The sequence below is a fragment of the Acomys russatus genome, chromosome 10 (assembly GCF_903995435.1).
Source record: "Acomys russatus chromosome 10, mAcoRus1.1, whole genome shotgun sequence".
NCBI classification, from domain to species: domain Eukaryota; kingdom Metazoa; phylum Chordata; class Mammalia; order Rodentia; family Muridae; genus Acomys; species Acomys russatus.
In genome coordinates this window covers 3,969,636-4,106,147 of record NC_067146.1, presented here as the reverse complement: position 1 = coordinate 4,106,147, position 136,512 = coordinate 3,969,636, and the positions used below count along the sequence as shown (strand labels likewise).

General features: G+C 43.0%; 3 protein-coding genes and 1 non-coding gene across 17 annotated transcripts; 3 read left to right on the top strand and 1 right to left on the bottom strand.

Annotated features, from left to right (window-relative positions):
- Positions 1 to 36,365: 36,365 nt before the first annotated feature.
- Positions 36,366 to 36,438, top strand: Trnar-ccu (transfer RNA arginine (anticodon CCU)). Its single transcript has one exon. It is a non-coding gene; the product is annotated as a tRNA-Arg (tRNA).
- Positions 36,439 to 36,991: 553 nt separating this feature from the next.
- Fmc1 (formation of mitochondrial complex V assembly factor 1 homolog) lies at positions 36,992 to 42,893 on the top strand. The gene is made up of 2 exons (XM_051151707.1): positions 36,992 to 37,217; positions 42,606 to 42,893. The coding sequence occupies exons 1-2, from the start codon at positions 37,080 to 37,082 to the stop codon at positions 42,807 to 42,809; spliced, it is 342 nt and encodes a 113-aa protein (XP_051007664.1). The 5' UTR covers positions 36,992 to 37,079; the 3' UTR covers positions 42,810 to 42,893.
- Positions 42,894 to 51,686: 8,793 nt separating this feature from the next.
- Positions 51,687 to 104,907, top strand: Luc7l2 (LUC7 like 2, pre-mRNA splicing factor). 14 transcript variants are annotated; one of them, XM_051151693.1, is made up of 15 exons: positions 51,701 to 51,765; positions 55,096 to 55,356; positions 57,616 to 57,722; positions 59,039 to 59,169; positions 66,656 to 66,724; positions 69,432 to 69,502; positions 71,105 to 71,199; positions 79,454 to 79,552; positions 84,080 to 84,190; positions 87,034 to 87,177; positions 88,357 to 88,533; positions 89,174 to 89,265; positions 94,541 to 94,570; positions 99,877 to 100,068; positions 104,271 to 104,907. In XM_051151693.1, exons 5-15 carry the CDS (start codon positions 66,672 to 66,674, stop codon positions 104,446 to 104,448), a joined length of 1,242 nt encoding a protein of 413 aa, XP_051007650.1. In that variant the 5' UTR covers positions 51,701 to 51,765; positions 55,096 to 55,356; positions 57,616 to 57,722; positions 59,039 to 59,169; positions 66,656 to 66,671; the 3' UTR covers positions 104,449 to 104,907. The 14 variants fall into 14 exon arrangements, with proteins under 14 accessions (XP_051007663.1, XP_051007655.1, XP_051007658.1 ...); XM_051151696.1 differs by lacking the exon at positions 51,701 to 51,765 and having other exon boundaries at positions 55,164 to 55,179; XM_051151694.1 differs by lacking the exons at positions 51,701 to 51,765; positions 55,096 to 55,356 and adding an exon at positions 63,286 to 63,342 and having other exon boundaries at positions 56,796 to 57,722.
- Positions 104,908 to 112,324: 7,417 nt separating this feature from the next.
- Positions 112,325 to 126,988, bottom strand: Klrg2 (killer cell lectin like receptor G2). The gene is made up of 5 exons (XM_051151691.1): positions 126,185 to 126,988; positions 118,330 to 118,431; positions 117,827 to 117,972; positions 113,379 to 113,482; positions 112,325 to 113,017 (listed from the first exon to the last, which is right to left on the bottom strand). Exons 1-5 carry the CDS (start codon positions 126,939 to 126,941, stop codon positions 112,897 to 112,899), a joined length of 1,230 nt encoding a protein of 409 aa, XP_051007648.1. The 5' UTR covers positions 126,942 to 126,988; the 3' UTR covers positions 112,325 to 112,896.
- Between the last annotated feature and the right edge of the window lie 9,524 nt (positions 126,989 to 136,512).

Below are 136,512 nucleotides of genomic sequence, written 5' to 3'. Positions count from 1 at the left end.
CTCAAATGTCCTGAGCAAACTTGAATCTTCTCCAGTATGTAGCCGTTCCCCGTGCAAGTCAGCAGACTGAAGATGCTTCAGCAAAGTTGCTGCAGCACAGTGATTTATATTACCATAGCTTCTAGATTTTTAAAGTCAGGAAAGTGAGCCTGTTGTTCTTAACAGACAAAATGTAGATAATCCCTTTTTGTAAAAGGGTCAGTTTCATCCTCCATTCAGAAGTAGGTACTAAACTCCTCTGCAGGTCACTGTCATCTGGTATTGACTGGTTAATATTTATTCTAGTCCTGATGCGCAGAAGTGACTGCTCACATTTTCTCTTGAGATGTGGGGTCTTTGTTGTTGGGCTGCTGCTTTGCTGCTCATGTCTCTTACAGCCTGCCGAGAGCTGCAAATGCCTAGTTCCCTCACTGCACGGTGCAGTGAGGTACCTTCACTAGTGGTACTTCAGGTGACTAGAGCTGTTGATATACATAGGAGTGTGCACAGCATCTGTTTCTTCATGAGTCAAACAAGTAGCATATATATATATGATAGTATACTGATTTTCATTCTGAGGTGATATTTTTAAAGGGATGAATTCCAGTAGGAATACTGATATGCACAAAGGATCACCTTTTATTACTGTCACAATGAAGCTTTATGGCCCATACCCAGTGTAGTAAAAATGTTTTGAGCATTTGGAATCTTAAAGTTTTAGTAGGATTTACCCAGGATGTTAATACTCAAGTCAACCTACAGATAATAAGATTCTTTAATTCTAGTTTCCGTGTGCGAATAGAGGCAATGCAGGATGTGAAGGGGAAACATACAGTTCTCTTTGGATACATTTTATTTTGCCTCAACTACACTGTAGAGTCCCTTGAATTTTAAACTTCTGAGTATTTTCAAACTATCCAAGAATAACAGAAGCTCTAAGTGATATGTTAGTTTATTTATGATGACAAACGAGCCTGAAAAAACACACTAGCCTGGTAATAACAGGATTGTTTTTATATTCTCATTACATATTTCCCTGTACCATTAAGTTTATTCAGTTAAGAGTGTTAACCAGACCTCATTTTTTTTCTTTGATAAGCAAAAGTCCCAAGAACCCTATAGGACAATAATAACCAACCACAGATCTGCTCATATTTATATGCCTATAATTTGACTTCAAAGTCACATTGGCATGCTTCATAGCAAAAAGTCAGTGAATAATTGAAAACTATAGCTCCAAGAACTTGTTACAGTAAGGGAAAATGATTGTTTAGAAGAACCACTGAAGCTGGGGGGAGTGGTGCATGCTTGTAATCCCAGCACTCAGGAGACTGAGGCTGCAGTATCTCAGGTTTGAGGCCAGCCTGGAGGATGTAGCTGTGAGTCCCAGGCTAGTCTGTACTAGGCTGACAATGAGACCCTGTCTCAAAAAGAAAAGAAGAAAGGAATCATTGGTATAATTTCTTGACTGTAGGAATTTAGTTTATCAGCAAGACACATACAATGCTATGTGAGCCCCAGTAGTTATTTTAGAAAGACACTGGGACTTTGTAGAGAGGTTTGACTTGAATTTTGCATGTTAAGGTTCATTTGAAAGGTCTCTTAAGAGAAACTTGCTCAGCTCTTGGCTTACTCCAGCACCGGGTAACTTCCTTTCCCGTGCCTGCTCACACTACCTGGGTTGCTTTGCTGGGGCGTCTGTTTAGGAAGCAGCCTTGTCCTTTATTTTCTGTGCCCATGGAAGAGTCAGTGTGTATTAATCTCTCTTCCTGCTGATACCTGTGTGTTTGTGTGTTTACATATGCACACACGTTCATATAAATCAATTGCTATTAAAAGTCAGTCAAACTGTAGTGTCTTAAGTCTATCAGTTTTGAACCATGCTATATGAAGACCGTTGATGGCTCTTTGCCATCATTAGAAAAGAAAAAGATTAGTAATTCTCTTTCCTGTGTCATTTTATAAAATTATCCTGGGCTCTGAGAATATGATATGTAAAGTATATTCTGTTCCTCTCGGTCTTGATTCCTTAAGGACTGCTGTCGGATCCCCACTCCAGCAACCCTTTCATGTCAGACAAATGAATCAAAGTCCTTTCTACATGTAAATACATTTCTTCTATATCATGACATTGAAAATGGTGTCCATACTTTATGGTTACCTGTCTTTACAGTTTTTATTACTAAACTAGCATATAAGTTGGTTATTTTTTAACAGAGACTTGCAATTCATACTGTATTTTTGCACTTAAAGTCAAATTATGTTATTTTTAAAGTGGTAACTGGAAAGGATATCTGTAGAGAGCAACGTGTATCACTAAAGAACATTAGCAACATCCAAATGCAAAAATAAACCAGCACGCTTAGGGCCCACTCATGGGGCACGCAATTCAGGAAGATTAAGCTGTCTGTTTCCAACTGTCTTATTTTGAAATTGCCTTCACTATGTATAAGCTGTTACTGTACACACAAGGTGATCCTCAGTATTCACAAGCAATAACAGTCCGCAGAGCTGTCCTCGGTCAGCAGTGTTGGACCTCAGTTGGAGACTGTTTGGGAGCAAAGTGTCAAGCTCATTCAGAGCCTCCAAAATAAATGCAAGCAATAATTTCTATTAAAAATTGAATTATAATTCTTCTCATACTCCTGAGAACAGAGAGTGAGAAATCATGGTTTTGAAACAATCTGGAGAAAAGATTTGGGAAAAAGAAGGCAAGTTAGTCTATAATAACAAAATCCTGATACTTTGAAGAAATAAAGAAGATTCAATTAGTACATTCTTTCATGCCCACCACCCCTTTGATGGATGTTATTAACCCAAATTATATTGTTTTGTGTCATAGACACCGAATAAGGCTTATTTGGGTCCCAGCACTGGGGAAAGAACTGGGCATATAACTATGAAAACTGTGGGTTTGACACCTGCTTGGAAACAGCTTATTGAAACTGATTTTATCCCAGGATATTTTTTTTCCCAAAGCAGATCTAAACTGTTTACTATGCAGAGATAGAAAGGGTAGGCCCCCTGTTCTCTCTCCTCTGGTTGCCCTCACCCACAGCCCTTCCCACCTCTACTTGGTTCAAGACTTTCTGCAATGAAAATTCTACTGTTATTGTGACTGCCATGGTTATGAGAACTCTGTCCTTTGGGATCGACTCTAGAACTGGTTGTTTGTCCTACTTGCTGCTACGTTTGGAAGATGAACTTTGCCTGTGTTGGTTGACTTTAACTGCTTTATTTTATTTGTAGGAGATTTTGTCATGTCCTTTGACCCCTGTGTAGCACTAGGGTACTAAATTTTAGGAGTGTACTATAAAAGCACACTGGTCCTTGTATTGTTATTATTAGGTTTTGAATTTGTGTGCTTTGTTGGTTTTTGTTGTGTTTTTATTTTTCAAATTGAAAATAGAAGAAAGAAAAATCTATAACCCAGGCCAACCTTGAGAACTGCCGTGTGCTTCACGAGTGCTTCTGCCGCCCCAGTGTTCTCTGAGGGGTACTTTACCTGTAGTTGTGCATGTGGGACTGTGTGCTTTTGCTTTTGGTTTTGTAAAGACAAAGCAGGAAAAGTATAGTAGTAGATAAATGATCACAAACATGTTATGCAATTTTATTTTATAAGATTTTAAGGGAAAAGTTTAACTCCTTGTAAATAATTTCTTATCTCTGGTAAAATGCTTATATTATTCCTCTAAACCATGCTCAATTCAGGCCTTTGTCTTTGTTAAGTGCCTTTTATTTCTTTCTTTTCTCCCCTTTTGAAACTTTTCAGACACTCTCAAGTACAGACTGATTAAGTCAGGGGATTCAGGAGAAAGAATCTCAGACTTGCCAAAATCATGTGATGTTATAATGCTGTTCCCTCTGCTTTGTGTGTGGACACAAGGATGAGACGCACAGTGTGCACGAAACCAGGAATAGCTGTTCTGTGGTGATCTTTTTAAGCACTGCCCTTTTGACATTTTAGAACTTCTGCCTTGTTTATTCCGTTGCTCTCAGTTGATTCAGATGGGCAGATCGGGAAGCAGTGTTTGCACATGATGCTGTCTTCCCCTTCTGAATATCTGTAAACATTCATATATATATATATGTATGTGTGTGTGTCTCTCATACATATATGTGTGTGTGTGTGTGTGTGTGTGTGTGTGTGTGTTGGTTATTGCAAGCATAATAAACTCGGTGGACACATTGACTATTTCTGGATGTAATCCACTTCTCTCTAGCCTTCACATTTGGCAAAAGTAGTGCATGAGAAAGCATCAGAATCACTAGAGTATCTTGTGGGTCATGTTGCCGTGGTGCCCTATGCAGATAAGATGCAGTCCATGGAGGCGAGAGCTAGACCCATGGGTGCTATCTGAATACACTTTGAAGGAAGTTGGCCCTGTGTCAGTACTTTAAAAAGGTGTTTTCTTCTGGAAAATGATCTTTAAATTATATAGCTGAATACCTTTTCAATTTTCCACAAACTGAAATTTCTAGGTAGTGAAGAAACATAATCTGTGACGTACTTGAGAATTTTTTAGTCTATTTATTTGCCCAATGATTAAATTTTGCTCTGATTTCATGATTGTTTAAATATCTTTCTTGAGCAAAATAACAACTTTTCAGTATCTAAGACTTATGGGGTTTTTTTGTTTTGTTTAGTTTAGATGTGACATGTTGAAAGGGACTAGGTTGAACTGATCCTTTAAATAATACAAATATATCTACAAAGGGCCTCCTTTTACGTGAAATTTTAATTGGAAAAGGAGACTTGTGGCTAAAAGAAGAGACTCCTGGTAGCAGAGCTGCTGTAAAGCAGCTAGGATCAGTAGTGAGTGTTAATTCCTAAACTCCTTTATCTAGAGAGAAGTCACTTAACCTTCGTGCCTCAGATTACCCATGAGATAATTGGGTATAATAGTAACCACCTACCTCCCAGAGATATCAGAGACTTTACTATTTCAAAAATATTTTGCTTTTCTAGAACATCCTATATAATTATAATATTATTTTCCTGCAGAGGTTGAAAAACAAATGTTTTCCTTATAGTAGATATAAAGAACACCCTATGGTCTTTAAGTTTAAAAAAAAAAATCACTGGAATTTTAATTTAATGCATATTTGATATTTAAACATACCGTATTTGTAGAGTGATAGAATTAATAGTTTCAGATCAAATCAAAGGGGGGAGTGTGGCGACACAAGTTTCTTAACTACCGGTAGACTTTTTAAAAAGCTTTTATGATGTCATTACTTGTGCATTGTTTGCGATGGTTGTAAAAGTAAAGCTAGATAAGGCCTGAATTAGTGAGAAATGAGCGTGAAAGGCTGTTATAGCTGCCGTCTTCTACCTTCTGAATCTAGTATCCCTGTAGTGCTTGCTTGCTGATGGAAAACCAAGTTTTTTCCTTTCTAAGAGTAAATCAGACCCTGCATACTACTCCAGTGTCTGCCCGTCTTTGCCTTGGGGCGTGGGCAGGCCTGCCTGTGGGCAGCTGTATACACTTTTAACTCTGTGTTTCATGCTGCTTCACCTGTGAGCAAGTCAGCCAACAGCTGCTCAAGTTGTAGAAAGAAAAGTGGGAACAGGAAGACAAGAGTCACTTTCCAGCTAGGCAGAGGTGAAGATGATCAGGATAGAATGAAACATGATTCCCCAGCTCCCTGGAGGAAATAGGGATCATTTTATCTCACCTTCCATTCATGCATAGTAAGTAGTAATACATAAATCTTTTCTCTTTAAAACAATAACAACAAGAACAAATGGATGCTGCAGTTTTGTTAGGGTTAAATAGTGTATGAGAGAGTGTGTATGAGTGAGCTTAAATTACAGCACGTATTCAGGGTCAGCAAAGAGAGTGCAGAGTGTTGAGGAGCACGTGCCCAGCTCCAGAGAGACAGGAGACAGCACTAGGCCTGGGTAGCCCAACACCGGGGCTGACCCTACAAATGCCTCAGGCCTGGTCACTCTCTAGTCCTAGGGGATTTCCTGGTATTTGTTCTTGTTTTTCTAAAATCATTTTGGGAATTTTTTTTTTTCTCTTCTCCAGATAAGGCCTTAATTTGTGGCCTCTGAGTATCAGCTATGCAGATAAGCATAGTCCTCATTTTCCACATTACCTTCTTACTCCATTCCTTAGTAACAAATGTGAAGATTTCAACCCAAAGTTGTAAGGCGTAGGGTTTTGTTGAACATGTGTGTTTCCTCTGGGGAAGAGTAACAGAAACCTAAAATAGATACAATCATCTGTGTCTACCTGCCCTAAAGTGTGAACTTTCCATAAAAAGCTAGCTGGAAATCCTTTTGCCTGTGTAGACCGAGTGTCAGTGTCATGGAACCTGTTTGCGATCTTACGATGAAGTCACCCCAGTGTAATGCTGAGAAACTTATGTTAGTGTTCAAGTTGACAGAGCTGGAAAGTTGCCTCGGGCTCTGTTGTAAAATAGCTTCAAATATGCGGAAATATTCACATAATGACTTTTTCTTCATTTCTTTCAGTCTTCATTCTTGCCTTTGGTATGAGCTCTTAGGTTCAGTCACTTGTTTCACCACAGTTTATGTTGCTTGTTGTTAGATCTGGGGAGAGAAAGTAACTTATTTCCACACTCAGCTCCTCCTCACTTTGCCATCTGCCATCTGTCCCATCAAATGCAAAGGTAGTGTAGAAGATGGCTTACTTCTTAGTAGAGGATACAAGCATAGGTTATCTTAGAGTTTAGTTGAAATACCTTTGACTAGCCTGATGCTAAGTGACACTTTTCTTATGCACACTGAAAGTACCGCTTGCTTTAAAGTGGCTAGTTGTAATCTCCTGGTGTTGTGATGTTTCCACTTGTCTGTCTTTCATATGTATTTTCCATTTCATAGCATTTAGGATTGAGACTTCACATACTTTTTGCACTGCTACCTAAGCTAGTCGGTAACACATTTTGAAGTCTCTCTAATACAATTAAGGTTCTATACATAGTCCAGAACTTAGGGATCACTGACGATTGCATTTTCTTTCTTTCCGTTTATATTTTTTAAAAAAATAGATTTCATAGGCTGAGGGTGTACCTCAGTGCTAGAGGTCTTACTAAGCACATGCAAAGCCTGGAGGTCCATACACAGCAGTGCAAAATTACAGTAAACAGATCTCACTTTTACATATTCTGGTAATACCTTCCAGAGTCTTCAGAAGAAATACAGATGTTCACTAGGGGCTCACTAACAGTCTGCCTTGCCTGTGTTCATACCTCCTCTAGAAAAGAGCTCTTTTGCCAAGGTCTGAGCGAAGCAGACCGTCGTCAAATCCTTAGTTTAAGTTCCTCAGAAAACCATTATTTGCCTCCACTTTGATACAGTATTCTGTTTTATCCTAATTCTAGTCGTTAGATGCTTATTAATAGAGCTTTAGATGACATACAGGTAAGATTACTTACCTGAGACAACATGAAAGTCAACAGTAACCAAGGCCAGCCACTGTTTGTCTATGTGACAACCTGTGCTTAAAATTTCACAACCATATTTTATTTTCTGTACTTATAGCCATAAACTTTCCTCCTTTTTTGGTTACCTCTACTATTTGCAGAAGCATTATGCCCTGTCACAAAGTTGTTTTTTCTTTCTCATTGGCAAAATTACCAAGGATTTGCCCAATTTTGCCTAGTAACATAAAAAGGAAAATACATTTTTGTCAGTTGAGAAAGGTATTTGTTTTAAATAATTAGAATGATGAGCCAACTTTGGTCAGCTCTCTTGACATTTTGCCTCTGCCTCCATAGTAGGCTGTATGTATCTTTTGACGTTTGATCATCAGGGGCCTTCTCCCAGGAAGGGTTGGTTTCCCTCCCACACAGCCTCCTCTAGTGTGTACATAACCTATAGAGAAGAGAGCCAAGCTTGTCAGTGACCTATTGTCAATTGTATGGAAAAACTGTCTTGTTCTCGAAAATACTGGAGTGCTACACTGTTCTTGGAGGGGAGGATGCTAATTTGAGTCTCCCTATAGTTTCTCTTATTAAATGGTATCCAACTTTAAGGAGAGGAAATCAAATCTCTGGCTGGTGAATTCTGTGCCCTAAATAATGAACTTAAGCCTAACCAAGGTAACTGAGAGATGGGTGTTTTCTCTCTCTACTTGTAAGCAAGGATATTTATGACTGTAAGATTTACCGTGGAACTGCAGGCCTATTTGCTATAACTGGAAAACCAGAGTCTGAGTTTTAGTCTGGTTAAGCACATATTTCCAACCCTACAGTAAAAGTTAAGAGGAGACTTCTGTTAGTAGCAAAAGGAAAAACAGTTATTCATACAGTGAGTGTCCACTCTGCAAAGCTGCTTCCCACCAGGGAACAGTGCCTCCGCTTCGCTTTCTCACCTCCACCCTGCACCATGCTACCATGTTCGCAAGCCACTCTCCAGGAAGGAGCCTGAGGAGTTGATGGTCCTTTAGGGGAAAGGCCCCAGTTACTGTGTTGCTTCTGCTTCCAGGAAGTTGCATTTTTGCTCACTTGAAGGAATATATGCTGTATTTCAAATAAGTGTGTGACTTAATACTTTGGGATTTTATTTTTTCCTCTAAAAACTGGACCTGAACACAGCTTTGAGTTGGTATTTGTAATAATCTCAGGACCTGAAAGATTGTAGCATTTAGTGTGTCTTAAAAATTATGTACTGTACCAGCCATGGAGTTTTGTAAATATACCTGTCTCCCTTTTTTTGTATTATTTTAGTAAACAATAAATAAATAAATAAATAAATAAATTTAATAAAAGGGGGTGGTGATGATGATGATGATGATGATGTGTGTGTGTGTGTGTGTGTGTGTGTGTGTGTGTGTGTGTGTGTGTCTTTTGAGACAAACTGGTGCTTGTTGAATTTCTGGTTCAGCTCAGTAGGAATGTGGACAATCTGCTGCTATTACCCTGCACTGAGCAAGGAGAAAGCCCTTCCTTCATTCTGCCTCTCCGGTGGTCCATGCTGTCCTAGCAGATGGGATGTAACTTCTGAGCCCCTCTCCCAAGGCCATATTGCCTTTGCGTACTTGATCTAGTTCCAGCATCCTTTGAACTTTGGGACTAAAGCTTTCACGCTTTGGTGATAACTGATGTAGAGCTCTAACTTTCCTAAGGGGGCCGGTTAAATAAACAAAAGAACCCCACATTTCATAAGACCCCCCAGTAAATTTTGGACTGTGAGAGCATAAACATTCCTAAACGTACATCTGTGGACTTATTAAACTGGCCCCATGATACACTCCTTCAGTGCAGGGATTTCCGTGTGTTTTATCTTGCAGCAGCCTTGTTCATATTCCAGGTGTAGCTAGCAAACCCATTTTGAAATGAGAGCCTTATTTGATTCAGTGTACATGTTTCCTGTCTACCCTCCATGACAGGACCTTTTACATGAGTGGTTTTTTTTTTTTTTTCTTTTTGTATATGTTATGTGTTTGTTGTATTAAATAAAGAGGAATGTAAATATTACTCTCATGTCTCTTGTGTTATTGGGTTAACTTGGGTTTAAATGTTCCACTGTCAGCAGGGATTGAGAGTCTTATCTGTATTGTACTGTACTGTACCCAGGCACAGAATAATAATAAAAGGAAGGGCACAGCCCACTCATTGTGTTCCTAAACAGTTGACAATGTGCAAAAAATTATTCAGACTTTATGTACAAAAATGCTCCCTTGCCTTGCCAGCAGACATTTGAGTTGTGCTCTGGAGCACCGCAGGCAGGCTCTGAAAAGCAGAGGGAGCTTGAGGTAGACGTCTGAGGACAGGCCGTGAGTTGGCAGTCAGGAAGACCTGCTCTGTGGACGTCTGAGGACAGGCCGTGAGTTGGCAGTCAGGAAGACCTGCTCTGTGGACGTCTGAGGACAGGCCGTGAGTTGGCAGTCAGGAAGACCTGCTCTGTAGCTATGCGGGGAGGTGCATGTTTGAGTGGCTGAGGAAGGCAGAGTCCTAGGATCCAGGCTCACTAGACCCTTCCTGTGGGCAACAGCATGTATGTGTGTCAATTAAAATTATCTATGCATAGGAAAAATACAAAAAGTGGTTTGAATGCTTGTTTTTACCTTTTTTCCTTTTACATTGTGTGGTTTCAGTGTCTTGTATTGAAGATAAAAAGGACTTGAGGGGTTAAAGACAGGTGTATCTGTGTTGCATGTTATTTTTACTGGCCCTGAAGGCACTTATCACCTCCCCAAAACTCCAAAACACCTGCATTAAATAATTTGACACAATTAATGTTGTCAGCCTTTTGTCGGGCACCATTGTAGTACTTTTTTAGAGATTTATTTTGATTTTTACTTACGTGTAAGAGTGTGTGTCCACCTATAGGTATATGAGTGTGCAGGTAAGTGCGCATAAAGGCCAAAGAGAGTTGCATCCCCTTTGGCTGAAGTTACAGGCAGTTGTGAACCAGCTGATACCGGTACTGGGAACTGAATTTGGGTCCTCTGGAACAGGAACAGAGTGTGCTCTTAAGCACTGAACCATCTCTCTAGGCCCCAAAGATGCTCTTGTCATCAGCCACAGTGGTGACAAGTTAAAAGACCAACAAGATGGCTCAGCGGGTAAAGGTGCCTGCTGCCATGCCCAATAGCCTGAGTTTGACCCTTGACCCACATAGTGGTAGGTGAGAACCAAGTCCCAAAAGTTACCCTCTGACCTTCACATTCTCTCTCTCTTCCCCTACCTCCTCTCTCCCTCCCTTTCCCACTCCCTTCCTCCCCGCCCCCCCCCCCCCCCCCCAACCCCCATCTCAAAATGTACTTTTTTAAAACCCATTCTTGGGGGCTGGAGAGATGGCTCAGTGGTTACGAGCACTGCCTGCTCTTCCAAAGGACCCGGGTTCAATTCCCAGCACCCACATGGCAGCTCACAACTGTCTGTAACACCAAAATCTGACACCCTCACACCAATGCCCATTCTTGGTTTGACACACTATCTTACACAAAGTAGTAAATAAACAGTATCTTTACTATTAGTGACAAATACTTTAAAATTTTTTGAAGGAGTTTCTCTTTGTGACCTGTGCTAGCCTTGAATTTGTAATCCTCCTACCCCAAACTGTATGCTGATGTTCCTTGCATAACTGGAACTCAGAAAAGCTTTTTTTTTTTTTTTTTTTTTTTTTTTTTTTTTTTTTTAAGAAAAGTCACCCAACGAGTTCAATGAGTCAAGAAATAAGTGGGTAAGAGTGGTTCTGGCATGTAGAGCTGAGTGATGACCAGGTGCTTAGAAGGAAGTGTCACTGGAGTGTGGTTGGTGCAAACCTTTAATGCCCACAGCATATTAAAGACGCTGAGTGTGGAGCCACTGTGTTCTACACAGTGAGTTTCAGGACAACCTGGGCTAAATAGTATGACCTTGTCTCAAAACAGAAAAGAAAAACTTGTGTTTAAAAGGAAGCAGGTTGGGGCTGGAGAGATGCCTCAGAGGTTAAGAGCACTGACTGCTCTTCCAGAGGACCTGGGTTCAATTCCCAGCACCCACACGACAGCTCATAACTGTTTGTAACTCTAAGGTTTGATAACCTCAGGCTGTAGAGATGGCTCAGTGGTAAAAGCACCGCCTACTCTTCCAAAGGTCCTGAGCTCAATACCCAGGAACCACGGTGGTTCACAACCGTCTGTAATGTGATCTGATGCCCTCTTCTGGCATGCAGGTGTACATGCAGGCAGAACACTGTATACATAATAATAAATAAATCTTAAAAAAAAAAAAAGATTTGATACCCTCATACAGATATACATGAGGGGAAAACACCAATGCATATAAGATTTTTTAAAAAGTATTTTAAGGGAAGGTTTTATTCTTCATCATGGAGGCAACAAAATGGAAAGTGGCTTAGGAAGGGGTCTGAATGGAATTTCAGCCAGAGTTAACAGACTATTGATGCAAGCAGGGGTGGGAGTGTGTCTCCAACATTACAGTAGCAGTATAGGAGTGCGGTCTAACATAACATTGGCTGGGTAAATCAAATCAGCACGTCATAGCATTGCTTACAATGATCAAAAGCTGAGCCTGCCACTGCATGCCCGTAACCTCACCTCTTGGGAGGTGGATAGGAGTTTAGATCATCCTCACTATGTGACAAGTTTGAGATCAGCCAGGGATACATGAGACCCTGTTAGACGAAGCAAGAGTGGTGCCGCACTGTAGGAGAGACCCTGTGCTCTTCGAAGGATAATGACTGTCACCTCGTCTCCAGGGATATAGTATATAGAATGTACTATATACTAGTCTTGTCATCTCAAAAACTTGATGTCATCCACATGTGCCTTGGTGTAGGCATTCCTTTTCTATGTGTACTTCCTGCTCATGTGTGTGTCCGGGTGTGTGTCCCTTCACTGTTTCCCCAGTTATTTTTTTACTAGTAGGGTGGCATGATATGAAGGAGAGTAAGTTGTCATTAGACAGACTTGGGGTCACATGGCCCCACTACGGAAGCCTTACTTCATATGTGTTCTTGCCTGTGTTTTCCCCAATGAGAGTAGTTGGGTTAGAGGCGTGTAGACTGCCCAGCAGCGTGTGCCTAGCACATACTAATGAATGGCAGCTGCTACAGTTGTCCTTTCTCCCCGCCTTTGCTTCCCAGTGCATGCTCCCTCTCTGTTCTCCCGTTTTCCCAAAACAGATGAATCAGTCTTGTGAAAAATCTGCTGTGATCGCTGCTTAGCATACAGGCATGGATAAAACGCAGTTAAAATGCTTTCATCGCAGGTGTCAGATGCTCCTGACTGACAAAGTAAGAGGAATCTTCTTGTGTACCTAGCAGTCTCTCAAAGGTTACCCTGGCTCAGGTGACATTCATGAGGTGGTCACTTAAGTTCTCTTCACAGGAACCCTTACCTGCTGTGGCCTCAGGCCTTTGCTTCATAGCCAATTGGCTACTGCAGTTCCAAGCTATATATAAGCATGTACGGCTTACAGTGTGTCAGTTCCAAAGCATTCGCTTCTCTGATTAGACACTTTGTCCCTCTGTCCATCCTTAGTCCGTCACCCTGTACTGCCCTGTCCTACAAACACCTATTACCTTTTTGATAATGTTCCCTTGTGCGCGCATCCTGTAAGTGGCATTACTTTGTATACATGGAGATTTAATGTATACAGTTGATACTGGGCTGTAAGTGTTGCCTGCCTTTTCTGTTGGGTTATCTATTGTTCTGTGTACTTGTGCGCTGCGACGTATGTTGTGTCGTTTTTTCCTAAGTGTGTATCCTGCCCTACTGTAAACTGTTCATCCACTAGAGGTGGGCACCCTGGTCTGTGTTTATTTCCTTATTACCACAGAAAAACTTAAAACAACTCTAGTCAGTCGCCCCTTCTGGGACTCGTTCATCTTTGCTTGTCAGTTGTACTTTCTGTCTTCATTGTAGACACTGTTCTCTTGTCAGTCTTAGATGTCATATTTTTATGCATTGCCTGTCTTTTAACTTTATGTATGCCACCCTTTACTGAACATCAGTCTTTGCATTTTAATAGTAAAATTCAGCAAGCAACAGGTGTGGTGGTACACACCTTTCAGCCCAGCACTCAGGGAGGCAGAGGCAAGTGGATGGATCGCTGTGAGTTCGAGGCCAGCCTGATCTACAAAGTGAGTCCAGGACAGCCAAGGCTACACAGAGAGACCCTGTCTCAGAAAAGGAAAAATAGTAAGCATGATAGCACACACTTAGGAGGCCGAAGCAGGAGGATTGTGAGTTTGAGACCAGCCTGAGTTACATAATGAGACCTTGCCACAAAGAGGCTGAGGAAGCTAGGGATGATAGTGTTTAGGTGTCTTCAAGGGTTTTTAACATGCTTCCCTATCCTAGACCACAGATTTCCTCAGACTTAGCTTACCTTTCTCTTCTGTCATCCATCTGCTGTCTATTTCATTTATTAAGGCATTTCACCAAACCACCTAGCAAATCCGCTCCTATCAATTTGTCCACTGCCCAGTTCTCGTGTGCCTCCTGTGCCTCTGCGCTCTGTTCTGCCCCTTGGGACTGCGGACTTCAGCATGAGCACCACACTGCTACTCTTTCTTCTTGGTGTAGAGGTGTTGTCCTCTGTCCACCTGTGTTGATTGAGCTAACTGGATTTTTACTGTCATGCACGTTTCACGCTGTGCAGTGCTGGGGAGGTGGCTCCTTCCCCCTCCCTCCTTTCCCACTGCTATTTTGATGGCAGAATCTGGCCTTGAACAGACAATCCTTCTGACTCCACTTCCTAATGCTAGGTGACAGGTTTGTAGAAGCACACCCAAACAGCCATTGATTTTTCAAATGTGATGATACACCCAGCACCTTTGCTAAATGGTCTTACTTTTGGGGGTGGGGTGGTATTTGGGATTGAACCCAGAACCTCACACATGGGGAAGCATGAGCTCAGCTCCCAGGCTACCTCCTGGCGCTAAGCTTTCATAGTGTAATAACTCACTCCTGTTGTGTCTTACTAGATTTCCAGGGGCTCTGTGTATTGAACATACTCAGCAAGCACCATGCCACCGAGCTCTCTCCCCTAGCCCAGCTGAAGGTGGTATCCTCCAGAACAGTGATGGTTTTACTTCCTCATGCAGTTCCCCAGAGTATTATACTGGGTATCTATCAGGACGCTAAGCAGTGTTCAAAGTAACATCTATATACCTTAATGATAACATTAAAACCTTTACTCAGTAGTAAAATTTTCTCTACTAAGTATGGTTCGTGCTCTATTTTTGTTGTGTTGTTTTATGAGATGGGGTAGTTCAGGCTGGCCTGGACCTCAGCTGTCTTCACCTCCCAGGCCAAGGAGTCCAGATTTGTACCATCATGCCTGGCTTACAGTTTTGATGTATGGTAGTTAACGGCGTTAAAGTTGCTTGGGAATGCAGATCCTATGCACAAGTTGGATTGTTTCAAGTATTTTCCCATAATATTTACATATAAGCAACACACAGAAAATTCTTAGAAATATACTCACAGTTTCCCTTATTTGCATAGTCTTTTACATCTGTGTTTTCAGGTTTCACATTCCAGTGTGCTTCTGTACACCTTTTCCCTCTTGTTCAGTCTTGTTACTTCTCTTACTAATTTCCCAAAGAACTCAGAGCATTACTGGGCACATGCTCATTGTCAGTTGTATTTGTGTCGGGGGAGGGTTGTATTTGTTTGCTTGCTTGCTTGCTTGGTTTGGTTTTTCAAGACAGGGTTTCTCTGTGTGTCGCTGGCTGTCCTGGATTTGCTTTGCAGACCAGGCTGGCCTCGAACTCACAGACACCCACCTGCCTCTAGCTCCCCGAGTGCTGGGATTACAGGCGTGCGCCGCCACATGTGTATGAGCACTTTCCCTCATTGTGTATATGTGCTCCACATATATCGTAACCACTCAGGGAAGCCAGAAAGTTTCCAGGTGGGCTTTTGTGGGAGCAGCTTCCCAAGTCTCATGTTTAAATAACAGTTGAACTGAATATAATTGTCCTTCATTTTACCATTTAAAAGTATAATTTCATTGCTTCCCTTCCCTGCCTGGTCCTTCTGTTCGGAAAATCAATGTTGTTCTAATGATGCTTTGTTAGTTTGGATGCTCTCAAATTCTACTACTTTGTTTCCAAGTTTAGGTTTTCCTCTGTTTTTGTGGTGCCAGGAGACCCTTGAGTCAGTACTTTGCACTGTTAGTTTTAAACATTCTTAATTACAATTTAGTCTCTTTCCCCCTCCCCCACCCCCCATCCCTCCCCTGGAGACAGGGTTTCTCTGTGTAGCCTTGGCTATCCTGGACTCACTTTGTAGACCAGGCTGGCCTCGAACTCACAGCGATCCGCCTGCCTCTGCCTCCCGAGTGTTGGGATTAAAGGTGTGCACCAATCACCACCCAGCTATAATTTAGTCTCTTAATGACATTATTTCCTTTTTGCTGAGACTTTGTGGTTTTTTCCACCTCATATTTTCCATGTCTTTCGTCTGTTTTTGTCTTTGTTTTGTTTTGTTTGGGTTTTTGAAGTAGGGTTTCAGGCTGGCCTTGAGCTCACAGTGTTTTCCTGCTTCTGTTAGGATTACAGGTGTGCACTGGCCATGCCTGGCTATTTTAACGAGTTTCTGGGTTGAATCTTCCAGAGTCTAGGGACACTACTAACCCAAGTGACACAGAAAAATCTCCTAGCAAAAATACAGAGGTGATAGGGATTTTTTTTTTTCATTTTGTTTTGATACTTTTATTCCCAGCAAGAAGGTCAGTCCCCTAGCTCCAGCACTCTGTGTGGGTCTGTGACCTGACTTCCTACTGTGCCAGGCTCAGGCTGGCGAGACTCGGGTCTGTCCCACCTCCGTCTGGCCTGCTTTCCACGTAGTACAGCTGTATCAGGCTTCAGGAAAGTGGTTTTTATGTTAAAGTTTTTACAAATACTTTAAGGTGCTTTATATTGACAAAAATCTCTGTACATCTCATTGTATATATGTGAAAACTATACAGCCTCCTATATTTTTTTATTTAAGTACTCAGATAAGAATACAATATAACAATAGTTAATAGTTCTGTTTAACTATCTCCACACAGCCCAGTTCATAAGGCAAACTGTTGTGTGTCACCTCTGGTCCGTCAGATAACCTGCTTCAAGAACAAGCATTCCGTAAGGAAGAAAGATTACCCGTGGTGACTCCACTTACTAAAACGGGGCTCTTTCTGTGTCAGTTTCACCAGAGACCCCAAAGGCTGAGAACAAAACAATAGGTGCCCTTCTGAGTTCTAAAGGGAGAAGGAGCTGGATGACCTGTGCAGCCCTTAGCTCCGCGTCCAGAAGGATCGCTAGCATCTACCTCCAGGCTGTACCACGGACCAGTAGAGGATTTCCATCACAGTGGCTCCTTTTCACCTCAAATCCAACAAGGGGCCTTCCAGAGGACCTCGGCGGTGTAGCCAGCACCCCTCCTAGAGTGTGAGGGGCTTAAGAGAATGGTATCAGACTTGCTCCTAAAAGTCTACAGCTGGACATCCAGTGGCCAGCACCTGCCAAGACAGCAGCTCATGGAATCATTGATGTTCATTCTCAGAGTCTCCATGTGCCGCGTGGAGGAAGGGAGAACAACTGGACCATTTTCAAGAAGAAACCCATGTGAGACCCTGGATCTGGGGCCCAGTATTGCTGGGACAGGTGGGGGTACGGGGGTGGGGTGGGGTGGTGTCCAGCCAAAGGGAGTACACAGAGGGATTGGATGGCCCAGTGGAAGGGAGAGCTGCTGGCAATTGAAGGACTGGGGCCCTAGAGGGGCTAGGAGCTGGAGAGGGGTTTGTGACCCTGTGAGAAAGTGCAACAAGGAGAGAAGCGACATTCTGAATCTGTCGTTAGAGCCAGGGTCTAGCTCTAACAACTAAGGGAGAGCTGACCTCTGCCTCCTTGGCACAGGAAGCTAGCAGGTGGGAAGGAGGGAGTGAGAGAGAGGGAAAGGATGCTGACCCACAGCCCTTCCGCCCCAGTCCTCGCACCTGCCATAGCAGAGTTTTCAGTGGCATGACACTTGACGTTTTGAACCGACAGTGTATAAGACTTGATAGCTAGAAAAAGAGACTTTCAAAGTAATGATAAGAATTAAAGAATTAAAACCAACAAAAATCACAAAACCTGTATGTTACCCAGAAGAGCCTGCTAAAAGCTGGAAATTTCATCCAGGTGTAGGAAAAAGGTATTTCCTGCAGCAGACTTGTGAGAGCGATCATGAAGAATGAAAGCGGGCTCTCTGCTGCTCTTGAGCCTGCTGAGCAGAAAGCTGTGTCTGCGAAGCTCAGCCAAGCAGCTCGGCTCTGTTTGGAGCTCTTGGCTACGGTGCAGCCTGGGGCACCCCAGCAGGCAAAGGGAAACATTCATCCGGTGAGGTTCGGTGTTTAGTATGATAGAGACTGAACTTTTTCAGAACCAAAGATGGTCTGGCATTTCCTGGAAACGCTGTCTAAACAGCCTCCGGTTTATGGCAGTAGAGGAAGGAGTTGTCTTGGAGGTTCCTGGAGGCTGTGGGGCAAAGAAACAGCGTGTCCCTGCTTGCACCCAGCGTTTCCAGCTTGCTTGCTAATAATCATGTTTTCTTCTGATTATAATGTTCTGCAAATGTAAATGTTACAGGGTGTTTATCACCAGAGTGAAGTTGATGAAAAGTAAGACCTCGGCTGGGCATGGTGGCACATGCCTTAAAATGGAGGCTAAGGCAGGAGAATTCCCGTAAGTTTGAGGGCAGTGTGGGGTGCAAAGTGAGTTCTAGGCCAGCCTGTCTAGGTGGGGTGGGGAGGGGATGGGGGGGGTTGAAAGTTAGACTTTAAGTAATTGTAGATACCACAAAGTGACGGGGAATGGACGTGAACCTCTCCAGAGAGCTGGCTGTGGGAGAAGGAACTCACCTATTTCATGTTGACATAAAGACTTCTCTCCACCCCCGATGGCAGAGGCTGTCAGGGGGTGCTGCAGCACAGTTTTGTAGTTTGGGGAGCCAGCCTTCATTCCATGTCCTTACAGGCAGAAACTCCATTTCCCAACTCCCTACCTTCAGAGGTCCTGGGTGTGATGTCTTCTTGCTAGGGCACTCAAGCAAAGCCTCAGGCAGGAGGGAAAACGGTGCCCCTGGCTGGTGAGTACTGAGTGAATGCTGACGCTGTGGTAGACTTGACATTCTTTCCTAGCCTCCAAGCCACTGAGACCAACCACAGACGCCTCCTAGGCAGCAGAAACAGCCGAGCTCCTGTACTCTGAAACACTGTGGCAGCAAACATTCCATAGCTCCTAACCGATGACCTGCACGCAGCTGCTCCCTGCTTCGGGGTCCTGCAGTGCTTTCTTTTTTTCCTCTTCTTTCTTTTTTTGTTTTTGTTTTGGTTTTTTGAGACAGGGTTTCTCTGTGTAGTCTTGGCTGTCCTGAACTCACTTTGTAGACCAGGCTGGCCTCGAACTCACAGAGATCCACCTGCCTCTGCCTCCTGACTGCTGGGATTATAGGCATGCGCCACTTTGCCTGGCTCAGAGTGGTTTCTTATTTACTCATCGAATCTTAATTGACTCGGCTATCTAGTTGATACACAGAAAGAAAGAAATGTACTTCATGGGTCTCTCTAAGTTAAAGGTGGGTTTTTAAAAGCTCTAAGAGATAATAACTGACATTTTAAAAAAAATATGCTATGAAAAGAAACTTGACAATGGATGTTTAGAAATGTTTATGACTGTGATTTTTGTTGTCCAAAATAATGTGATAAAACAATGATTTTTCAAAATGCTGAAAATATTGAATTACATTGTTTTCAATAAAATAATCTTTACTGAGAAATTAAGACTTTTTACCTTTAATAAAAGTATTTTCCAAATATTGTTTACTTTTGAAAATAGCCCTCATTTCTGCCTTGTGAATGCTTTAAAATAGCCGTACTATGATGGCTCAGCATGGTTCACTTACTGCATGCCTGTAATTTAAAAATACAAGTACCTGAAGAAGAGGGGACAAGATTTGGGCACCCCACCAAGGAGGTCTAGAACTCCCTGCTGTAGGGTGCATGTAGCAGACAGACAGCATCACAGTTGAAGCAAATAGATTGCGTGTGTGTGTGTGTGTGTGTGTGTGTGTGTGTGTGTGTGTGTGTGTGTGTGTAGTACAGATGCAGTTACCGACAGCTGTGGGGGCTTAGTGTGGGTGATCAGGAAGCTGAGCCATCTCTCTAGCCCCCCACACTCTGTATACAATTTCCCCAAGTCTTGAATGGATACTCACTGCCATGGTTGCACATGGTAAAGATGGGATCTACAGTGACCTCTTTCCAGGGTATGAAAAGCTGATGTTCCAGAACTTGTACAGAGCCAGATGGACAGCGTGCATGTGAGCACACCACTAGGGTAGCAAGTGGAGGGAGACCTCTACTTAAGTACCAAGAGATCCCTCTAGAAAGCAACTCCCTCACCCTACAGCTCAGGAAACATTTTGGAAGAAGGAGCAGAAACATTAAAAGAGCCAGAGCTGTGAGAGCGTGTCTGTTAGTAATACCCTAAGATGTACCTGTAGGGCTTTGTGACCCTCCCCGCCCCCGGGGATTGCCACTGATAGCGATCCACAGGCTGTGGGAGTTCAGAAGCCCCGAGAGTACAGGTGGAAATGACTTCTGGGACCAGCTTGGGGAGGCAGATCAGTTTTATTGGGGTGAACAAGATTATATAGATCTTTAGGGAGGGAGTAGGGATTTCCAGGGTGGGCATAGATAATTGACTAAGGTACTGAGGTGCCTCATTTACATGGAGAGGAACTCCAGAAACCCCAGGTGCTTGCTGAATGGGTTCTTATCCAGAGAAAGGGAGTTGGGCCTGAAATTTCCCTAAGGACTACATGACATTGTTCAGGTAGAAGGTGTGCGTCGGCTGGGCCTCCGGGCAGAGAAGAGGAAGCCTCCCAGACAAAGGGAGTCCTCCATTTTGCACCAAGCTCAGGGCTTTCCGGTCATACCAGACCGCAACCTTAGCAGCAGGGTTTCCCAACAAAGCCTAACCAACAGGACTGCCTAAATATGGGCTGAGCAAGGACTGCATGAAACATGCCAAAGTGGGCAGGGCAGAGGGGGTGGGGGAAGACCACGCCAGTTGGTTATCCAATATTAAATGGTCAGTTCTGAAAATACACAGACTGAGCAGTTTGTATGCAGGAATACACACACACACACACACACACACACACACACACACACACACACACACACACACACACACACACACACACCAATAGTGAAAAAGAGGCCATGAGCTCAGGAGGCAGAAGCAGGTGGATTTCTTGAGGCCAGCCTGGTCTACAGAGTGAGTTCCAGGACAGCTAGGGCTACACAGACAAACCCTGTCTTGAATGAAAAAGGAAAAAGAGTTCATGAATTTGGAAGAGCTAGGAGGGGTATATGGGAGGATTTGAGGGAAAGAAAGGAAGGGGGAAGTGATGTAATTACATAATTTCAAAAAATAAAAAGCAATTTCAAAAAGTGCAGGCATTGTCTTTCTCACACACACACACACACACACACACACACACACAGCTGAAAACACTGTGTAGGCTGGTGCATCCCCACAGGGAGGAGTGGCTCTGTGCTCAATGTCACCTTGTCATTGAAGACCCTGAGCACCTTACAGAGCCCCAGATCCCAACAACCCCAGCTATATCTCCTCAGCAGAAACATTGGCACTCATGTGTTTCACACTTTGCCTGGTAGAGCCGCCGCTTTTGAGTATAGCTGTTAACTGTTTTGCTTGCTTTTGTTTCCCAAGCACTAGAAGAGGAACAGGATTCACAGCAGCTGCTTCGTAAAATTCATCAAATGATAAAATACTTGCTTTCTCATCTTCCCCCCCCCTAAAACAAGATATGGCCAATGACCCATGCTGCAGCAGCTAAAAACACCCATCAGAGGGTATGACTTTAGTAGGGTAATGACTTGATTCTGAGAAAAGCCAGCTTTAGCCATTACTTTTGAGTGTTTGTCAGGTGAGCAGGCTAGTTGTATGTCAATTTGACACAGCTGGAGTCATTTGGGAAGAGGACTCAGTTGAAGCAATGCCTCCATAAGACTGACCTGCAGTGCATTTTCTTGACTGGTGACTCATGTGGGAGGGCCACACTACCCTGGGCTGGTCCTGGATGGTATGAGAAAGCAGGCTGAGGGCTGGAGAGATGGCTCAGAGGTTAAGAATACTGGTTGCTCTTCCAGAAGTCCTGAGTTCAATTCTCAACAACTACATGGTGGCTCACAACCATCTATAATGAGATCTGGTGCCCTCTTCTGGTGTGCAGGTGTACATGCAGGCAGGACATTTTATACATAATAAATCTTTTTAAGAAAGAAAGGAAAGAAAGCAGGCTGAGCAAGCCTTGAGGACAAAGACAGTAAGTAGTAGTTCTCGTGGCTTCTGCTATAGGTCCTGCCGCTAAGTTCCTGCCTTGACTTTCTGTCCTAATTTCCCTGGATGATGTACCACACCCAGAAAGATGAAATAAATTTCTCCCCAGGTTGATTTTGGTCATGGTGTTTTATCACTACAATAGAAACCCTAGGGGTTGGGTAGATGGCTCAGCCATTAAGATCATTGGCTGCTTTTCTAGAAGACCCGGGTTCAATTCTCAGCATCCACGTGGCAGCTCACAGCTGTCTGTAACTCCTGTTCCAGAAGTTCCAACACCCTCACACAGATGACATACATGCAGTCAAAAACAGCAATGTACATAAAATAAAAAATAAAAAGGAGCCCTCGCTAAGAAGGCAGGTGACCAGTGCCTTGCCAGTGCCCTTGTTAGCACTGTAAGCTGCAATGACTACATGCCTAGGATGTTTTCACTGGATCAGATCCACAGCAGGCCATCACGTCATTGGGCATGTAGCTTCTAAGCTTGATTTCTAAGATCAGTGATTTCTGGCTGTGTGGTACCTTACACAGGCAATGCCAGCACTTAGAAGACTGAAAAAGGATTGCTTTGAGTTCCAGGCCAGGCTGGGCTAGAGTTGAGATGTTTCAAGAAAACAAACAACAAAAAAAACCTACCACCAACAAAACTCCAGAGTTGTGATAGTGTTTTTATCTAGTTACTAACGCGTAAAGGGCACTTAGCTGTGGCTAGTGTCAAAGCCTGTAATCCGAGCTAATTGGTGGTAGGGCAGGGTAGGGGGGTTTGGGGGGATGTAGGGGGTTGGGGCTGCTAAGGCAGCAAGCTTTAATTTTCAAGACCTGCCTGGGCAATTTAGTGAGCCACTCTTTTAAAAAGTGAGGGAGGCGCCAGGCGTGGTGGCATACGCCTTTTAATCCCAGCACTTGGAAGGCAGAGGCAGTCATATTTCTATGAGTTCGAGGCCAGCCTGGTTTACAAAGCGAGTCCAGGATAGCCAAAGCTAGACACGGAGAAACTGTCTCAAAAAACAAAAAACAAAACAAAAGAATTAAAAGTGAGGGGGTTGGAGAGCTAGCTCGCCAGAGGACTAGAGCTGAGTTCCTACCAGCCACATCAGGCTGTTCACAGCCACCTGTGACCTCAGATTCAGCAGATCTGATGCTCTTCTTCTGGCTTCTGCATACCAGCAGACATACACACAACTTTTTTCTTTTCTGCTCCTGTTGGGCGGTAGAGGCAGGATTGCTATGAGTTCGAGGCCAGCCTTTGCCTCCTGCATGCTGGGATTACAGGTGTGCACTACCCTGCCCAGCTCCCTCTGTCATTTTTTATAGACTCAGAAACTGCTTGGTCTGCACTTCCTGCCTACTCAAGGTAAAATATATCCTTTTCCAGTCTTTGATAGGTTTGAAAAATGTATCAGTTTGACAACAGAAACAAAGGTCTGCCTTTGCCTCTGGAGTGCTAGGATTAAAGGTGTACTTCACCACATTGGCAGTGTATTTATTTATTTATTTATTTAAATAGGAGTGTTATAAATGCATCTCAGTGGTAAACCTCTTGCCAAGTGTGCCTAAGGCCCTAGGTCCTATCCCCAAAGAACCAGAAAACATATCAGGCAGTTAATTTTTTTTTTTTTTAACAGCTTCTCTTCAAAGTCGGAAGTTCTGGCAATACTAGGAGCACATTCTTGGTGGCATTAAAATTAGCCAAAGCTGGGGCCACTTAGTGGAGCGAGGCTTGCTGTGCAGCACGAGACAATTGGGTTTGGGTCCCCAGCACCAAGCATGTGTGTGTAACCCCTGGCTGGAGGACAGCGAAGAGGTTAGAAGATCCCTGAAGCTCATTGGCCAGCCAGACTGTCTGAACCAAGTAACTCCAGGGTCTGTGAGAAACCCTGTCCCAAAAACATAGCAGGGAGAGTGATGAAAGTAACAGACTTTGACTTTTTTTTTTTTTAAGATTTATTTATTAGTATGTATACAGTGCTCTGCCTGTACGTACACCTGCAGGCCAGAAGATGGCACAAGATCTCATTATAGATGGTTGTGAGCCACCATATGGTTGCTGGGTATTGAACTCAAGACCTCTGGAAGAGCAGTCAGTGTCCTTAACCTCTGAGCCATCTCTCCAGTCCCAGACTGACTTTTAGCTTCCACTTGCACACATACCCAAAGATATGCGCGTGCACACATGCATACACTACACAGAAGAATGAACTGAAAATCTAAAAGACTCTTGGAAGAGGTAGGAAAATTTGCTCATATTTCCTGCCTGGGTGTTTTGTTCTGTTTTGTTTCAAGACAGGGTTTCTCTGTGTGTAGCCTTGGCTGTCCTGGAACTTGATTTGTAGACCAGGCTGGCCTCGAACTCACAGAGAACCGCCTGCCTCTGCCTCCCAAGTGCTGAGATTAAAGGAGTGCGCCACGACACCCAGCTTTCTGCTCGGCTTTTAATGTAGGGCTTAGAGCTCATTCGCCTGTGCTAGGGATATAACAAGGTTGCAGAATTAACATCACCAACATCTGGGGAACAAGTGCTCATATGGGACATCTCATTTCCAAACCAAGCACTTTAGCTATCTGAGGAGAGTAAGATGGGCGATGCACACCTTTACTTTTGGAAGGCAGAGGCAGGCAGATAGATCTCTTTGAGTTCAAGGCCAGTCTGGTCTACATAGTGAGACACACATCCATCTCAGAAAATGTCACCACCCCTCCAGTGGAGTCTGTGTGACAAAATGTTATCACAGAACTGAGGTGACAACCTCTAGTCATTTGGGAGAGCCTCCTGGAAAACAGGTTTGATGTTCCCGCCAGGAGTAGTAATTGCAGCCCTCCCTTCTCTTCTCACTCATTTGTTTTGGGAACATTTCACTTTTGTTTTCACTTGTCCTATCTAAGAACTTTTCAGATGTAACTGTGTTGCTAGGAGACCCTTACCTTGAAACTGCAGCCAAGGGTCATTGAGTCAAGCTTACCACTAAGTTCTGTTCCACTTGTTAATGTAAACATGGCTAAGAACTAGTCACCAATCAATAGTTTATATTATGACTTACAAAAAAGTTTTGAGTATGACTCCAGATAGTGGCAGATGAGCTAAGAAAACAAACTGTCTTGACTCACAGATGTTTGGTATAATGAGAGAACACTGACCTTTGATGAAGAGAACACATGCACTAATACCAATCTCATGACTTATGAATGATTGTTCAACATTGATGACAACATAATTACGCTGCATCCTGTATTTGATTTGTATGAGAAAACAATGTAACCGCGTGTGAACGCCCCCATTTTAAAATGTGTATAAAAACCTGGCTTGCTGGTCTCTAAAACACACTCAGAATCAAACAGCACCTCTGCGCTTGTTTTCTGTTTGTCACTCACCTATCTTTGTCTACCGTCACTTCGAGAACTCCCGACCCAAGGACCGATACCCGATTGAGATGGTCCGAGGCAAAAAAAAAAAAAAAAAAAAAGAGTAACAGATAACATTCTCTGTAAACTTCCTGCGTATTTCCCTTTTCAAACCAGACACTATGAACTGGAGGTTGGTAAGATGAATTTGTCATGTGTGACAGACAGGGAGAGATTATTTCATGTACTTTTTTAGGTAGCCACAGCAAGAGGCACCATAACCCGACAGAGACCTAGCACAGAAGAGCTGTTGGCAGTGGGGAAGTCCTGAGTCTGCGCAGGCGCATGTGAGCTCAACCAAGATGGCAGAGCTGCGATACAAATAGTCTAGCTGGGCTATGCAATACAAGGATAAAGTGTGAGCCACAGCAAAGATGAACCAGGGTCACAATAATAGAAGGATGAGTGAACAATCTGCACTTCTCTTGCTTCGTTGCTGTGAGCAAAAGATTATTTACAAAGATAAGAACGATTCCCAGGGAACACCTGCCGCTCTCGAGCGGCCGCCTGGGAGACCCGAGGCGAGGGCTGACCAACTGGGCTATGGTCTGGACCCAGATCCAGCCTCTAATCGGTCCACCACAACATCTACTCCATCTACGAGCTGCTAGAGTGCATGGAGAAGCTGCTGGTGCAGAGCCGAATCTAGGAACAAGTCCTCACCGTCGAGGATGAAAACTTGAATCAGGGCTATGATCGAAGCCGGCATCCGCCACCGCAGAGCACCTCGGAAGAGCCTGAGAGACCCATGGAGGCTCAGAGGGGAGACCAGGCATACGCAGAGCTCGCAGTGTCCCCGGAGAAACTAGAAAACGGCAGGTCCGTGGAAAGATACTTTTTAAAAAGAGGACTCGGAGAATTGGAAGGAAAGATGGTGGAACAGGGAATGGCAAAACTACAGAGAGCGATGCCATGGTCCATGCTGTAGTCAGAAGCCATGTGGAAGTCCATGATTTGTGTTGCCCTGACTATAAGAGGCAAGGAAACTTCTTTTGCAGTGGTATTTATTGATGACTGTAGGCTCACAGTTGAGAGTGACAGACATAGGAAGAAGGCTTCTGGGACAACCTCTCTCCCCCTACTTCCCACCCCTCCCCCCAAAGAAACAAGTCTAGTCAGGAAGCCATTGATGGGACCTCTTAAATAAAATTGTGATATGGGGGGCTGAAGAGAGGGCTCAGCGGTTAAGAGTGCTGTTTGCTCTTCCAGATAGATGGTCCTGAGTTTAATTCACAGCAGCCACATGGTGGCTCACAACCATCTATTGTGTGATCTGATGCCCTCTTCTGGCATGCAGGTGTACATGCAGATAGAGCGCTCATATACAATAAATAAATAAATAAATATTTTTAAAAATTGTGGTAAAAGGATGCTGAAGTGTAGCTCTTCATAGTTGATGGCTTCTGGCCCCATAGGGTAGGGGAAATCAGTCCTTTAAGGGGCCGTGTTAGCATAGAGGCGATTGCGCGCGCCTGCCCTCAGGGCTCTGGCAGCATCACCGGCTGCACCAGGTGCGCCCACTCATCATCATTATAGATATTAACACTGGCGCCGTGAGCTCGGTGGGCTCTCCTGGTGCCTGGACACACTGCGATCCCTTCTCCTGCTACACCCAAGCGGCAACAAATCTGCTTTCCAGTCCACCTATCGCGCATCACCCAATCCACCACTGACAATTAGGTAAGCGCCCTCTTTCCTTTTCTCTTCTACCATTTCCGTGTCAGAGCTGCCTCTAACTCCCACAACTCCTCCAGGCCCTCGCAGCTTTTGTTTTCCTCAGCCCGTTCCCCGTGGGTGAGACCCTAACTACCAGAGCTTGGTTTTCATGCCTGGCTTCTAAGAAAGTCCTGGTACCAGGCTAAGCCACTGACCCCCATAAAAGTGTGGTGACGACTCACTTCACGGCTTGGTCCTCCCTGACTGCCGGCGTCGTCCAGGACTACAGGCTGCAGTGACATTTCCCCCCTCATCCACTGAATGGTGCCTTCATATTTTCTCATTCCCCTTGGGATCCCTCTTAGAAAACCTGAAAACTGGCCTGAAGGACTCTAAATGTATTTACCTTTTGAATCAAATTTCTAATTTTATTCCGGACCTTTACAGGTGCTAAGAGGGATGGAGGAAATGGAAAGCGATTCCTGATCCCCTATTTTTCTGGTTTCCAAGCTCTGTTTCTTTCTGTCTGGTCTCCCACCCCATGCCGCTTAAGTGTCTTCTCTGTAAATTGCGGACAAGTCAGAGTGGCATGGGAACAGGAACTGTAGAACGCCCGCGCACGCGCGTGCACACACACACACACACACACACACACACCCCTACCAAGATCATGGGACTAAAAGTTTCAAATGTAAGCCTAAGAAAAAGGTTTCTCCCTAACCTACTTAACTTTATCTTCTGCCCCTAATGTGTGTGTGTGTGTGTGTGTGTGTGTGTGTGTGTGTGTGTGTGTGTGTGTGCCAGTGCATGTGTGCATGCATGCATGCATGGCAGTATCCTGTCAAGTCCAGGTGTTTCCTGCATTCAGGACAGCTCCAAAGCAATTACCCACAGGTGCTCCAGCCCAGCTTCACCGACTGCTTCTGCTAGGCCACAGGTGTTCCCATAGATCCTGGACAGCAGTGAAACAGCCAGCTATCCCAGGACTTGGCCAGCATCCCAATTTTCTCATTGCCCCCAAAGATATAATCATCCCAAGTCAGCAGGAAGCAGTCCAAGGAGCACACTGCCCTCACTCCTGCCCCACCATTACATCTTTCTAGTTCCTTGCGGGAGGAGGGTTGTGTGTGTGTTTTGTTTTGTTTGAGACAGGGTTTCTCTGTGTAGCCTTGGCTGTCCTGGACTCACTTTGTACACCAGACTGGCCTCGAACTCACAGAGTTCCACCTGCTTCTGCCTCCCCCAAGTGCTGGGATTACAGGTGTATGCCACCACACCCAGTTCTCTTGTTTGTTTGTTTGTTTATTTGTTTTTTGAGACAGGGTTTCTCTGTGTAGCCTTGGCTGTCCTGGGCTCACTTTGTAGACTAAGCTGGCCTCTAACTCTCAACAATCCACCTGCCTCTGCCTCCCTAGTGTTGGGATTAAAGGCATGAGCCACCATGCCCAGCTCCAGCTCTCATTTTTTAATTAAACAAAAAAGGGAGGAATGTTAGCATCCAGGCGATTCTAATGACCTGCCCTCAGGGCCCTAGCAATGTCTTACACCATCACCTGCTGCCACCAGGTCCACTAGGTGTGTGTGGGATATAAGGACCTCTGCCAGCCCAGCACTCTCTCTGTTCCAGCTTTTCTCTGTTCCCACTGTTTCTCTCTGTCCTAGGCACCCCTTTTTTTCCCTCTCTGCCCTCATGGCTCACTCAGTGTCTCTACCTCTTCTCCAGGTCCCCCTCTTCTTTCTCCCAATAAACTTCCTTATTCCAGACTGTTGCATGGCATAATTCCTCAGGGGGTACACCTTGGCACGGGCCTGCTATGGTACCCCCTGGCCACATCATTATTATAGATCATAACTGGCTAGCCACAGGGAGTTTGACCACGCTCCAGTGAGCATATCGGCACCACAAATTGGACTTGATAATTGTTTGTTTTGGGGAAGGTCATAGGAGTTGGGAGTGGACCTGGGAGGACTGGGAAGTGAATGGGATGGGGGGCATTATATGAAATTTCCAAATAACCAATAACAATATTAAGTTAAACAAACAGATAAATGAACTATTCCAAGCATAGTGAATTCTAGGTCAGACTGGTCCACAGATCAACAACAGGATCCTGCAGCTACACAACCCAGAGCCCGGGACATCTCCTTAGCAACTAAGCAAGACGCTAATGAGTAGTGGGACTGAGAGGTGCTCTGATTGGTGCAAATTCAAGCCTTCATTTGCATGCTGAGCCCTGGCCACTCCTAGATGCTGGAAGGGATCAGTCTATTCCCTCTGCCTTAGTAGGAGACACACCAACCTATGGTGCCCCTGCTGTGGAAAGCAGAGCCCAGGCTTCTCTAGGATGTTTATTTCTTAAATACTTGTAGATCGAGCTACTGATAAAAAAGAGAGGATTTGAAGCTGAGTAGAGGTGGGGGGAGGGGTGGGCAGAAGTTGGCAGGTTTCTGAGTTTGAGGCCAGCCTGGTCTATGGAACAAGTTCCAGGGCAGCCGGGGCTGAACAGAGAAACCCTGTCTCAAAAAAGAAAAAAGAAAGAAAGAAAGAAAAGAAAAGCACATTTGAGATCCACAGAGACAACAAAGGAGGCTGGAAACATTGAGAAGGTGAGGCGCCTTCTCACCTTCTGTAAGAAGGCATCTCGGGTTCACCTAGTCCTGCATAACAGCAGCACGTCAGTGATTACCAATATGTATTGTTTTGAGACAGAGTCTCGCTCTACAGCCCAGGTTGGCCTCAAAATCACCAGAAGCCTGTCTTGGTCTCCCAAGTGCTGAGATTACAAGTAGAAGCCGCCACACTTGTTAACCATTGCTACATACTAACCATTGCTACATACTAACTTTTAAAAAATAATAATTATATATGCGACTAAGTAGAGTATGTTTCTCTGCTTCTTCTCTTACTGTGACAGTATAACTTTTTACACACACACACACACACACACACACATGAGTTCTCTGTACCTTGTTCAAAAGGAAATAACTTTCTTTGAATTGGTATGTAGCCATGGCAACCAATTCTGACCGTACTGATAAACAGTAGGAACGGAGGACAGCAACTGAAGGAGGATGAAGTCCATATTGATATTTTAGTTGCCCTAATAACCTAGAACAAGCACTTCTGGCCATCACGTCAAGAGAGCTGTGAGCTTACAGTGAACTATGGGCAGAGTGCAGAATGTTCATTCCACAGGCTGACCTGCCAGAAGGAATTACACAAACTTTGATAAGTGAATGCACTTGAAAGCAAGGACAAGAAGGGGATGCCCTGGTATGCCCACATTACCTCTGTGAGAAAGGCAAAGGCATTGGATAAGATATACCACCAGGGGTATTCCTTCCTATTTGTACTTGCTTAAGCTAAGTGTAAAACATCACCTCATGTTTGCTTGCGTTAATAACAAAAACAAGAAGTACATTCTTTGTACTCTTTTTTTTTAAAGAGTTATTTATTATATATACAGTGTCCTACCTGTATGTGTGCCTGCATGCCAGAAGAGGGCACCTGATCTCGTTATAGATGGCTATCAAGCACCATGTGGTTGCTGGGAATTGAACTCAGGACCTCTGGAAGTGTTCTTAACCACTGAGCCATCTCTCTAGACCCCTCTTTACACTACTCTTGAGAGCAAACCCTTGAAGTCTCCTGGTACCCCATGCATGTCTTTGGAATATCCTTTGATTCACAGAGACTTAACCTTGCTGGCTACAGGGTGGGGTGAGAGCCATGTAAGGAAGACAGAATACTTTACAGTTTAAGTTACTGTGCTTCAGATACCCTGAATGGGAGGACAGTGATTCCCTAGGAAGATGTGGGTTAATAATGAAAATGTCAGGACCGTATGTGGGATACCTCCCTGCTAGTTATTGGCCAGGAAGGCCACAGAGTCAGAACAGCACAGTCTATTGCCATTGCTCTTCGTCGCCCACTGCCACCACATAGTAAGGCCCTACCTGTGAGAGGAAGAAGAAGCCTTGGGTGACTGAAGCCTTGAGTAATGTCTGCTGTTGAGACATTGGTGCCTTCCATTGGTGCACGTGTGGATGTTGACAGTGTGTGCAAAAATGTCCTGTAAAGTTTTTCTCCCCTACAGGGACTGCTCTGTCGCAGACATGAGGACATGCCATAGAGGCTTTGCTTGGCAAAGTTCCAGAGACTTCCACTGATCACCACTGCCCCTAAATATTATGTATGGTCCAGGTGTAATGTTGTTTAGAAATCTGCTATTTCTCCTAAAATTGTTTTTTCTCTTTATTTCTCAGCTCTAAGGAAAATCATACAGAGAAAACTTTTTCCCACAGAGAGTGTTGAAAGAGGGCATCTGGTCAAAGGCTTGAGACAATGTTAGAGTTTTTTGCTCTGACTGTGAGCATTCAAGCAGAAACTGCATGAAAGAAAGTTAAGACCTTGACAAAACAGTACCTGGCTAGATACTGTCAGCTGTAAAAGTTTCCTTAGAATCTGCTTCGAGAGCAATAGAAGGTGGGCTTGGAAAGTCATACTTTACAGAGATTTTACAATAAAGGACTCCCTGGCAGTTAGCCTAGGCTTACATAACATACCTGTTGGGTTGGGACTGGGAGTAAGTCAAGTTTTTTCTTCAGAGAATATTAGCTCAAGGTATGTTGCTATGACAATCTTGTAAACACATTGGCTTTAGCCTGGGGAAATTTATGATTAAACTTTCCTGTGTATTGTTTAAAAGATAGCAATCAAGTCATGCTGACCATTGCTTGAAACTTGATTAATCTTTGTTTGCTTTGTTGAAAGTTACAGAACTTTTTGTACTTATTTGTTACTCTGTTGATTTTTTTATTCCCCAGTGATTGTAAAAGATGGAAAAAAAAATCATGGTGTCATCTATAATGAAAAAGAATTGAACTTCATTTCAATAATGAAAAAGATTGAACCTCATTTCAATAAAATACCGGACTTGGCCCAAGGAAAGCAGCAAGCAAATAGCAGACACGAGAGAGTAAGCTAGAGTGAGATGGGGAACAGCAAGAAAAGTAAAAAGATGGGCAACAGCAAGCAAGAAGTTAGATAGAAAAACAGCAAGCAAGGAACAAGGAGTCAGACAGACAGTGAGACAGAGATGGAGACAGAGAGCCAGAAGAAAAGTTCTCCCGGGCTTTAAGACCTTCAACTTGAGGCTGAGCATGGTGGCACACACCTTTAATCTCAGCACTCGAGAGGCAGAGGCAGGCGGATTGCTGTGTGTTCGAGGCCAGCCTAGTCTACAAATCCAAGACAGCCAAGGCTGCATAGAGAGACCCTGTCTTGAAAAACCAAAAACAAACAAACAAAAGACCTTCAGCTTGTACCACATATGCCTGAGTCTCAAGGATTTCCTTTTCCTCCTTCTTTAACCGCCTGCTCAATCCTCCCTCCCACGGATCCACCTCTCTTCTCTGCCCTGTTCCTGGAGCTGGTCTTGCGGAGCAGCACTGTCCCTACCAGGATCAGCTAAGCCTGTCTCCTTGGTCTGTATAAAACATAACAGCCCTGCCTCCTTGTCTATCTGTATGTGCTAACCCCCCTCCCTGTTCAATTGTACATAATAAACACGCTGAGCTTCTGGGATGCTGGGCCTTGTCCAGGCTCATGAAGGCTTCTTTAAAAGAAAACAATTATTATTTTATGTGTTTGTGTGTTTTGTCTGCACATATGTCTGTGCCTAGTACCCACATAGGCCATAAGAAGGCATGAAACAAGTGGGTGTGGGAATTGAACCCAGATCCTCTGGAAGAGCAGCTGTGCTCTCAACCCCTGAGCCATCTCTCCAGCTTCTTTATTCATCGATGTATCATTAATATGACACTGGGGCCAAATGATGCAAGTTCCTTTGAGATGTCAGGGTTGGTTCTCTTGCTCCCACTAGATTCTTTTCTTGCTCTCTCCATGATGAAATTGGAAAAAAACAAAAAACAAAAAACAAAACCAGGGAGTGAACAAACAAGGAGGACTTTTTTTTTTTTTTAAGATTTATTTATTTAGTATACAGTGTTCTATCTGCATGTAACACCTGCAGGTCAGAAGAGGGCAGCAGATTTCATTGTAGATGGTTGTGAGCCATCATGTGGTTGCTGGAAATTGAACTCAGGACCTTTGGAAGAACAGGCAGCACTCTTAACCTCTGAGCCATCTCTCCAGCCCGATGGAACACCAGGTGGCCACTCAGGCACTCAGGGTTGCTAACTGGAATGCATCAGTGAGGGCTGAACTCTTGTAGCAAAAGTACGTTAGCCTAGAGCGGAGCAGCTTTGAGAATACTACAGATCCCACAGCCTCAAAGCCTGGAGTCACAGGTCTCAGAAGCGGCGGGTCTTAAAAGGCAGGAAGCCCCGGCGTGGCGCTGCACGCCTTTAATGCCAGCACTCGAGAGGCAGAGGCAGGGGGATCTCTGTGAGTTTGAGGCCAGTCTATATAGAGAGTTCCAGGACAACCAGGGCTATTACACAGAGAAACCCTGTCTCAAAAAAGAAAAAACAAACAAACAAACAAAAGGCAGGAAGCAGCAGTGGGAACGAGTGAGCCTCTGCCAGCAGCCATGGTTGCCTCTTGGAGGCTGGAATACTGGGAGTCTGACTAAACTCTTTGATTTCTGTCTCTGGCAAGTCTGGAAGGCAGTCTTCCTTTTCTTCTTTGTCCTGCCTGCTATGAGTGAGCTCAAGAATCTCTGTCCAGACTTCACACACCCTGACTTACATATATATTATGTGTGTGTGTGTATCTAAAATATAAATGTACACATATAATATATATGCAAATGTGATATAAAAAGGGACTAAGCAGAAAAGAGTTATCAAACCTGGAAGGAGAAAGGCAAAACAGTGAGCCCACAAAAACTTCCCAATTAGGTACGTGGCTCTGCTTCCTACCACATCGGTGGGGGTTGAGGGGGGGGGAGGTACTTATCTGTCAGAAAGGTGACACAGGACAGTTTATCCAAAAGTTTCCACTGGTTTCCAGTTACTACAGCACCATTGCCATGGTTGGTTCCAATAGATAGGCTTGATCTGCTGTGGAATACAGCCTGTTCCCGCTCCGGATTCTCTGGGAGCTTTTTCACGTCCATCTTGGTCTAGCTGGGAGGTTTGTGTTTTGTTCCTGGGCGCCTCCTTGCTCAGAGGTGAAGTGGAGGGCTCTGAGATCAAGCCCCACCTCCAGCAGCTCCCTGCTCTCTGGCCTCTGCTCCCAGCTGCCACAAGCTCTGAGTGTGAAGCCCCTTCCATGTCAATCACCTACAGATGCCTCAACCTAAAATGTCATGTCAGAGCATGTATTTCTCTTAGGTACAGGGTTTTCGGGGAGGACAAGTCTCCCAAATGAAAGACCAAAACAGACAGCTACAATAGGATTAAGTGTGGTAAATAAAGGGAGCCAGGAAAGATGAACACTTTCTGGTTTGGGGTTCAGGGAGACACTGGGGTAGACTGTTCTTTTGAGTAAGACATTTGTTTAAATTATTAATGCCACAAATCCGCAGACATGGCAGAGAACCCAAGGCAGTTCAGGCCCAAATGTCAGTGTGGGTAATCCCTTTTTGGGTTTTTTTTTTTTTTTTTTTTCAAGGCAGGGTCTCTCTGTGTAGCCCTGGCTGTCCTGGACTCACTCTGTAGACCAGGCTGGCCTCGAACTCACAGCGATCTGCCTGCCTCTGCCTCTCGAGTGCTGGGATTAGCGGTGTGCCCCACCATGCCTGGCCCTTTTTTTTGGGGGGGGGGTTATCCCTTTTTATAGGTTTCAGAGGAAAAGGTGAATCCATGGTTGTGGGGCTGGAGAGATGGCTCAGCGGTTAAGAGCTCCTCCAGAAGACACGTGTTCAATTCCCAGTTCCCTCATAACAGCTCACAACTGTCTGTAACTCCAGTTCCAGGGCATCCAACACCCTCACACATGCATACGTGCAGTTAAAACACCAATGCACATAAAAGAAAGAAAGAATCCATGCTTGTAAGTAGGCTGCTTCTCCTGGTTGAGAGGGGGCTGGTGTGTGTGTGTGTGTGGGGGGGTGAATCCTACATTCTAAAGAAGTAAAGTGTGACCGTGAGGAAGAATCCGTTTAGTTAATGTGTATCTGTCCTGCAGTGTGTCACTGGTAGCTCCTGATAGCTTAGAGTCAGTTTGGGCCTGTACACAAAAGCCGCCGCTTGGAAAGAGAGACACACAGTTGCGCTTGCGTTCTAACAGAAGGGAATACTTTTTTTTTTTTTTTTTTTTTTTTTTTAAAGTAATCGTGGTGCACACCTGTAATCCCAGCACTCGGAGGCAGAGGCAGGCAGATCTGAGGCCAGCCTGGTCTCCAGAGTGAATGCAGGACAGCCAGGGCTATCCAGAGAAACCTTGTCTTAAAAGAGCAAAGACAACCCAACAAAAATGCTACTTGAGACAGGGTCTCATGCAGGCTGTCCTGGAACTATACGGGCCAGGACTGCTTCCAACTCACAGAGATCCTCCTGCCTCAACCTCCCCAGGGCGCCACCAGGCATGACAAAAGTAACTTTAGCCTTGCCATATAAAGCAGAAGGAGGACCTGGAGCAGCTTCCGACACACACTTAGCACGTGAAAAGGCCCCGAGGGTAAGTAGGAATGCTAAGACAACGTGTGGGCTGTTGGGGTTGGAGAAAGAGGCTAGCTCGGCTAACACGACAGAGAGTAACGAGGAGTGCCGGGCGCTGGACGCTAGACACAGGTTAAGATAAAGGAAGCCTGTACAGCAGGGTCTGCTATGGCAACTTAAACAGGCTGAACTACCTCCTAGAAAATGGAGGGCACGCGAGAGGCGGAACCCTGAGTTCAATGCCAGTCTTCAGAGTGAGCTCCAGGTCCTCAGGGCCACACCGAACTTAACGCCCCGGCCCCTGCACCCTCGCCCCGAAAAAAAGTGGTTTTGTCCAAGGTATACAAACCTAACTCTAAATTATTCCTAACTCATTTCTACCGTAACAACTACCAGCTTCTCGCCGTCCTATATCTATAGCCCACTCGAAACAACCATTCTAACACGCCAATGGCTGCGTAAATGGCCCTGGCACTGAAACATGAAGCAGAAACTGAGCAGTACACAAACGCCACCTAACGACCGGGAAGAGCAAAGGCAAACCCTGAAGGCCTGAAAGTAGCCCAGTTGGAAGGGGTTTGGCTTTTGCCATGAAAAATCTCAGTGGAATCAGAGCGAGTCACGAAGAACAGGCCAGTTTTTTTCAGCCCGATTGGCTCTGAATCCCCGCAGGCCCACTTCTGCGCAGGCGCAGAGCTAATTCGCTTAGCCACAACACGTAAGCAAACACGGCAGCCGGTTCTACTTTCGTTGCATCTACAGTCTGCAGGGTAAACTGTGGTTCTTGGTATCTAAACTACATTTCCCAGCAGGCATTTATTCCACACTGACAATAGATTTGGGTCTTCGCGATAGGATTAAAAAGAAAAAGTGATGACGTATAAAACAGGAAATGGGTTGATTATGGTGTTTCAGCGCCTCACCGCCAGAAGCCCCAGTGGCCTAATGGATAAGGCATTGGCCTCCTAAGCCAGGGATTGTGGGTTCGAGTCCCATCTGGGGTGGAATCTGCTTTTTGCACATTTTTTGACAATTAGATGATCATCATTGTCTTTGTATATCTATTTTGGCACAGGATCTCTCAACATAGCGCTTGCAATCTTAGGAACAAAAAATGTAGACCAGACTGATTTTGAACTCACAGAGATCCTCCTGCCCGTCTTTGTCTCCCAAGTGCTGGCATGAGACTCGTGCACCACAACGCCCTGCCATTTTGTCTTAAAACTAGAGAAATTGATGTGAGGCTTTACTAGTTGAGGGGCTGCAGTTTGCCGAGTCCATTTTCTTCCCCTAGGCTGCGGGTATAATAAAGTTTGGAGGTCGGCATCCCTAGTAGAAAATGGTTAGATCTTTTTAGCGTGACCTTTGTCAGATCCACACTCTCTCCTGCCAGCCACGTTTTCGCTGAGACTCAGCGGCTATAGCTAATGGAAGTCCAAAGTGACGCCGCCGGAAGGACCCTAGAAAAGGACCTTCCCTTGCTTTTCTTCTAACTCCCTAGGGCGCCGCTTGGCAGAGTCCCCAGGGCGGTCGGCAGGCGGCGCTGTGGGGCGGAGCGGGCCGTCCCAGCGCGCATCTCGCCGCGGAGGGTGGAAGGCCAGGGCGCCCTACGCTGTTAGGGACCAGGCTCGCCAAGGACAGGAAAATGGCGGCCTTGGGGTCCCCGGCGCGCACTCTGCGAGGCCTTCTGCGGGAGCTGCGCTACCTAAACGCAGCCACCGGGCGACCATATCGCGACACAGCAGCCTACCGGTACCTGGTTAAGGCTTTCCGGGCACATCGGGTACGGAAGCCGCGTCCAGCGGGCTCCAGGCAGGGAAGATGAGGGGGCGGCCTCGGCACGGGGGTCGCGGGGGTCTCGGGGCAAACGTGTCTGCTTTTTTCATCATCTAGTTCAGGCCCTGGGCTAACCTGTGGTCTCAAATCCTCTACTGACCCAGGAGCTGCGTGGGGTGCACCTTCCTAGAGACTTCGTCTCTGCCACCCACCAGGGTGGAGCTGTCTCTGACGATTTCATTGGTTTGTCTGGTACCCAGGGTGTGGAATTAGTTAAGGGGCGGGAGTTGTGTGCAGTTGGCCCTAGGGGTCGTCACGTTTAAAGGGCACCCTTTCCACTTTAAAGTGTTTGTAGGAAGCAAAGTTTTTGTGTCATGGGAGGTGGGGTGGGGTGTGTGTGTGTGGGGTGAGTATACAGAACTTCACTGTTACTCTGGCTTACCTGGAATTTGCTATGTAGACTGGATTGACCTTGAACTCACATCTGATTGCCTCTGTCTCCTGAGCCTGAGCGCTGAGATTAAAGACAAAATCAATTTTAAAAGGCAGTTTAGTGGGGGAATATTCGAGAGTTCTCAGAGTAAGTACTGTGTTTTGTTCTTTACATGATTAGCTTGCTGTAAAGCAGGATATGTTTTACTGCTGTAAGGAATATAAACATACAGGATGCTAGCTGGCCTTGGGAGGTACTGTTGTAAAATCCAGAGTCCATACCCTCTCAGTCAGAAGGCAATGAAAGATGGGTAATTTTCCAAATGGAGTGGTGATCAATTCTCTGCCTTTTGGACAAGATCAAATGTAAGTGGGGCAGCTAAGGCTCAGGGATAGTTACCTGCACAGTTCTGCTTCAGTTTAGGGGAAGGAAACCTAATGTCCTTGAACAACCTTTTTCTTCCTTCGAGACAGGGTTTCTCTGTGTAGCCTTGGCTGTCCTGGAGTCTCTTTGTTGACCAGGCTGGCCTCGAACTCACGGAGATCAGCCTGCCTCTGCCTCCTGAGTACTGGGATTACTACAATTGTGGGCCACAGTGCCTGGCAAGCAATCATCTTAACTGCTGAATTTGAGCAACACAAAACCATAGAACTAAAATTCACTTAGCTTTTAAAAAGTCATAATGTTGGTATATACTCATTTATAATTGGGCATGTCCCACGAAAGTCTTCACTTACCAGGAGATTGGGATAGATGTGAGGACATCCTACTGAGACTCTAGGTGAGAGAAATATAGGAGATGGGGAAATAGAAGGACCCAGAGGGTCCTAGAAACCTGTAAGAAGAACATCGTGATGGGTGGGCCCAGGGGGGTCTGCTCAAACTATTGCACTAACCAAGGACAATACAATAGTAAACATCCAACCCCTACTCTGATCTACCCAATGGACAAGACATTCTCCACAGTTATGTGGAGACTGGGGACTGACTCTGACATGGACTCTGGTGCCCGATATTTGACCACCTCCCCTTGGTGGAGAGGTCTGATGGCACTCAAAGAAAGAATAAGCAGGCTACCAAGATGAGACTTGATAGCCTGTGACTATATAGGTGGGGAGGAGGTCCCCCTCGGTCATAGACATAGGGGAGGGGAATAGGGTGAAAGCAGGAGGGAGGAATGGGAGGATACAAGTGATGGGATAACAATTGAGTTGTAATCTGAATAAATTAATAAAATATTAAAAAAAAAAAAAAGTCATGACGTTAGGGAGTGTGTGCTACAAATTTGGGCCAAATATCAAGAATAAGATGTGCCAGGAGGTGGAACACACCTTTAATCCCAGCACTCAGAGGAAGGTGGATCTTTGAGTTCAAGGCCATCCTGGTCTACAGATGAGTTCCAGGACAGCTAGGACTGTTACACAGAGAGAACCTGTCTCTGAAAAACAAAGATGTACGTGGGCCGCATCTTTTAAGAGGCTACAGTCTACCTGAAGAGCCGTGAAGCAAGACCATGCTTAGCATAAATAAGCATCAAGGGTATGGAACCAGTGGACAGTGGTATGAAGAAGAGGTGGTTAGGAAAATCTGGTAGGATCCGGAATTTACACGTGAATGGAGGAAAAATAAGAAAATGCATAATTCAAAGGCAAAACCTACAGTTTCAAATAGTTGTTAGCCATGCTGTGGGGGGGAAGATAAGGTATATACGCCTGCCGTTGTCCCTTACAGAGGTGACATTAGTGCCCCTGAAGGGGACTTTGTAGTGGTTTTGAGATTGTTAAAACGCTGTGTGTGCAGTGGCCCTGCCTTTACTCCCAGCATGTGGGAGGCCAGCCTGGCTAGAGTTGAATCCCAGGACAGCTAGAGTTCCACAGCGAAACCCTATCTTGAAAAAACTGTAACAAAAGAAATACCTCAGGAAACACCATAAATTCATGTTCAAAAGGTCAGGACTGGGCCAGCCAGGATGTCCCACACATTTCATCCCTGAAGCACAGCCAGGCAGATATGTGAGTTCAAGGCCAGCCTTGTCTATAAAGAAAGTTATTAGCCAGCCAGAGCTTCCTTGTCTCAAGAAACCCACCCAAAACAAAACAAAAACAAAAAAACCCCAAACAGACAAAACAACAAAATCAAACTCCCAAAATGCCAAGGCTAATTGTAAAAGGCAGCGGGACAGTACTTGTGTAGCATGCCTGAGACCTGGGCTCCATCTCCAGGGCTGGGGAAAAAAGAAAATTTAAGTAATCCCATTTCAGGGGTGTGGTGGTGTGGGCCTGTAATCCTAGCACTTAGGGAGGCAGAGGCAGAGGCAGGAAGATCGCAAAAGGGTTCCAGGACAGCCAGGGCTAGACAGAGAAATCTTGTCTTGAAAAACAATGTACTGGAACAGCGGGCATGGAGGCGCACGCCTTTAATCCCAGCACTCGGGAGGCAGAGGCAGGCGGATCGCTGTGAGTTTGAGGCCAGCCTGGTCTACAAAGCAAGTCTAGGACAGCCAAGGCTACACAGAGAGACACTGTGTTGGAACAAACAAACAAACAAACAAACAAACAGGCAAGCTGTTTGTGAGGCTGCTCCCCCTTCACCGCCATGCCAAGCCCACTGAGGCGTCACTGTGAGCAAGGCCTACCCTCCTGAACTGAAGAAATTTATCACTGTGATTGAAGAGTGTGTGGAGATGGCAGCCAGTGGGCAATAGAACAACATCGGGATGGTGGTCGTACGGGAAAGCAGCATCGTCGCGTTAGAAGCCTTGGAAAGAGTGTAAACAATGTCTGTGCAGCAGAGGTGCCCACATCCCTCCCCAAAGAGCCTGTTTGATTGTGATGTAGAGTTGTGTCGTGTACATTTTTGTGGTACTCAAAAACAAAACAAAACCAACAAAGTATATAAGGCAGGTTTATTCAGGGCATCTCACAGGCGGTCAGAGAAGTCACTGTGCAGACAGGGAAACAGAAAAGCTCGAGGTGGGGGTGGGGGGGGTTGAGGGTGTTTCAGAGAGAGAGAGAGAAAGATAAACAAAATGTGTGGATTATAGAGTGCAGAGTCTCTGGGGGAGAGGAAGTTTAGGGAGGGGCTGAGGGATGCCGGAAGGAACGCGGCCAGGTCCTTTTTGGTATGGTAAAGAGGCACCGTACTGCTTGTCCTGGGTCTGCGTCCTAGCACTGCACTAGTAAGTACATCAAGTATTACATGCTCTAGTTTTCAGATTTTAACCTTGGATATTCAGACTGAGAAAGGAATTAAGTATGCAGTGGTGCCCAGGGACTAATCTATGTTCAATTCTTGATGTTCCTGTTCTTTCTCACAACCGTGGAACCCCAAAGTAGTTAAGGACAGAGTGCTAAAACTGAAGCTGAGAACAACCATAATTAGGAGTCACCCTGGACACGGATATGGACTTTATAGCCTTTGCCCCCTTGGTTTTTCGAGACCATATAGTGGGGTCTGTGTAGCCTTGGCTGCCCTGGACTTGCTTTGTAGACTAGGCTGGCCTTGAACTCACAGAGATCCTCCTGCCTCTGCCTCCCAATTGCTAGGATTAAAGGTGTGCACCACCAATACCCAGCCAGCCATAGGTTCTTAAAGTCATCAAGCTCCAGACTTTGCAGATGGTTAAATTGTAAAAACAAGTTTAAATAATATGAAAACATACTTATTTCATATATATCCATCTATTATCTTCATATTGTTACTTCTGAGTACAAAGCCTTTTGTTTGTTTGTTTGTTTGTTTGTTTGTTTGTTTGTAGACAGGGTCTCTTTGTGTAACAGAGCCCTGGCTGTCCTAGACTCATTTTGTAAACTACCCTGGCCTTGAATTCACAGAGATCCTGCCTCTACCTCCTCAGTGCTGGGATTAAAGGTGTGCACCACTGCTCCAGGTCTAGAGCCATTCTTTTTTTTTTTTTTAGATAAAATAGGTTTCTGATTTTGGAGTTAGGTCTTTTGGAGAAAGGTGTTAGGTCTCAGGAAATCTATATATCCAGGAATGAGCTGAAGCTGGATGTGGGAGGATGTCTGGAGGTTATACAAAAGCCAGTACTCCTCAGGAACTTGTAAAGCAGGTTTTCTACCCACAAAGGAGTCGTTTCCCTTGCTTTGGAACAAGGGACTTGGCTCTACAATGAACTGTATCTGTGGTTGCACAGCAAAGTGTGCTAGCCTCCCTGCTCTCCCGGCCCTATTCACAAGTACTTGTTAAATATTTCAAAGCTGCTCCCCTCCTCTTTACCTGACCCCAACTTCCAGGCCTGTTCCAGCTCACTCAGTTCCTTCCCCTCAGCTACTCATTCTCCTTAAGATCCGCTCTCTCTTGCTCTCTCATGGCCCTGGCCATGTCCAATCTGCTATTTCCCCCTTCTCTGTTCTAGACTGTTCCAGATGCCTTCTGGATATAGTCTCTTAGTCACAATAAAAACGTGTGTGTGTGTGTGTGCGCGCGCGCACGCGCTGGAGAGATGGCTCAGAGGTTAAGAGCACTGTCTGCTCTTCCAGAGGGCCTGAGTTCAATCCCAGCAACCACATGGTGGCTCACAGCCATCTATAATGAGATCTGGTGCCCTCTTCTGGCCTAGAGATGTATGTGTAGGCTGAACATTGTATACATCATAAATAAATTAAAAACCAACCAACCAACCCATACCGTGGAGCGGTCATTTCAGTGCTTTCTTCAATGCACCCTGTCACATACAAAAGATTTATAGCATGTTCAAGCTATAGAATACAAAGCAGTCTTAATTTATTTTAAGGGAGGAAAAGCATGCATTCTTTACGTGACAAAACAACAAAGCTTTCCCAATTATACGGAGCTCCTAAGAAGGTATTAAATAGAGACCTATGCATATTTGTATTGTTTACTTTGTAGAGAACACGTACGTATTAACTTTTCCTCTGTGGGCATGTGGGTACACTAGGGTGTTGACAGAGATTCTGACTCTGCCAATTACTTTCTTAGGTCACCAGTGAGAAGTTGTGCAGAGCCCAACATGAGCTTCACTTCCAAGCTGCCACCTATCTCTGCCTCTTGCGTAGCATCCGGCAACATGTGGCCCTCCATCAGGAATTCCATGGGAAGGGTGAGCGTTCGGTGGAGGAGTCTGCTGGTTTGGTGGGCCTCCAGTTACCTCGTCAGCCTGGAGGGAAAGGCTGGGAGCCATGATGCAGAGTCCTCACATGTTCCTTCATTCAAGAACTTAACCGTTTTTACCAGTGTGTATTTATCATTAAAGATGTTTAAAGTGTAGTTTTTTTGTGTTTGTTTGTTTGTTTGTTTTTTTCTTTTTGTTTTTTTGAGACAGGGTCACCTCTGTGTTAGCCTTGGCTGTCTTGGACTCGCTTTGTAGACCAGGTTGGCCTTGAACTCACAGCAATCCACCTGCCTTTGCCTCCTAAGTGCTGGGATTAAAGGTGTGCGCCACCACGCCCGGATTTTTCTTTATTTTTTTGTTGACTGATTGGCTAGGGAATTAAAATTGGAAATGTACAGAGAAACCCTGTCTCAAAAAACAAACAAACAAAAAAATTGGAAATGTCTGCAAGTGCATTTGCTGAACTTTTTGCATTGGGTTCATTGACGCATGTGCACGTGTGTGTGTGTGTGTGTGTGCGTGCTTTTTTACACATGAAGGTCTATGTGGAGGTTGACAAAGGGATCTCTTCCTCAAGTGCTTCTCTGCCTTATTTTTTGAGACAATGTCTCTCACTGTTCTTGGAGCTTTTGAGTTCAGTGACTGACTAGCAAGTGACTGACTATCTGCCTCTGCTCCCAGCTGGGGTTAGAACCATGCCATGACTATGGCTGTGGGTGCCAGGGATCCAAACTCAGGCCCTTATGTGTGCACACTTTTCCCAGTGAGCCTGCCCCTAGTCCCTGCTGTGCTTGGTCTAACTGTATAACTTAGGTGTCTTTTGTTTTGTTTTGTTTTTGGAAATAAAAGGAGAGACAGGCTTAGTGGTCAGGAGTGTGTCCTGCTGCTGTAGAGGATCTGCGTTTGGTTCCCAGCACCTGTCAGGTAGCTGCCAGACAGACACCTTCTGTAACTCTAATTTCAAGGGGCACAACCCCTCTGCGCACTCTCTATAGGAAGCTACACTCAGTGCACCTCCCCCTACATAAAATTAAGACATTTTAAAAAATGGTTTATTTATTATTATATAACATGGAAGAGGGCACCAGATCTCACGATAGATGGTTGAGTGCTTGGGATTGCTGGGAACTGAACTCAGGACTTTTGGAAGAACAGACAGTGCTCTTAACCTCTGAGCCATCTCTCCAGCTCCTTAAAACATAAATTTTTGGTTTTTTGAGATAGGGTCTTACTATGTAGTCTGACTGTCCTGGAACTGGCCTTGAGCTCACAGAGACCTGCCTGCCTCTGCCTCCATAGTGCTCAAATTAAAGCACTACCATGCTGGGCTCTTAACATAGTTTATTTTTGGTTTTGGAGAGAGTTTCTCTGTGTAGCGTTGGCTGTCCTGGACTCTTTGTAGACCAGGGTGACCTCAAATTCACAGCGATCCACCTGTCTCTGTCTCCTTGAGTGCTGGGATTGCAGGCATGTGCCACCAGGCCTCACTTAACGTAAATATTTTAAAATATAAAAATAAGTAATATAAGCCTGTTGACTTATTCTAATGCCATAAATATAATACCCATATTTGTTCTTTGTATTGTCTCACATTTCCATTACTATTGGTAACCATTACTAAGTTTACTTGTATCTTTCTATATATTTTGTATGCCTAGACAGACAATTAAATATATGGGTGGGTATCTTTCTAAAAATTTTACTTTCTTATTGTATGATATATGTGAATGAATATATTTGTGTGCCATTGTGCAGGTGGAGGTCAGAGGATAGTTTTCGGGAGTCAGCTCTATCCTTTCAGTGTGATCCAGGGACTTAGTCCTCTGTTCCAAGTGCTGGCCTACTTGCTGGTCCAGTGTGTCTGTCTCTCATAAAAGTATATGGCAGGATGTGGTGGCGCACGCCTGTAATCTCAGCACTCAGGAGGCAGAGCCAGGCCGATCTCTGAGTTCGAGGCCAGCCTGGGTTACAAAGTGAGTCTAGAACAGCTAGGGCTACACTGAGAAACCCTGTTTAAGGTCCTGATTTCAATTCCCAGCAACCACATGGTGGCTCACAACTATCTATAATATGATCTGATGCCCTCCTCTGGCCTGCAGGTGTGCAGGCAGGCAGAGCGCTGTATATGTAATAACATAAGATTTAGTGCCCTCCTCTGGCCTGCAGGCAGGTGTTCATGCAGACACAACATTGTATACATAATAAATAAATAAATCTTTAAAAAATATTTTGCTTGATTCAAAAGTGTAAAAATATGGGAGATTAAGAACAGGAAGATACAATCGAGATGCAATCTGAGTAAATTATAATAAAAAAAGAATAATTCTTCCAGAAAAATGTAATATCCCTGCAGGAATATCACATGTAACTATACTTAACAAATAAACTGCATAAATAAAAAAACAACAAAGCAAATGTAAAAATATATACTACAAAAGAGTATAATTTTACCTGATTAAAAAATATGAACAAAGCTGGGAGAAATGGCACATGCCTGTAATTCTAGCCCTCAGGGAGGCAGAGGCAGCTGGACCTCTGTGAGTTTGAGGCTAGCTTGGTCTACAAAGGACAGGACAGGTAAGGCTACATAGGAAAACCTCTAGAAAAACAAAAACAGACACATTTTCACATGCTCTTTGTGCAGTGTGTTCCAGTTTTAGTGTATGTGCCGCAGAAGCAAGCACTGCTGACAATCTTTTGATTGAACTAATAAAGCATCCTAAATGATCCTTTCACTTTGAATGTCCTCAATTCCATAAATACAATTATTTTCTATAAACCACCAACTCTTCATTTCACTTGTGCTGTGCTTCTCTCTCTTATGTATGTGCGGGGTGTCCCCACCCCCACAAGGAACTAGACATAACTTCAACCCGAGGCCATGTCTCATTCCTCTTTGTATTCTTCAAAGCACTTTCTACTCACGTAGCATGTATTCAGTTGGTACTATTGAATTCATCGCCCAGTTAACTCCACTCATTAGAATTGTAAACTGAATAACAACCATTCTAAGGCATTGTCCCTTCTTTTTTGGTTGGGACTGGTCTCATATAGGCCAGGTTGGACTCAAACCTGAGTCAATGCTCCTGCCTCAGCGTCTTTGTTACTGGGATTACAGGCTTGAACCATCATGCCTGGTTCGTTCTTTAGGTTTCGTTCTTACTAGTTATCCCCTGCACAGACTTCAGATATTAATGCCTATTTATTTTTACTAGAACTGACGGTATTTCTGCTCTAAAGCATTGAGTAATGACTTTAATGTTAATTTGAATTACAAATAAAAACATGTAATAGGAACCAGATGTTTACTTAACTATAAGCAAGTTAATTTGGGTTAATCTGTTTTTTTAAAGTACGTTTTGTTTTTCCCTGTATTTTTTGTGGTACTGGGGACTGAATCCACTAACTAAACAGGTACTCTACCACTGAGCCACATCCTTTTTTTTTTTTTTAAGATTTATTTATTTATTTATTTATTACGTATACAGTGCTCTGCCTGCTTGTACCCCTGCAGGCTAGAAGAAGAGGGCACCAGATCACAGTATAGGTGGTTGTGGCTCACCATGTGGTTGCTGGGAATTGAACTCAGGACCCCTGGAAGAGCAGCCAGTGCTCTTAACTGCTGAGCCATCTCTTCAGCCCCTTCGTTGAAACAGCGTCTGTCCCTTTCTTAGTTGTATTTGCGTGTGTGGGCACACAGATGTGGAGGTCAGTTCCTTCTCCTTCCAGCCTTGGTTCTGGACACTCAACTCAGGTTGTTAGACTTACACAACAGCCACTTGTACGCACTGAGCCCCTTTGCCCGCTTTCAAAACATGGCCTTGTTAAACTTGTTGGTGCTGGCCTTTAACTCAGTATGACACCCAAGCACTCTGGATATTTGTTCATATTGCCTCAATTTCCCAAATAGCTGGGATTTCAGGACACCACCACACAAACTGTAATTTCTTTTTTGTTAGGACACGTTCTCATATAGCCTGGGCTGGCTGACTTATATGAGGCAAAGCTGGCTTAGAATTTCTTATCTTCATGCTATTCTCAAGTGCTAAGGTTATAGGCATGTGTCACCAAAGTTGGCTATATATACTTCTTTAATTTTATGAATTCTCAGTGAAAAATTGTCACTGAGCTTCTACCAGAATGAAGAAAATCTGTATCTAAAACCCCCAAAATTTAAGTAGCTAACATCAAGGAATGAGGACAAACAAAGCTAACTTCTTGGAAGTAGTAGAATGAAAAACTATATAATACTACAACATAAAGTTCTTTCCAGATGAGCAAAAAAAAAAGAATTTACTAACAGGCTAAAACAAAAGCAAACTATAAAGTATGTAAGGTAAATTTCTTTCTTTTTTGTTTTAATTTTAATTTTTAATTAATTTACTCAGATTATAACTCAATTGTTATCCCATCACTTGTATCCTCCCATTCTTCCCTCCCTCCCACTTTCACCCTGTTCCCCAATGTACAGTAAATTTCTTTAAAAAAAAAAAATAACCGAGGCCGGGCATCAGTGGCACACTCCTTTAATCCCAGCACTTGGGAGGCAGAGGCAGGTGGGTCTCTGAGTTCAAGGTCAGCCTGGTTTACCAAGGGAGTTTAAGGACAGCCAGGACAGAGAGAAACCCTATGTCAAAAAGCAAGCAAGCAAGCAAACAAACAGCCGGGCATGGGGGTGCATGCCTTTAATCCCAGGACTTGGTAGGCATAGGCAAGTGGATCACTGTGAGTTCGAGGCCAGCCTGGTCTACAGAGCAAGTCCAGGACAGCCAAGGCTAACACAGAGAGACCCTGTCTTGAAAAACCAATCAACCAACCAATCAACCAACCGAATAACTCTTGCAGGCCATAGAGAGTAGTGTTATATAACCTTACAACTCTTGGTTAAAGGGCAAAAGCAGCTGTAGAGAGTAGAATACGTGCGTCTGGCAGTATTCCAGGGAAACTTGAAAGTAACAGTGCTGCTGAGCTGTAATCTCTCAGTATTTGAGAGAAGGCAACAAGATGACTATTTCAAGGTTATCTTCAGCTACATAGCAAGTTTAAGGCCAGCCCGAATTATATGACACTGTGTTTTCCAAAAGCTAAAACCAGGTGGGCATAGTATTGAACCTGGGAGGCAGAGGCAGGTGGATCTCTTTGAGTTTGAGGGAAGCCTGGTCTACAGAGAGAGTTCCAGGCCATCTGGGGATACACAGTGAGATCCTATTTCAAACTAACCAGTAAACCAACCAAACCAAAAGAGCAACACTCCTCACCTCAAACCAAACAAGGCAGTGGTGTAGGCTCAGTTGACTGAACCCTAAACAGAAGAAAACTTCAGGGGCTGGAGAGATGGCTCAGGGGTTAAGAGCACTCTCTGCTCTTCCAGAGGTCCTGAGTTCAATTCCCAGAAACCAATGGTGGTCACAACAATCTATAATGAGATCTGGTGCCCTCTTCTGGTCTGCAGCTGTACATGCAGGCAAAGCATTGTATACATAATAAATAAGGCTGGGCGTTGTGGCGCATGCCTTTAATCACAGCAGTTGGGAGGCAGAGGCAGGCAGTTTGCTGAGTTCAAGGCCAGCCTGATCTACAAAAGGAGTCCAGGACAGCCAAGGCTACACAGAGAAACCCTGTCTCAGCCCCCCCTTCCAAAGTTATGTTCAGCATGCTCAAGTCACTGAATTTGGGGCAGTAAGATGGCTCAGCAGGTAAAGACACCTGCCACCAAGCCTGACAACCTTAAGTCTGGCCCCTGAAATTAACATGGTAGCAGAGAATCAGCTCTGGAGGTTGTCTTCCAATCCCTATACTCACAATGTTGCACAAAAAAATAAATGTTTTTGTTTTTTAATTGAATTAAACCCCACAAACCAAAACACCTGGTCTCTTTGTTATAGGCCAGCTTGGTCTAGCCCAGTCACAGTTACATGGTGAGGCCCTGTCTGTTTAACAAAACCCACAAAAAACCATTAACATTCAAACACGATTACTCAGCATTTAGTATACTTTTCTAAGAACGTGCTTCTCAAAATAGTTCTATAATAGTGCATCTCTCCAGAACATAATTAATTTGTACAATTTAATGTAAATAGTTACATTAATTTCCTTAAATTTTTTTTCCCCAAGACATTGTTTCTCTGTGTAGCCTTTGCTGTCCTGGACTTGCTTTGTAGACCAGGCTGGCCTCGAACTCAGAGATCTGCCTGCTTCTGCCTCCCAAGTGTTGGGATTAAAGGTGTGCGCCAGCACGCCTGGCTAATTTCCTTTTAAAAACCATATGTATATGAGTGTTTTACCTCACTGTATTATGTATGTACATATGTGTGGAGGGTGTTCTTAAAGGCGAGAAGAGAGCGTCAGATCCTCTGCACTGGAGTGACAGTGCTGAGCTGTTGTCATGAGGGCGATGAGAACTGAAGAGCTTGCGCCCTCGGTGGGCAGCGTTCTTAGCCTCAAAGGCTCTCTCCAGCTCTCGTACAACAGTTTTCAAAGGGATCTCTACGTAGCTGTTTGGAATTGTCTAGAATTTAGAGTGGTCCGTGCCTAACCCTAGTGTAGCTGAGGCAGGATGGCAGGCTTCAGGGCAGCTTGAGCTACACAGTTTAAGAATGTCATTCTGCCCACTGTCAGGTGAGCTGCAGTTAGAAAAAGCCCATTCCAGAGTCACAGACAAGGAGGGGGCACTAGGGCGCTCTATTCCCTGCTTCGCAGCTGGCTGCTGCTTCAGGCCTTCTCAGCTGATCCAAGGGTTAAAATGGTATAGGCGGTTGGCAACCCCACTGGGCTCACGCATCAGAAGAGGAGAGAATAATCTCGGGTCCCAAGACATTCACTGGATAATGTTTTGTGTGTTGAACCAAAGGGTGAGGAATTTGGAGAGGGAGCAATGTTAAAATTTGGTAAGATTTTGTGTCCCTAAAGAATCCAGCCAATTGCCGGTCGTGGTGGCGCACGCCTTTAATCCCAGCACTTGAGAGGCAGAGGCAGGCGGATCGCTTTGAGTTCGAGGCCAGCCTGGTCTACAAAGTGAGTCCAGGACAGTCAAGGCTACACAGAGAAACCCTGTCTCGAAAAACAAAAACAAAAACTGTAGAGAGACATGCAATTAAAACACAAACAAAACAAAAAGCACAAAACAAAACAAAAACCCCCGAGTATCATGACAAATTGGCAAACTTATTTTGCCTTTTGTGTCAGTCTGCCTAGCTTTGGCAGAGCTGACAAATATCTTATTCCCATCCTATGCTGTGTCTCCAGTTTTATGTTTAATATTAAGAGATAAGACAATAAAATAATAAGATGTCAGGCAACAGATTTATATGAGGTTTATTAAATGAGCACGGGGAGAGAAGAAAAGGGGGGGGGGTACCCCAGAGAGAGAGAGACAGAGTAAGAGAGAAAGAGGTAGAGGGATAGGAGTAAGGGGGTAAGAGAGTGGTGAGGTAGGTCTGTCCTTTTATATATTGGGGAGGGCCACACCCCATGGTAGGTAGACAATGACATCACAGGCAGGATTCTAACATTCAGCATTCATTTAACGAGGACAATTTTTCACACAACAGTGACATCCTGTCTCAAAAACAGTCCTCTGAATGGTTGATTACTTAAGATACCATGACTACAATTTGCATTAATTCAGTATGTACTTATATTTACCTTGTAACTGATTTCCCATTATTATATTATTATCGATCTGGCACTAGACTAATTAGGAATTTTAATTCCCCAATCCATGTGCAATTATAACGAAACAGCAAAAACCTCCCCATTACGTAGAAAGTAGCGACATTTCAGCTTAAAAGAAGCACCAGTTTCGAAAACCAGTATACAGCCCTGGCCTAGGTATTTCTCGTTGGCTCACTTGGGCCTCACGAGGCTGTTATTCGGTTACACCCACCAATCGTGAGGATGAGAAATCAATTATCCAGGGAAGGTCGTAGTTAGCAAGGTGTCGGAGTGCGGGACGACAGCCCGCCGAGAACCCACCCACGAGGCTATCTATCCTGTGTCCCAAGCCCTGCCGCCGACACGCCGCTCTGCAACACTGGCCTGCCCCAAGTGCTCACTAGCACAGGTTAGAATTTAGACTAGCAGCTTCCAGCTGTCCTCAATGTAGCGAAAGGGTCGGGCTGCCTGCTTTCCAGTGTGCTCATTTCGCGCGTTATTTCCTGGACCTGTCGTGTCCCAGTTGGGACACAGTTGGAGGGGAGGTGACCATAAGCCTGAGGTTAGGTGCTCTCGGCTCGGGCTGGGGCCTCTCACGGGCTCGCGACTCCGCCAGCATCGGACCGTCCTTGAGAACTTCCGACGAACTACTTACTCCGACTCGCTCTAGGCCTGGCACTTGCTAATTTGGAGCTGGGCAGCCAGCGCGACAAGCAGCCCGCAGCGTAGGCTCTGGCGCCCGGGGTCGCCTAGGTTCTAGAGTCGGCTAAAGAGCGACATTCTCGCGAGATCTGGGCGCGGGGCGGGGCCGGCAGGCGTGCGCGCGCTCGCCGGCCGTTAAGGCGGGACCCTTCGCGGGAGAAGAAGGGCGGGGCGGAGCCAGCTGGCTGGCGATTGGCCGAGCCCACGGGAAACGACGCGGCGCGAGTAGCGGGCGCGCTCCCGTCGAGGCGACGGCGGTGGCGAGCGGCGTCAGAGCTCGCTCGGGGGGGGTGTTGACGGCTTCTGGCGGGTGTCGGTGTCGGGAGGAAGGCGAGAGTCGGCTTAGCCGCTGTCCCGTCTGTCTCAGGAACCGGACGGAGAGCGAGGGCGCGAGGGCTCGCTCTCGAGGGGGCTGCCACCTTCCACGTCCACGCCGTCGTGAGGAGCGCAGCCCGGACTCTTCCCCGCGACCCCCTCCGACTCCCCACTAGCAGGGCCTCGAGGCCGCGGCGGCCACCGAGAAGGCGCTGCACCTCCCCCACCCCTTCCCCTAGTCCCCCGCCCGCCAGGGCCCGGTCAGCGCCCCACCCCCGCCCGCCCGCTCCGCCGCCATGTCGGCGCAGGCCCAGATGCGCGCGATGCTGGACCAGCTCATGGGCACCTCTCGGGACGGTAAGTCGCTGCCAGATCCCTGGGGGTGGGGGAGGGGCCGGGGCCGGTGTGGGGAAGGCCTCCGAGTGAGCACCGAGGTGCGCGCGTGCGGTCGCGTAAGGGGGGCCCCCCAAGGTGGGTAACGTGAGGTTTCCCCCCCCACCCCCGGCTCTCGTCCCGTCCAATCAGGGCTTGGCAGGCGGGCTTGGGGGCGGTGACCGTGCGGATTGGCGGGAACTGCTGCCAATGGGGCGAGGCAGGGCCTGGAAGCAGAAAGGAGAGCTGGTGCTTTTTTGGTGTTGACTTGGCCCGGGGTTGGGAGAGCCCAAGTCTGTCTCGCGTAGTGGGGCGGTCAGGTTGGCTGTTGAGTAAGGACCTGCGGGGCGCTAAGGCCTCCGCCCCCAGCTCTAGCTCCTTCACCCTGGGTTTTCGGATCACCCCTTGCCGCCGACCTCTAGAGTGGGTAGAAGCACCCCCTCTCCCGGGTCTTAAGGAAACCTTCACTACTAACCCCCAGTTCCAGGGACGCTTCGTCGAGCCCTACAGAATCTTTTTTTTTTTTTTGGTGGAAAATCTGACCCAAACCATGGTTTCTTAGAGTGGGTGTGTTTGGCCCCATTTTGTAGACGTGTTTAGGCCTATTTTTCTCCGAGAGACCTCCATTTTGTAAGACAATCTTAATAAAGGCTTTCTTCAGTAAATACTGACAAATTTTTACATGTGCCCTAACCAGAACCATTTTGGAAATATGAGGCCCATTGACGTAGAATTGAAGGAAAAAAAGGGGCTTTTAAAAATGCAGTTAGAGTTCTTATAGGGCTTTATCTACGTGTTGGATTGTCCTTTGTTCTAGATAGTTTAGTGATGAAATGTAGCTTTTTGGGGATGATTAACCATGTAATTTCAGATTAAAGTCTAGCACTTTCTTAAAAACAAATCCAAATCCTGACTTGTAAAAACTCGTTTAGGCAAGTTTCTTTGTGATTTAAATGCTGAGTTTTTTTTTTTCTTGGACACGATTGAGTTGCAAGAAAAGACATGCAAATTTAGCTTAATTTTAAATCCTGTTAATTTGCTTGGGTGCTTTGCCGAAAAGAATACAGGAAACGATAAAACCTATTTCAGCTCTTTTTAGCAATAAGTACAACCTTCAGAGTATGGTTACGCTTTAATAAAAACTGAATGGGAATTTTTCTTAATAGAACATTAAGATAAATGGGGTGGGTAACAGATTTTATTTATTGTTGTGTAGAGGAGGGAAAATTGGAAAGAAAATAAGATTTGTGTGTAGTAAGTAATCCCTTGAAAGTTAACATTAGAGCCAGGTGCTGTGGTGCACACCTTTAATCTCAGCAATTGGTAGGCAGAGGCAGGCGGATCTCTGTGAGCTCGAGGCCAGCCTGGTCTATAAAGTGAGTCCAGGACAACCAGGACTACAAGAGAAATCCTGTCTGGAAAAGCCAAAATAAAATAAATAAATAAATAAGCAAAAACCACCAACAACAAAAAAACCCCTTAACATTAATTTAAAACACCACTGGACTGACCTAACCTTTTATATTTGAGTAAGAATTTTATAACTGCAGCCTGTCTTAACTTTGTTCCTTTTCTATTATGAGTGAGGGTATTTAGAAGGGGCTTCATATAGGAACTTAACAGTTCAATCTTTGTAATGACATTTTAAGAAATCTTTAAGGTTTACTTACGTAGTCCTTTTAATTTGGATAGATGCCATTATTGGTATCTTCTGATAGATAGGATTTACTTATACTACTGGGTATGTAGTTGGATCAAGGTAACTATGACCTGACAGTTTTCTGAAAGCAGCCCCCTCTAGTATTGTAAAACCGAACCTTTGTAATATGTACATGTGCCTATAAATTTCTGTGTAGTCCCAGCAGCAAGCTGGATTTTTGAAAATTTATTGTTTTGTATTTAAATTATATTTGTGTCTCTGTCCCTGTATTTTTTTTTTATTGTTCTCAATACCAATTGAACTTATGAATGAGCTCATGTTTATGAGTAAACAACAGTATTTAGTTGAAGTGATTTGATTTTCAGTGCTACACTGATTCAAAAGAACTATCATTTCTGGCTTGGTAGGATGCTGAGGCAGGAGGAATTTCAGTTAGTTCAAGGCTAGCCTATGAAACAATTCTAGGGTAGTCTGAGTTAAGGCAAGACCTTGCCTTAACAAAAAAAATAAAAGGAACAACAACATTTATGGAAATGTGGAGTAAAGGGTTGAATATTTATTCAGGTGTGGTAGTGCACTGAGATCCTAGCTCAATATAAAACAGAAAAAACCACTTTTTAGATACCCATATTAGTTCTTTCGTATATGTAAGTTAACATAATACATTTCCTTCTTACTGCATATTTAATGAATTTGTAACGTAGGACCTTGAAATTAAATCAGAATAAAAAGTTATCTATGGAAGCTGGGCGTGGTGGCGCACACCTGTAATCCCAGTACTCAGGAAGGCAGAGGCAGGTGGGTCTCTGAGTTTGAGGCCAGCCTGGTCTGCAGAGTCCAGGACAGCTAAACCTACACAGAGAAACTCTGCCTCAAAAAACCAAAAAAAAAAAAAAAAAAAAAAAAAAAAAAGAAGAAGAAGAAGAAGAAGAAGAAGTAGTTATTCAAGGATAGGGGAACATAGGTATATCACTGAAAACCACCATGTAATTTGAACCATATAATGAGAAACCTTGTGTTACACAGACAGCTTACAAAAATGCTGTTTGTTTGGCATCAAGAGGTGGAATTGGGGATCCAGAAAGTGGGAGAGAGATGGAAAAGGTAGGTAAGGGTGGATATTTAAAAGAGCTTTGGTTGATTGGTTGTCCCTGTAGACTAACTGAAAACAGCCAAAACAGCCACGACTATTTTGTGTAGTGGTGCCTAAGACAGCAATTACCCTAAAACCTTTATATTGTATTTGTGAAGAAATCTGAAATGGTTAAGGAATTCTGGGACTCTGGGAAAATGTTGCTCCCCCTTTCCAAAGCTATCTTCCCTAACATTTCTAAGAGTTTTTAATTTTAAGTTGCTTGGAGACGTAAGTTTGTTGGTTAAGTGTATAATCAGTTACTTAAATCAGCTAATTGTTGTAGGTAACTTAAATCTCGCTAGAACCCTTCGGGATTGCAGTGGTAGGAAAATAGGTAACTCTGATTACTAGGCAGTTCAAGAAAGCATAGTCCTTGGTGCGTGGGGGCTTGGACAGTTAGAAGGGCAGCATGGTGGCATTGGGAGGTTGGGCAGGGGGTTGACTAGGAGGTGGGAGAGAAATGCATAAGGGAGATGGGAGGGCCAAAGACAAACTTTGCCTTCTTTGCAATTTTGCCTAGGGCCCTGGTGGTGGCAACCGCCTGTGTGCCACTGAAAATCGTGCCGATGCCTGGCATACTGCATAAATGGAAGCAGGGTACCGCGTGAGTTGAAACATTGGTCACACTATATAAAGTTTGTATATGTGAATCAGTGTAACTCAAACCCATGTAACTGGGGGTCTGTCTATATTTGGAATTTTCTAATAAGTCACAACTTAAGTTAAGGAAAAGAACACTGGGCTGAGACTCAGGAGACCTGGTTTCTAATTAGAAGCTTGGGTAAGTCACATAACCTTTTTGCCTCAAATTAAGTCTATAATTTGTTATTTGGGAAGCCAAATAATTTCCTATGTTATACTAAAAATGTTGAATAAATATAGTTAGGGTTTTTATTAAGGAAAAAAATCACAAATACCCATTACTATATTTTATCTTAAATTTAAGATTAATTACTTTAAAATTTTTCTGTCTTAGAAAAGAGACAAGTAATTTGTTTTTCCTGAACATATTTCAGATGGTAGCAGGAAAGGCCACAAAGGAGTTTAAACTATTTATTTATTTAAATTGGGCGGGGGCGTGTTTCAAGACAGGGTTTCTCTGTGTAGCCTTGGCTGTTCTGGACTCATATTGTAGACTAGACTGGCCTTGAACTCACTGAGATCTGCCTGCCACTGCCCCCCTGACTGCTGGGATTAAAGGTGTGTGCCACCACACTTGGCTCACAGAAAATTTTAAGAAACATTTTGAGAATTGTTTTTGTGACAGTTTAGAGAAAGCAGTCCAATGTTCTCAGATGGACCGTGGTCGTTTTGACGACATTGGATTAATTGTAAAACTGTCCATTGGCACAAAGCTTCTTTGTGAGCACATACCTCTGGCCATGATTCCAGAAAAGCTAAGGAGGGTACAATTAATATGAATTAAACAAAATTAGGGTGAACTGGAATACGGCCACCTCCCCAGTGATAGGGATCAAACTTGGGGTTTTGCATATGCTAGGGAAGCTCGGAATCACTAAACTGTATCGTTAGGTCTAGGACCTAGACCTAGATTATATCCTAAATTTAGAAGTTTGAAGTTTAGAAAGTTGTTCTGAGGGTACCGTGCTTTAAAATTGTTTTAAGTGGGAGCACAAACCATTTCTGAAAGGTTAAAATGAACTAGGAATGATAGTGTATCTTCAAATGTATCTTGGAAACCAACCTAGACACTCAAAGTGTAGATTATAGAAATAAAAATGTGTGTTATCATCTGTGATGATGGACTGTTTTGAACAAGCTAATGTTGGCTACAGCTGGGGATATGTCTCAGTGGTGGTGCACTTTCTTATCATGTGTAGCAACTTATTGAGTCATCCTTCAGTACTCCAGCCATCCCTCCTGCCTCTCCTGAGGGACAAAGGCACTCTAGTGGTTCTTTATCTCCAGCAGGGCTCTGCTGTGTCTGGCAGGGGTATCAGTCAATTCTCTGGAGAAGTAGATCATTATTGCTGTGTATAGGGCTTTCCTCTGATCCCAGCATTTGGGAGGTGAGGGCAAGAGGATCAGGAGTATCTCTTACTCAGCTCATAGTTAATTTGAGGTAACCCTAGGCTGCATGAGACCCCATCTCAAAAGGCCAAATCAACAAAACACCTATATACATTTTTGAGGTAATTTTACTTGTTTGGGGTACTAATTTTGCTGAGCTGTATGGTACATCCACAGATAATACAGGATGCTAATCTTAACTGCCAACTAATGCGTAGTGTGTGATAACATGCACAATTGAAAGGATAGTCATTTTAGGTAATACCTTAAAAAATGCAGTTCAGAAAGTAATTTACCTATTACTAGTACAAATTTAGTAATATATAACTAACTACATCTTCATTTGTGTAAAACATTACTGCCTTTCTACAAAATTACTGAATCAAAGATTTGAAGTAGTGTTTTTCTTCCCTGTGGATTATCTTCATTGTAAACTCATTTTTATTGTAATTTGTGTTTCTTGACTTGTCATCAACACATGTATTTTAATTTTCAACTTCATCTTAATGAATCATACTTATATCTTGGTCAGTTGTAAGCTATCCTTTTACTATACTTAGCTTATTTCATTTTAAGTAAAATAGGTATAGCCTTTAATGTACAAGTGCACATTTTTTAAAGGTACTTTTAAAAAATATTTATTATGTATACAACGTTCTGCCTGCATACCAGAAGAGGGCACCAGATCTCAGTACAGATGGTTGTGAGCCACTATGTGCTTTCTGGGACTTGAACTCAGGACCTCTGGAAGAGCAGTCAGTGCTCTTAACCTCTGAGCCATTTCTCCAGCCCCAGTAGTGCACATTTTAAAAAAACACAGTAATGGGATATTTCTTACGGTAGAACATGTACATCTAAGGCCAGTTTTCCTGTGTGTCTGTAACTATTGGATTTTGTTAGTGTTCAGGCATCTCTAAAACATTAAAAGCTCTGTTAGCACTTGAATAGTGAATCAGTTAAAGTTTCTCACTCATTTTGCATTTTGAACTCTAAATATTTCTATCTACAGAGCAGCCCAGAAAACTAAAATTTTCACCTCCTAGAACCCTGTTATCTTGGAATCTCTGCAGTTGTTTAGCATTCAAGTAAGCCTATGTTTCTGAGACAATATTTCAGGTAAAAAAAAATTTTTTTTGGTGTATATGCAAGTTCTGTAAGTGGCAAGTATGTTTCTAGTTAAAGTAGGATGTCAACTAAGGATTAAAAAAATAAAGCAAGGTGTCGTGGTCATGCTAGGATTCATTGAATCATCGTTTAGTAACATGCTTCTTACAGACAGTGAAACCTGAAGTTAGTGAGGGTTTAGATAAACAATGGGGTTCAGCATACCTGTGGTTTAACAATAAATGAAGGTTACTAAATGTGGCTAGACTACATAAATGAGATAGATGCTTCTTAATGAGCTTCTGGATGGACATGGCAACACATACCTGTAATTCCATCATTTGAGAGGATTACACAGGAGTACCTAGAATTCCAGGTTGGCCTACAGAATAGTAAGAGTTTGTCTCAAACAAACAAAAAGTGAACTTGAAAATCTGGAAGGATTACACTTGTAACCCTGGCATTCTACCTACCACTTGGGAGGCCGAAGCAGGAAGATGATGAGTTTGAGGTCAGCTTAGGTTACAGTTCAAAGAAAAAGTGCCTGAAGCATGTGAAGAAATTATAGACTAAGAAGATGAAAGAAGTTGCAACATCTTGTTGGAGAAAGAAATGAGGGAGTGAAACAGGGTAAGTTTCTGACAGGAATCTTTAGCAGTGTTAGCACACGAAGAAAAAACTATTTTTTGGGGGGGGTGTGGTGGGTGTGGGTCTGTGCATGCATGTGCATGCAGGTATATATGCACAGAGAAGCAAGACCACAGCTTCTGGTGGTGTCATCCTGACCGCTGACTTGGTGTCTTCCTGTCTGTGTCTCTGTGTAGGCTGGCAGTATAAGTGTGTTCCAGTGTGGATAATGTTTTTCACATGGGTTCTAGAGAGCAAACTCAGGTCCTTGTGCTTGTAAGAAAAGCACTTTAGCAATGAAGTTATTGCTCCAGCTGTTTTTTGTTTTTTTGTTTTTTTTGTTTTGTTTTGTTTTTTAAATCTTGTCTCAAGCAATTCTCTAACCATAGCTTCCCAAGCTGCTGGGACAACAGGCATGTACCACTGTTCTATTCCTGTTCTTTTGTAATTTAAATGATCATTTATTAGTAGCTGTTTGGGTAAAAATGGGAAGGTAAGGCTAAAATAGATGTATCAGTTTTGTAGGATTATTGAGCATAAAGAGGAAAGTAATTTTTTAAAAATTAAAGTTTACATGTCTTTGTTTTAGCTGAATAAGTTAAAGGAATCAGAAAGTAACATGTAGTTCAGTCAATTGAATAAATGTCATATCTTGTTTCTTAATATTTCCCAGAGAAAGAACTTAACTTCTTTTTTTGTAGAAAACACTCCATTGACACATTCTAATTTAGTTGTGAACCATATACAACTGATGTTTGACATATTTGAATCAACGTGAAAAGAATTTAACCAGCTGCCCTTGCTGAATCTTTTGTCCTGTCTCAAGAATATGGTAAATTGTTTGTTTTTATTTTCTTGAGACCTCAGATTTCTGTAGGCCTCAATTTTATATTTTAGAGTTAAACCATCCAAAGCTTTGCTTTTTAGTTAGGGCGGGTGGGTATTTATGGAGGATGCATATTGTACCAAGTTTTGTGTTGTATTCTGTCCTGTATTAGGCCCTTTGCAGTTAGTGCTTGAAGTAGGAGTTCCTATATCTACCAGGATGACCTTCCTGACTTAATGCTAGAATTACAGGCATAGGCTATCTCACCTTATTTTATGTTGTGCTGGGTATCAAACTGAGGGCCACATGCAAAGCACTTTATGAATAAACACTTATTTGACCAGATATAGGGGCTCATACCTGTAATCCTGCCTAGTGAGAGGCTGGGACAGGAGAATTTCTGTGTTTAAGGCCAGCCTGGGCTACAGAATGAAACTGTCTCAAACTCTAAGCATGTGGGCCCCTCTCCACCCCCCTCCCCCACACATTTGTTGGCTAATGTTCTGGGTCACAGTGTGTCCCAACAGCTGCATTCCTGTAGTTTATCAATTCAAATGCTTATTCTTTAGATGGAGGCCAACAATTTGTGTTAAAGAAGTCTTATGAAATTTCTTTGAATTTTTGTTTGTTTTAGTTTGTTTATTTTTTCCTCCCTGAGGCAGAGTTTCTCTGTGTAGGCTTGGCTGTCCTGGACTCACTTTGTAGAACAGTGATCTGTCTGCTTCTGCCTCCTAAGTGCTGGCATTAGAGGCGGGCGCCACCATTGCCTGGCTTACTTTAGTTGTTTCTTTTTTTGTTTTTGTTTTTGTTTTTTTGTTTTTGAGACTGAATCTGTCTGAATGGCCCTGGAACTTTTTATGTTGACGAGGCTGGCCTGGAACAGAGGTATAACTCTGCCTGTGTCCTTAGCGCGGAGATTGGAGGTATTCAGCACCATGTTTGTCTCTCGAAGTTTTGCATGCTGAAGATTCAAGAAACCGTGTTGTAGATAAATGTTTCTACTCTTTCTTCCCCCTCCCCCCAGACAGAATATCTCTGTGTAGCCTTGGCTGTCCTGGACTCTGTTTATAGACCAGGCTAGCCTCGAACTCACATTGATCCACCTGCCTCTGCCTCTAAAGTGCGGGATTAAAGGCGCAGTGTTTCCACTCTTAACTGGGTTATTTTATTGTTTTCTTTTAATATTTTTTTCCCTTTTTCTTTTTTGGAGGCAGAGTTTCTCTGTATAGCTCTGGAAGTACTGGAACTTGCTCTGTAGACCAAATTGGCCTTGAACTCAGATCCACTTTTCTCTGCCTCTTGAGTGCTGGGATTAAAGGCATGCACCACCACCACCTTTTCCCCCAACTAATTTTATAAAAATTTTAAGTTGTGTGTGTATGTGCACAATCTTTTTGTGGGGTGGTGCTTGAGTTTGGATCTATGGTTTTCTACAAATGGTAGGCAAGTACTCTACTATTTTTGCTATATTTCAGCACTTTTTTTTTTTTTTTAGACAAGGTTTCAGTGTGTATTACCAGTGTGTATATCATCTTATGTAGCTCTAGGCAGACTTTGAATTGTGATCCTGTTTCTCCAAGCAGTTGCCCTTACAGGCTTGTTTCTCAAAGCTATGTTTAAGTTGATTTAAAAAAAAACATTTGGGGGTGGTGGTGCGCTCCTTATCCCAGCACTCGGGAGGCAGAGGCAGGCGGATCTCTGTGAGTTTGGGGCCAGCCAAGGCTAACTCAGACACTGTCTCAAAAAACCGAAGGGGGGAAAAAAAAAAAAAAAAAACCCAACAAAATAGAAAGGTATGTTATAATGATACAGCTAGATTCTTGTTTGTTTTGTTTTGAGACAGGGTTTCACAGTGTAGCCCTGGCTAGCGTGGAATTGTCAATGTAGAGCAGGCTGGCCTCAATACAGAGATATGTCACCTTCTGCCTCCAAGTACTGGGGACTAAAGGGGTACACCACTATGCCCAGCTTACACTCTTTTTGTTTGTTTGTTTTTGGTTTTTGGTTTTTCGAGATAAGGTTTCTCTATGTAACCGTGGCTGTCGTGGCTGTCCTAGACTCGCTTTGTAGGCCAGGCTGGCCTCGAACTCACAGTGATCCGCCTGCCTCTGCCTCTGCCTCTGCCTCCTGAGTGCTGGCATTAGAGGCGGGCGCCACCACTGCCCGGCACAACTTGCACTTTTGTCACTTATAATTCTGTATGTTTAAGGTTAGAGTTTGTCATATATACTAAATAGATAATTGCCAAATAGATAACTTTTTTCTTGAGCTAATGTTTCTTACTGTGTGGTAAGTATCTTGTTGATTAAATTGAACGACACCCCAGATCATCTTGTGCCAATACCATATTCTGGAAAATACTGTTCTAGGTATTCATATATGATGTGAAATTATTTGCCAGTGTATATATCCAGTGTATATCCATGCCCATGAGTAGAAATAACTAGCCAGAAATAACAAAACCTGTGAAATAGGGAGTTTTTGGCTGTCTCTAGGGAGATCATCTAGACCTGAAGAATTAAATTACTTTATTTAACGTGGCTTCTCACTTTGCCTTTACTGTTTTGGTTCATGAGAGTCACCAGTTCTGCAAGCTATCACAAACACAGTGGCAGTGTGAAATGAGAATGCAGCAGTAGAAACCCTAAAGAGAGACCATTATTGCGATTAATGGGAGGGGCCAGGGAGGGTGATTTATCTTAGACCCTAGAGACTGTTAATAATAATGAAGAATTTGTGTCACAATTTAATTTGTAGTATTACAGGGAATATTTACTACAGTACTGTTTTGTTTTGCTTTTTTGTTTTAAAATTTGTGTGCGCATACCTGCTTGCCTTGTGTGTACCATGTGTGCAGTGCCAACAGAGGCAGAAAAGGGAATTGGATCCCATGGAAGTGGAGTCACAGGTAGTTGTGACTGCCTGGTGTGGGGTGGGGCATCAAGCCTATGTTCTCTGCTGGAGCATCCAAGTTCCTTTAACTATTGGGCCATCTTTCCACTCCCCCACAGTAGAGTTTTATTTAGTTAATTGTTGGTTGACATACTTTAGGGTATAATTAATTGATAGTAGTAGAATTTCAACTAATTTCCTTTGTATCCCCACTTCTCTTTAGTCTTTTTTGTTTTTGTTTTTTTGAGACAGGGTTTTTCTGTATAGCTTTGGCTGTCCTGGACTCTGCGTAGACCAGGCTGACCTTGAACTCACAACAGTCTGCCACCTGCCTTTGCCTCCTGAGTGCTGGGATTAAAGGCATGCACCACCACTGCCTGGCTGTTTTTGTTTTTTTAAGATCGCTTCTTTCTTTGTTGTCTTGGCCTCAAATTCACAAAGACTTGTCTACCTCTATATTTTAGGTTATTATTTTTCTTAGAAATTTGAGATGACGTGTTACTTTTTTTCTCTGTCTCTTGCCCAAGCTTGCTCAAGGTGGGCCTCCTGCCTCTGCCTTCTGAGTGTTTGTATCATAGGGATAAACTACCAATAACCCTAGAGAGACAAAAAAGCTAATGTTTTAAATATTTATAAACAAACATCTATATCTAAGAGACACATTCTTTTGCTACTGATTATACCTAATTTTGAAACAAAACAGCTATATGAATAAATAAGTAGTACCATTTGTATTTTGGTTATATTTTAAAACAAATGGCAGAGTTCCCAGAGGCAACCCTTGTGAATATGATGTATGTTCAATGTGACAGGTTTTTGCTGTGCTGTTTTATTGCCTCAAGTCTCATCTTTCTGATGATGTATTTTTTGTTTTAACTCATTTGTTTTTTAGTAATATCATTGTTCTTCTTTACTTTTTGATTTGGGGATATTTTTCTTGATGTTTATAGTTCTTGTTTTGTTTTTTAAAAATAATGTATTTTTAGTTTATGTTCATTGGTGTTTTGCCTGCATGTATGTTTGTGGGTATCAGATCTTGGAGTTACAGACAGTTGTGAGCTGTCATGTGTGTGTGCTGGGAATTGAACTGTGCTCCTCTAGAAGAGCAGTCAATGCTCTTAACCTCTGAGCCTTCTCTCCAGCTCATGTTTTATAGTTTTTGAGCCATTGAGTCCTGTTTGATTTTTTTTTTTTTTTTTAATTTTTATTTTTATTTTTTTTTTGAGATAGGGTTTTACTATGTAGCCCTGATAGCCTGGAACAGCCATGGGAATGCTAGGATTAGAGGTGAGCCTCTACCACACCCAGCTCTTTTGGGAGTCATTTAAATGAATAAATCTACCAGTCATACTATCTTTTGTCCTTTCCTTTTCTGCTATTTCTTCAAAGTTAGCCTTTAATGTGGATGTGGTACTTGCTACACATCTGTAATTCCAGCAGTTTGGGAAGCTGAGGCAGAGGAGTCATACGTTCTAGGTACCTAATTCCCCCCTGCTCCCCCCCTCCGACCCCCCGACAGGGTTTCTCTGTGTAGCCTTGACTGACTATGCTGGACTCGCTTTGTAGACCAGGGTAGCCTCGAACTCGCAGCGATCCACCTGCCTCTGCCTCCCAAGTGCTGGGATTAAAGGTGAGCACCACCACCGCCTGGCTCTAGGTACCCAGTTTACATAGTGATATTCTCTGTCTCAAAGGAAAAAAATGTAAAGAAGGGGGAAAAAAAAGATAGCTTCCTTTGCTTCTATCTTTTATGTAGAAAATTCTAGATAAAGGGCACCAGATAACCAGAATACAAGTGTCACTGTATTAGAATTGAACTGAAACTCTACATCAAAATAAAGTTTAGCAAGCTGTATTTGTTGACATAAATGTTAAATTCTGTATAATCTTACTAAAAAATATTTTGAGACAAGGTCTCATTCTATAGCTCCTCAGTCTGGTCTAAAACTCACTGTAGTACCACTGGCCACAAGCTTACTGTCCTACTACCTCAGCCTTCCACGTTCTCCGGCTGCAGGCATGAGGCACTATGCTTGGCTTTGTATGTACTTTTGTATTTTAATTCTAAGGCAACATTTTAGGCTTTTGGTAATGTCTCTCTTAAATCTGAGAAATATGCTAATTAAAAAAAAAAAAACCCAAAAAACTAAAGTAAATATCCCAAGAATATAATGGCACTAATTTTTGCTATTTGTCAAGACACTTTGTGTTGTATAATGAGAGAAGACAAGGTTGGAGCAGTCATAGAATGTAGTTTCTTTAGAATTTCTGTTCTTTTATTTCCATTATTATTATTCTATTAGCACCTTAAAAGTTGCTATAAACCTTTTCTTCATCCTCATTTAAAAATATTTATTTAAAAATATTTATTTTGTGTACATTAGTGTTTTGCCTATATGTATGTCTATATGAGGGTGTCAGATCTCCTGGAACTGGAGTTACATTTACAGTGTGCTGCCATGTGGGTGCTGAGAATTGAATCCAGGTCCTCTGGAAGAGCAGTCAGTGCTTCTAACCGCTGAGCCATCTCTCCAACCCCCACTTCATTTAAAAAAATCAATAGTCTTTTGAGTATATCCAGCAGCACTGAAATTACTAACTAGGTGTGGTGGTGCATGCTTGTAATTCCAACAGTTGGAGGGCTGAGGCAGAAAGATTGAGTTTGACACCAGCAGGGCTGCATAATTAAACTGTGTTTTCAACCAGTTAGATACTTAATTTTGAAATTTTTTTTTCCTATAATAACCACTGTACTTGAAGATTTTTAAACTTGTTAAGAGGGGCTGGAGTTAGACTAGGAGCTATTACTGATTGTCAAGGTATAGGACTATATTAACCAAAGGAGTATGAAGAAATAGCCTTTTCTACACTGTAGTACCCTATGTTTACTGAATGCTGCTACTACTACTGTGACTATACATTTTTAAAAAAATGTCTTGGCATTCCATTGGAAGGTTCATAACTTTTATATAAATTATAAAATATATCAATCTATATTAAATAGTTTCAAAGCATCTTTATTATATTGTTCAGACGTAACTGTGAATTCTTTTATTAAATACACTTTAAATTACTTAAAATTTACAGTAGTCAAACTGAATATTCTTATTAAGGTAGCATAAAGAGGGAAATAAGTATTTTAAAAAGTAACCACAGCCGGGTAGAGTGGCACATACCTTTAATCCCAGCACTTGAGGAGGCAGAGACAGGTAGATCTCTGTGAGTTCAAGGCCAGCCTGGTCTATTAAGTCCAGGACAGCCAAGGCACAGAGAAACTCTGTCTTGAAAAACAAAAACAACAATAAAACAAAAAAAACCAGCTGCAAAGAATGGGCAAGGTGAGTCATACCTGTAATTCTAACTAACACTTGGCAGGTGAAAACAGAAAAGCAGAAGTTCAAAATCATCCTGGGCTGCATGAGTTCTAGGCCATCCTTGGCTATATGAGACTCTGTCTCCAAATGATGGTGGTGGTGGTGGCGGCGGTGGCGGTGGCGGTGGCTGGAAAGGTGGCTCAATGGCTAAGAGCATTTGCTGCTCCTGTAGAAGACCCTGGTTCAGTTCCCACCATTCACATGACACTTCACAACTGTTAAGTCCTGTTGCAGGGGATTCTGTGCCCTCTTCTTACCTCTCAGAGCACCAGGCACAAGTTTGATACATATACATACATGTAAGCAAAACTTACACACATAAAAGTAAAAGCAAAAGTAATTACAAGCTGGGTGTGTTGCTATACATCTATAATTTCAGCACTTGGAGAGGCTAAGATAGGGCTAATAGCTGCAGTTTGAGGCACTTAGCCAGTGTCTCTCTCTCAAAAGCAAAAACTAGTTGCAAAGAGGTTTTTATCCATGAATGTTTAAGAGCTTACAAAGATAGGTAAGACAAGTAGGTGTAAGGATTATACAAGAGTTATCAGATTGACTCCTCAGTATAGTAGTCACTTTGGGTCATATGAAGATACAAGGTTTAATTTCATACTTCTTAAATTATCTCTTTGCCCTGGAGCAAACTAGAAACTGGCCATAGGTTTTTATTAATTCCTACATTATTATGTGGATGTGCAGCTATGTTGGAAGAAAGGGTAACAATAGCATCTCTCTGTTTAGGGATTCAAGAGAGGTTAGGTAAACAAGAAGCTACTGGTTTTCAATTCTATTCTTCTCTTTCTAGCTCTAGCTTTCCTATCAGTGAGGGTATGTGGATCTTATTGAGAGAAGAGGGGCCTGCTATGTTCCACCATAAAAGATCTTAGACACGTCTGCAGACGATGGTGGTGAACACTTTGTCATACTAGAACGTGTGTGAGAGCTCACTCTGTCCCTGCCTCTGCCTTCCTTCATTTATAGCCATGGGATCCTTCCATTGCTTTGTATGCTGATGCATTTCCTGATCACTCTGTTCTCCTGAACCTGAGCTCTGAGCTAAATCTGTGCAAAGAAATATTGACTGCTTTTATAAATTGCTTGCCATTAATGCCTGATGATATACCGTAAGATAGGATTCTGCATACCATTAAATATGTCAAGTATTACAAACTTTAAGGTTCTTTTGAAATTACAATACTAAACTCAGTTCACTTTTGCTAACTTCACAGTTGTTGATCACATAGCATGGTCATCCACTCACAGCTTAAAAAAAATACAGGGAGCATCGGAGAGAATGGGTAAAGTAAAATTTTGATGTTTTTAAAATAGCACCTAAATTTATGAAAGTTGATTTGGTTTATTGTTTGTAAGGGAGGGAGGGGGGAGTTATTGAAGGGGAGGGGTTGGTTTTGGGAAAATAGCATGCATGTGTACAATGTCAGATACCACTTAGGCTAAGGTTTTATGTGCTGCTAGTAAAATTTATATCAGGTAGTAGGATCATAATTTCATATTGGGCATTGCAGGGAATTTTCAGAGCAGTATTTGAGTAGTGTGAATAGGAACCCTGTTTTAGAGGAGGCTGGAGGGAAATTGATGCTTCAGTACCACCTTAGGTTCAGTAACTAGAGTTACATAGTATGCATTTCAGTTTTTATTGTATACTTGTTACCCAAGTGTTCTCAAATGTTACAACTTATGACACCCAAGAAGGCAATGAACAAAAGAAGGCAATGAAGTTTTAATTTTGAAGATAGTTGGTTTTGGTGCTTCTGTTTAAATGAAAAATTTGTGGCCACTCAAAATTCTAGATAAGATTCCTCACTGGACCTGGTGGTGCAGTCCTGTGCATCATCCCAGCACTTGGGAGGGAGAAGCAGGAGCATCAGAACACAGGCGGGTTTTTATAGTGAGTTCAACGATAACTTGAGCTACATAAGACCTGCCTTAAAACTAAAAAACAAGATCTGGTTCCTTATTCTAAAGCATTGCTGCCTTGTTTAAAAATTTATTAAATTTTATTTATACACAATAAATACGGTTTGAAGAAAGGTTTAAGACATCAAATTTCACCCTCTAAAAATTGTACCCTGGCTCCAATTTGCTTGTTCTTAGACATATACTCAACTGTGTGCCAGAGTTAACCCTGTTTACTTCTTGTTCCCTAAACCTTCAAGCTTTTGTAAACTTTATCAGAGATACTACTGTGCTGGTGGTCTTGAATGCTCCTTTTTCCTCTGAGTCTTATCTGTAGTGTCCAGATTTTGGCTTCTACTTACTCCATGAAGCCTTTCCCAGTTTCACCAACCTTTTTTTGTTGGTAGTTCTGGTATGTTCAAAACACTCCTTTGGCACTGGAATTATTCTGTGTTACTGTTTCTTATATGTTCTATTTCTCTAGTGGAAATGTAGCTCCTTGGGAGCAGAATGTTTGTTTTAAGCTTTCTTACTCCATTTTGTAGCATAGAAGATAGAGTCATTAATTGTTTTGATTCTAATGATTAAGATCCAGTATGATTGACAGGCAATTTCCCCCATTATTTACTAGTTTTTAAATGGGTATGAGAATTTATTAGGGGAATTAACCCAGATTTTTTGTTTTGTTTTTTTAGAATCCAGTGATTAGGAAACATATATAGCATGTTGAGTTTATATTATAGAGATATTTTTTTCATATTTAGTCCCTATTTGTAGTCTTCCCCCCCCCCCCCCCCCCTCTATTTACCTGGTTTCTTTTTGAAAAGCATGGTTTGGGCCAGATATTGTGACAGAAATAAAAATCACAAGCTTTTCTGTTTTAATATTGTATAGCTAAATTATACTTATTATAAGCCCAACTTTATTAAAATGCTGAACAATTTTGTAATTTTGTAGCCAAATTCATTTAAAAATTTAACGACAAAGTCTTCCTAAGTAGAACTTTTAAAATATCAATGGACAGATCCCCACTTGCAAGTCCCTTTCAAGAGTATTATTTTTATCTTGTACTAGTTTTAATATTTCATTAAAATATTTTGATAATGGCTAATATATCTGAAAGCTGTCTTTGATATTTTTGCTACAGTTATCAAATGTTCATGCAGTGAGGTATTTTAGATAATTTTTTTGCATATATAGAAGATGATTCCTTCATTATTTTAAAGTTTACCAGGGGCTACTGTTATTGTTTATTTGTAATTATTCATGTTATCTGATAGTGTCTTCAGGGCATGTATATTTTGTTATTATACTTAGTAATGCAGTTCTTCTTCCCTACCCGCCCAAGACAGGATTTCTCTTATGTAGCCTTGGCTGGCCTGGATTTGCTTTGTAGACTAGGCTAGCCTTGAACTCACAGAGATCTGCTTGCCTCTGCCTCTCCTGCTCCAAGTGCTGAGAATACAGGCCTTGATGCAATTTCTTAAGCAAAAATGGGCACCCTTTTAGATGAGATGTTTGATAAATGAAACTTACGTAAATTTTAACTTTATTATAAGACCGGTGATCCATGTTTTACAGTTGATTGAGCTGCCACTATCTCTTCATTACCAAAAAGCTTAGATAGCTAGAGCAGGGCGATTCCTAGATTTGTAAGTGCTCCCCACCTCCTAAAACATGTATCATTTTAAAGTTAACATAATCATAGTACAGTTTGAAACAAAGTCTTTCTAGGATCAAAAAGCTTCTGTATTTTTTTGCTTTCTGGTGTGAGCTTCTGGTAGTTTGGTTATGATATGAGCTTGAGGCACTCACTAGTCTTCATTGAAACATACTTTAAAGAAACATTCCTCTGTAGATCTCTAGTCTTCTTGGGCTTTAGTTATCTTAAGTCACAATTTTCTCTGGGCTTGTTAAGTCACTATTGTAAAAACACAAAACAAGCGAACACTCTGATTTTGTTCACTTTTGTTTTCATATACAAGAATCTTCACAGTCAACATGTACTTCTAGGTGCTGTATTGAAATTGCTGGCAGAGTCTATTCTATACAAACTGAACAATCTGGCCCCTTGTTTTATTTGTAAAGGTTCAATGTATCTATGCCTGCCTACTTCAATCTGCAAGGGAGTTTCAGAAAGGCCCCGCATTCGCCGAGCCGTGAGTTATCACTAACTTTTCAGATGTGTTAATGAATGTGGAACAGAAGCAGTTGTGTTTAAAAGGAAAGAAAAGGCCATCAAAGTGACCTACATTATAGTAGCAGGCTCGAACACTAAATGAATTACTCCAAATTGTGTCACAAATAACCTATTAGAGACTAGCCTCAGAAAACCTATTGTTGAACTGCTCTGAAGCTATGATTTTAGCAATATTATCTTTCTTAAAAACGTCCTAGTTGCAAATCAGAATATCGTTAAATCTTCTTAACCAAGTTAAAACAATTTGAACAAAATCTTACCCCACAGTGTTTAGTTGAATTAAGTTAAGCTCTTCAATATGACTACTTAAAAGGGGTAAAGTTTAAACTTTTTTATTTTATTATTTACACATGAAAATACAGAATTTAAGAATTACTTCCTAGTTGAAATGTTTGGAGCGCTCTAGGTATAATGTGAACTTCAAAGGTGTTTACAATCTCTTTTGGTTTATTTGAACAGTTTTGCTTCAGTAATTCACCAGTAGGTTTTCGTTTATCAGTGATACCAGTTTAAGGCTAAACTACCTTTTTTTAGGACTTATCATTCTGCACAAAGGAAACAACCCTGTGAGTTTTTCTTTTATTTCTTCAGAAATTCTAAGCAAAATAGTTGTAACTAACATTTGTATTTTGTTACTCTAGCTAGCTACCTTTCCTTTTCCTAGATTGTTTAACCTTTTGAGTAAATAGCTACATTTGATAAGCAGGTTGGTTGCTTCTGTTGCTTAGGAGTTGTGCTTTTTTTTTTTTTTTTTTTTAAATGAGCACAGAATGTATTTTATTTTGCCTGGTTTGGCAATATAGCACAGACCATATGAAACTTGGAAGTATGGAATCTTTGGAGGTATTAAAGTAACATTTCGTTTAGGCAATGTGCCTTTGTTGACTGGTGTGTAAGTCCTTCTTCCAGGTTTGTACGCTCTTAAACACCTTATTCTGCCCTCTAACTCCTCCCAGCAGCAAAAGGGAGACACTTCAGCTGGAACAAAATAGTGGAAGAAATGGCGTCTGGGGTTCAGTGGGGATTCGCAGTGTGTATGCAATGTTTGCAAGATTACTTTTATGTTTTTCAATTAATGTAAATAATTATAAAATAAATTAGTACTTACTGTCAAGAAGAGACCATTGTTTACCAGTAGAAACTCTTGGTGGGTCTGCTGCAAGTTGCTTAACCTCTTGGAGCCTCATTTTTCCTCATCTGCAGTATAAAGGAGTTGGACTTGATAACCTATAAAGTCCATTCCTGCTCTAAAATCCTGTGCTTTTCTGAAGTACTTTTATTTAACAGAATGCTTTGCTTTCCCACTTTGACTATTTATTTGAATTACATTTGCAGTATATATACTGCAACTGCATGTTGTCTAAAATAGTTTTTCTATAGGGTGGTATTTAAAAAACTAATCCCTCCTGGGTTGATTTATAAGTGTGTATATATATATATATATCGAAAGATAGATAGATAGATAGCCACACAACAAAAGCTAGTGATAACTACGACTTTCAAAAAATAAACACTGTCTAGTTGTCTAACCTTGAATATTATTAACTTTTCTATATTACAGGAGATACCACTCGTCAACGAATCAAATTCAGCGATGACAGAGTATGCAAGAGCCACCTTCTCAACTGTTGCCCCCATGATGTCCTTTCTGGAACTGTACGTGGTTATTGAATTTTCTTATTACTAGTGTGCTAGAAAAATGAAGTTTTTTTTTTCCCCCCTTTTGTCAAATTACCTTTTTTATTTGTTTGGTTTTTGGTTTTTCAAGGCAGGGTTTCTCTGTGTATCCTTTAATCTCAGCACTTGGGAGGCAGAGGCAGGTGAATCAAGGCTAGCCTGGTCTACAGAATGAGTTCCCAAACAGCCAAGGTACACAGAGGAAACCCTGTCTTGAAAAAAATAAAGAACCAAACAAAAAATACGAATACTTGTAAATAGAGAAAAAACGGATGTTATACTGGGCATTTGAACCAAGTTTAGAAACAAAAGAAAGAAACAAGAGGGGGGGGGAAAGTCCCTATTTACCTCCTATCAGCCATCTGATCCTTAAAATCCATTTAATTTCTTAAATACTTCCAGATTGTTACATGGACCAAATAAGATGTTTATGAAAGCACTTTGAAGATAATAATATAGTTACTTATGTATACTAACTAAACCGAGATGATAAATTCATGGAGACAATTTTTAATTACTGTTATACCCCTTAGACCTGTAACAGGGGCCACTACTTCACAGGCGCTCGTTATCTTGTATGCTCAATATGATCATTCAACATTTGTTAAAGAATAAAGAACCTGTTTTGTTGGCTCATAATTTTCTAGTAAAAACTAGTAAAATGCAAAAATTACTCTGGAGCAAGAAGAATGTGACTATTTGGACACAAACAAGACGTGTTAAAAAAAAAATCTTAAGCCAGGTGCAGTGGCACATGCCTGTAACCCCAGCACTGTAGAAGGCAAAGGGAGGAAGATCTCTGTGAGTCCAAGGGGGAAAAAATCTGTTTCAAAATCATGAACATTAACACAGTAGGATGGGTTGAGAAGAAAAAAGAGACCAATGGCAGAAGAGGGCATAAAGAAGTTACTATAACCCAGTAGGATCTGCTAAAGGAGAAGGCAGAAGGATCGTGAGTTCAAGGCCAGCCTGGGCTACACATAGACTGGAGAGTTGGCTCAGTGGTTAAAAGCACTTGTTCTCTTACAAAGGCTCCACGTTTAATTTCCAGCACCCACACGGAAGCTCACCTCCTTGGGCATCAGAAATGCATGTGTTACAAAACACAAGACATAAAATAGTAAAAAAGTAAATTGAAATAAATAAGTTCTAAAAAATACAACAGTGGGGCTGGAGGGATGGCTCCGAGGTTAAGAGCACTGTCTTCCAAAGGGTCCTGAGTTCAACCCTCAGAAACCACATGGTGGCTCACAACCATCTACAATGAGATCTGGTGCCCTCTTCTGGCATGCAGGCACATATGTGGGCAGAATAAATAAATAAGTCTTAAAAACACGCACGCACGCACGCACACGGTTCAGGGGTTAAAAGCACTGACTGCTCTTCCAGAGTCCTGAGTTCAATTCCCAGCAACCACATGGTGGCTCACAACCATCTACAATGAGATCTGGTGCCCTCTTCTGGCGTGCAGGTGTACATGCAGGCAGAGCTCTGTATACATAATAAATAAAAACAAAACAAAACAAAAAAAAACCCCCACAACAGTCAAATTATAAAAGGAAGGAGAATGGGGGCATACAGAATACTAAAGAAAAGTAAAAGCAATGTTAGCGCACACCTATAATCTTACTTCTTTACACTCATTATTAATTTAAAAATTCTACTTGTCTTCTTGCATTTTCTTACACTAATTCTAAAAATGTCAAAAGAATGAAAGACATTCAGATGTGAATAACGGTAATTTAGGTAAAGTATAAACATAACAAGTACTCTTAAAAGATAACATTGGCAGAACAAAGTGAAAACAGACAAAACACAGAAAACACTACTGGCTTAATTAACACGCAGAGCTTACCACCAACCACCCTGTTAGGCAACACGGTTTTCTAAAGCACAAACCATGAACATCTTGCTCGTTATATTTTGAACTTCCTATGCATAATTTAAGAATGCAAATGTTTTGTTTGGTTTTTTTGAGAGAAGGTTTCTCTGTGTAATTAATATCCCTGGCTATACTGGAATTCTCTTTGTAGACCAGGCTGGCCATGGCTTGATTTTTCAAGTGTTTCTCTTTATGGCCTTAGCTATTCTGGACTTGCTTTGCAGACCAGGCTGGTCTTGAACTCAATCCCGGATCTGCCTCTGCCTCTCTTGAGTGCTGGGGTTACAGGCATGTGCCACGGTGCCAGGATGAAAACAAATGATTTAATTGTGGAAAGTGCCACAGTATTCTACAGATGAGAGATTTACTATAGATTATAAATGGGTTAGTACAGCAGAAAATATTTAAAAACTATGCATACTGGTGCATGTCTATAATTCCTGCAATCAGGATTATAAACAAAATAAAATTTAAAATGGAAATACACACGAAAGAATTAGTTTATTATCTGTTAATCTGTCACAGTCTTAACTCAAGTGCTGAACTTCCCACAAGTAACATTTCTTGCCTTTTCTTTGTATTTTCATGACAGGGTTTCTCTGTTTAACAATTCTAGCTGTTGGCTCTGTAGACCAGGCTGGCCTCGAACTCACAGAGATCCACCTGCCTCTGCCTCCCAAGTGCTGGGATTAAAGGCGTGGGCTACCACACTCAGTTTATACTTGGAACTTTTTTCAGGCTCTTTTATTTGAGACAAAGTCTCAATATGCAGCTCAAGCTGTCCTGTAACTTTATATTCTGTCTTCAGGCTGACAAAGTGTTGCAGTTCAATTCCACATATAGGCCACCACACCAGACTTAGGTATTTAGACTTTGAACTGTATTTCCTATTAGGAAATGATAAAGATGTTTCTTATTGCATGTGTCTTGATACTTTTTTATGTTTCGGAGATATCCTCAATTTCACTAAAGAAGAAACCACTTATTTGGACATCTGTGGTTAAAAGTACCCCATGCTTATGAAATAAAAGTAATCTGGCAATCTTCATTCTCATTTGCCGGATATTTCTGTCAATACTTAGGCCCTAATTGTGTCCCACCACTAGGAGTATCTCTGAAGGGAAGTTACTCATAATTTCAGCACATTTAAAAGTTAAAGGATCAGATCATCTGCCAATTGAAAATAAGGGATGGGGGCCTTTCCAAGGGACAGTGACCACCTCCCTGTGAGAACATGCCCTTGCAAAAGATTTCCTTTATCCCTCCCTCTCCAGAAGAGAAGAGGAAATACGGAAAAGTACCTGATGCAGAGCACCAATTCTTACTGCATGGGTATGGAAAGCCCAAGATGCTAGGAAATCATCCCAGTCTTTGGCCATGCACAAACAGTACTCCTGTATTTTCCTCTCACTGTGCGCCTACAAGCAGAAAAGCAAGGCTTATATAGAAGGATGCTCCTCTTCAGGAGGAAGTGGCAATAAAAGCCACCTGAATCCCAAAATCTGTAGAGGAACCATCCCAATATATACATTTTTTGATAAAAATAAGTAAAGTAGAGAGAAGGGGATAAAAAAGGAGAAAGAAAAAACAAAAACAGCACTGAACTCAGGTTCCTGATTTACGTCTATGATCCCAGAACATAGGAGGAGGATGAATGCCAGAGCAAGTTCAAGGTTACCAGGTTTTTGTTTGTTTGTTTTTTTGCTAGCTTGTTGTTGGTTGGTTGGTTTGGTTTGGGTTTTTTGTTGTTATTGTTGTTGTTGCTGCCGCCGCCTTTTCGAGAAAGGGTTTCTCTGTGTGGCCTCGGTTGTCCTGGACTCTATTTGTAGACCAGGCTGGCCTCAAACTCACACAGATCTGCCTGCCTCTGCCTCCCGAGTGCTAGGATTACAGGTGAGCACCACCACGACTGGCCAAGATTACCAGTTTGAAACATCAGATCCTGTCTCAAAAAACAAAAGCCAACCACCACCAAAAATAGTAGAGAACCTGGGATGTGTCTCAGCGGTAAAGTATTTGCTTAGCATGTGTAAGGCCCTACGGTCAGTCTCCAGCACCAGAAGAAAACAGCAACAAAACCAATAGAAGAATGAGGAAAAATATGAAACAAGACAACTACTTCTGTAAGGAAATCCAGTAAGGAAATCTATTATTACAAATTTAAGTTATCAGTAGTAACCAATGTAAGGGATGCAGGTCTTTTCTGATACTCTTAATCTAAACAAAGTAATTCAGCGGGGTCCTGGGAAAGCTCCCGGGTTCTCTGAACGCCTGAGCCCCTCTAGCTCCAGATTATGGTTTTTAATGGTTAACATGTTCTGTTAAACTCCCATAGTGAGTCTCTTAAGATATTTTTATTTTCTGAATCAGAAAATGACATCATTAAATCATACATCCATGTACATTTGTTTTATATCCATGTTTCACTCCTTAAGTTCTTAGAATTGCTTATGTAAACCAAGTATATTTAGTAGTCATGACTTGGGAAACATGGATAGCGCAAAACATGGTCTATTTGTTGAGGGTAAAACAAAGAGACCATTTTTGGTTTTTAGGAAGCTTAGAGTCTATTTGGAGTGATAACATCCATTGACTTTCAGAAGGTAAACTAAAAGCTTAACAGAGTAGCCGTGGCTATCCTGGACACTCGCTGTGTAGACCAGGCTGGCCTCAAACTCACAGTGATTCGACTGCCTCTTCCTCCCAAGTGCTGGGATTAAAGGCGTGTGCCACCATGCCCAGCTAGAATGTTGTTGAATTTTAAAGAGGAGTTACTAGGATCAGAGATAATTGGGCAAGAACTGTTGGAGAAATGAGTTTGAAATGGAGAACATAAAATGTAGAGCTGAATTTTTGCCATTTATGATCTGAATGTCTGTTAATAATGGTACCTGGAATAAACTTGTGGAGAATTTACTAAAGTAAGTTCTGTAATTTTTAAAGAAACTTTTCCTTGACTTAGTCACTTGAAATCAGAGTAAATGAAACATTTTACTTTGTTTCATTAACTTCATTTATAAAGAAGTACCACCAACAGCAGCCAGTGTGGGATCACTTGGACTCTGAAGCACTAGTGCTCTGTTTGCATGGTGTCAGGGTGGAGCTTAAGAGGGGCAGAGGCTCTGTAGAGTTGTTTCCTATTCTGTGTGCTTCTATTGTTTCTTCTGTAGTGGCTTGTAATTAGTTAGACTAGTCATGGAAATTGTTAGCCAAGGCTTCCCTTGCATTGCCTGCACAAGGGCTGGCAGTTGTTGGGAGTTTCTTTTGGGGTTTGCTTTTTTTTTTTTTTTTGGTGACATGCCTGATACCATGTCAAAGCAGATACTTTGTCATGGTGGTATGGAGAGAGAAAACTAATCTGGAATTTAGAGAAACTCTTGTAAAACCTGGTGTCCTTCTAATCCCTGCAGAAATGAAGTTGACACTGAAAATCTTGAAATGGGGATACATCTTATAGCTAACTTTAGAAGGATACAAGTAAAGTAAAAATCTCTTAAAACTGGTTGTCTTAGGTTTGGTTTCTTTTTCTTTCTTTTTTTAAAAATTTAATCCATTTTCAAGACAGGGTTTCCTGTAGCCTTGGCTGTACTGGACTCTCTTTGTAGACTGGGTTGGTCTCAAACTCATGAGATCTGCCTGCCTTTGCCTCCCCAAGTGCTGAGATTACAGGTGTGAGTCACTGAGCTCAGCTGCCTTCGATTTTTGTTTTTTACTGAGGACCAACTCAGGGCCCATTTGCTAAGTAAGTGCTCTATTACTGAGCTGAGTCCCCAATTCCAGAAGTCTGGCCTTAAAAGCAAACCCTGGTCTGGCAAAGATGTCTTTCTGGGTAGAGAAGCACTTGCTGTGCAAGCTTGGCAGTGAGAGTTCCATCCTCAGAACCCATGTAAAGGGAAAGGGAGGGAACAGACTCCACAAGGTTGTTCTTCGACCTTCACAGGTATCCTATGACGCCCTCCAACTACACACATGTATGTGAACCATGCACACACAAGAATAATAATGGAATTAAATTTTTTTTTTGTTTATGAGCAAATCCTTACCTAAGTAAGAAGCACATTTTGAGAGATGAGTAATTGAGACCATATATCTTAAGACTAAAACATGCAAAAAAAAAAAAAAAAAAAAAAAGTCACAAAGAAACAGAAGTTGAGCATGGTGGCTCAGCCTTTAATCCCAACACTGGGAGGCAGAGGCAGGTAAATAAATCTCTTGAGTTTGAGGACAGCCAGGGCTACACAGAGAAACCCTGTCTCTAAAAACAAACAAGATGCAGTCAGAAGAGAAAACTCAAGATGTAAGGTTAATTATCAATCAAATTAATCTAATTAAAAACCAGAAATAGATTTGTTAAAAGAGATTGTAGATGATAGTTTTAAAATTAGTTTTAGATCACACAGATTTATCTCAGTCCTGCCATATTGTAAACATTTTTGTTTAGTTACTTGTTTAATTTAGGATGTTGTATATTTCTTTGTATATGCACGTCAGGTGTATTCAGGTACCTGGAGGTGTCATATCCCTTGGAGCTAGAGTTACAGGCTGTTGTGCACGCCTGACATAGGTGCTGGGAACTGAAGGACAGAAGCAAATATTCTAAACAGTTCCTTAGCTTTTTTTTTTTTTTTTAAGGTAGTCTTACGTAGTATGAGTCTTGCAGTTAGATCATTCTACTTTAGCTTCCCAAGTGCTAGGTTTATGGCATGCTCTGTGTAGCTGCTTGAGACAGGATTTCACAGTGTAGCCCTGGAGCTGACTGTGTAGATCAGGGTCACATGAACAAAGATCTTCCTGCCTCTGCCCCCCATGTCACCACATCTTGGCCCACAGCCTTTTAAACTAGTTTTAGAACTTCTGTGATTTTTCTGCTCATAGCCCAATTATTTATAAATTTTTGTAATTATAAGGAATGACTTTATTTAAATTTTAGGTACTCTATACCAGTCCTTTTAAATCTTTATAAAAATCCTTCGAAATCTTGATTTGATAAATGTATTAGCATTTTTAGTTTGGGATATTATGCAAGATTATTGTTCATATACTTTGTTTCATACATATGCAGGTTATTGGCCAAAAAAAAAAAAAAAGGTTGACTCAGTCATTTTAGATTTTGTATATAAAACTAAGGCTCAATCTGGTGCAGTAGATAATTACACTGCTGTTCGTTAGCTGGTTTAGTTTCACCTTTGGGTACGGGGGATGTGGCCCAGCGATGATGACACCAGCTGATTGCTGGCCTCAAATTTGCAGTCTTCCTGTTTCAGCTTTTCAAATGCTGATTGCAGGAACGCTTCACTAGGTGTGGCTGTACTTCTATACTTCTCTTCCCTCCTTCCTTGCCTCTTTCCTCCCTCCTGCCATCGCCCTATTTTATTTTTTTAAATTTGTTTGTCTCTCTGTGATGAGATCCTGCAGCCCGAGACTTTTATTTTTAAGATTCGTTTTGATTTTATGAGTATTTTGTCTGCATGTATGACCGTGTACCACATGCATGCCTGGTTCTGGAGAGGGTCACAAGAGGGTATCAAATCTTATAACTGGAGTTCCAGATGGCTTTTAGCCACCATGTCGCTGTGCTAGGGATAGAACCAAGTTCTTGGAAGAACAGTCAGTGTTTTTAGCCCTATGGAGCCACCTCTCCAGCCTTAGCTTGAGTCTTGAGATGCTGGGGTTACAGGTATTTGCTGCCTTACCCAGCATTGTTTCCCAATCTTTAGTTCCACTTTTAAATGCAATTTTTTCTGGGCTGGTAACCTGAGTTCAGTCAGGATTGGTAGAAGGAGAGAATTAAGTCCCACATGCAATTTCTTCCCTCTACATATTCACCATGGCAAGTGTTTGTGCATGTAAATAAAGAGAATAAAATGTAATGAAATGAGAAAGGTCTTTCCTGGCCATCTCATTCCAAAAAAACCTCCCACAGTATATTGGTTAACATTACTAATTTATTAAGACTAGTTCTTTCATAGCCTTTTTGGGGGAGGGGTGGGTTCTTGTGTTTTGCCCCAAGATTGTCTCATGTATGATCCCAGGTTTATCTTGAACTTGCTATATACCTACATCTGTCCTTGAGCTTCCAGTTGTCTGGAAGAGTGATGATACTTTCACCACATCCAGTTTATGGAAAGCTAAGGATTGAACCCAAGACTTTCTGCATTCCAGATATGCACTGAGCAATCAAGTTACCTCTCCATCCCTAACTGTTTGAAGTTTTGTGTTTTGAAGGTCCATTAAGTGAAGAAATGTATTTACTGTATGTCTTAATATATATTCTGAAGAGAACTTGATATTGATGAATTTCTATAATATGTATTTTCAATGTAATGTCTTTATTTTCATTTTCTTTCCTAGAGAATGGATCTTGGAGAATGCCTGAAAGTCCATGACCTGGCTTTAAGAGCAGATTATGAAATTGCATCCAAAGAACAAGACTTTTTCTTTGAACTTGATGTATGTACTTTTGCTTTCATGTTACATTATCTCTTGAAGTAAAATATTTTGAATATGAGCTAGTGTCTCTTCCTAGGAGGGTATCTTTGTGATTATATGAAGGTTAATATATAGATGAGAGAATACACTTTACCCCACCTCTGCCCCCCAGTGTGTAATGCTGAGATAAAATCTAAGTCCTTAGGTGGTTAAGAAAGCTAGTTCAGGACAATCAAGGATACATAGAGAAACCCTGTCTCAAAAAACAAATCCAAGGCCTTATATATATTAGACAAACACTATCACTGACCTAGCCTGAAATCCTTTTTTGTTTTGTTTTGGTTTTTTGAGACAAGGTTTCTCTGTGTAGCCTTGGCTGTCCTGGACTTGATTTGTAGACCAGGCTGGCCTCGAACTCATAGCGATCCACCTGCCTTTGCCTCCCAAAATCCCAATTTTTAATATATATTTTTTCTTTTGATATAGAGTCTGTGTTATTTAGCTCTGGCTGTTCTGGAACTTACTTTGTAGACCAGACTAGTTTCAAAACTCACAGAGATCTATCTGCCTCTGTCTCCCAAGTGCTAGATTAAAGACATGTGCCACTACCCCCAGCTAGAAGAGATTCTATTAAAAAAGAAAAAAATCAGCTTATTTTCCCAACAAAAGTAAAATGATTAAGGAAATACCAGTTTCAGCAAATGTAAGCCACTCATTTTTGTTTTTTTTTTTTTTAAGTCTTTTTAAAAAGTAATCTACTGAATTTTTCCATTAATAGATACTTTAATAGACAAATTGCTAGATCTCCCCTGTTCTCGAGTCTGAAATGTAAGACCTTATTTATATCAAGCAAGCACCGTATCAGCATCATGTGGTTCTTTTTTGGGGGGTGGCGCGGGGAATGGGTGGGTTTTAGAGACAGGGTTTCTCTGCAGCTCTGCCTATCTTGGAAGTCCCTCTGTAGACCAGGCTGGCCTCAAACTCACAGAGATTCACCTGCATGTGCCACCACTGCCTGGCTTGGGACCGTGTGGTTTTTTGTTTTTCAAGACAGGGTTTCTCTGTGTAACCTTGGCTCTCCTGGCTTTGTAGACCAGCCTAGCCTTGAACTCACAGTGATCCCCCTGCCTTTTCCTCTCTGAGTGCCTGGGATTAAGGACTTATACCACCAAGCCCAGCTGAGACTGTGTTTTAATGTACGGTAAAAATAAATAAACAAACAAATAAATAAATAAATACTGTTTTTTGGGTATCAAAGAGTTATAAATGTGACCTAGTATTGTTTTTTTTGTTTTAATAGAAGAATTTTTTGCCCGGTTGTAATAGGGCACTTTTAACCCCAGCGCTTATGACGTAGAGGCAGATGCATCTCCCTGAGTTTGAGGCCGTCTTAATCTACAGAGTGAATTCCAGGAGAGCCAGGGCTACACAAACAAGAAAACCCCCTAGAATTTCTTGTATAAAACTAGAGAAACTTTGGTTTAGTGGTTAAGAACGTTTGTTTTGCTGAGAACCCAAGTTTAACTCCCAGCACTCATGTTTTATGTTGCAAACATAATTGTAGTTCTAGGAGATCTGATGCCCTCTTCTGATGTCTGCAGGTGCCATGTATACAATGGTGCACATAGACATTTGCAGACAAAGGATTGAGGCATGTGAAATAAATAGCTGAAAAAGATTAAACCACACTTTTTTGGGTTTGTTTTTTGTGACAGGGTTTCTCTGTATTAGCCTTGGCTGTCCTAGACTCTGTAGACCAGGCTGGCCTCAACTCACATCTGTCCTCCTGCCTCTGCCTCCCGAGTGCTGGGATTAAAGGCGTGTGCCACCGTGCCCGGCCCCGAAATTAGGTAATTTTATTTAGTTGAAGTTAGCAGTAAATATGCCTTGCTGTTTTTTGTTTTGTTTTAACATACAAGAAATTTTGCTAATGGACATGAAAGTCATCTATAGAAATAGATTTAATACTGTTTGGGCATAAGTTACAAAAGAATATTACTGTCAGTTGAACATGTGGTTGCATATTGAGGTTATTTTCAGTCTTTTTGCTGAGTCAAGGTTAAATTTTATAGATAATGCTTAATTGTTCCTTGTGAGAGTTTTAACTATTTTTATGTAATACATTGGACTTTCTCTGGGTTGCACAGCATTGTCAAGACCTTTTAAGGCACTAGTGATAAATGTAGAGTATAAGTTTTAATTTTCATTTTTTAGGAGTGAACATGAATTTTCTGATTGTTTGTTTGGTTTTTGGGTTTTGTTTGATTTTTCAAGACAGAATTTCTCTGTGTAGTCTTGGCTGTCCTGGACTCACTTTGTAGACCAGGCTGGCTTTGAAGTCACAGTGATCCACCTGCCTCTGCCTGCTGAGTACTGGGATTAAAGGCGTGCGCCACCATGCCTGGCTTTTTCATTTTATTTATTTATTTCTTTATTTATTTATTTTGGTTTTTCTGAGATAGGGTTTTTCTGTGTAGTCCTAGCTGTCCTGGAATTCACTTTGTAGACCAGGCTGGCCTTGAAGTCACATCTATCTGCCTGCCTCTGCCTCCTGAGTGCTGGGATTACAGGTGTGCAGCACTTCTCTCGGCCTGATTTTTTTAAAAAAATGATTTATTAATCCTTTTTCTATGTGCATTGGTATGAAGGTGGTGTATTCCCTGGAACTGGAATTATAGACAGTTGCGAGCTGCTATGTGGTTGCTGGGAATCGAACCCTGGTCATTTGGAAGAGCAGACAGTGCTCTTAACCATTGAGCCACCTTTTCAGCCCTGTTCTGATTGTACGTAAGATCACGTATAATCCAGCTGTTTTCTGAGTTGGCCCGGCTGAACCAACAGTATTTTTTGATAAGTTCAATGTTATTTTCATTACTTTAGAATCTTATCTTTGGCTTTACATTAGGAAATGAAAGTAGATTTGTGTATTTAACTTTGAGGAAATTTTTGGCTTACTTGGCCACTTTTAAAGTTTAGTTTGCATAGAATAAAGTTCTATTTTTAGCTGATGTACATACTAGTCACTTTTCTGTTGCTGCAATAAAAACGCCATGACCACAGTAAAGTTTCAGAGGAGTAAAAGCTGCCAGGGAGGCCTAGCAGCAGAGCTGCAAGCAAGCAAGACAACAAACTGGAAGTGGCTTTTGAAACCTTAAAGCCTAACCTGTTGGCGTGCTGCTTCTAACAAGGCCATTCCTCGTAAACCTATCTAAACAGGGCTACTATATGGGGACCAGGTCTTAAAGTGCTTGAGAATATGGGGGTTCTTTCCTTCAAACCACCACAGTTAAACATTTGTTTTTAAATGCTTTTTTTTCCCCCTGAGATTTTTAGAGACAGAATTTTTCTGTTTCAGCCCTTGCTCTGTAACTAGCTCTGTAGACCTAGTTGGCCCCAGATTCAGAGATCTGCCAACCTTTGCATCCCAAGAACTGGGAGTAAAGGTGTGTGTGTTACCACTCTTAGCTTTAAAGTTAACTTTTGAATTAATTATTATTTAATTATAAATATTACCTCATACTAAATACAACTTTGCTAGACTATTTTCTAATGTAAGCATTGCTAAATTTGTTAGTGGCTTATTTCATCTTTATTGTAAAAATATGAAAATTACAGAATACAAACAATTATCTAAATATCCAGAAATAAATCTTGTTGACATTATAGTAGTTTTCCATTGTAGGTGTCTGTCTATGCCTGTCTGTAGCCAAAGATTTGCTTGCAGGAATTGGTTCTCTCCTGTATCCTGGAGATAGAACTTAGGTCTTTAGACTTAGTAGCAATCAAGTCATCTTAATAGCCCAAACCCATTTCTCTTTGGTTGTTTTTGTTGTTGTGTTGTATTGTTTTGTGTTTCTGTATAGCCTTGGCTGTCCTGGACTCGTTTTGTAGACCAGACTGGCTTGAACTCACAGACTCTGTGATCCCTGTGGGATTAAGGGTGTGCACTATCACTGCTGCCTGGTTGGTTATACTTTTGAGACATGGTTTTGGTCTTGGTTGTATTGATTTGGTTGACTTGACTTAAGCTGGTCTTGAGCTTGTCGTTCTTTTTCAGCCTCCCAAGTGCTGATATTATAGGGATGGACCACTAAATTGTTAGTTTGTGTTTCTTTTTGTTTTATTTCTATGATACCATTTTTTCGAGACAGGGTTTCTCTGTGTAGCCTTCATGTTCCTGGACTCACTTTAGGCTGGCCTCGAACTTACAGAGCCTGCTTCTGCCTCCTGAGTGCTGGGATTAAAGGTGAGCGCCACCACTGCCCAACAAGAATGACGTTTTTCATTGTTAATTGTTTTGAGGGTTTTTAATTTTGTTTTCTTTTGTCGTTTGTTTGTTTTTGACTCTCTTCTCTGGACATTCTTTTAATTTATTGATTTGAATTACTTGAAACCCAGGGCCTCACATATGCCTATCACTAATGCATGTCACAGCCTAGTACATTTCTGTGGTTAAGGCTTCATCCTCTATCTAAAAGATAGTTTGGTAAAGATATTTCTGGATAATACTGACTTATGGTGGTAATTGTTTTATCTTAAATTTTCTAGGCCATGGATCATCTGCAGTCATTCATTGCAGATTGTGATCGAAGAACAGAAGTGTCGAAGAAAAGATTAGCAGAAACTCAAGAAGAGATAAGTGCTGAAGTGGCAGCAAAGGTAAGACTTTCAGTCATTTCATTAGTTCAAAGTATAGGGTTTTGTCTGTTTTGTTTTCTTTTGGTTTTGTTGTTATTGTTTGAGATAGCGTCTCTGTTTATAGCCCTGAAGCTCACTCTGTAGACCAAACTGGCTTCAAACTCACAGATTCTCTGTCTCTGTCTTTGTCTCTGTCTCCCAAATGCTAGGCTTATAAAGTATAGTTTTAATCCATTTCATTCACTTTGATTTTTCTTTTTCTTTCTGATGTTTTTGAGACAGTCTCCTGCCTGGCTTGGAACGCCCAGAAATCTACCTGCATTTGCCTCTCAGTGCTAGGATTAATGAAGGAATGTACCACCATGCCAGGCCCATTCCAACTTTTTGATTTTTCTTTTTTCTTTTTCTTTTTCTTTTTTTTTTTTCTTTTTTTTTTTTTTTTTAGATTTTATTTTATTCATTGTATATGAGTGCTCCATTTGTATGTATCCCTGTATACCAGAAGAAGATGTCAGACCACATTACAGATGGTTGAGCCATTATGTGGTTGCTGGGAATTAAACTCAGGAAGAGCAGGCAGTGTTCTTAACTGCTGAGTCATCCTTCCAGCCCAACTTTTTGGTTTTTCAATAATTAAATTGCAAACCTAAGTAGGGAATTCCGTGGAGTCGGTTGTACCTACCCAAATGTTAACAACTAATATGACAAAGTAACATTAATAATTATATTTTACTCAGAATTTGCCAGTGATGCATGCATTCATCTGTATATAATATATGTATAGTTCCTTCATTAAAAAAAAAAAATTTTTTTTTTTAAAGCTTTCCCCCCCTCTTTGTGTAGTCTTGACTGTCCTGGAGCTCACTCTGTAGACCAGGCCTGGAACTCAGAGATCTGCCTCCCAAGTGCTAGGATTAAAGGTGTGCACCACCACTGCCTGGCAAGGCTTATTTTTATGTGTATGAATGTTTTGCTCTCATGTATGTGTGCATAATAACATATACGTGCCTAGTACCCTTGGAGGCTAAGTGAGTGGCATCAAAACCTTGAAATTGAAGTTACAATTGTGAACCACCAGATACGGATGTTGGGTACTGAGCCTTGGTCTTTTATTAAGTGTAGTAAGTGCCCTTAGCCTTAACTGAAGTATCTCTCTAGCTCCAGGATTCTTGAGTTTTCAACACACAAATAATTCAATGCCTACCACCATAGTTTACGGTACTGAAGTAACAAGGAAAATAACCTTATGGTTGTGGGTCACCATAATATGAGGGACTGTATTAAAGGGCTACAGCATTAGGAAGGTTGAGAACAGCTGATATAAGGGATCTTGTGTCTCATGGATTATGTTCTATGGACCTGTATTGGTTACACAGTATTGCATTGATCATCTGTCACCACAGAAGAGCTACATAACAAACGACCTTAAACTTAGTGACTCAAACTTCATGGAATAGATGAGTTAGAGTAAACTTGATTGAACAGTACTCTTGTCACAGCAGGGGTGTTCCTGGCACATGCTTTACAGTCAGTTGGAGGCTGCTGAGCCATGTTTTGAGAGCTGGGCTAACGATGTTCTTTTAGTGGTTGAAGAGAGACAGAAGCATCACACTCAGTTGTAGAGTGTTTTTCCAGCCTTAGTATGTGCTTGCTTTCCTCCACTGCTCTAATTCAAAGCAAATGTATGCTCAAGTTTAGAATCAAGAGCACACTGTGAGGGTGTGAATGAAAGAAAGATTGAAGATCCTTGGCTATTAATACGATCTTTCAGTGACAGACAATTTAAGAAAAACATTTTGATAAAAGAATAATACTTCTTTCCTTGAGGAAAGAAATGTCTTGGTAGCACTTTAAGAAGTAACTATTAGGGCTGGAGAAATGGCTCAGCAGTTAAGAGCACTGCTGCTCTTCCAGAGGACTCTGGTTCAATTCCCATTAACCACATGGCAGCTCACAACTCTCTGTGGCTCCTGTTCCAGGGGATCTGACACCCTCCCACAGACATACATGCATTCAAAACACCAATGTACATAAAATAAGATATAATCTAAAAAAAAGAAGTAACTATTAGCTGGACACAGTGCCGCACACCTGTAATCCCAGCACTCGGGAGGCAGAGGCAGGCAGATCTCTGTGAGTTCCAGGCCAGCCTGGTCTACAAAGCGAGTCTAGAACAGCCAGGGCTACACAGAGAAATCCTGTCTTGGAAAAACAAAAAACAAAAAAGTAACTATTTTTGGCACACTACTTTGTTATGGTTAGATGTTTCTATTAAATTAAAACTTGGATTTTTGAGTGTGGTGATGTATAATTGTACTTGTGAGGCACAGGAGGTTGGATTGGGAATGGATTCCGGCCTGGGCTGTAGCTGTCCTCCTACATAAATCATAAATGGGTCTTTTATGAATTTGTGAGCTATCTTGTGTATGTTTCTTTTTGCTTTTCTTCTTTTCCTATTATGTGTATGTATGTTTTTGTTTTAATGTATTTCTCTATCACACATATTCCATTTCCTTTGAAAGCTAGAATAGAGCAATGGCTCTCCTGGAACTAGAGTTGGAGATGGTTGTTAGCTGCAGAGTGGTGCTGGGAATTGAAATTAGGTTCTCTAGAAGAGCACAGCTCTGTGATCTTAACTGCTGAGTCATTTTTCCAGCTCTTCATTCTGTATTTGTTTCTTCTCTATTTTCTTTTTTTGTTTTGGTTTTCGAGACAAGTTTTCCTAGACCATTTTGTAGACCAGGCTGGCCTCAAACTCAGAGAGATTCGCCTGCCTCTGCCTCCCTGAATGCTGGGATTAAAGGCTGTGCCACCACGCCCGACTTCATTCTGTTTTTTATTTATGATCTTTTTTGTCTTCCTAGGCTGAGCGTGTTCATGAATTAAATGAAGAAATAGGTAAATTGTTGGCCAAAGTGGAGCAACTAGGAGCTGAAGGAAATGTGGAAGAGTCTCAGAAAGTTATGGATGAAGTAGAAAAGGCACGGGCTAAAAAAAGAGAAGCAGAGGTAATATCCTTTTTTTTTTTTTTTTTTTTTTTTGAGTCAAGGTCTTATTATGAGACCTGTTTATCCTAGAAAGAGGTAAGTAAGGTCTTAATAGTGGTATAATGAAGTGTCGGTACTAAAAGGAGTTCACATCAATTTTAGTAATCCTTAAGCAGTTGGTGATATACTGTTGGGTTCTGTTTCAAAATGGTTTTTGGAAAATTGGAGACATTGCTATATTGTAAATGTAATTAATCCAGTTACCCTCATAAAACAACCACCTGTATACACTGTGCTACCCATCCTTTTCCCCAGTGATTTTACTTATACCTTAGCAGTACAATCTGCTATGACCTTGAGGGCATTTTCTCATCCTAATTTTATGACTTAGGTCAAAAATCTGACATTGGTAAATAAATTATTTTGATTGAAGTACCCTTTGAAAGAAAATGGCCCTCATAGGGAGTGGCGCTATTAGGTGTGGCCTCCTGGCTAGCCATTGAGCCCTAGGGATCGATCTATCCACTTGTCGTGAATCTCTTTGTTGCTAGGTAACAAGCACCCTCCACTATGTCTAGCTTTTAAGAGGAGGATACATGCCATGCACTGGTGTGAAGGTCAGCAGACAGCCTGTAAGAGTCAGCTCTATTCTCCCCCCTTGGGTTTTCTTCTACAGTGTGGGTCTTGGGAATTGTACTGGGTCCTTAGGTTTGGCAACAAGTGCCTTTACTCACTAATCCATGTTGCCTGCTTTGCCTTCCTGGTTTTGTTTTGTTTTTTTCAACTTTGATTATGGTGATCAAACTCAGATCTTCATGCATGTAGGATTAAGTGCTCACAGAGATTTGCCTGCCTCTGCCTCCTAAGTGCTGGGATTAAAGGCATGCACTACTACTGCCTGGCTGTTTTCATCTCTTAATTCTCTTCTAAGAACTTTTCTATAGATTCTTTCCAGCTATTTTTATCATGTCATCCTAGTCAGAGCTACTTAGATGCTTAGAAAACTATTTTTAACTGCCTCAAACAAACCAGAATTGTGTCAATAAAGGAAAATAGGATAGTGGATTGGCAATTTTACCAATGTGTTGTTTATTGGCAAACACCATGTAAAATGATGTCTATGAGTTATAAGTCTGAATATGTTTTTGCACAACTTTTAAGGACATTTGTGTGACCATTTTTTTCCTCACTTTTGTTTAGGAAGTTTATCGGAATTCTATGCCAGCTTCCAGTTTCCAACAGCAGAAACTTCGAGTCTGTGAAGTCTGTTCTGCATATTTAGGTCTTCATGATAATGACAGGAGACTTGCTGATCATTTTGGGGGTAAATTGCACCTGGGATTTATTGAAATAAGAGAGAAGCTTGAAGAATTAAAGGTATATTGCTTAAATTAACATCCTTCCCTATATCCTGGTTAACCTGGTTCTTTTGCTCTCTATCAGTTTTCTTTTGGCTTCATTGACAAAGCATTGCTGTGTATCTCTGTCTGATGTTAAACTACTGGCAGCTTCTCTGTACTATAATCACAGTTAGTTTTTGAATTGGTACTGTTTACTCTGATTTGGCAATATTGAGGTCTATTTGAAATGTGTAGTAAAAGGTTTATTTATAATGGTCTATTTAGAATGCCAGAAAACAGAGGGAAAGGTCGTGTAGATACGATTTTTAAGGAATGGTCATGAAGGAACGATGGGGGTAGGGTTGGAGCTCAGTGGTGGTATGCTTACCTTTCATGTGCTTTTAAAATCAGGGTGGGGCTGGGGATTTAGCTCAGTGGTAGAGTGCTTGTCTAGCAAGCCCAAGGTCCTGGGTTCGGTCCTCAGATGAAGTTTCATTCTTTTCTACAATTCTGAATTGCTGACTTGGAAGTCTAATAATTGTAGTACCTGACAAAAATTTAAGTTATGTTAATATTAATTGTGCTACATGAAAAACCAGATATCATTTAAGGTAATGATTATTAAGGAATTGGTTGGTATATTTACAGCTGATTTTGTAATTATTACCATTTTAAAGAGAGTTGTAGCTGAGAAGCAGGAGAAGAGAAACCAGGAACGTCTCAAACGAAGAGAAGAGAGGGAGAGAGAAGAACGGGAAAAACTGAGGAGGTATGTACCCAGTCAGAAATGGTGATTCTGCTTGAAGCTCAGTCTTCAAGTCAACACTTCAATATTATGACTTGGAAACACTATTGAATTGGTTCTGGTCAAGAAAATTTAGAAAATTCTGCCTTTAAAGGATTTAAACCAGAAATATTTCAAAACTTGGGGGTTTTGAATTTGGCAAGTCTTACCTGTTTAGCATCTCTAGTTTAAAATCTGAAATGATCCAGAAATCCTAGTTTTTGAGTACCATGGCTTGGTTTTACATTTTTATGCTAGGGATATTCAATCTTTAACAAGTTTTAGTCAACTGAATTGATGGGATTTCTTCCAGAATTTGTGGAAAATTAAGTAAAGGATGTTTTATATCTTTAGGCAGTATGATTTGTAGTAAAACCTTTTACTACTCATTGATTTTTCATATTGGGCTAGATTCGTAATCATAGAACTGTGGCCTTTTCTTCTTGTTTGGTAGTGGTCTTGGGCCTTGAGCCCAGGTCTTGGTGCATGCTAGGCAAGCACTCTTAATATGCTACCTTCTACGCAAAGGGCTATATTCTCTATGTTTATTTTATATTTTTTGAGGAAAGATTTGGTAGCTTTTCTTTTTATATTGAGTTTATTATTTTCTCAATTTGTAGGAGCCATAATTTTTTGGTTTGTTTGTTTGTTTGTTTTTAAGTCAGGGCTTCTCTGTGTAGCCCTGGCTGTCCTGGAACTCACTTTGTAGACAAGGCTGGCCTCAAACTCACAAAGGTCTACCTGCCTCTGCTTCCTGATTGCTGGGTGTGCCCTGGGGAGCCATGAAGCATAAAAATCTGTTAACTTAATACAGCTTAATCATATACAAGTTACATACATATTAACATTCATCATTTGATAAACTTAGTTTCTTATTCAGAGTGTTTAAGCATTCTTCTAACTAATTTTTGGCCATTAGCAACTAAAATTACATGACTTAAATGTGACAACATTGTTTTACAGCAAGTTAAGAACTTTAAGCACTTTATAATAGTCATGCCACAAAGAAATTTACCTCGTCCTGATTGCATTCTATTTTTGAAATTTAAATGCCTTCTCTCAGAGTTAACATATGTCCCTAAAATAATTAAAACCCTTTATTGGTCATGCTAACTTAAAAGTTCTGAACATATTATTTTCAGTTTAGGTGAACTTTACTTTGCATTACATAGCCCGCTCTAGGTATGCACATGTGCTCAGACACATTGCAGGTACATGTGTGTCACCTGCCCAGGTGGAGGTCAGGACTTTAACCGTGGGAACTGAACTCAGGACACCAGGTTTTTGTGGCAAAGCCTTTCCACTGAGCCATTTCCACTGGCCTGTGTGTTACTGGCGTTTAGCTAGCAACCTTTTTTCACTTGAAGGGCAAAACATTGCAATGTTATGTTGTCTTTTTTTAGATGTCCTCTCTGTTTGACTCCTTTCTCCATCTGTCTGTATTTTCCACTTACGGAATTTTACTTCAGAACTTATCTCTTTGTTCTTAATGTATGCTGAGGTTCTCCCCCACCCCACTGCAGATTTTTTTTTGTTTGTTTGTGTGTGGGTGTGTCTGCATGCAGGTATGTGTAAGAGGGCTATTTTCTGGAATTGGCTCTTGCCTTTCACCTTATTGAGGCAGGGTTTTTTGTTGTGTTCTGCTTTAAAATATATAGTATTTTTATTGTTTTAATAATAATTAATTGGGCTGGAGAGATAGCTCAGAGGTTAAGAGCACTGCCTGCTCTTCCAAAGGTCCTGAGTTCAATTTCCAGCAACCACATGGTGGTTCACTACCATCTATAATGCGATCTGGTGCCCTCTTCTGGTGTGTAGGTGCACATGCAGGCAAAACACTGTATACATAATAATAAATAAATCTTTAAGAAATAATAATAATTAATTATGAACTTACTACTATTGTGAAAAGGTCTCTGTAACCTGGAGCTATGTGGAAGAAGCTAGCCTTGAACTCACAGATCTGCTTGCCTCTGCCTCTTGAGTGCTGGGATTAAAAGCATGTACATCATACCTAGCTTACTTGCTTCTTAAACCTAGGTATTATTGTGTAACTCAGGCCTATTGCTTGAACTGAAATATCTCAAGCACTTGTCACTATGCTTGATTCTAGGCTGCTTTGTCCAGGGATACTGTTCAGTAATCCAGTATTTAGAATAATGTAGATAGCAATTTTTATATAATGTTGGAATTCTCAATTTAAGATGTGACCGAGATAGACAAGTAACCTTTCTGAGTCAGGATGGGGTAGCGGGAGTAGGGGGTTGCTCCTCGAGAGGAGATAAGAGGTCAGCAAGGGAGAAATGAGTTAGGCCCTTAGGGGAATCTTATAGCTGGGACTGACTTGCAATCAGCTGCTTCTTTATTTATACAGGGTTCGAAGAACAAAAACAGACTAATGATTATCAAAGAAGTAAAGATTTTGTCTCTGGATATGTATTTGACTTTTCATTATATGTTCACGGTTACAAGTTCAGTCACAATTAGAAAATAGAAATAGATTTTATTTTTATTACCAGCTCTATAATTACAAATCAAAGAATCTCAAGAAAGTCTCTGCCAAAGCAAGTACATTTATTATATGGCAGCCTATGTTTAGTTTTAAAGCATTTAAAAGCCTATGGCAGTTTTAAAGCATTCCTGACATAAAGAAAATATCTGAGCTGGTCTTTTTATGAATAGCAAATACTAATACTTAAACTCATTTATATCGTTTCATCATCTATGCTATTAAGTAGGAAAAGTAATCAATCTATCTTATTTACTGAGTTCTATTCCTCCAGGGGTGTACCCTATATATAATCCCTTATCTTTAAACTGCATTTTCAGAGAGCTCTAAGAACATTGTAAAAAGGGGCCCTGAAGCTGTAGCCAGTTCTCCTGGCCAGTCGGAGTTTGTTGATTATCTCTTAAGTTTTATGGTTTTGGTTTTTTGGTTGGTTGGTTTTTTTTTTTTTGTTTGTTTGTTTGTTTTGTTTGGTTTTTTTGAGACAGGGCTTCTCTGTGTTGCCTTGGCTGTCCTGGACTTACTTTGTAGACCAGGCCAACCTCGAACTCACAGCGATCATTAAGTTTATATTTTTAGAGAGCTCTAAGCATATTTTTAAAAAGAGGTCTTGAGTCTGTTACCAATTCTCCTGGCCAGTTTGCAAACTATTTCTAGGTTTATCCTGTTCCAATTATACTGTTTGTGCTTGCTTAGAGGCAGACAATCCAAAGAAGATTGCTGTAGTCGTGGCCTCATTTAGAAATATCTATCCCAGTCTCTCCAGGGAATAAGGAAGATTTCATATAGGGCCAGTAAAGTTATTTCCCTAAAAGCAGAAGGGATAGTAAGTTTAGGAGTTTCCTTTAAAAAAAAAGAAAGAAAGAAAGAAAAAAGACTCAGCTATAATTTTCTCGGGGAAGAGATATAGAATCAGTCATAATGTGACATGCAGAGACCAAAACCTAAAAGAGGCAGAATGATAGCCATCACAGCATTTAGCTCAGCTGTGGCTATGTGAAACAGCTGTGCTGGTTTCATGACTTTCTCTTTTTTACAGTGAATATGACTGTGCCATTTTTCCCTTTCTGATTTATCAACTTAACGGTAGGCATTAGTAATACAGGTCTAGGCATAATATACACACTTCAAAGAGCCTACATCTTTGAATTAAGTGTCACCTATTTTATAACCTAACACTACCACCATCAAATTAAGGGCCTGTCATTAGTGGCTGCAGAAATGGCTAAGAGCTTTCAGGGCACTGGAGTTTTCCGTAGCCAAATTGAGCAGTTCATAACTACCTATAGCTCCAACTCCACAGGATCCAACACCTTCTGGCCTCCATGGGTATCCATGAGGTATACATTTTTAAAAATTGTCAGATTATTTATCCATTAGGTAAGAGCCCTTATGATCCAGTTAGCTCTGGATGATTAGATATGTCAGTTGGGGACTAGATGATTAGCATATGAACTTTTCGGGGACAGTTCACACTTAATGACATGTATATTGCTATTCCTCTCTTACAAATGATAGATTAAACTAAGGGAGGATATGTAACTTTCCCCTGGTTACACTAACAGTAAATGGATAGATCATACAGCATTAAACATACTTGAAAATATGTTTAAAAAAAAAAAAAAAGAAAGAAAATATGCTCACCATTATAGATACACCCACACCATAAAATACTACTGCAGTGTTGTACTAGCCATGGAATTGGAATTGTTTGTTCATTGAGTACCTCCACTATACTGGGAAATGTACTGAGTGTGCTATATAAAAATATAATGGCGGTGGTGGGGGCTGCAGGCTGGAGAGATGGCTCAGAGGTTAAGAGCACTGCCTGCTCTTCCAGAGGTTCTGAGTTCAATTCCCAGCAACCACATAGTAGCTCATAACCATCTATAATGAGATCTGGTGCCCTCTTCTGGCCTGCAGGCACATGTGCAGTTAGAACATTATATACATAATAAATAAATAAATCTTTTTTAAAAAAGGAATATAATCTGGGGCTGAATCAAGCAGTATAAGAACAGTACTCAAAATCAACTGCTCTAGCTCTGGGGATCCACTCTCTTTTGACCTCACACTTACGCATGGTTAACGTACATACATGCAGCCTTCGTTTTTAAAAATGAAAGAATATAATTTTGGACCTGGAGAGATGGCTTAGTGATTGGGAATAAGTGCTGCTCTTCCACAGGACCTGAGCTCAGGCACCAGCATCCACATTCCTAATGCTTCTAGCCTCTTGAGTCATGCACACCCAAGTTCACATGAAGACGTGCGCGCATACACACACACACACACACACACACACACACACACACAATTAAAGACGCCAATTTTCTTTTTTAAAATATAGCTTATATAAAAGGACAAAGATAGAAGCTTGAGATCGTTTTTCTAGGATTCTAGCATGAGATTGTAGGTTCAAAATGGACATTTTTGATCTTGACATTTTCATTTGTTCCCAGATGAGAACACAGTGTAAAAGCTATAGAGAAAAGTTGTTTGTTATTCTAGTCTAGGAAGTAGTTTGTAGGGAAGTAATTTTATGATAAGCACACAGTTTCAGTCTCCAGAAGTTTATTCCTTCTTGTAGTTTTGTTAGGGGAGCCTCTGATGCAAGTACATGCCTTGTTATTTTTTTTTTTTGTAAAAGTAACATGAAAGTCAGAACTCAAAAAGAATGTCGTTTAGGAGCACATTGTGCCAAGTTAAAAATTTATATAGTCACTTTTCTAAAAGTAGATATTCTTTTTTTAGGTCCCGGTCACATAGCAAGAATCCCAAAAGGTAGGTACTGTAGAAGATGGGTAAAATAGTGAAGCTGTATATTTCAAATGTGTTTTTTAGATCATATATATATATAAACTCTAATGAGAGTAAAATATTACTGACTGAGCCAGGTGGTGGTGCATACCTAGAGTTCAAGGCCTCCCTGGTCTACAGAGAGCAAGTTCCAGGCCAGCCAGGGCTTCACAGAGGAGCTCTGTCTCAAAAAAAAAAAAAAAAAGTATCACTGACTCTTTTTGTTAGTTCAGGTTTGAGCATTGCAGTTGCTCAGTACATAGACAGAAGTACTGATTAATTTTATCATAGTAAAATAGCATTCTGGTATTAACTGAGGAAGCAAAAAATAGTTTATTTCTCTAAAAACTTTTTAAGAATTTAGTAAAAATGTGACAGGACTTTTTTGTAAGGCAATTTGAATTTTTTAAAAAAAATCAATTTGAATTGTCCATTTTAAAAAACAATGTACTAGGCCTGGAGAGATGGCTCAGAAGTTAAGAGTGCTGCCTACTCTTCCTAAGGTCCTGAGTTCAATTCCCAGCAACCACATGGTGGCTCACAACCATCTATAATGTGATATGATGCCCTCTTCTGACTTGCAGGTGTCCATGCTGGCAGAGCACTGTATACAAAATAAATAATAAATAAATCTTCTTTAAAACAATGTCCTAATATACCTGTTGGAAATATAAATAAGTTAGCCAGCTAGCTAGGGAGTAGTGGTTGTGGTTGTGGATTTGTTTGGTTTTGAGAATGTGTAACCTTGTTTGGCTCCAGCTTGTCTTCTGGAACTCCTGCTTCTGTCTTCTGGGCTGTTAGGAAGGATTATAGGCATGTGCCAACATACCCAGTTAATTGTTTTTCCAGGCAGGGTCTTGTTTGAGTTCATTTTCCTCCTACTTCTATATTTCTTAATGCTGAGATTATGGCTATGTCTGACCACATCTGGCACCATAGCCTTTAGTGGGGTGAGTGTTCCATGAGATAACTGTTTAATATATACTTGTCACGCAGTAATACTTTCATTCACTTTGTGTAATACACCACTTAAAGCTTCCTGGTGTAAGTGATAAAATACTTGATCTTCATGCTTGTCAAGCTCTAATGTTATGTCTGTTTACTTATTTCATGGTAGCCCAGCACATTTCTTCTATTCCTTCAACATGCTGAACTTTCCCTCATTCTGGCGCTTCATACCTCGGTGCTCCTTTATGTGCTGACTGATTTGCTGCTTCTCTTTTTCATTCTTTGTGCTCAAGTGCCATCCTGTCAGAAAATCATTTTCTGCCTGCTCTATGTAAACTATTACTACCCATTTCTTCTCCTACTTCTTTTTTTCTTCTTCTTTTTTAATTTTTTAAATTTTTTTATTTTTTATTTTCCGAGACAGGGTTTCTCTGTGTAGCCTTGGCTGTCCTTGACTCGCTTTCTAGACCAGGCTGGCCTTGAAACCCCAGTGATCCATCTGCCTCTGCCTCCCGAGTGCTGGCATTTAAGGCGTGCACTACCACGCCCGCATCATTTACTTACTTCTTTATACTAGTGGTAAAGACTAGAGGTTAAAACTAGAGACTTGTTTCTAAACTATAAACTCCCAGCAGTTCAGGGACCTGATTTTATTTTACTATTCTTTTTTTTTTTCTCCCCCCCTTGGTTTTTCGAGACAGGATTTCTCTGTGTAGCCCTGGCTCTTCTAGACTCACTTCTGTAGACCAGGCTGTCCTTAAACTAACAGAGATCTGCCTGCCTCTGTTTCCCTAGTGCTGGGATTAAAGGCATACGCCACCACGCCCAGCTAATTTATTTTTATTTTATGTAGATTGGTGTTTTGCCTGCGTGTATGAGAGGTCAGATTTCTTGGAACAGGAGTTACAGATAGTGGTGAGCTGCCATGTGTGTACTAGGAATTGAACCCCACTCCTCTAGAAGAACAGCCAGTGCTCTTAATCACTGAGCCATCTCTCCAGCTACCTATTTTACTATTCTTTTTCCTTTGTAACTAAAAAGTGTAAGGGGTTAGGTACCTAGTAAATATATTTGCATGAATAATTATTTATGTTTTAGAAGAAATAGGTTAACCAGGTGAAAATGAGTGGTTAAACAAAATAGTATTTGATGAAACTTGAGGTGGATTTTATTTATTTTTTTTTTTCTTTTAGATTATTTTATCAGTGTATGGGTATTTTGCCTGCATGAATATATGTGTACTGCATGCAGGCCTGATGCCCACGGAGTTTAGAAGATGATGTCTAGATGATGATCACTAGGCCATCTCTCAAGCCCCTGTTCTTCTTTTGAGGCAGAGTGTCACTATGTAGCCCTGCCTGGCCTGGTCTCACCGTGTGTAGATTAGGTTGATCCAGACTCATGGCAATCTGCCTACCCATACTCCCCAAAAGCCAGGATTTAAGACATGTACCATCATCCCTGGTACTCTTTGCTTCATGATAGGTAGGTAGGTAGGTAATTAGATAGACAAACAGATAGACAAGCAGACTGACTCTTTGTCTCACGATAGATAGACACGACCAGGCAAGCAGACAAACAGATCTTGTGACAGGTAAATGGATTGATATTTCCCTCATGCTAAATGGATAGACAAATGAACAGACAGCTTTCTTCTTTAGAGCCAGGTGTCATAGCAAGCACATTTCCTGTACTTTGCCTGTAATTCCAGTGCTCAAGGAGCAGAAGCAGGAAATCGAGGAGTTCAAGGTAATCCACATCTATACAGAGCACTTGAGGCCACCGTAAGCTACATGAGAAATACTGTCTAGTTAAAGAAAACATTCAATTGTGATTAGACATGAAGTCTACAATATATGCATTATACCTCTATTTGACTATAATATAGATTGGAGCTAAGTGTTTTTTAAAATCCTTCTATAGGAGCTTGTTCTTGGAGAGGACCCAGCTTTCATTCCCAGCCACCACATGGCAGCTCATAACAGCCTATAATTCTAGCTCTTGGGGATCCAGTTCTCTCTTGACCTTTTGATACCAGGCATGCACATAGTGCACAGGCACACATTCAAGTAAAACATCCATACACATACAGATGGAATCTAAAAATAATTTCATGATTATTCTTTTGTAGCAGGTGTGGTGCTCATGCCTTCAGTCCTAGCACTTGGGAATCAGGCAGGCAGATCTCCATGAGTTCAAGACTGTCCTGGTCTACATGCTGAGACGGTATCAAAATTTAAAAAAAAAGAAAGTAATGAAATACTCATTTAAAACCAAATTCTATCAATTAATGTACTTTTGGGAAAATATTACAGTTTTATGGTAACTTGAAATGTTCTGTGTTATTCTGATACTTCTTTCTCTTTTTTCCTTCTTTCCTTCCTCCTTTATTTCTCTCTTTCTCTTTTTGTTGTTGTTTTTCAAGACAGGGTTTCTCTGTGTAGCCTTGGGGTCCTGGGCTTGCTTTGTAGACCAGGTTGGCTTCCAACTCAGAAAAATCCACCTGCCTCTGCTTCCCGAGTGCTGGGATTAAAGGCATGTGCCACCACTGCCCGGCTTAGCTACATTTTATATACCATATGATTTATCTATTAAGTTTGTAAGGAATTATCAACACAATCCAGCTTAAAGCAAATCCACGCGCCCCCCCCCCCCTTTTGGGGCGGGGGCATGTTCTAAAGTATCCTAGGCTGCCCATGAATTTACTATCTTCCTACCTCGACCTTGTAAATGCTGCGATATAAACATGCATCACACACATCATCACTTCTGTCACTCTTTTTTTGTTTTGGTTTTTTTTTTTTCCGAGAGAGGGTTTCTCTGTGTATTTTTCGCTGTCCTGGAACTCACTCTGTATACCAGTCTGCCCTCGATCTCACAGCAATCCATCTGCCTTTGCCTCCTGAGTGCTGGGATTAAAGGTGTGCACCACCAACGCCCAGCTCACTTCTGTCATTCTTAACGTGACTTTAAATCAAACAATATACTTTTAAATCTTCTTTTCCTGTATGTATTTCTGCTCTATTCATGCTATCTCTATCCTTGTATCTCTCTCTCTCTCTCTCTCTCTCTCTCTCTCTCTCTCTCTCTCTCTCTCTCTCTCTCACACACACACACACACACACACACTTACTTTTTGTGAAATGCCCAAATGATATTTGTTTGGCTACATTATAATTTTGGCTTACTGTGGACGTTCTGAGCTTGGTGGTCAAAATACAATTCAGAGAATGGGTGGTTTATCCTTTTAAAAAATCTTTTTTTATTCTTTATTTCATGTGCATCAGGTAAGCTTTCTTTTTTCTTTTTAAGATTTATTTCTATTTGTTAGTATATGGGGTGTGTGTGCATGTGCACACGTGCGTGTGTGTGTTTTGGTTGAGGAGTGCCCTTGGAAGCCAGAAGAGCATGTTAGGTTCCCTGGAACTAGTATTATAGGTAGAATTATATGCTCATGTTGGGAGCTGAACTTGTGTGTAGAAGAGCAACAAGCACTCTTGCTGTCCCCTAAATTTCTTAAGTATGCTCAAAACAGAAAGTTTAAAAATTGGCATGAAGGTGTAATACTGATTGTTGCCTTCATTTTTCTTTCATATTCCTGATACAACTTTTTAAAAAGGGTTTCGATGTGTATATGTAGCCCTGGCTGTTTTCAAACTCAGTGTGCCATCACAATTTGCTCTAATACATCATCTTTTATTACTGTTTTGTGTCTGTGTTTATATGTGTGTATTTGTGAACGTATGTGTGGTATGAAGGTGAGAAGAAGGCTTTGGTATTGTCCTTCATGGCTCCACGGCTCCTGTCTGAACCTAGGGTTTTCTTGGTTAGGGTATAAACTAACAAGTCTCTGTCCTCTGCCCTCAGAGCTGGGGTACAGATGTGTGCTGTAGTGCTCTACTACTGTAAGCACTTTATCCACTTAGCTCCTCCCTAACAATCACTACCCCCACCCCCCACCCCCATGTAGTAGTAGGGGTGGGTCCTGTTAGCCCCTTGGATATTAAGCAAGTTCTGTTACCACTGAGCTACATATCTGTAGTTTACTGGCATAAATTTATACAGTATTGATTGACTTCTGAGAAAATTAATACTATAGTACAATTACTGAAGAATAACTTCTCAGTACTGTCAAGATGGCCTGACAACTTGAGTTAATTCCTGGGACCTACATTGTACAAGGAGATTCCCAAAAGTTGGTCCTCTGACTGCTTATTATCCTGTGATGTGCATGTACACATAGCACTTTTTCAAACGTTTTTAAAAATTAGCTGCTTTTCTAAAGAAAAAAGTTCAGTACAAATGAGAGTTGTAGCCCTAACAATGAAATAATTTTCTTGTAGATCTAGATCCAGAGAGCATCGCAGACACCGATCTCGCTCTATGTCACGAGAACGCAAGAGGAGGACTCGATCCAAGTCTCGGGAGAAACGCCATCGCCACAGGTCCAGGTCCAGCAGCCGCAGCCGCAGCCGCAGCCACCAGAGAAGTCGGCACAGTTCAAGAGATAGGAGCAGAGAGCGATCCAAGAGGAGGTACTGAGGTGCCGGTCAGAGATGAGGAGCTACCTTTCTGTCTTAGCCTTTTGTTTACTTATGTTACTTATGCTTAGATTATTGGTTTGAAACTTGCACCTGATATTGATATGTACTCAGTTGTAGGTGTATACATTTTTTTCTGATTGTATGGGTAGTTCATGCAGTTACGTGTGAGCCAGAGTAAAAAATTGGAGCCAGTATGTGCAGCGGTTATTGCTTTTCTTTACTTGGGACGTTGGGGAGGTGGGAGGGGCGCTAATAAAAACAAAAGCTATTTTACAGGCATATAATTTTAGGTACTAATACTCTTGAGGGTTGTGGGGGTTTGTTTGTTTTCCAATGTGTATTAACAAATTCGGGGCTCTGAGAAGTCCTTTCATTAAAAGAATTGTTTAGCTTTGTTTGCCTGTTTTCCACACTTTGGTGCACTTCTAAAGAGCAAACACATTTTACTATGTTGTTTAGTCTGCAGTATAAATCACACATTTTTGTGTTTATCTTTATTTAGTGTGATCTGAAAATTTAGAGTTTTGAGGAAACTACAACACTTAGTATAGCAGGAAACTTCAAAAGATGCAATTAGAGCAGACACTTCCTGATTATCTAGTAAGACCAGCCAAAGGGTTAGAATGTGGTGGAGCTGTTAAGTTCCCAAAACTCAGGTCACATGATAAGCGTCTGGAGCATAAATTATACATAAACTTACTTTCCCCCTCCTTGACAAGTATTCTTAGGTCTATATAGGAAAAAACACTTGGAGTGCCTAGTTACTAGTCTTACCCTTTCTGTGGCTTACTCCACATAAAGGTCATAGTTGAACCCACAGAAAGCTGGCAAAATCTTTCTTTTAGATTGACTTACTCCCTGAAATCACAAGCTGAGTGTAATAGGCGTTCAGTCAACATTTTATTTTATATATTTCTGTCCTTGTTCTAAGTAGCCCTTCAAGTGTGTGTGTGTGTGTGTGTGTGTGTGTGTGTTGTGGGGGGGGGGCTGTTTTTGGGAGGGGTTAAGAGGCCAAGGTCTTAAGTATCCCAAACTGCCCTCAGATTTACAATCCTTTAGCCTCAGCTTCCTCTTGAGTGCTGGGATTATAGGCATATGACACCCTGCCTGGCTTTAAGTACTAGATTCTTTCCCCTGTGCTAGGCTTGTTAAAAAATAACAAATAATAGTGTATATAAGCAATCATATTCATGTTGCTCTATGGAGTTTTCTGTGTGGGAATATAACTTGACCACAGATTATAAAGTGCTAAACTGGTTATTGTAGGACAAATGATACAAATTTAGATGAGGAAATTTTCAGAATGATTTTTTAAAAAATGGCTTCAGATAATGATCAGGCTTGAATAAATGGTTGTAATTAAACAAGTAGGAAAATACCTGTAAGCCTCTGTCTCACATTTTGAAACTGGGTTTTTGAGGCTGTTCTCAGTGCAGTGTCTAGAAACAAACTTTTTTTTTTTTTTTTTGTAATGATGATTCTAAATCTGCACAATAAATCTGAAAGTTGTACAGCTAGGTGAGAAAATCTCTAGATGATTCTTGTGTTGACCTACCCAGCTGTCATTTTTCATTTTTCTGATGTTTATCTTACATGTCTTTATTGGTGTTGGAGATGGGAGGAGTGGGTGGGGAGTCTTGTCCTATCATTGTGTCACTCTGATGCTTCCTGCACTTGTGAAGTTTATTTATATAGGAAAACTTCCCACCATACTAAGCATGTTCAAAAGAGGATTATTTTTGTAAAACTATTAAAAAAAATTTTTTTTTTGCTTTTCTCAAGAGTATTTCATATCTTTGAATTCAAATTCCTTAAAACATCATTGTTTTTAACAACAAAGCAAATAATTGCTACTTGTTATTTCATATATGTATATCTAAAACATCAAATTATTGGTATATATGTGAGTTTAGTTTTTGATGGTAAAATAGTCCATTAAAAGTCTTGACATTTTGCTGTTTTCTTGCCCTTGCTGTGAAGTACTGGTCTCTGCTACAAGTGGGTTGTCTATATGAACCTTGTCTTGGCAACAGTTCCCACAGGTCAGTGAGGACCTTCAGCAACTTTGTGCTTTTTGGGGTATTCTGTCATATAGTACAGATTTCAAGGTCAGACTACTTGGGTTCAGAATTCTCTGCCAAATGATTTAATTATATCCCATTGTCTTTTTTCCTTATATTAAGTAGAGGTAATAGGAATGTTTGGCATATTAGGCTTTCAGTTGTAACACGTAACAAACTGTCTCTGGGTAGGGTATTTGTAATCCTTAACAAACATTAGTTCATATCTTTGGTTTTCAGTTATCACTGACCTCAGGGACTTGCCAGCATCTAATGTCATTGTTCTCAGTGATCATTTTTATCATTAATAGAGATTTTGGAGATGGCTTGTGTAGACTTGGAATGTGACTTTTTGTCTTTTAAGCATATTATGTTACATGCTTATTAAGCAGTATCTCCTGGAATGCTAACATTCCAGGGGCTGAGGTGCAGGAGGCTTGCCACAAATTGAGGCCAGCCTGGTCTAGGGGAGAGACCTTGACTCAAAAAACAAAGCAAAAAAAAAAAGAGGCTTATAGAACCTCAAGTAGAATGCTCAAAATTGCTGTTAATTTTTCAAGCTTTTCTTACTTTGATCGGTGTTGCCATATTTTTATATTATGATAAAGTACTTGAAAACAGTTTATGAGAGGAAGGATTTCTTTTAGCTCACACTTTCAGAGACTGCAATTCATGGCTACTTGTGGATTATTTCTGGGCCCATGCCTAGTGAGCCAGAGCACCATGGCACGGAGTCTGTAATGGAGTAAAGTGGCTCACCTATGGCAGAAGAAACAAAGAACAAGGGGCTAGATACAAGATAGAATAAGACACACCCCTCTTTACCTGTTTCCATCTGCCAGAATCAACCTCCTAATGTCTGTTTAGCAATGAACTTCCAGTGGATAAATTCATTGGTTTACCGTCTTCATGACCCAGCCACCTTTTCTGTAGCACCACCCCCACCAGTTTCAAGTCTTCAACACTAGCCTTCTGGACTGTTTTATATCTAAACTACAATGCTCTCCTTATCTATATTTTGTAAAACTGGTTATAAGTAGTATTTTTATCTTGCCTTATGATTTTCTGAAAGTATTGCTTTCTGTGGGCTAGAGCATGTAAACATAGCATATTGAGGTCCTAGGTTTAAACTCCAACTCTTAAAAAAGTATTATGCAGGACTTGGCAGTGCCTCTGGTCATAATTCTGAACCTTGGTTGAGATAAATTATGTATAAACAAACATTCTGTATCACCTGTAAAGAACTAAATAAATGTAATATTTGTTGTTAATTCATTTTAGGTGTTGAAAGTATATATTCTATGCTAACCAATATAGTTAGATTCTACATAATGTCTTTGTGTTTTGTGTTGTTGCCTATATGATACAAGGGTGTTTTGCTTGTGTATCTTTCTTTGAAGATAGGTATGAAAATGGAGATAATGTAGTAGTATTAGGAACAATTAAGGTTCAAGATGACTTTTTTATAGCTTCCATTTTGGTTTTAATGAATTTACTGGAGGAGTAAAGCAGATTTTTAAATTAGCATATGGTTATATAAAGCCATATTATTATGTAGTTCTCTTACCTAGGTTTGCAAAGTGTTGCCTATAGGAGAAATGTGGCTGAAGCCTCTTTTTGTGCAGCCGGCAAGCTATGGATAGTTCTGTATTTTTACATTTCAAACGTTGGTAGAAAAGAAAGACTTCTATACCCTGAGGTTGTGTGTTAATTATAACACCTCCAATCCTATTGGCAGCCTATTTAGCACAAAAGAGATGACCCCTGTATTAAATTATTGGTTTCCATGGAATTTGGAATCTGATAGTTTTCACTTTTAAAAGCTATTACCTATATATTACTTTTATAGTAAATACATTTTTATTAATTGGAGAAATTTCATGGTTATCTCCAAAATACTAAGACTATTTATAAGTCATTGTTATTTCAGGATTTTTTGCCTGTAGCTGTTTATTGCCACCAGTCTTGTTTTGGTTCCCTGTCAGCTATAATACTCTGTTCTATTAGAGACACTCTTCTCAGGTATATTCTGATCTGTTTCTTCAGCTATCAGGAACTTAATATTTATCCTATTTTTTTCTTTGGAGTTTGGGTGTCCCAACGTATTTTGCTCCTCAAATTAATATTTTTCAGATCCTCAAAAGAAAGATTCAGAGACCAAGACTTAGCATCACGTGACAGAGACAGGAATTCAAGAGACAGATCACCTCGTGACCGAGATGGAAAAGATAAGAAACGGTTTTATGAGAGTGCTAATGGCAGATCAGAAGACAGGAGGAGCTCTGAAGAGCGTGAAGCAGGGGAGGTCTAACTAGCTGTGTCCATACCTTCAATCTTTAAGCTTCCTATGGCGTTACATGATTAGTTTACAGCTGTTCAGGGTGACAGTAAACAGTCAGGCTAAATGTGTGGTATATAACAATCTGAACCAAACCTGTTTTCCTTGATACGGCCTAAAACTGCATCTACAGTTGCTGGTAACCCTGAACATACAGTTTTATATAGTCAGACACTGATCTCTAGCCTTTCAAGTAGGAGTGATAGTGAATGAATAGTGTTAATGCCTTGACATTTTTGAACATTTGTAAAATAGTCTTCCTCTCTATTCCAAATAGCAGCTTTAAGAATCTTTTTCCTTTGACATTTTTATCTCCAAATACCTGTGCCTCCAACTGTAAGAGAAAAGGAGGCAGGGAAGCAATATAACTTCTGTTCTAAGATTCTGTTCACATCAATTACTAGTTGATTACAGTTGAGCATTTCTACAGGATTGTGTGCTGGAGTAATTTAAATATGGAGCCTGTTAAGAGTTGGAAGATGAATAGCTATTGTATTACATACCTTTTGCTTTTTTACTGAAAATTTGAAATCCGACTTGTTTTGATTTTTCTGTTCCATTAAACTGCTATGCTCAGTGTATTGAGGTGGGATAGAGCAGGGACTGTTTTATAATAAGCACTTGTTTTTGGTGTGTGTGTGTGTCTGTGTGTGTGTGTGTTAGAAAGGCTATACTCTTATGGTTTAAAAAAAAAATGAAGCCATCCCCACCCTCCCCCCATTACACTGTAACTTTTTTAGTAAGTTGTCACTAGAACTATCTGTTCTGAGTATTTTCCTCTATTCTGTAACATCCTAACAGTGCCTTACAAGGCACTAAAGGAAGTAAAAATATAATTGTGGATTCCAGATGAACTGTTGCTCCACCCCAATCTCTTGTTGACTATATTCCTACTTCAGAGCAAGGAAAGATTGGACCTGTGGAAGCAACTGAGAGTCTCTTGTTTATATTTCTTAATTGACAAGCTTGAATAAAAACAGTATGTCACCAACATAGTGAAACCAACAGTTTCTGCATTAAAGAGTTAATTACTTGCTAATGACTACCTAGTATTTAACAAACACCTTTTGTCCTTCTAGAATATAGGAGAAACAATAATATAGTAGGGTAAGGTCTCATATAGTCCAAGATGACCAAGCATTCACTGTTCAGTTGAAGATGACCTTTAACTCCTGCCTGATCCTTGAGCCTTTGCCTCAGTGCCAAAATAGATACAACTGAATCCAGTTTAGATAATTTTTCAAGAAATTCAGGGTTGTGGGGCAGGTTCTCAAAATTGATAAAGTTATTTGGCCCTTTGTAAATGTCAAAGAGTGGGCAACTTATGGCCATCTATGAGATACTGGATTTTCTTAGGTTTAGAGATGAGACCTTGCTTATCTATTCTTGGCTAGCCTTGAATTGCAAACTTTCTTGTCTCAACCTCCTAAGTGTTGGGACTATAGGCACAGACCACCTGGTGTAGTTTAAACTTTTTTTTTTTTTTTTTTAACAGCAAAAAGGAACCACAGTATGTTGGAATATGCCCATCATCCCAGTGCTGAAGCCCTTGTTAGGCTGAGGCATGTGCAACTTAAGTTTAAGGTCAGGTTTCCAGATTACCAAGTGAACTCTTTGCACACTCTGTATTATTTCCTTCCACACATTTATAGAGCTTAAGGAACCTGTCCTCACTGTGGTCCAGTTCTGTTGTGTTTGTAAAGAATGTTTGTCTGCATTGCATCCCAGTGGTCTACACTGTTTTTCATAAATTTTTCACAGAACTTTAGGTTTAGTGCCCTGGGTTGTAGATGATAATAAAAATTGGATTTTTATTTAATTTATTAATTAGCTTTTAAGAAGCCTGGCGTGGTGGTGCATGCCTCTAAGTCCCAGCACTTGGGAAGCAAAGGCAGCTTGGTCTACAGCTCCAGTTCCAGTACAGCCAAGGCTGTACAGAAAAACTTTGTCTCGGAACAACAACATTTCACAGCTGGGGAAAAAAAGCAGCTTTCTGAGGTAGACATTCAGCGGTTGTAAACTTGTAAACCACTGAAACACATCCATTCATCTGGTAATCCGCTGCTCTTCGTCTCCCCATCAGTCTGTAACTGATGCTGTAACATTGCTAATTGCCTTAAATCTCCTTCAAAACAGAGCTTCACACTTGCTTGTAGTCCCCAGCACTGGGGAGCTGAGGCAGGAGGGTTGTCACAGGGTCGGGTCCAGCTTGAGGTAATACCGAGTTTGTATCATTATTTGATTTCTGCCTGGTCTTTGTATTATTTTAAGGGTATTATTTATTTACTTATAGGAATGCTGACATCTCCTTTGAAACATGGTCTCTTTGATGGGAGCTCACAAATTAAGTTAGATTGCCTGGCTGGTGAGCCCTCACCTCAGAGCACTGTAATTACAAACATGAACTACTGTGTTGACGGTACACATGAGAGTGTCAGAAATGACTAGGACAAAGCCAAGTGAGTGAAAGAATAGATGTGTGTGGTGCCACCTATTTCCACGCACCTTTGTTAGTCTTCATGAAAATAGTCATAGCAAAGTTGGGGCGTGAGTTATATATATATATTTTAGGTCCCTAAACTTCCCCTAAGAAAGTTTGATATAAATTACTTGAAGGTTGAAGTGAAGCACTTGCCTCTCCTGTATGATGCCCCAGTTTCAGTTTCTAGCATTGTCAGAAGTGTCGGCCAAGTGAGGGAGCTAGGGAGCTAGCTCTGCTCCATATTACAAGCTTGTTGGAAAGCTGAGGTGGGAGGGTTTCAAATTCGGCATCAATCTGAGCAAACTTTAGGCAGTGTTTTTAAAATGTCTGTGAACATTCTGTATCAAAAGCACAGAAAGGACCCCATCTCAAAACCAGGCTTGTAAAGAAACTAAACCCAAATTCTAATTTATAGAAAATAAGACAAATTCAGAACATAATGTCATTTTACAAAACAGCTGGCTCAATTTCTCCAAAACTTAGTTTTAAGTAAAAGGAGAATAAAGAAATGGTCAGTAACCATGTTTGTAGTCTAACTAGATCTGAAGAGATTTTTGACTAGCTGGGCATGGTGGTTCATGCCTGTAATCCAGACACACGAGAGGCAGGAAAATTGCCATGATTTTGAGGCCAACCTGGGCTACAATAGGCTACCCTGCCCTAAAAGAGAAAAAGTAGAGAAACTGGGATATTGTATGGACTGGAAAGAACTTGTTAATTTGTGTAAAATGTGTAATGTTAATTTGCATTACCTAAGAACATCCTTATTTTTAGTATTTATGTAAAACTTGACATCTGATACTTATTTTTCAAATGATCCAGTTGTATGTGCGCATATACATAAAAATAGTGTAAAATGTTAAGTATTAGACTTAAGCGTTATGAATGTCTATTTTCAGTTGTGATTTTCAAGTAAGCTACCACTTTAAACCTTTTCCTGGCCTGGCTGGGAAGGTGGCTCACTCAGTACATTCCTACAGTGCAAGCCTAAGGACCTGGGGTTGGGTCCCTAAATGCCATGCACGGTGGTTTCGACTCATGGCTCTGAGGCTCACTCACCAACCTGACTAACCAACTGGTGCGGCTCAGGCCAGTCACAGACCCTGCCTCAAGAAAACACGATGGACTGGCACTGAGGGTGATTTCTGGCCTCCACCCAATGCATCTGCACACACATGAACACAATCTAAGTGAAAACACTCTGACCTGACAAATGCATACATGGGTGTTTTAAGGTTTCTCAAAATTTTGATCTCTGAAAATTATCAGAATCACACAAAGGAAATACCAGTAGTTAGACACATTAAAAAGTTATGAGGTGCCACTACATACTCATAGGAAAATGACAGCAACATCAAGTGTTAGTGGAGATGAGCAACTAGAACTATTTATACTGAAAATAGCACAGCTGCTTTGGCAAAGGGAACTCAGCAGCTTCTTAAAAAAGTCAAACAAATTGTGATACATCCACATGAGAAATTAAGAATATAGCCAGCTGAAGGAGCCAGCCCCAGAAGAGAACCCTGAACAGTTTTCTTGATGTGATTTAGAACAGGCAAAAGTATCCTGTGAGCTTTGCTTCAGCATTGGCTGCTGAGCAGTGGGCCTTTTAGGGTGCTAGAAATTTCCCATACATTGAGCAGCAATTGTTAATGCTTCTTTGACATATCCAGGGCCCACCCTCTTCCCCTCTGCTGCCCTGAAATCCTTTATCCTCTTTGGGTCTCAGCTTTGGGATAGCCTGGAAGATTCCTACTGTTGAGAGTGTACCGTGGCTTGCTCACCCTTCCTTCCATTGTCATGTTTCATTGTGGTGTGGAAATTTCCGCTTTGGGTGCAGTTTGACTTGATTCCTTTCCACAGTTCAGCAATCACAGAGGTAGCACTTCAGCCAGCCTAAGATGCTAGAGTCCTTTCTTGTGACTAGATGCCTCCAGCTTAGATTGTCTATCTCTTGACTTGAGGACAGGTAAGTTAAACGCTTCTGGTGAAACAGTATTACTCTATTGAGGGAGTGGCCCAAAAATAAAGGTGGACATGTGACAAGAAGCCACTCCAAGTCTCCTTTTCTGCTATGGCTATTTAGAATCTGCTGTTTCTTATAACCTAGAGGCTCACTTAACTAATTTACTTGGATATGGTAGGAATTAGATGTGCTAATACAGGTAAGTACACCAGATAGCACAGGGCAGGAGCTGTAAGACAACAGGTGGGTTTCGTGGCTGGAATTGCCTAGCAGTGCAATTTGGAGCCCCCAGTATTCTTGGGGTGTCCTTGGGTTTCCACACATGTATGTTAACTCACAGGTTCATGTGCATGGTGAGAAAGTGCCTTTGCGTTTCGAGGCCAGCCTCCCTCCAAAGTGTATGTTGTTCACTGCTGGTCAGAACTTTGACAGGGACTAAAGCATGCCTTTAAACCCTGAGAGGTGGGAACTGGCATCTCTTCATAAGCAGGGCTGCTTGATGCCTTTATTCTCAGACTCCCTACAGATATTACAAAGTTCTTTATTTTTTAAAAATAATTTTATTACATTTATTGTGGCAAGTGTCATGTCACAGCAGTTTCAGATGTCAGAGGGCACATGGCGACTGGTTCTCTCCTTGCACCATGTGGGACCCGGGAATTGAACTCATGTCATAAAAAAAAACAAAAAACTCACGTCATCAAGCTTGGTGGTGAGAGCCTTTACCTGCTGAGCAGTCTTGCCAGCACTACATTTTAAAAACTATGATGTGTGTGATTGTGTGTGTGTGTGCAAGAGAAGGGTCAGGGCTTGCGTATGTGTGGCGGCAAGAGGACAGCTTTGTGGAATCAGTTATTCCACCTCTACATGGGTTCTGGGGATCAGATTCCAGTAACTAGGCTGTGTGGCAAGTGCTTCTATCATGCTGCCCACCAGATCTCTTTTTATAAAGAGACAAGTCACACTTGATTAGCCATACAAATAGCCTCATTTTTATCTGACTGCACAAACAAACTATTTCCAAAAAGGCCACATTACAGGTACTGGGAACCAGAACTTGCATAGATTGGACAGGGACTCAGTTCAAACCAGAGGACAATCCCGATCCTAATGCCGCTGGTTTCACTTACCGGTTGCTCATCCAACAGCTTGCAAAGTGGACAGACTCCAAAAAGCTGTGCTGATTTTAAGGATATGGGTTCTCTAGATTTTTCTCTTGCTCAGGACTTTGCCATGACTGCTGCTCTAGATACCCGTGAGCGACAAAGGCAGGAAGCTGAAACAAGTTCATTCTCAAAAGGAGTGAATTCAGAATAAATGCACCTCAACACTTAGCCAGAGAAGCATTAGGGAGCTGGTAGAGGTCACACCAGGGAGTGGGGCGTGACTGGATGTCCCAGCGATGCTCCCTCAATATGTGATGGTGTCTGCAAATATTTCAGCTGCTTTTCTCACTGCTTCAGTGAAATATCTGACAAAAGCAACTTCGAGAAGGAAGAGTCTGTTTTGGCTCCCAGTTTGACAACATGGTGGGGAAGCATGCCTGGAGTATAAAGCTTCTGGTCACACTGCTTTTTGCAGTCAGGAAAAACACAGAGAGATGAATGCTTGTGCTCAACTGATGGACACCAGCCCATGGAATGGTGCCGTTCACATTTAGAGTGGGTCTCCCATCTCAGCCTGACCCAGAAATTCCCTCACAGGCAGACCCAGATGCCCACCCCCCTTATTTTATTATGTGTGCCTCCACAAGGCTCCTCCACCCCATTTCATGTGTATGGGTGGTTTTCCTGCATGTATATCTGCAGCATGTACATGCAGTGCCTGAGGAATCCACATTGTCAGAGCTGGTGGGGCTGTCCTGATAGTTCCAGGAATCAAACCCAGGTTCTCTGGAAGAGTAGCCAGTGCCTTTACCCACTGTGCCATCTTCTGACAGCCTAGACTTGTGTGTGTATCCCATTCCCACACACAAATACACCCCACATCCATGGAAGCCAGAAGAGAACGTCAGATGGCTGCGAGCTGCCCAGCATGAGTACTGGGAACCAAACTCAGGTCCCCTGCGAACGTAGTTCACACTCTTAATGAATGAACCATCATCCCAGTCCCTCCAGCAGGCTCTTGATAGCATGCAGATGGGGAAGCCTGCCCAGGCTTTGACCAGCAAGAAGCAGTCTGGAGGCCTCTAATACTGACACAGAATTGTGAAGGCAACAGGACCCCAAGTGCCAGGACGTGTTGGTAGGTAAGGGAAGGAGATAGCTGGACTTTCTTTACAAATTCAATATTGAATATCTATTCCTGACAGATGCTACAGTTACAGTAGTCATAACTCACCTCGTGGGGATGACTCTTCTTGTCTACCATGGAATCACAGTTTAGGGATAGGAATCTCCACTGGCAGGGAAGCCTGCCATGAGCTATGCTCATGTTTCTGTTGCTGGGGTTGAATCTGGGACCTAAGCTACGTCTCAATAGGAAGCTGCATTTTAGATTTTTCCGGTGGGGGAGGCACAAGGCCTTACAGGATAGTCGCCTTTCTAATGGGCCTGAGGAACACTAGAAGAGGCAAGCTTGTGAGCAGAGAAGAACTGAATGGACTTGCTGGGTTTCCTAGGCCCCTGCTCCCCTCTCCACATAAACAGAACCCAGAGAGTCCTGATGGCAGTTGCTGCATTTTTCTTGCAGCTTAGAACCCAAGCTGGCTCCTTGAGAAAGGCCTGGCCCTCCTCTGCCTGGTTCCCTCTCCTCATAGAATATCGCCTCCCTGCCCTGAGGCCACGCCCAGGTAGGCATCCCTTTCTCCTGCTCTGGCTCATCTCCTGGGAGCAGCACGCCCTTACGTGTGATCCTAGCCATCCTGTCCCTCCCTTTGGGAACCCTGCTGCCATCACTTTAAGATAACCAGAACAAAACACATTGCACTCTTTTTTTTTCTGCACTGGTAGGTTGAACAGGTGAGGGGTTACCAGCCAGTCTCAGATTTAGATGTGCACTCAAAAGGCCTAGAAAAAAACCAACATGGATCTCCTGCTCTGTCAGTCTGGCTTCATTTACTGACCTAAGCGGTACGTCATTCCACACTGCTGTCCTGGCTGTGCTCTCAAGAGCTTCAGTAATAACCAAGGTTGGCAAATGCGTTATCAGGCTACTCCGAGTTAGCGCCAGGTCGGCCTGTGATGGTGGAACATGGTTACATTGGTGAATCTGAAATTATTCATGCTTACAGAGCTAGAGAAAGCATTTTTAATCTCACGGGTAGGTTGAATGGGTGTGGACTGAGCAGCCAGCCCCAGATTCGATGCACAGCTGGAGCTTACATGGGAGCTATCAGGTGCCTGTGATGATGGGCACGGAGCTGCAGAATTTAAGGTCAGCTCTGATGGGTTGCAATCTTGTATTGGTCTAACCTCTCCTGCCTAGTTTCGTTTTACTCTCTTGAAGTGGGAAATGTTACTCTGTCATTTCATTTTAGAAGTGTGCCACTTGTGTTTAATTTGACAGAGGCTCAGGCTAGAAGTTTGCTAAGATTCTCAGGACAGTCTTTTTTGGACTTTTGAACAGTTGAGCTGAATGCAGTTTGCATTTGCGTTAGCCGTAGGCTGGGTGTGGTGGAACACATCTGTAATCCCTGGACCACACAGTAAGTTCTGTGTGCTCTGCTATGAGAATAAAATGTTCCCAGCTCGTAGTGCTGGATTTAGGGGTGACTGTAGGAGCTTTAGGAGGTAGAGCTTGATTTGTAGAGGTATGTCAACAGTGACAGACCTTTGAAAGTTGTTCCCACCCCTGGCTCCGACACTCCCTCTGCTGCTGAGAACTGGGCAGCCCCACCAGGGGAAACCCTCTGAATCGGTGAGCCTGCTTGCTCACTTTTGCCTCTTTGAAGTTGTTTCTGTCAGGTGTTCTGGCCACACCAAAGCAAAAGCAGTGAACACAGCTCCTGACATGGCTACCACAGGAGACTAAGTCACTTTGTTCCCCTTGCACAGACCCAGGGTCTGGGGGAGCTGCAGTCCAGAGCCATAAGCCTGCCTTCTTCCAAACCTCCACAGCTCCAGTCTGGGTGGTCCTCACTGTCTTCCGGGAACCTGCAGTGGGGGTGAGGAGGAGAGAGAGAGAAGACACTCAGGTTGCTGGGCCTCGTCTCCTGTGCAGGCCCAGTACTGTGTCAGTCACTGCACACAGGCAGGGAAATAGCTGGAAAGAGGCCCGGCCATATCTCCCACTGGTGAGCTACATGGTGGAACTACTGGATTCCTGAGCTGCAGACCTTGTATCTGAAAAGTAGCCATGGCAGTTCTGCCTGGGTAATGTGTTGGGGACACATCAGGGTTGGAGTGAAAGGACAAACCAATGCTAGCCCCTTTGGCTGCGTGTGGAATGGGTCTCCTGTTGGTACTGAAAAGGAGGCTATGGCATAGCAGAAGGGGTGGGAACCCAGTTACTCACAGTTGGGATGGCAAGGGGACCCCGTCAGTCCAGTGCCAGCCTTCGGGGCCTCGTCGAGCCCCCACCCAGAAGCCCTTGGTGATCTGGTATTTTCTTAGGAAGTCCTGAGGGAGAAATGCAGGCAGTTAACTCTCTACATCTTTGCACATCATGGCTCACTAGGGCATCCATTTCCCCTGAGGCTTCTGCAGGGTTCCAGCATACCCCTCCAGGAAGGAATCAGCTCACACTTCTTGGCAGAAGGTGTCCTGGATGCTTGCTGTGTGGCCTGCCACTATGCATAGGCTTGGGGACCAGAAACTAGAACCATCCCATCTCAACCCCTCAAGAGTAAGTGACAGGAAGCACACAATGAGAGAATACAGCCGCTCAGAGAAGAAGACAAGGCCCTGGGCCAAGTTAGGAGGCTCCTAAGCCAGTAGCCAAGTGGCAGCCAGCAGCCAGAAGGACTGGTTCATGGGGGCCAGGAATTAAGGTGTGAGGGAGGTATGGGGCAGATTAATGGTGTCGTTTCCTGCAGGAGCAAAATTACCTTGCACTGGTTTAGCAGTGTTAATGCCATTACAAAGGTGAGTGTGGGGCTCTGGAGACTGCTCAGTAGTTTAAAGAGCTCACTGCCAAACTTGATGAGCCGATTTCAACCCCTGAGACACGTGGTGGAAGCAGAGGACTAACTCCTCAAAACTGTCCTCCAGCCTCCACACACACATTGTGGTGTATGCATGTATGTGTCCCCCTGCCCCCAATAATAAGATGCACTAAAACCGTGCTGTGACCTTAGCAAAAAGAAACAAACAAAACGTATGCATGAATGTTAACATAAGGAGCAACAGAAACCAAGAGGGGTTGCGACAGCCGACAACGAGAAATTCTCTTCTAAATATTTGTCCTTTTGAAGCAGTCTCTCACGTTGTAGCCTTGCCTGGCCTGGAACTCACGAGATCTTCCTCGGTCTGCCTCTAGTCTAGAGTACTGGGATTAAAGGTGTGTCACCACATCCAAGCTGGCCCTGAATCCACTTTCTGAGAACTAGGAAATTACAGGAGTATCTACCAAGCCCACTTTATATTACTTTAAGAAACAAGTTTAAAAAAAAAAAAAGTTGAGGGGGCTGGAGAGATGGTTCAGTGGTTAAGAGCACCGCCTGCTCTTCCAAAGGTCCTGAGTTCAAGTCCCAGGAACCACATGGTGGCTCATAACCATCTGTAATGTGATATGGTGCCCTCTTCTGGCTTGCAGGAGTACATGCAGGCAGAGCAGTATATACATAGTTATAATAAATAAAATTTTTTTGAAGTTGAAACATTAAAAAAAACCAAAATAGGACTGAATAACTGGTGGTTTGAATGTGAGTAGCCCCTATAGCTTCTTTTATTCGGATGCTTAGTCCCCCGCTGATGAGCTGTTTGGGAAGGGTTAGGAGGTGCAGCCTGGTTGGAAGAGGTGTGTCCTTGTTTGGGGCCATATCCCTGGAAGAGAAATTTGAGGTTTCAAAAGTCCATGCCAGGGGCTAGAGAGGTGATGGCTCAGCAGTTAAGAGCACTGGCTGCTCTTCCAGAGGACCAGGTGTTGGTCTGCTGTATTTTGATGCTAATTAATAAAAAACCTTCACACCTGGGCTGGGCAAATGGGATAGGCCTGGCTAAGATTCCCGAGCCTGCGGAGGAGACCCAGAGAATCTTGGGAAGAAGAGAGACAAGAGAAGACCGCCATGGGTTAGATGGAAGAGAAACACTTGGCTGGCACGGATGGAGATTTGGTCCAGATGAAGAACATGAGCAAGTATTTGGGATTATGGATGGGAGGTAGCTTGGTAGAAATTATTAAAAGCAGATGGCATGGGATTGGGGCAGGTATCCCATACCTGCCCCAATATGAGAAGTAGTTTAGAGGATTAATGTTTGCCCTGCCCCAGGTTAACTAAGGCTATTTTAAAATATAACAGGTATCTGTGTCTTCATTGATTGCTAGCAGGTTATACTGCCATAATAATAATTATAGGCCTGATAATAAACATTACTAGGCATACAGGTAAATTAACAACAACAACCAGGGTTCAAATACAGCACAAACATGGTAGTTCACAGCTGTCTGTAACTTTAAGATCTGACACACTCTCACACAGACATACACACAGGTAAAACACTAATGCACATAAAATGAAGGTAAATTTTTTTTTAAAGCCAAATAGCAGGCCCAGTGTCTGCCTGTCTCTGCCGCCTGTACATCAGAATGTGATGCTCCCAGCTACGGCTACTGCACCATACCTGTCTGCTTGCCACCATGAACACGGACTGCGCCTCTAAAACTGAGCAAGGCCCCAATTAAACGCTTTCTTTTGTACAAGTTGCCATGGTCATGGTGTCTCTTCACATCAATGGAACATTAAGACAACACACACACACAGATTTGTGTGTTTACATATGTGTGTGCATGTGGAAAAGAACAAGACAAAACACTAAGGTTTACTTGTGTTTCAGTGCACTGATCCTATCTATATAGGGAGATTTTTATAAATGCTTCATCTTAAGGTTCCAAATTGGATGGTTAAACTCATCCCTGTCCCCAAAACTGAGGAGTGTTGTTCTGCCCAGGGTTCAATGTGCCTGACAGTGCTGAGGGCAGGGGCCAGGCTTCCTGGTGGCAGTTTTAACACAAGATGGCCATTTCAGGAAGCTGGAAAACCCTTACTTCCTGGCCTGGCCCCAGCTCTACACACTGTCTAGGGATCCACCTCAAGTATCACAGAGGCTGTGGTCCAGAGGGGGACAAGGCTTTATCTTGCCCTGCCAGCCAAACTTGATGTGTGTAAGAGTTTCCCAGGTGGTACTGGTTTGGGAGGCATGAAGTCATGGGGAGCAGCTGAGGCCTGGCACTGTGAGGGGAGAGGCCCCTGGTGAATGTACAGCTTCAGTTGAAGTGGAAACCAAGGGATTAAAGGGGCCATGGAGAGAAGTTGAGGCTAGACACATGTGGCAGGGTCATAGTATCCAAAGAGAGCTCAGGAGAGGCTAGGTGAAGGTGCAGCCAAGTTGAAGTGGGGAACCCAACATTTTGGAGATGTCATCACCGTGGGAGCTGGCCTAGGCCTAGGAGACAAGATGAGTGCGCTGTGAATGTGTCAGGGCCAGAGAGGTGGGGCTGCCCAAGCCCTTTGGAAAGCCGACTGAGTAAATCCTAGACATCCAACACTGAGCTTTTTACATAGTTGGGGTTGGATTTTTGCTTTGTTCAAATTGTGACTGTGCCTTGGTTCTTCCCTTTTTGGCGTAAGAAAATATTTATCTTATTTCTAATTTTATAGGTTCCTGAAGTTGGGAGACTGAACTTTAAAGAGACTTTGGAGTTTTAGAGAGACTGAACTTGTTGTTGTTGTTTCAAGAGAGGGTTTTCTCTAGTCCGGCTGTTTTGGACTCACTTTTGTAGACTCAAACTCAGAGAGATCTACCTGCCTCCTGGACAGCCAAGGCTACACAGAAAAACCCTGTCTCGAAAAACCAAAATAAGCAAGCAAAATAACAACAAAAAGCCTGGAGGCAAGTCTGTTGGGTATTTTCTTGATTAATGGCTGATGTGACTGTAGGACTGCTACTCCAGGCAGGTGGTCCTGGATAGCATCAAAGCAGGCTGAGCGAGTCATGGGAGCAAGCCTGTAAGCAGCACTCCATCATGGCCTCTGCATCAGCTCCTGCCCCGACTTCCCAGGATGATGATGTTTATCACAGCAATATAACCTTAACTCAGACTCACACACACAGATAATGATAAGGTTGGAGAGGTGGCTGGCTCAACTCTTGCCGCTCTTTCAGAGGACCTGTCTTTGGTTTCTAGTATTTATATCAGGTGATTCATGACCACCTGTAATTCCAGACCCAGGGGCTCTGACCTTATGCGCACCTGTACTCAAATGCACAGACACACACACGTAAATAGAAGTAAAACTTTTAAGCTGAGTGTGGTGGTGCATGCCTGGACTCTCAGCACCCAGGAGGCAGAGGCAGGTAAGTCTGAGGCAGCTTGGTCTACATAGAAAGATCCAGGCCAGCCAGGTCTACATAGTGAGATTGCTGCAAAAAGGAAGGAAGAAAGGAAGGAAGTGAAAAGAAAAAGAAAGAAATGCTCTGGTCACAAGGCACCAAGTAATTTCTGAGATGCTTTGTTCCCCAGCACTCACCCAGTACCTGACCCTTGCACACCACTAAACATGCTCTGTTTTCTATACCACATGGGTCTCTCCCAGAAAGCCCGGCTCCTGAGCTCACTGTTAATTGGGTAACCCAGGCTGGATGGGACCGTCCTAGCTTGGACACCTGACATCTGGTCCCTGTCCTTGTCACTACTCCTTTGGGCCTTGGTGACAGTGTGAAGGATTTGACCTAGGTTCCTTCCGGAGCTAAGACACAGGGATCTGGGGTGATGCGTGCCCTCTCCTAGCCAGCAGTGCTCACCTGGGTGTGGTTCAGCAGGGGCAGCGTGGCATGGTGCGCTAGGCAGAATGCCCGACTGCCCTCCCAGTCTTGGGCTTCTTCGGAGAGGTAGTAACAGTGGTCCTGAGACCACATCCAGCCTTGAGGGCATGGCTGGCACCTGGCTCCTGAAAGCAGAGATCCGTGAGTCAAGCGGGGATCCTAAGGAGCTATGTATGCATGGATATACTCAAAAACCCAAAACCTGCCCATGACCTTGGCTGGGGGGGGTGAGTCTACTGGTCGGGAGTTGGCAAGGCTCTAGGTGGGAAGGGTTGTAGGCACAGAGAGCCCTGGGAGGGCTGTACAGCTTTCACACCCATGCAGAGTCTGCCTGGATAGGGGCTGGCACTCTCATTACCAGTCAGGTCATAGCTGTGACTGAAGGGAGGAGCGGGTCAAGCTTCCTTCTCCTTGTTAAAAAGGCCTATCTTCTCAACTCTGGTCTCAAAGGCGCTATAAGTACAGAGAATGGGATACTATACCACCTCTCGAGGCCAGAACCACAATGGCTACAGCGCAGACTGCCAGCAGCACAGCCATGACCACCAGAGCCCAGCGCAGGGACTTCATGTACTGGGGCAGGCCTGGAGAGGGAACAGAAAGGCAAGTAAGTTATAAGAGACCACCCAATCCCACACCAGGACCCCCACCCCACACCTCCCACATACCAGCTGCATGGTTACTGACAGGCAGATCACTCTGAGTTCAAGGCCAGCCTGGGCTACAAAGTGAGTCCAGGACAGTCAAGGCTACACAGGGAAACCCTGTCTCATAACAAAACAAAAACACAACAGGGAAACAGTAAGGGACCAGTACATGTTAGTGCACAGTTTATTGTCCCCAGTTTATTTTTATTTTTTCCTCTGAGACAAGGTTTCTCTGTGTATACCTGGCTATCCTGGAACTCATTCTGTAGACCAGGCTGGCCTCAATCTCAAGAGGTCTGCCTGCATCTGCCTCCCAAGTGCTGAGATTAAAGACGTGCACCACCACCCCCAGGTTTCGTACCTATTTTATAAGGTCCAAGATTCTCAGCATAGGAAATGGTTCTGCCCCTCAAATAAGACAGGACTTTCCATATCAAGGAACACAATGGAGGTGATCCCCATAGGCTGCCCAGAGGCCCATCTTCCTGCCTGACAAGGTCAGCTGTCAAACCATTGGCCATCACACCTGGAAAGCCAGAGTGGAAGACAGAGAGTGAAAGGCCACAGTGGCCATGTCTGTCCCTCATCAGAGGCACAGCAGCTCCAGTGCTCACCCCCATGAAGCCGTAACGCCCCTGAAACCAGACCTCTCAGGACACAGGAGCTTGAGGAGCTATAGCAAAGAGCAAAGCTCCTCCTCAAACCTGGCTGTGTGGGCCCTTAGCGTCACGGCTCAGGGATAAGGGGCAGCAGTGAGAGCATGATCATGTGAGCGCAAGAAGGGTAAGAAAACAGTTTGTCTCAAAAAAACGAAAGAAAACAAAAAACCAAAAAAAAAAAAACCTATATCAAAACATAAGGATAACCAGGTGTGGTGACACATGCCTTTAATCCCAGGCAGAGGCAGGTGGATCTCCGTGAGTTCGAGGCCAGCCTGGTCTACAAAGTGAGTCCAGGACAGCCAAGGCTACACAGAGAAACCCTGTCTTGAAAAAACAAAACCAACCAACCAACCAAACAAAAACATAAGGATAGTTGGGTGTGTGGTGGTTCATGCCTTTAAAAAGGAAACAAAAGGTTTTTCTGCAGCAGGATTTTATTTGAAAATAATAACTGAGCCAGGCACAGTGGCATATACCTTTGGTTGCAGCACTTGGGAGGCCGATCTCTATGAGTTCCATACTAGGCTGGTCTACACAGCGAGTTCCAAGACAGCCAGGGCTATGTAGAAAAACCCTGTCTTAAAGAACTATAAAGGAATAATTGACTTAGAAAAACAGTGTGTGTACTCCCGTGTTACATACTCACAGATATGAACACTAAGAGTCTACAGAGATGAGAGTTTTCCAGGTTTTAATCGTAAACACTTGGTGTCACTCAACCTCCAAGCCTCAGGACCCTTTCTTTCTCTCTCTCTTTCTTTTCTTTCTCTTTCATATGTATTCAGTGATCAGAAGTGCATTAAAGGGATGAACAAACCTTGAAAATATATTAAGCCAAAAAAGTCAGACAGCCAAGTGTGGTGGCGCAAACCTGTCATCCCAGAATTCAGGAAATAGAAGCAGGGACATTATGACTTTTTAGACCAGGGGCTGGAGATGGCTTGAGAATTACTGTCACCCTTCCAGAGGACTCTCAGTTCCCAGCATGCACATGGGAGCTCACAACTACAATCTCAAAGACTCAGACGCCATCTTCTGGCCTCCACAGGCACCGGGAACATGCCGCACAGACATAAACACAGGGTGAGAGAGGGTAAATCCAAGCCAAGATCCGAGGGAGAAGCATTCACCACGTGGGGCTATAGCCCTCTCCTCTCAGCTCAGCTTTACAAACTCCTCTCCCTCCTGCCAGCTGCCTGAACAGTTGGTAGAGTAAATTTGCCTAACATGCTTGAAGCCCCAGGTTTTACTCCCAACACCACATAAACCAGGTGTGGGGGCATATTCTTGTAATCCTAGTGTAGAGGGATTTTTGTTTTGTTTTGTTTTTTGAGACAGGGTTTCTCTGTGTAACCGCCCTGGCTGGCTTTGAACTCACCGAGATCCACCTGCCTCTGCCTCCCAAGTGCTAGGATTAAAGGCACATGCCACCAAGTCAAGCTTGTAGAGGGATTTTAATCCAGCAAAATCCTGGACTAGACACGCCCTTAGCACACACCTTCAATCCCAAACAATGGAGGTAAAGTTAGTTGCTGTAAGGAAGAGCGGGTTTAGTGCAGGTCAGCAGAGACAGAACGAGCCAGATGTGAGAAGGAGCCAGAAGATTAGAACAGATTGCTAGCGTTAGTTTGAAGCCAGGCAGAGAAATTCAGTCAGAAGCTGAGAGAAGCCAGTTGGAATCAGTCAGCTTGGAGAGGAGTCTGAGTCAGAACAACTGTATTGAACCAGCCAGCCAGAGTTCAGAAAGAACTAGAAAGGGTGAGCTTATTCGGCAGGAAGTCTCAGAGGCTGAAAATGGTCTAGGCCTAGATTAGATTGTATGGAGGCTAGAAGCTTCCAGGACTAGGCCTATGCTAGCTAGTAAAGGCTCAGAGAGGACAATTACTTCAGGTGAATAAAAGTTACTTTTACACCCTAGCACTCTGGAGGTGAAGACGAGAGAATCAGATGTTCACAGTAATTCTTCAGCCATATAGTGAGTTTGAGGCCAGCTTAGCATACATGAGACCCTGTCTTAAGATATGTCTCCGGGCCTTCAGCACCCTTACGAACAGCTCTTTCAAGGTGCCTGCCCAAAGAAACAAAGGACTAGACCAAGCAGCGATGCTTGCAACCCTCTCCACAGTGGCGTGTCCTTCAGGTTCACACAGGACTGAGAAACAGTTGGCCTGTGACATCTGCCGACCAGGATCAGGTAAGTCACAGAACCTGGCTTAGACTGCCTCTCCTGTTGTTGCGATAACCTTCCTGATCTCCCTCTCAGGAGGGAGCATTTAGCAGAGTTCCTCATCCAAGCAGGAGCCTGCATTCCAAGGCTGTAGCTGCAATTGCTACTTTGTAAGTTTTCTTCCACCCTTTCAAGCCCCAACATTAAATAAGGGGGGGGGGGTAGTGAGGAAAGGAAAGAGACCCCTGAATAAAGCCAGGGGTCAGAGAGGGGTAAAATTAACATTAGACTACATCCTGATGATTAGGGGCCTCAGGTCCTTGGGGGGGGGGGTGTGGGGAGTGGGAGGTGACATCTACTTTCTTCTTGTTTCCTCTTTGCACATGGCTACTTAACATACCACAACCAACAACCCAACACGCCTCTATGAGCCCTAGTGTTTTAAATACCCTCTGAAAAGTTTGCGGAAGTCCAAATGCCACACAATCACAGAAACTATCTACAGCTGGCAATATTATGCCTCCACCAGAGCACAAGGCAAATCATAGTCAGCTGTTGTGAAGCAAGTTCCTTATCTCCACACTTGGGATTAAAACAAAAACATATTCTTATAATTTTTATTTTTTATTTATTTATTTTTTTTTTTTTTTGACACAGGGTTTTTCTGCGTAGCCTTGGCTAGCCTGGGCTTGCTTTGTAGACCAGGCTGGCCTCGAACTCACAGTGATCTGCCTGCCTCTGCCTCCCTTGTTTTGTTTTGTTTTTTATTTAATAATTTTTCCTTCTTTTGTTTTTTTTAAAGAAACCAAAATTCTCATCACATTTCTCTCTGTTTTAAGCCATTAATTATGCTATGTGTAGTAGGGGAATTGTCACAGTTTCTTTGCAAAAGACCATATTTCTGGAAGTTGAAGCACCAGGCATTTTGATATTGGAGACCTCTAGCTATAGTTTGACCTATGATATTAGCATAATACACATTAGAACCGATAATGGTCTATCCCTTATCTGATTGCCCATAGGTGCTACACACACCTTTAGTGGTCTAATAACCTATTTACATTTTCAAATGCCAACTTGTCAATTAGCACTTGTCTGGAATTAGGGGCTGAAATCTTTGTAAATGAGACAGACCTTTCCCCTGACTCCTCAATTTTGTCCCAAGCTCTTAAAGCCACTAAGTGACATTGTCTATAGTACCATCATCAAATTGGATCTGTTCTTGCCTATCAGAGCAGTGACCTCTGCCCAGCAACTTTTCCCTTACTGTATTCATTCCCCTCCATTTACTTCACCCTTCAATACAGGCAGCGTCTTCCCTCCACCATGTTAGCCACGTCAGCTATGGACTGTTCTAGTACAGCTGTTACCAGTCCCTTCCTCTAGTCTGGGGGAATAATTCTATTCCGAGTACCCCAGTGAATTAGAATCTGTTTCACATAAGGCAAGTGCATCTCATATGAAACCATGGCCTCTTTAAAATGCCTCAGAGCTATCGTTTCTGTAAAACACCGCCCTACCTGGTATAGCCTTGTTCCACACCATTAGCATGCAGATGCAGTACCACTACTGGGGAAGCTGATGGTGGCCACCCCTCCTCTCACTCTGGTGGCGTGGTTGGTTGGAGATTAACCCTGTCTCTCAAAAGGGGGCTATAAAGGGGGCTGTTTCATCAGCTTTCCTGACCTGACCATCCTCCCACACAGTTTCTTACTCCTGTGGGAAATTCCCACTGTCTCAGTCACTAGGACTGAGCTTTTTTGTTCTCCCATTCCCAGTGCTCCGTTTCCGGCTGCCCTACCAATTCTGCAACCCTTTCAGAAAAAGAGAAAGAGCGCTCCCTCTTCAGCCTTTGCTGTTGCTCTTTCTTAAGCCCTCCATTTCTACCTGAAAAATCTCCAACTGCCCAGCCAATCTCCCAACCTTTTTTGAAACAATATAGAAATAAGAAAAAGAAAAAAAAAACAGAATAAAACAGAAAATCCCTTCTGGGAGCAAAGCAGGGGATATCCCAGCAGTAGCAGCCGAAATAAAATTTTGTTGTTGTCTTGAAAACAAAAATCCATCCCTTTGTCCCTGCCATTTTCTCTACAGCATCTGAAATAAAATTTCCCATTCTGCCTAGCCCCCTAGCTGCTATGCCCACTTGTAGCTTGGCCTTTACTACTTTGTGCGTTCTTTCACTCTCTATCCCCGCCTTTCACCCCCTTATCACTAGACAGGAGAGAAAGAAGTATAGAACAGAGAGAAACGAGATCCCTAAACCATGGCAAGGGTTAGAATGGGGGTGACACTTGTCAGGCTACTTCCTGCTGATTAGGGGGGGTCAGGTTCCTTGGGGCAAGTTTGATTTTTGCTAACAGGATTTCTAATTATTATTTCTTCTTCTTCTCCTTCTCCTTCTTCTTCCCCCTTCTCCTTCAACAGGGTTTCTCTGTGTAGCCTTGGCTGACCTAGACTTGCTTTGTACACCAGGCTGGCCTTGAATTCTGAGATCTGCCTGCCTCTGCCTCCCAAGGGCTGGGATTAAAGGTGTGCACCACCATCCCCAGCTAATTTCTTCTTTTTCTTCTTTGTGCATGACTCCATAACAAACCTCAACCAACAACAACCAACAACCAACCCAACTACCTCTCTGGGCCCTAATATTTATATACTCCCTACAAAGGCAAATCATAGCCAGCTGCTGTAAAGCAGCCCCTATCCCCACACTTGGGATTAAAACAAAAACATGTTTTTCTCTGTGGAAGAGCAAACAATCCATCATCCGGTTACCCCTCAGAATTGTGGGAGAGATCTCCGTCCTTCAGCTAGGTTAGCTGTACCTGGCCTCTGCCATCACTTCTGTCTGCTGCGGCCTTCTTCTACAAGACTGTCAGAGCTTAACAACTAGGAATAAATCCAGCAATGTCACGTCAGCACTGTTTCTTTAGTCACAGCTTCTTTTATGAATCTGGTAACAGAGTTGGAGAGGCGCTCAGTGGTTAAGAGCACTGGCTGCTCTTGCAGAGGACCTGCAAGGTGGCTTACAACTAACTGCCTTTAATTCCAGTTCCAGGGGACCGGACATTCTCTTCTGGCCTCTCTAGGCACCAGGAACATTTAAGTGGTAAACAGACAAACAAGCAGATACTCTTTAAATTTTTACAATAAATAAATATTTCTAAAAGATTTATTTATTTATTTATTTATTATGTATACAGAAGAGGGTGTCAGATCACATTATAGATGGTTGTGAGCCACCATGTGGATGCTGGGAATTGAACTCAGGACCTCCAGAAGAGCAGTCAGTGCTTTTAACCTCTGAGCCATCTCTCCAGCCTCAAATATAAATATTTTAATAAAAAGCTAGAGCTGGTATAACATCTCCCTAAAGATGTCCATATCATCCCTAAAACCAATGACTACACTAGGCCATTTGGGTAGGAGGAATTAAGGTTCAGATGGAGGTGGGGCTGCTGGCCAGCTGACCTTGAAATGGAGGATCTCCTGGTCCTAGTGCAACCATAAGGCTTCTGATGTTCCATTGAGACATCAAGTGTAAGGGAAACTCATAATAGCCATGGTGAACTCATATCCTACACTTCAGAAAACTGCTCATGGAATTCTAAACGTTTTTAGTGATTTGAGTCCGGGAGCGCTCCCCCTATCTGAGGACCCCTGGGTAATTACTGGCTATGGCCCTGCCTTTCCACAGCTCCAAGTTTGGGCAGTCAGCTTGCTGAGCAAAGGCATTAGCCCCTTCAAGGCCTCTCTGTTCCCGCCAGTCTCTAATAGAACCTCTTCCACCTCCAACCTAGGCCGGCCCAGTGATCCAACCACGAGGGAGCCATTCCTCACACAGGACTACTACAACCGGTTTTTTTTTTTTGGGGGGGGGGGTGTTATACTTGTTAGTGTTTTGTCAATTTGGCACAAGCTAGGGTCATCCGGAAAAGGGGAACCTCCCTTGAGAAAAATGCGTCCATCAGATTGTCAAGTACAGACTGAAGACAAGACTATAGGGTATTTTCTTAGTTACCATGGGGCGCGGGGGATGGGAAGCCATGGCGCAGGTGGTGGCAGAGTGGTGTAAGAAAGCAAGCTAGCTGAGCAGAAGCCAGTTAAGCAGCCTTCCCCAGCGGCTTAACGTCTGTTCCCGCCTCCAGGTTCCTGCCTTGACTTCCCTTGATGAAAGATAAACCTTTCCTCCCCAAGTTGGTGTTGGTCAGCGTTTTATCACAGTAAGAGAAAGCAAAGGAACACAGAGGCTCTTTCTGTAGCGCTAGACTCACCACTTCTTCACAAAGCAAACCCAACACGACGCATGCCCCAGTCCCCTGGCTCGGAGCCAGCTCAGTGTGTGCTGATGGGTGACCATCCTCAAAGGCGCAGAGAAAGGAATCTGGCCCTTGGAAGTGTACCCAAGCCATCACTGACACGTGATTCTGAATCATCTCCCCGCACCCAGAGTTCCTTCCAAGTCTACTTCTCCAAGCTGCTGCGAACACGGAGAAGAAAGGAGAAAGTTCCCCCCGGGGGGGGGGGGTGGTTCTCATTAAGTCTGGTGGCGCATGCCTTTATTCCCACCACCACTCCGGAGGCAGAGGCAGAGGCAGGTGGGTCTTTGTGAGTTCGAGGCCAGCCTGGTCTACAAAGAGAGTTCCAGGGCAGCCAGGGCTATTACACAGAGAAAGCCTGTCTCGAAAAACCAATCAACAACAACTAAGTAAAATAAAATAAAAAATTAAGAAAGAAAGAAAAAGAAAACCCAATCAACCAACAAAAAGAAAAAGAAAAAAAAATTCTGAGACCGAGGAGCAGTTGGACTCCCTGGTTAGTCTAGTGCAGGGACCGGGCTCGTGCGCCGCTGAGCACTCACCTATCAGCGCGATGGCTCGGGGTAATTTCTTGCTGTCTAAGCCTGCGCGCTGCAACAGCGCAGCGTCTTCTTTGGCCAGCCCGGGCTCCTGGCAGCGGCAGGCGGGGGAGACCGGGCAGCCCTCAGCGGGTCCCACCTGCTCGGTCGAGGTCGCAGCAAGGGGCGATCCTCGGCCCCACGTAGAGCCCGGTGACGGGGCGAGCGGCAGCCGCTGGAGCGTGGAAGCCGAGCGGCGGGCGAAGGCTGGCGATTCCGGCACTGGCACGGTGAGGAAGCGCGTGGACGGCGCTGGCGAAGGAGCGCGACTAGCCCCAGCCGCGCCCACGGGCTTCACGCGCACGTCCACCTGCAGCTCCACGGGCGCCCAGGAGCCGGGCGCGGGCTCTCCAGACGCCGCCCAGGGCTGCGGCTCGGACTCGCCGTCCCGGGGCTGTTCGGCCCACGAGGGGCTCGGCGATGGCAGCTCGCGGCTGCATGAGCCCGGGCGGCGGAAGGCACCGTAGCCGAGGCTGAGCGGCGGAACGCGCGGGGAACAGGACAGGGCAGGAGGCTGAGGCACCTCTGCGGAGAACTCCTGCAGCTCCGCCCCTGCCGCCTCCCGCCGGGCCCCCTCCGCCCTCGGGCTGCCGTTGGGAACCCTGGGTTGTGTCGCCTCCATGGCCACCTGAGGCTGCTCCATTTCCGGGCTTTCCAAGGGCTCTTCTGGGGACCGGACCTCGGCCTGGCCTCCCTCAGAGGCTTCCCGGGTCCACTCCATCCCGCGCGCCAAGACCCAGAGACTCGCGGAGTGTAGGAGACGTCTTTGCCAGAAGGAGTCCTGGCTGAAGTTGTCAACCACACCCTTTCACTAGAGGACCTCTGTGATTGGCTGTGGCCCCGCCATTCAAGGGCCCGGCTCTAAAGGGCAGCGGCTCTAAAGGCAGCTCCGGGGAACCTGGGCGTGTCAGATTCCTTCCTTTCCTTCATCCCGGGCCCCACCCACTTCCCCGGTAGGCTCTGGGCCGCTTGTGGGTTCAGTTGGGAAGCCATTGGCTAAATCTGCTTGGACTTCAGAAGTATCAGAGGAAAGAAAAGGGATGGTGGCACAGTTTGGAAGAGCAGATACAAGAGGTGGGTCAAAGGTGAGCGGTGGTGGTGCATGCATTTACAGAGAAACCCCATCTCGAAAACCAAACTAAACAAAGCAGTGGTTTGCTTCGGTTAAATCCAATTTCAGGTGAGCAAGACATTTTCATTCTGGAGGTCAAACTCCAATATGAGACACTATGTACCCTTCTTATTGTATCCTGTCCTTTTGCTGTACTTTAGTGTTCTAGTTTCATTTCAGTTGCTGTGATGAAATATCCTGACCTCTCCCCATCCCCTGCCCCCCACCCCAGAGTTTATCCCAGGTTATGGTCCATCACTGAGGGGAAGTCAAGGCAGAAATTCAAAGCAGCTAGTCACATCACATCCACGGTCCAGAGCAGATGGAAATGAGTGTATTCATGTTCCTTGTTTGCTTGTGCTTAGCTTGACTTAACTTACATAGTTCAGAACTCCCTGCTTAGGGAATGGTGCCACCCACAGTGGGCTGGGGTTTTCCATATCAATTACCAATCAAGTCAGTCTCCCACATATATGCCCACAGGCCATCCTAATGGAGATAGTTCCTCAGTTATCTTCCCAGGTAATTATAGGTTGTGGTGGGTTAACATTTTAAGACGAACCATCACAGCATATCCTTTACTCAAATGCAAGTAGCAGGAAGCACAAATCTTTGGGTCCCTCTGAAATAAGACTTTTGGTGCTACTGCAGCCCTGGTGCCAGAGGCCATTTACAGCTCCTGTGGTGGAACACCCTAAGCTGGGTGAGGGTGAGGTACCCAGATCTTCTGTGGAGATGGGTCAGATGCTAAAGAGAAGGACAAATGCCCTTCCTCTTATTCTTCTCTCACTTTCCCTGACTTTGAGTTAGGCATGGAAGCTCAGCAAACAGCCATGTGGCAGGTGGGTAGCATCAGACAAAGAGTGAAAAAGCCCAAAGTGCATGGGGCAGCGCACTTAGGCTCCAGCCAGCATCAGAAAAGAGACAGGAAACAAGACCAGTGAGGGCTGGAGAGATGGCTCAAAGGTTAAGAGCATTGGCCGCTCTTCCAGAGGTTCTGAGTTCAATTCCCAGCAACTACATGGTGGCTCACAACCATCTATACTGGGCTACCTCTTCTGACAGGCAGGTAGAGCACTCATATACATAAAATAAATAAATAAATAAATAAATATTACAAAAAAGAAGACAAGGGAGGTTGTATCTTTCCGAGCCAGGGCTCTCAGGGGTCACATCTAACACAGCCTCTGGTTCTGTATCAACTGTTCAGAAGGCTGGGACTCTGGGAAGGGAAAACACATTGTCACATTTAAGGGAACAATTGTTTCTCCCATCTCTTTAGCATGGTCTAAGGTCAATCAGCCTTTTTGAGGGGATGGTTCTATGGCCAGATGATTGGCAGGCCAAGCTGTAGGCTTTGAACTTTTACAAACCCACTTTATCTGGGGTTTTTTAATGCCTACACCTCCCTTCCAACCCACCTACCCTAGACAGGAGAGAAAAGAGGTTAACGGGGACAGAAGTAGACCTTTTTGGACTCAGGTCTTTGGGCGGATTCTATTCCACTCTTCATCATCAGGATCCCAGCAGACCTGTTAAACAGCAAGCCAGCAACTCAGCAAAAGCGATTGCCACCACAGCAGCTGGAATCCAGAGCAGCAGCCAGAACCCAGAACTTCGAAGTGTTCTCTGGAGCTCTTCTCTATAGGAGCGTCTCGAAGTGGAGCGATGAACAGCCAACTGATTAAACAAACAAAACAAAACAAAAACCAAGCCTCTACATGTTTGCATCCACCACACCTAGTGGATTAACTCATGTTTTGGACAGTTGAGAGCGTTAGGTCTCCACCCAGGCCAGAGGTGCAGTTCATCCTTTGACAGGAGAAGCTTTGAGGAGAAGCTTTCCCCCAAAAGGCTTCAACAGAGCCTGATGGAGGCTACGGTACCATCCTCCATGTGGAAGAGGAGGTAGGCTGAAATTGGGGGATGGATAGAGACCCTTTATATTGTGAAAATCTCGAAGCTACGCTCCAAGATGGTTGGGGATTACTGTCTAGGCTGGGGTGTTAGTTACCCCATAAGTATGGCCTCCAGGCAGGGTGCTTATTTAGGAGGAGGTAAGAAAGCAGAAAACCAAGGGCACCAGAGGGGCTGCTTTCAGGCCCCTCCCCCGGCCCCGCCCCCAGCTGGCTCCAGTTCTCCTGGCGAGTTATGTTTGGCTCTGTGGTCTCCTGGTGTTTTTGCTCTCTAACCTTTACTGCTGTTGCATCTACACAGGTCTTTATTTTCAGTGCTCTGCCCCTGCTGGTGAGCATTTGAACTGTTACTGTGGTTAAGTTCCTCAGTGCTGCGCATGCTGTGGGTCTGACTCCGTTACATTCTTGTATCGTGGTTTTTTTTTTTTTTTTTTGGTTGTTGTTGTTGTTGTTTTAAAGAGCGCATCTCTGCCTATCTCAGACCAGATTTAGTCCAGTGGAACCGCTGAGCTGAAGGGTGGTCACAATGTCAGATGTGGTGGGGGGTGCCAGACGACCCAGCAGAGGCTGGGCAAACAGTACATAAGGACTGTCCCTTCAGCCTCACCAGGGCCCCATGTTAATAATCTCCTTAGCCTTTAAACGGCACATGGGTGAAAATGCTGAATTTTAATGTGCATGCCTTTAATTATGCATGAGCGTGATGTTCAATGTCTTTTCATTTGTTAATAGTCTTCCCGAGAATTGTCTGGACCAGCCTCATGACCCCTTGAGATCCCCTAATGCCAGTTACAGGTGGCTGGCTGGTTCCAGGAAGTGGCCCAGCAGGAACCCTGGCCATACCATGGAGTTCACTGGTCAAGGAACCCTGATGGTATCTGGCTTGTCTGATTGGACAGAAGAGCTATGTGTGAGTTTACCATAGCTCGAATCCCCAGAGAGGAACAAACATGACCACTTGAATTTACAGCTATGTCACCTCCCTGGGGCATCCTAAGCCATCCAAGGCCAAGGCACACACAAGAGCAAGTAGGCGGTGCCCTCACAGCTGGTTCTCTGCCATGGTGCCTCCTTAGCCTATAGCCTCCATCTGCTCACAAGTTTAGAGGCACCCATGCTAGGGTGACACTCCTACCCCATACCCCATGGTCCTCAGACTCATCCTTGAAGACAACACTGGGTGGCCAACATGCTCATGGGTTTGTTTCATCACTTAATGCTTGCCTCTGGCTCTCTAGAAATAGTCGCTGTGTCTGAGATCAAGGTCTGACACGCCCTTCCTGCTTCTAGGATGATGTCACCCAGTGGCACAGTGAACATTTGCTAATAGTGACAAATAGGCAGTGGGCCGGGTGCTTTACATGTGCCACGTCCCATTCCTCCTCTCTCTCTCTCTCCTAGTTGTTAGTTGACAAAATTTAAACATTATGGAAAGTGGAAACACTATGAAATGTTATAATTAATCTTCTTGTCAATTAGACTGGATTTAGAATCACAAATTCATGTGTGGGAAACATAGTCCCCAGGTTTTTATTTCATGGTATTTGGAGATGGGGCTTTGGGGAGATGGTGATCAGGCCACCACGGGCCCTCAGAATGGCTAATCCACTCACCAGGGATGGGGAGATGGCTCCGAGGTTAAAATCACTTGTTGCCCTTGCAGAGGATCCAGACTATGCCCAGTACCCACATGGGGGCTCACAACCATCTGTAAATCCAGGACCAGGGGATCTGACATCCTCTTTGACCTCCTCAGGCACCAGGAATGCACATGGAGCCCTTAAATATGTATAAGCAAGGCATGCATACACACAAAGGAATAAAATAAATCTAAAAAAATTAATTTGAATCCACTAATGTGAGCCAGGCATGTTGGTGCACACCTTTAATCCCAGCATTCGGGAGGCAGAGGCAGGCAGATCGATGTGAGTTCGAGGCCAGCCTGGTCTACAAAGTGAGTCCAGGACAGCCAAGGCTACACAGAGAAACCCTGTTTCGGAAAAAAAAAAAAAGAAAAAAATCTACTCATGCATTAATGGCTTCTCCTGGGAGTGGTTTTGTTATAAAAATCAAGTTATTCCTGGCATGTTTTCCTTCTCCACCATATTATGACACAGCAAAAGGCTCTCACCAAGTGCCCAGCAGATGCTGGCACCAAGTCCTCTTCATCCCATGCTGGCTGCTCTGGTTTCTGTAGGTCCTGGGCTGGTGTGGAGGGAAGGCCCTGACCAGCCCCTCAGCAGATTAGATCCTACTTTCAAGTTTCTTCAGGCGTGTGACGCCCGAGCTCACCTCTCGCAACTCTCAGGGGTGCTTGTTGTCAGTTGGGAGCCATATGGCAGTTATCACTCAGAAAAGGACCCACCGGTAGGGAGGGCTGGGCCTCGGAGAGACAAATGAGTCTATGGTAGAGGCCCAAAAGGTGGCTTCCCGTCTGACGGGCCAATGAGGTAGCCATGGGCTTGAGAAAACATTCCCACTGCTATGCTCACGGAAGCTTGCTGCAGGCCTGGAGAAGAGCCACATACAGAAGCAGAAAAGCACTCCTGACTCATGTGCATGTTGGAACACATACCCCCTTGTTGGAAGCCACACCCTGGTTACGGCTGGGATATGAAGTTGCCTGCTTGAAGGTTCATGCATTAAAGGCCCAGTTTTCAGGTGCTATTGAATGGTGATCGATCCCTAGAGTGCTAACTTTATCATTGGGTTAATTGATTGATGAGTTCATAGCTGAATGGGCTCTTAGGAGATAGGCCTGGCTGGGGAAAACAGATCACTGGGGACATGTCTTTACTCATTCTAGATAGGGAGCCTGAAGGAACCAGCCCCCTTAAGGACCCCCATTAAGGCCAAAGTCTGGGAAAATGTAAAAGTTGGCCTACTCAGTCCTCCCTTAAAGACCCCCATTAAGTCCAAAGCATGTAAATTTTTAGAGGGTCCTGCTTGAACCAAGGACAGACAGATATCAGATCACTGTATATGTGTGGCAGGGAGAGGAAAAACCTTAAAGAGTCCAACTTGACTCAAGATCTCAGTCTGTGCTCAGGGTCCAGCTGGATTCAAGGACAACCAGCTGTGTTTAAAAATTCCACTACCCCTCCCCAACTAAAAAAGTTCCTAAACGCCCCTTGTGACTGCTTCAGCCAATCTTTCCCATAGGTTAACTTGTCCATCCACCCATTATCCAACCACCAAACGCCAAGACTTGTAACCCCCTGCTTGCAGCTTTTCTGCCCAAACGCCAACCAATCACATACTGTAAAACTCATTTCTTTGTCTAAAACCTATAAAAGGCCTGTGCCTCTGTTTCTCAGGGTCTACAGCTTGAAAGAGCTGGACAGACCCCATCTCGATGGCTCAATAAATTTCTATTCCTATGCATTTGTATCGACAACAGACTCCGTCTCTTAGTGGGGACTACCGGAATAGACTAGAGATCTCTCTAGAGGTCTCAGTCTTACAAACCCACGACCAGCCAAAGAATCAATCACACCGAAGTCCAACTAATTTAGTAAACCAATGAGTTTTATTGGGTTTCCTTACAGGAGCAGAAATGACTCAAAGACAGCTGCATCACCATGGCCCATCACAGCATGGGTGACACCCCACAAAAGCTGGGATCCTGGAGCCCACTGCATATTCTGCAGGCAAGCCAACAGATCGGAGATCATCCATTCCAAATGACGCTGGTCTAAACCACTTCTAGGCAGCTGGGCTGGTTTCTGTTTGTCCCAGGCCACTGGTCTGGTCTCGGAGTCTTCTTTGCAACGTGGCTTGCAGCTCAACACTGCTCCTTTGAGAGGCACTGTCAGCTCTTATTGCTTACCCTGGCAGAGAAGGACCCTAGCAAAACTGGTAGGTTTCAAGGACTTCCTGAAGGTGTTTTGTGTTGGTTTCCTTCCTGTCTAAGGAGCTTCCCTGAAGGATAGAATGTTTCAATCTCAGGGGAAACTGTTGGTCAACACATGTGTATGCAGTGCCCCCAGAGACCAGACAGGCTATCAGGTCCCCTAGGACCTGAGCTGCCGTTCTCAATCTTCCTAATGCTATGACCTTTTCACACTGTTCCTCATGTTGTGGTGAGCCCCAACCACAAAAATTATTTTCATTGCTACTTCATAACTGTAATTTTGCTACTGTTATGACTTGTAATGTAAAATCTGATGTTTTTCGATTGTCCTAGGCAACCCCTGTGTAAGGGTCATTCGATCGACCCCCAAAGGGGTCATGATTCGCAGGTTGAGAACTGCTGGACTAGAGTTAAAGTAATGAGCTGCCATTGTAGTGTTGTGAACTAGACCGGGGTCTTCCAGAAGAGTGGAGAGTGCTCTTAATCACGGAGCTGGCTCTCTAGCCCCTTAGGCAGGGGTGGAGGGTGGGGTGGGGGTGGGTGGAGGTGGTGGAGGGTGAGGGTTGGGGTGGGGTGGGTCTTTCGTGACCACTGTGACTTCCCGGGGACACCTACCACCACAATAACACTAGAATGCAGAGGCGGGATTGATAGTTCAGCCTGGAGTTGTTCTGGGAACCAGAGGAATGACCTTGGCTTTGGAGACAGGCTTGAGAAACCAAGACAGGGAGAGTGGCGGATACACATCAGTACCAGCCTTCCAGAGAGATCGCACGGTGGTCCACAGAAGTGTCCCTGGTGGGCAACACAGAAGCTGGACAAAGTTAGCCTCAGAAGCAGCTTAAGGGCGAAGAGGTTGCTTTGGCCAGGAAGGAATGGAGTCCATGGTACTGGAAGGGGTAGCATAGGCTCCTCACATCTTGGAGAGGTAGGAAGTAGAGCTGGAGGGGACCTGGAGGCCCACCCCTAGTAGCATAAGTGCGCCATCTAGAGGCCACATTCCATAGCCTCCTGCAGCGGCACTGTGGCTGGTCGATAAATGCTCAAAACAGACAATTGTAGGGAGCAATTCATACTCAAACGGTCGCTCTGTGCTTTTGTGAAAACTAGAAAAAGAATCCCTGTCGCGCACCTTCCTGTTCAAAAAAAAAAAACCACATTAGAAAATTGTGCTTTCTCCCAGCAAACAGGCCTTCACCAGCAAGCTTAGCTTTGTTATCAGGTCAGAGCTGAGTTCCAGATCCCTGTGGTCCCCAGGGCAGAAGCCTTACGCAGTGAACGTCTCGCATAGCCGCACGAAGTAGCTTTGGTTAGGGGGTGTTCTCAGCTTGCATCCAACCTCCTCCTATTGATGCCTTCACCACGTGTGGGTACAAGACGAGTCTCACTGTCCATACAAGGCGTCTGCAAAAAAATCACCGTAAAGATCTCTCTTGATGAGTACCAAAGGAGACAGGATCCTGGTCCTGCTGTTTGTGGTGAGCGCGAAGGCACTTGCTCTTTAGGTCTGTGTGTGTGCTTGGGACAAGAGGGAGTGGTGGGGTGAGGTGGCTGTAGCAGTTTTAGGGACCAGGAATTCTCAGTCCCTAACAGGGAAGGTGGGAGCCCTCTGCCACCTGCAGCCCGGAGCAGGCAATGCTGAGTGTGGGCCCTCAGGGTGGTCCCAGTAGGGCAGTCACTAGGAGGCTTCAGGATTTTCAGGCTTAGAGTGGTCAAGGAGGGCAGGGCCACCAACCACGCTCTTTGGCAGAGTCTACCAGCTGGCTTACTCCCCGCTATCAAGCTGTTTGCATAAACCAGAAGGTTCCACCCAGATAGAGGTGCTTTCTTGTCTTCTCCAACTTATCAGGATGTCGCGGTGCGCCCTTCTTGTCACTAGAGGGCGGCCGTGTGTAAAGGGAAAGCAGAGTGTTGTGTCCGGTCCTCAAGAGAGTGAAAACAAGAATAGGCCATGATAGTTTTCTCACATAACCAAGCTAAGTGGGATTACATCTTGCATAATTAAATAGTAATTAAGAGTAGGTAAATTAATAGTCATAATAGTAGTTGTACTAACTCTGCATGTTTGAAAGCTTTATGCTTGTGTGTGTGTGCGCACATGCACGCTGCACACACACTCACACACTATCCCCTATTAACTTACTTTACTTCTCCTAGGCTTTACCTCCCAATAGTGCCCCACACCGAGACTCAAGCCTTTTTTTTTTTTTTTTTTTTGGTCTTTAGAGACAGGGTTTCTCTGTGTAGCCTTGGCTGTCCTGGACTCGTTTTGTAGACCAGGCTGACCTCTAACTCACAGCGATCCACCTGCCTCTGCCTCCCGAGTGCTGGGATTAAAGCCTTTTTAACTGTGTGCTTTGGGGACTGTCATGGTTTGGATGCGAAATGTCAACAGAGTATTGGCCCTCACTGCAGCCACAGTGGGCTGTCGCGCTGTGGGCTACTAATCTGACAGGCTGTTGGGAGGAGATGGCAGTGAAGCATCTTCTGGGCCTAGTTCTTTCTCTTTTTAATTTATTTTTTATTTTTACTTTTCTGAGATTTAATTTATGTGCCAATAGAGGAATGATATAATCACACTTGTGGTAATTCCAGATTATTTTATATAAGGAGTTCAGATAGTTACAGAAAGTATTAAATAAATAATTTCTATTTTTAGTTTTAAAAAATCCTAACCATTTATTTTTTGAGACAGAGTCTCAGGCAGTGCAAGCAGTGCAAGGATGGTTTTATTTTTTATTTTATTTTTTAAAAAGATTTTTTATTATTATTATTATTTTATTATTTATACAGTATTCTGCCTACATACCAGAAGAGGGCCCACATCGAATTATAAATGGTTGTGAGCCACCATGTGGTTGCTGGGAATTGAACTCAAGACCTCTGGAAGAACAGACAGTGCTCTTAACCACTGAGCCATCTCTCCAGCCCCCATGGATGGTTTTTAATTCACATTTCTCCTGCCCCTTCCTTAAGTGTGAGGATTGCAAGTGTCCCACCATGCCCAGTGTATGAAGTACTGGGAATCAGACCAGGGCTCTTTGCATGAGAGGCAACCATTTTACCAACCGATCTACACCCCAGCCTAGCCATATATTAAAGCATTTAGAAGCAATATGCAGTATATTATATTTGAAAGAAAATTTACTTAAATAACATATGTGTTGTTTACCAAAAACAGCCTACCCTCGAATCTGTTCTGTAATAAGAAAACCTGTATTTATTCCTGTTGTTAAAAATACTTACTATATCAGATTTGGTTTTTCTCCTCAGCTGCTGTGATCTGAGCTTCCTGCCCCTCGCAGGTTCCTGTTACCCTCTGGGAGAGGCTAATGCATGAGGCAGCAGTTTTTGGCAGGATTATTACCGAGGGCATCATTTTCACCCAGAAGTCAATCTCTCTGCAAGAACC

Coding starts and splice junctions, on each gene's coding strand:
- Fmc1 (XM_051151707.1), top strand. CDS start 37,080: ATGGCGGCCTTGGGGTCCCCGGCGCGCACTCTGCGAGGCCTTCTGCGG. Junction 37,218..42,605: donor AGGCTTTCCGGGCACATCGG/GTACGGAAGCCG, acceptor TTACTTTCTTAG/GTCACCAGTGAGAAGTTGTG.
- Luc7l2 (XM_051151693.1), top strand. CDS start 66,672: ATGGTCATCCACTCACAGCTTAAAAAAAATACAGGGAGCATCGGAGAG. Junction 88,534..89,173: donor AGAAGCTTGAAGAATTAAAG/GTATATTGCTTA, acceptor ACCATTTTAAAG/AGAGTTGTAGCTGAGAAGCA. Junction 89,266..94,540: donor GAACGGGAAAAACTGAGGAG/GTATGTACCCAG, acceptor TTCTTTTTTTAG/GTCCCGGTCACATAGCAAGA.
- Klrg2 (XM_051151691.1), bottom strand. CDS start 126,941: ATGGAGTGGACCCGGGAAGCCTCTGAGGGAGGCCAGGCCGAGGTCCGG. Junction 118,432..126,184: donor CCGAGCCATCGCGCTGATAG/GTGAGTGCTCAG, acceptor TTCCCTCTCCAG/GCCTGCCCCAGTACATGAAG. Junction 117,973..118,329: donor GGTTCTGGCCTCGAGAGGTG/GTATAGTATCCC, acceptor CTCTGCTTTCAG/GAGCCAGGTGCCAGCCATGC.